The sequence below is a fragment of the Schistocerca cancellata genome, chromosome 12, assembly GCF_023864275.1.
Source record: "Schistocerca cancellata isolate TAMUIC-IGC-003103 chromosome 12, iqSchCanc2.1, whole genome shotgun sequence".
Taxonomy (NCBI): domain Eukaryota; kingdom Metazoa; phylum Arthropoda; class Insecta; order Orthoptera; family Acrididae; genus Schistocerca; species Schistocerca cancellata.
This window is the reverse complement of record NC_064637.1, coordinates 49,804,910-49,949,088: the sequence shown is the minus strand read 5'-3', so window position 1 is coordinate 49,949,088 and position 144,179 is coordinate 49,804,910. Positions and strand designations below refer to the sequence as shown.

The following is a 144,179-nucleotide window of genomic DNA, read 5'->3' as shown; positions in this document are numbered from 1 at the left end:
TGCTAGCGACTACACTGACGAAGCCTTTCTCTCATTTGCCGAGAGACAGTTAGAATAGCCTTCAGCTAAGTCCATGGCTACGACCTAGCAAGGCGCCATTAGCCTTACATAGCAATTGATAATTATCGTCAAAGCATGTCTCAACAAGAACGATGTATACCAAAAGGATGGATTAAAGTTAAGTAAACAGACATTACGTTCTTTTCTTATTAGCATTCATTGAGCGTCCTGTTTCAGACTTCACGATATTCTGGGTGAGCTTATAGCGTGCATATCGGCCCCCTCAAAATAACACTGTGTCGGCACTTCTGTCGACACATCAAAACTTTGTTTACATGAATCCACTGTGAGACCCAGCTCTATTCAGATGGTATCAATTAACATTACCACGAACCGTGGATGACATGAGGACGGCGAATTGTGAACGTAATTAACAGCTCTACGCTGGTGCAGCCAGTGTGCGATTTGTGCTTTTACCAGTGGGGGGGGGGGGGGGGGGATGTCTTAGGGGGTTAGTATAATTATATATGTTACTAGCTTGGACCGTGGCGTTACCCATGGTTAAACAGTTATTTATAAATAGATGTTAATGCCGAAACTCACCATTAACGCGTATGCACTATCAGAAAAGCCATCCCTTGTTATATCTTTAAAAGTACATTATAGGTAAAGCTTATTTACGAAATCATCTACATACAGGTATACGACGGGAATTCAAGAAGTAAAGGCACATTTGTGAAAAGCTGTACTTATTCTGATGATAGAAAACTGAAACATGCGATATTTTTCTACGTAACCTCCCTGGACTTCAATGCAGTTTTCCCGACGTTTTACGAGTTTTTTTTTATTTCATCAGAAAACACGTTTTTCAGTTGCATCTGTAACCAATTTTGCACCGCAGCAATGACGTCTTCATCACCTTTAAATCTTCTTCCCTGTAGTGCTCCCGTTAAGGGTCCAAACATGTGAAAATCACTTGGAGCCAGGTCTGGACTGTATGGTGGATGTTCCAGCACCTCGAATGTCAACTCCTTTATTGCGTCGGCTGTCCGTTTGGCAGAATGTGGGCGAGCGTTATCTTGCTGCAGGATGACACCTCTTCACAGTTTCCCACGACGTTTGGATCTGATTGCAGGTTTTAGTTTCGTACGCAACACATCACATCCACCATACAATACAGAACTGGCTCTAAAGCCTCGTTTACGCTGGGGCGACGTCTTACCACATTGTGGCATGCTACAGAAATGGGGCGTGCGTCGTCTTGTAGCATGCTACAACAGGCAACATCTTGTGGCGTACGTTGCATGCGGCAGGTTAATTTATACCAAAGCAACAGAATTTGTGCCACACGTGTGTCGATCTTGCAGTATAAATGGCGATAAAGTATCGCAGCGGCGGCCTACTTGGTACTTGCACATGCAGCTAACAACGGAAATGAAAACCAAAAGAAAAGTAAACGATGGTGGAAGATTATTTAAAGAAGGTCCAAGAAATATTATCCTAGGAACTAGAAGCAGACGATGGTGCGTTATTTAGTAATGTGTGCTTTCGTCCCAGGCGCGTTAGTCCGCGCCATACCGTTGCCAAAAGGTGGCCTAACGGTGAATGTTCGCACAGATACCGGGCCGGTCACCACCCTGTGTCAGGCCCCGGGGTGAGAACTTCAGCCCCCAGCTCACCCAACTCTGCGGTACGACTGCTGCGGTATGACTGCCACACTACTTCCCTCGCAAGCTCGCAAATAAACAGATGACGCACCTTAGACGAAAGCAACAATGACAACATGAGAATGATGATTTAGCTCTAAATGTTTTGAAATGCTTAACTACTACATAACACTTTTGCAAAATTAATAAGCAAACATATTGATAGTATTAATAGTAAGACTGTATTAAAAACTTTCAGTGTTCGGCTCCACAAATTTAAATTATATGTAAAGTTTTACTCCAGTGCGTGGGAAATTAACATCCCAGGTTGGGATGCATAAACTACAGCCAGAGGAGGGGATGGTCTGATGCAGAGGGGGGAAATCTCCCCCCATCCCCCCCCCCCCCCTGCAAATCGCACACTGGGTGCAGCAGTACTACTTTACACTTTCACTTTTATTCAGGCGGCAGCGGAAAACGGCGAGCTGTGGGTAAGGAGCAGTCGCTGCAGTAGCTGTAATGTCCTAGCGTGTCCAAGAAAATATGCAAACTACGCTGTCTGGCTTTCTGATTATCGGATTGAGGGAAACTTCACTACCAGAACCGTGAAATCTCGGCAGGTTTCGTTGTGAGGTGCACCTGTTCGCTGGTCTCGCCAAACCAATTTCACTCACAGGCAGGGCGGTGCGTGCGGGCATTGTCAAAAGTCAGACGGTCGCCTCAGGACGAATAAGTTCACCCGCATGACACACGATATGTCCGCCATAGTATGCAGTTGCACTGCTGGTATGGCTGGAAACTGCCACAGACCGAAAGTCTCACCCAGTAGGGAAACAGCTAAAGTTCTCAACCAGGGGAGCACTAGAAGACGAAATCCATCAAAAAATCTCAACCTTCCGCACAGGCTCAGTACGGGAGCCGAATTAGCAACACGAAAATGGCCCCACATTGCAGAAACCAGTCAGAGTATCTTCTACTCATCAATCTCCACTCTGGACTGTTCTGTTTGCCTGGTAACCAGTCCAGATACAGCACCAGTGTTACAGAACTGGGGGCGGAGGGGAGGGGGGGCGTAGTGGGGGGGGGGGAGGGCAAGCCTTTCCTTTGTGTATACTTCATTTACATACGACTAGAATTTCTTCAGATTTTCTACCAAATTTCGAGACAATGTTTCGTTGTGGAACCAATTAAAGGCGTCCTACCCCCCTTAAAATTAATGCCCTACTTGTGACGGAACGCCATTCCAAAGTGTCCCTGTCAAAATCAAGCCCAGGTTACGAAAGAACTAGTGTGAAATGTGCGTGGGCGGTGTGTTCTGCGGGCCACAGCACATACGCCAGTGACATTTGTCGAGCCACGTGGAAACCGCAGCGGTGTCCGGTCGCCGACTAATTGCGCCGGTTTGTTATTGCTGCAAACTTGTCCGCGTACGCCGCGCTGCTGTTACCATCTGTGGAGAGAAGCCGGTGAATCCCCACAGTGACGGCCAGCCAAAAATGGGTTAGTGAGGGGGGGGGGGGGGGAAAGGGGAGGACAAGCCTTTCTTTTGAGTATGCTGAGAGAAGCCAATCAGTGCCTCTCAATATTTCTTGTATGAAAAAAGAAGACTTCAGACCAGGGAAGCGTCGTTCTCGCAGTAAACATATGACCACCATTACAGAGTGGTCTAATCTGTTTCTGAAAGAAGGCTGTTAAGCTTCCCAGACAATCGTGCCCATGAAACAGTTGTCTTTGCCGCTCACTGACATAGACTGACGACTTCCTGGAGTCAGAGGGGGGGGGGGCAGGGGGAGGGAGGGTTACAGTTCTGCCTCCATTAGACAGGTATACTAGCCTCTCTGTCTGCTTCGTGCCAGGTTCTAATATGAGAATGCGCAGAATTTTATGACCTTAGCATGGTTTGCACAAAAACTTAGTTTACAGCAGTCTCTCTTAAATTGCTTTCTCCACCCACTGGCCGTCTTCTGTGACCGACTGGCGCCTGGCTCAGGTAGAATGTTTAGCGAGCCGTTGCCCTTCTATCCGATCCTACGTAGAAGGACTGAACACTGTTTCCCATCATCATTTGCGCGGCTAGATCACTGCGCTCGGCATTTATGGCCCCTGATATTCCAAAAATGGCCCTAATCACTATGGGACTTAACGTCTGAGGTCATCAGTCCCCTAGATTCAGAACTACTTAAACGTAACTAACCTAAGGATATCACACACATCCATGCCCGAGGCAGGATTCGAATCTGCGACCGTAGCGGCAGCGCGGTTACGGACTAAAGCGCCTAGAACCACTCGGCCACAGCGGCCGGCTCCCACTTAGCCATCTGGGTCCATGTCCTTGGCCACCTCCACTACGAGCCCCCGGGTACAAGCTCTCTACAGTCTACACATGCAATTACAAGAACATTCTGCCCACAATTTCCTCTTGTAGAAAAAGTCATTAAGCACACATAGCGAATTTAGTACAAGGGAACACTGAGGTCACGCCCTAAAATATGAATGTTAAAGTGACTCACAATGTTGTTAAAGTGAGAGACTGGCATGCCATCTCTCAACAGTACCTTCACCACAATGCAAAGGAAGTATTCTTGTCTCTTTTTTAATGTGATTGAGCCTTGCTGCGGCTCCCGTTGGTGCTGTTTGTAGATTTCCGTCCTCTGTTGGAGGCCAGACGGTATCGTATGGTTGGCATGGTTGCGGTTGTCTGTCTTCTTCTTCTCGTGTTGACTGGCGCCACTCGGTTTGGCAAGCTTTGCCTGCCCGCTAGTGGCAGCAGCGGCAGTTATCGATATATAGTACAGGGTGTATACGACCCGGGACATCCGGGAAAAACCCGGGAATTTTTTCATCGGGGACACATCCTGGAAAAACCCGGGAATTTTTTAGAATTCAGGGATTTTTCATTGTTTTAGATTTCAGTTAGTTTTGTAGGTTTGACGTGATACGCTGACAAAGAACTTTAGTCCACTACTGCTGAACAATACTGCAGCAGTGAAACATAAATCAGAGAATAACACCAAAATAAAAGTTTAGTTGGATAGAAAATGGGTAATTTACACAATGCACAGACCAGTTTGCCGACACCGAAAAGTGTCGAAGGCTTTAGATCGAAGATTATGCAGTACGTTTGTAACAACGAACGTGCATTCGATGTGCGTGACGTCACAATTGTTTACATTTCTACCAGATCACCAGAAAATATTACGAATAGTGGCTTGAGATGCGTTACTTTCAAAGTAAATTTCCATGCAAGATGATTTATGTTACGTGTGAGAATGTGCAGTGAATTTCTTAAATCACAGGGCGTTATAGCTCTCATTCAAAACGTAACACTTTGAGGATCAGCCATTTGAAAACTATCGGGCCCAGAAGATAAGTCATTTATGCCACTATTTAAAATTTTACCGGCACATTTGTATTTTATATGACTTAACATGTAACACACGCTAAAAAAAGACCGAGCTTCAGGTTAGTTTTCATATTTAATGTTGTTCTTCCATAGATAAAAAATTATGCAATCGATGCCAAAAAGTGTAATTGACCTTCAAAAAAATGTGCTTAATGTGTTACTGAGCAGTGTCACAAGTCTCTTCATGCCAGAACACTTCGACTTTTCTACGCAACTGATAATCATTTTGGCACGATTTTAATTGCCAAATTAGAGCCTGTTAGTAGGCCTACGGACTTCCTATCATTGTAGGACTAATAACAGTGGATGCCAATAGAGGATGCAATTCTCGTTCGTACATACACATCTGCTTACGAGTTAACCGGTGTAGAAACGCACTTTGCTGAATTGAGCGAGCTCGGCGTAACTTCGTAACGTAGGCGCCGCGGCCTGTCTTTCTCGTAGGCCTCGTGCTCTGAATAACTGCCGTCATTCGCTAGCGAGGTCACGTGACATGAGCTATGACTGGCTGACAAAAGTGCATCGCTCAACGCAATCTCTATTTTAGAGTTTCGGAAGCTACCGTGCTGTAATTTGTGGAATTTGTGTACATACTTTCGCAATACGAAAATAATTGTCTCGCATCAAACAACTTTCCAAACGCATTGTTTTTCCAGGATTTCGTTTCCTAAAGTGGTTGGACGTCCTCCGCCGGTATAAGACCTTTACGATTCAAAGGACTGATAGGTTTTACAGCTCCGAGGGAAAGTATACTGTTACTTAACCCGGTTGTATTTTCACCCGCTTTATACGCAATTTCATCCGGGAGAAATTGTGTTTTTAACCGGGACATCCGGGAAAACTCCGAGAATTTTTTTTCCTTGTCCACGTAGACACCCTGTAGTAACTGTTGCCCTATCTTTGGGGGTGACGTCGTTGTTTTTCCGGGTCGTGTGAGTGGGCTAGTTCCGTAGTGGGGACAGGAGGAGCCAGGCTCGCACAGTTCAAATGGCTCTGAGCACTATGGGACTTAACATCTGAGGTCATCAGTCCCCTAGAACTTAGAACTACTTAAACCTAACTAACCTAAGGACATCACAGACATCCATGCCCGAGGCAGGATTCGAACCTGCGACCGTAGCTGTCACGCGGTTCCAGACTGTAGCACCTAGAACGCCTCGACCACCCCGGCCGGCAATACGCACAGTGCGTGAACACGCCGGGACCGCTGGCGTCATGCATGGTCTACTGGGTGGAAGGGCTGTGGTCGCGAGGGAGCAGGACCTCGTCGTAAACCGGATCCAGCAGGCTTTAAGATGAGTTCATTTCAGTCCAAGTAGAGAAACCTCCACCACTGTGATATCTCGCGATTCTCCAGTGACTTGGGTTCGTGTCGCTGCTCGTAGTGTAGCCGAGGCGAAGAGCAGCGAGTGGAGTGCTTGGGGAAGGCGGATCTGATTAGCTTTGCTGGACTTCGTATTATTGTTTACTGCATTCAACTTGTTACAATTTCTTAAGTTCAACTGAAACGTCCCCTTAGAACAATTTATACACGACTGTGCTTAACCTGACACACAATATTATTTAGCGCAACGCAATCTGACTTTCAAAAATCCCTACAAAAGAATGGCCCTGACTAACACTAAACTATACCTTTCACAAATAACTTATCTCACAAAAATCTTCATTACTCGAACTACTGCAATACAGCGAGCGCCACTATTGCCAGCTAAATAAAAGATTCAAACTACAGAAGGCACTAACTACTGATAGGGATAGTTAGCAAATGAAAGATATTAATAGAGAACAAACAATGTATTTACCTTAATAGTCATAATATATATATAGCAGTTCATGACAAATTACAAAACTCCGCCATCTCTCTCCCCACATCCACCACTGCTGGCGGCTCACCTCCAACTGCGCAACGCTACGCGCTGTTCACATCCAGCTGCCGCTGCCCAACACTACAATGGCAGACAACAATGCAAACTAGCCACAGACTGCACACAGCACAGCCAGTGATTTTCGTACAGAGCGCTACGTAACGTTGCCAATAAGAACATATAAACAGCCTACTTACATAAAGAAAACATAAACAGCCTACATTAATCAGGTGTATAGACATAAAAATATTTCTCGTCATTTCGTTAGGCATTTCAGTAAATATCATAAATTAAGAGCTCCACAGTGTAATCATATGTTTTCAAGTTCGACCATGTCGTTTTTGCGATGCTTTCTACAAAGGAACGTCAATAGCGAGGATAATGGCCTCTTTTTTTCTCCAACTAATGCCTTTCTTTTGTCAGACGACTATGTCTCAGCTGGGCGTCCAAGACGCATTACGTCAAGGTCACTTACCTTGATTACCGAAATATTTACGACAGCAGTTTCTGCGACAGTGGCAGTCTCATATAAAAAAATTTCACAGGTTGAGAATTTGTGTTACAAATGTGTAGAAACAAAATCCTATAAATATAACAGTGTCCAAAACATTTTCACCTGCATTGTGATACATTCACGCATTTACATACACATTTCATAACTCTTAAAGTACGATTCTTGGTTTCCAACATCCTTTTTCACAAGTCAGAGTCCCAGGGGACGTTTCACAACCAGCGGTAAGTTTTCTTGCCTGGTGGCCGCTAACGTCCCAGTTACCTGTCGTGGGGGTCAGTGTATGTAACGGCGGTGTACGTTTCCTCGTCTTGCCGCTGCTGTCCGGTAAGGCGTGTAGTTTTGACAGATTTCTCGATTGTAGGCTGGTTGGTGATTCTTCAACTCTGGTGGTAGTCATTCCTTTCTCGTCCAGGGCGCTCTAAACACAGTATTCTGGGGATGTAATGAAGACCACCGCTTCCGACTTTGGCGTATTGTACCATCATTGCATTTGGTTTATCGGATGTCAGGTATCATCAGCAAGATTATCATCAGTCATTCGTCAGACTGCCACTAGTCTGAGTTACCATCTTATGAAGTGACTGCAACTCTTGGCTGCCTATCACATTGCTCACAAATGTGTTTGTTGCCGGGCCTTCTCAGAGGACGATTCCTGCAGCACCCTCTGTGGCCCGTTGGTTCTTATAAGACGTGTGTTCTAAAAAGAGGTCTGATGACCAGTAGTTCAGTGTAACGCTCCTTCAGCCCACGCCTTCTGCGGGTATAATCTGCCTCAGAACCCTTTAAGGAACTTATGTACTAGTCCTTGTGTTTTATTATTGTATTATTTATTACAATGCCTTGTAATGCCTACTTCTACATCTACATCTACATCCATACTCCGCAAGCCACCTGACGGTGTGTGGCGGAGGGTACCTTGAGTACCTCTATCGGTTTTCCCTTCTATTCCAGTCTCGTATTGATCGTGGAAAGAAGGATTGTCGGTATGTTTCTGTGTGGGCTCTACTCTCTCTGATTTTATCCTCATGGTCTCTTCGCGAGATGTACGTAGGAGGGAACAATATACTGCTTGACTCTTCGGTGAAGGTATGTTCTCGAAACTTCAACAAAAGCCCGTACCGAGCTGCTGAGCGTCTCTCCTGCAGAGTCCTCCACTGGAGTTTATCTATCATCTCCGTAACGCTTTCGCGATTACTAAATGAGCCTGTAACGAAGCGCGCTGCTCTCCGTTGGATCTTCTCTATATCTTCTATCAACCCTATCTGGTACGGATCCCACACTGCTGAGCGGTATTCAAGCAGTGGGCGAACAAGCGTACTGTAGCCTACTTCCTTTGTTTTCTGATTGCATTTCCTTAGGATTCTTCCAATGAATCTCAGTCTGGCATCTGCTTTACCGACGATCAACATTCCATTTTAAATCACTCCTAATGCGTACTCCCAGATAATTTGCGGTATTAACCGCTTCCAGTTGCTGACCTGCTATTTTGTAGCTAAATGATAAAGGATCTATCTTTCTGTGTATTTGCAGCACATTACACTTGTCTATATTGAGATTCAATTGCCATTCCCTGCACCATGCGTCAATTCACTGCAGATCCTGCTGCATTTCAGTACAATTTTCCATTGTTACAACCTCTCGATACACCACAGCATCATCTGCAAAAAGCCTCAGTGAACTTCTGATGTCATCCACCAGGTCATTTATGTATATTGTGAATAGCAACGGTCCTATGACACTCCCCTGCGGCACAACTGAAATCACTCTTACTTCGGAAGACTTCTCTCCATTGAGAATGACATGCTGCGTCCTGTTATCTAGGAACTCCTCAATCCAGTCAGACAATGGACCTAGTTATATCCTTAAAAAAAAATCTCACGAGATACATAAGGATGCTTGTATGTACGTCTAGTTAATAGTTCTGGTCGCCTTCTGGAAAAAATCTAGCAGTGTAAGCGTTGTGTTACAAGGTTACCATCATCTTTTTCACCCGTTTGGTGATCAGTTGCTTGTTTTTCTAATTAACCTTTGCTATTACATTTGCTGTTTTACAGTAGGTTTCTAAATTTTTTGTATTATTGCCGTTCCTAGCGTGTAAGGCCTCCAGCTGTGATTGTGATCATTTGTCTTAAAATTCTAATTTGATATTTGTATTTTAGCAGTAAGACTTAAAACCTTATCTATTACCATTCCTGGCGGCTGATGCCCTCTGCTGCGTTTGTGGTGACTCACCTTTAATATTTCAATACCTGTAATTTGTAAGTTGCAACGAGTTTCAGAATAATCTTAATTTATTGCCATTCCTAGCGTGTAAGGCATTCTGCCCAGATCACAGTGGCTTGCTTTTAAAACATTATCTGCTGTATCCGTTTTTAATGGTGATTTGCTAAACTATAACTCAATGAAAACGCTATTATTTACACAGTTGTTTATTCCTTCATTAATAATGTGAGGTACTTTTATTTATTGTTGAGTCTGGAATTACTGGTTTGAAATAAATTGTGTGTCACTGTAAAAGGCAACCAATAGTAACTTACGAGGTGCATTCAAGTTCTAAGGCCTCCGATTTTTTTTCTAATTAACTACTCACCCGAAATCGATGAAACTGGCGTTACTTCTCGACGTAATCGCCCTGCAGACGTACACATTTTTCACAATGCTGACGCCATGATTCCATGGCAGCGGCGAAGGCTTCTTTAGGAGTCTGTTTTGACCACTGGAAAATCGCTGAGGCAATAGCAGCACGGCTGGTGAATGTGCGGCCACGGAGAGTGACTTTCATTGTTGGAAAAAGCCAAAAGTCACTAGGAGCCAGGACAGGTGAGTAGGGAGCAAGAGGAATCACTTCAAAGTTGCTATCACGAAGAAACTGTTGCGTAACGTTAGCTCGATGTGCGGGTGCGTTGTCTTGGTGAAACAGCACACGCGGAGCCCTTCCCGGACGTTTTTGTTGCAGTGCAGGAAGGAATTTGTTCTTCAAAACATTTTCGTAGGATGCACCTGTTACCGTAGTGCCCTTTGGAACGCAATGGGTAAGTATTACGCCCTCGCTGTCCCAGAACATGGACACCATCATTTTTTCAGCCCTGGCGGTTACCCGAAATTTTTTTGGTGTCGGTGAATCTGTGTGCTTCCATTGAGCTGACTGGCGCTTTGTTTCTGGATTGAAAAATGGCCTCCACGTCTCATTCATTCTCACAACCGACGAAAAGAAAGTCCCATTTGTGCTGTCGTTGCGCGTCAACATTGCTCGGCAACATGCCACACGGGCAGCCGTGTGGTTGTCTGTCAGCATTCGTGGCACCCACCTGGATGACACTTTTCGCATTTTCAGGTCGTCATGCAGGACTGTGTGCACAGAACCCACATAAATGCCAACTCTGGAGGCGATCTGTTCAACAGTCATTTGGCGATCCCCCAAAACAATTCTGCCCACTTTCTCGATCGTGTCGTCAGACCGGCTTGTGTCAGCCCGAGGTTGTTTCAGTTTCTTGTCACACGATGTTCTGCCTTCATTAAACTGTCGCACCCAGGAACGCACTTTCGACACATCCATAACTCCATCACCACATGTCTCCTTCAACTGTCGATGAATTTGAATTGGTTTCACACCACGCAAATTCAGAAAACGAATGATTGCACGCTGTTCAAGTATGGAAAACGTCGCCATTTTAAGTATTTAAAACAGTTCTCATTCTCGCCGCTGGCGGTAAAATTCCATCTGCCGTACGGTGCTGCCATCGCTGGGCCGTATTGACAATGAAAGCGGCCTCATTTTAAAACAATGCCCATGTTTCTATCTCTTTCCAGTCCGGAGAAAAAAAATCGGAGGCCTTAGAACTTGAATGCACCTCGTATTACGGCCACGTCCACAATCGTTACCGAATCCTGCCTTCCCTTGACTACCAGGTTTCAGTGATTTGGTTGACTGGGGACTTTCCCGACTTGGAGGTTGACGACCTGTGAGTCCAGTAGTTAGGAAAGACACTAGAATGAACTGTCCATCACCTCTGATTTTAGTCCTAGAATCGAGGGACATCCTTAGTCACACCCTGTGTGGGTTTTGGAGGTATCGTTCAACCCTTGACAATCTCACTCTGCTAGAAGCAGAATCCCAACAATCCTTCCTATGATACTACCTGGTGGCATCACATCTTGGAACAGCTTCACCAAGGGCACTTCAGAGGACGATTACCAATTATCATACAGTCCTCCTTTTCCAGACGATTTTCTCTATATTGATCGGTGATGTTCTTCCCGAACGAGTCGAGCAAGGAAATGGGGTCCCTCGAGGACCTCTTTTAAGTGTAATTCTATTCGTTACTGCCATCAGTGGCATTACATCCAAAGTTAAGTCTGCTGTTCGAAGTTCATTGCTTGTGGACGACTTTGGCATCTTCTGCTCCTCTTGGAACGTACGTTCGTCACTTGCAACTTACGATTAGAGGAATGGGCAGATGGCAAAGGTTTTAAATTTTCTTCAGAGAAATGTGTTTTTGTTAATTTTAATCGCTCATGTCACCCTTCTTACCCGCCTCTCCTTACGATAAGGAGCACTGTTCTTAATCCTAAAAGATCAGTGATGTTTTTGGGCCACACTTTCGATGGACGTCTCACGTGGTTACCACATCTACAGTCTGTTGAGGCCAAAGGTTCAAAGGCATTGAATATTTTAAAATGCCTCATTCGCAGGTCATGGCGACCAGACCAAATATGTCTGCTCGAGTTTTACAGGGCATTTGTGCAATCCCGCCTTGAGGATGTTTGCACAGTTCCTGGCTCAGCATGACCATCTTAAGATAAGGCATACTGTTCATGATGAGAGGGTTCATTTGGCAACAGGAGCGTATAAGATGAGTCCAATTCCCAGTCCCTGTGTTGAGTCTGATGTACCACCACTTTTCATCTGGCGGTGGGTCCTCATGATGCATCATACCGGCCACTATGGCCGAGTGGTTCTGGGCGCTTCAGTCCGGAACCGTGCTGATGCTACAGTCGCAGGTTCAAATTCTGCCCCTGAGCATGGGTGTGTGTGATGTACTTAGGTTAGTTAGGTTTAAGTAGTTCTGAGTCTAGGGGACTGATGACCTCAGACCCTTTTAATGCGCCTCTCCTTACGATGAGGAGCACTGCTCTTAATCCTAAAAGATCAGTGATGTTTTTGGGCCACACTTTCGATGGACGTCTCACGTGGTTACCACATCTACAGGTTGTTGAGTCCAAAGGTTCAAAGGCATTGAATATTTTAAAATGCCTCATTCACAGGTCATGGCGACAAGACCAAATACGTCTGCTCGAGTTTTACACGGCATTTGTGCAATCCCGCCTTGAGGATGTTTGCACAGTTCCTGGCTCAGCATGACCATCTTAAGATAAGGCATACTGTTCTTGATGAGAGGGTTCAGTTGGCAACAGGAGCGTATAAGATGAGTCCAATTCCCAGACCCTGTGTTGAGTCTGATGTACCACCACTTTTCATCTGGCGGTGGGTCCTCATGATGCATCATACATATGGCCGAGTGGCTCTAGGCGCTTCAGTCCGGAACCGCGCTGATGCTACAGTCGCAGGTTCAAATTCTGCCCCCAGGCATGGGTGTGTGTGATGTACTTAGGTTAGTTAGGTTTAAGTAGTTCTGGGTCTAGGGGACTGACGACCTCAGATGTTCAGTCCCATAGTGCTTAGAGCCATTTGATGCATCATGCGTGCATCCTACCCTTCACACTACAATCATCGGCATTCCATTGTTGCTCGCCCTCCACTGGAAAGACGACTATTTACAAACAGACCACGAGCAACCAAGCTTTTCAGCATTTGCATGAGCCAGGACTTGGTGGCTCTTGGTGCAGACGCTGTTATTATGCTTCATCGCCATTGGAGTCGTTCGTTGCCCTGATTAATACGGAGACCGAAGATTATTTTAGATCTATCATTGCGCCAGAAGATTTTCACTAGAGCCTCTGTTTTTGAGTCGATGTTTTACAGAATTATAGCCGAGCACTTTGACTGTGTGGCCGTTTACACTCATGTGTGTAAACAGGATAATTCCGTCGGCTGTGCTGTGTTATTTCCAAACTGTGTCGTCAATATTTGATTGCCTGGTACATTCGCAGTGTATAATGCTGAATTATATTTGATCTTGAGGCTTCTGGAGAAGAGCCTTCCTGCTGCCAAATTAGTGACCCGTGGTGACTCCCTAAGTGATTTACAGACTGTTGATCACGTTTGCAGCCGAAAAATATCTTCAGATGATTCATGAAATCCTTTTCCACTTACAGACGAATGGAAAGGATGTGTCATGCTGCCGGGTATGAGGGCACATTTGACACAGTTGTCTGACACATGGATTCTTTGTTCGGCAGGAAGACGCATTGGTATGCAGTGCTTGCGGTGTACTGGCTTCTGTATGCCACATTTTAACTGAACGCGTTTCACACCAAGCCATGTCAGCCGAAAACCACTTTTCAGTTGACCCGCTATTTTACGTGGTGATGAATCCTATGTGGTTCATGTTTCAAGATTCTGTATATCTGGTCTTCTCAATAATGTTTTAGGTAAAAGATTTTGCCGGCCGCGGTGGTCTAGCGGTTCTGGCGCTGCAGTCCGGAAACGCGGGACTGCTACGGTCGCAGGTTCGAATCCTGCCTCGGGCATGGGTGTGTGTGATGTCCTTAGGATAGTTAGGTTTCAGTAGTTCTACGTTCTAGGGGACTTATGACCTAAGATGTTGAGTCGCATAGTGCTCAGAGCCATTTGAACCATTTTTGTAAAAGATTTTAGTGTTCTTCTACGGTAGTTGCTTCATCGTTTAGTTTTCAATTGATCATGTAAGCACAGTTCCTTGTTGCACTAATTTAGGTGTTGTATGGTTGTAGTCGAAATAGTTTACTCTCATACTGCCCTGAGGCATCCGTCTTTTGCTGTTTTGTGTGACAGTATGAGTTAGAGAGTCGCAGGATGGATGCAGATTCCACTTTTTGATTCACATTTTGTTGCATGCTTCTCAAACTGATAACCACACGTTTACTCTTTTAGTTGAGTATGGGCGCTGATAACTTCACAGTTGAGGCACACCTGTGCGTGTGTTTACAGGGAAAACATTTCAAAGCCGCTAACAGTCCTGTGCTATGGGCCTATACACTCCACTGAAAGGATGGCATGAGCGGGGAAAGAGCCAAGGGGGGTGTTTCTATGTTTGTCAGTAATAAACACCACTCCACGGGTCCCTCCTTGATGACTGACTTTCAAGCAGCAGATTTTGCGCTACATGTGGGTCTAAAGATCACTGTCTGCTCCCTTTATTTACCTCCACAGGATACAATAGATTCTGTGGCTCTCAGAGGCCTTGTTGAACAACTCCCCCAGCCATTTCTTCTACTGGGTGATTTCAGTGTGCATAACGTATTTATGGGGCTCGGTCTGTTCTTGCCCCAGTGGTCGAGCCTTGAAGAACCTCATGATGTCTCAGGAGCTGTGCATCCTCAACATAGGCAGCCCCACTCATTTCTTGGCTGCTACTGGGTCATCCTTTCTTTCCACTCTCCAGTCATTCTAAAGTCAGCGCAGTGGCAACCCAGTGATGACCATTTCAGTGACCACTTCCTACTGTGGATCCACCAAATAGATGGAGGACTGCTTCAACAGAAGCCTCCGAAATGGATGGTCAGCAGAGCTAACTGGACCCTATTCAGTCTGCCTTTGGTTGAACACTGCTACAGAGTCCAGGAATTGGTGGACCACATTACATGAATGATCCATCATGTGCAGAGTTATCCATCTCAATGTCTTCAGGCCATCTTGAGAAGCAACCTGTATCTTGGTGGACTGGTGAGCGCCACAGAGCAATCAAGGAAAAGCGTATGGCTCTTCGACTGTTCAAATGACTCCCAGCAGAAGATAACTTTAGAGCTTTTCGAATCGTGGGAGGCAAGACCCGGCGCGGAGTCAAGGAGAGCAAGAAAATGTCATGGCAAGCGTTCCTGGACTCCATCAACCAGTACGATTGTTCTACAAACGTATGGAAAGCCACCAAGAGCATTTTGCAGTGATTACTGCCAATGCCTACCAGGATCTGGCTTTATGCCGGTACATGCAATTGCAGAGAGGGGCAAGCTGGACTTGAGATCCCACAATTCTGAGTCATACAACTATCCTTTCTCCATATGTGAAGTGGAATTGGCGCTGTCTCAGACTCATGGCACTGCACGTCGTCACGACAAAATCCAGTACTGTACTCTTCGACATTTGCCAGCAGTATCAAAGGAAATCCTCCTCGAATGTTTTAATTTGATGATTCAGACATGTTCATTTCCCAGATCGTGGAGAGAGGCAATATTGGTACCTCTCCTCAAACCAGGAGTGGACCACACAAGTCCCAGTAGTGTCACCTTAACGAGCTGTGTGTGAAGGACCCTACAGCGAATGGTTAACCGTCGTCTAGTTTGGTTGTTAGAGACCAGAGAACTCCTTAGCCGCTCTCATTGTGGATTCAGGAGATTTTACGTCCACTGTCGACAACCTGACCCTGCTAGAGCCAGCTATTCAGCAGGCTTCGCTAGGTAAACATCAATGTCTTGGTATCTTATTTGACATGGGTAAGGCATTCGACACTACTTAGTCATCTCTCCATTTCAATACACTCTTTCCCGTCTAAGCGGTTATTTAGGTCCTCATTGGAGACATGCCATTGGATCGTTTTGAGCAGGAGAATGATGTCCCTCAGGGCAGTCTTTTAAATGTTACTGTACCCTCTTTGCCAGGGCAATAAACAGTATCACATCCACGACAAGGAGTCCTGGACAAAGCTCCTTATTTATGGACGATTTTGCTGTGTTCTGTTCCTCCTCTAGAGTTTCAGCAGTGACTGTTTTGTTTCAGCTTACAACGCAGATGTTGGAAGAGTGCGCTGCCGAGACACGTTTTCGGTTTTCTGCAGATAAATGTGTGTGTGTGTTAACTTTAATCATGCTCCCTGCATTTTTAATTTATCTGATTTGGGTCAAATGGTTCAAATGGCTCTGAGCACTATGGGACTTAACTTCTGAGGTCATCAGACCCCTAGAACTTAGAACTACTTAAACCTAACTAACCTAAGGACATCACACACATCCATGCCTGAGGCAGGATTCGAACCTGCGACTGTAGCAGTCGCGCGGTTCCGGATTGGAGCGTCTAGAACCGTTCGGCCACCAAGGCTGGCTATCTTACTTGCATATGAAGAATACTGTTTAGTGTTTTAAAGATTCAGTGCATTTCTGGGCCTCATTTTTTTATCTAAATAGTCGTGGATACCACACTTGAGAGACATGATAGCCAGAATGCAGAAGCCACTGAGTATCATGAAGAGCCTTAGCCACAGGTCTTGGGGACCCGACAGAGCACATATTGTGCAGTTTTATAGGGCTTTCGTGTGTTTGCACGTAGATTGTATGTGCACAGTGCGTAGGTTACAGAGGCCTTCTTACCTGAAGAAAAATGGTTCAAATGGCTCTGAGCACTATGGGACTCAACTGCTGAGGTCATTAGTCCCCTAGAACTTAGAACTAGTTAAACCTAACTAACCTAAGGACATCACAAACATCCATGCCCGAGGCAGGATTCGAACCTGCGACCGTAGCGGCCTTGCGGGTCCAGGCTGCAGCGCCTTACCTGAAGATCATCGACCACCATGTGGGGATTAGGCTAGCCATACATACTGACAGGACCAGCCACGTACCCAGTCTCATTGTTGAGACTGGGAAACTGCTGGTCACTCTCCAGCGGCAGCTCCTCATGGTGCGTCAGGCATGTGAGTTCCTCACCCCTTGGAATCACCTGGATACCATACTGTTGCTCGTCCATCTCTGGAATGATTTTCTCCTATCATGCTATAGTAACAATGCTGTTTGGGATCCTTGTGCAGTGTGTGCTGCAGTCACTTTGTGTGGAACATGTACGACCCCAACTCTGGGGTTTTTACTGCTTACCAGGATGGCCACAGCAGAGGCCCAGGGCCAGCGCAGTGCAGTAGAGATTGCTCATCTGCATTTGTTTTTAATACAGTGTTATCTGCCATTGTGAGCACCACAAGGCTATAGCTGTCTTTACAGATGGGTCGAAACAGGGAGACTCCATTGGCTTCTCTCTTGTTTTCTCTGATCGTGTCCTCGAGGTCTGACTGCCTCGTGACCTTGTTGTCTTCAAATGGTTCTGAGCACTATGCGACTTAACTTCTGACGTCATCAGTCGCCTAGAACTTAGAACTAATTAAACCTAACTAACCGAAAGACATCACACACATCCATGCCCGAGGCAGGATTCGAACCTGCGACCGTAGCGGTCGCTCGGCTCCAGACTGCAGCGCCTAGAACCGCACGGCCACTCCGGCCGGCCTTGTTGTCTTCGACTGTATGCTATCTGACAGGCATTGGAGCAGATGAGGCGTGATTCGAGTACTAAATTTCTTGTCTATTCCAATTCTCTGAGTGCCCATCACTCTCTACAATGCTTTTGTCCAGCAAGTAGTCCAAAATATGCAGGACACTCTCCTTCAGCTACAATGGCTGGGAAGGAAGAGTCTCTGTACTGACTACCAGGGCATATGGATATTGCTGGGAATGAAACGGCAGATGTAGCAGCCAATGAGGCGTGTAGTGATCCTCAGTTATTTTAGTGTGCAATCCTCCTGCGTGCTCTCACCTCAGTGTTGACTTACGGAGTCATGCTTCAACGGGAAGACAAGTGGTTCGAAGGGACTGACAATAAGTTGTCTCTAGTAAAGCTCACTACATTGCAGTGGCGGACTTCGTTTCAGCCTCGAAGACGTGATGGTATTCTCATTACTCGTCTTCCCATAGGCCACAGTCCTCTGATGCATGGCTTTCTGCTCTGACCAGAGGACCCTCCAACGTGTGGTGATGGTGGCGTGCAGATCACTGAGCGCCACATTTTACTAGACTGCGTTTTAACCTCTGGACAAGAGGTCAAAGGCAGATTTTATGGAAGACCTGCCGTTTGTTTTAAGCGACGTTCAAATGAATGCAATGAGAGTTTTACGGTTTGTGATCTGTCCAGTTTGTTTCAAATATTTTAGGGTGATGTTCTTAATGTGTTAACAGATTGGCTGTCTCGCCCACGCTTTTTTGTAAGTGTTCAGCGGGATACACCATCCCTATGCGATTGCTTTAGCTCCTCTGCCGTTTTACATCCGTTTTCACGCAAGGGGTAGCAACTTTCGCTATTTCTCCTTGTTTTCCATCGTGTGAGATGGAGTGATTGTGTGAGTCCACACGAGTGATGGTGTGAAAGAGTGAGTGACTGACAGTGTCAACGTTTTTAGCCCTTTTACCCACAATGGTGTCTTTTAATATTTCTAAGGACGCTGTGCGACCACACACCCGCCAAAAACAAAAACAAAAACACAACAACCATACAAGCTAGTACACAGTTCTATGGGACAAGGTACTGTTGACAGATGAAAGTAAATCTAACAGATTTGTAAATGATGGCAGAATTTTGGTGTGCGGACGATGATATACTGAGCTGCATGCGAACGCCGGCCGCTTGGGCCGAGTGGTTCTAGGCGCTTCAGTCCGGAACCGCGCTGCTGCTACGGTCACAGGTTCGAATCCTGCCTTGGGCATGGATGTGTCTGATGTCCTTAGGTTAGTTAGGTTTAAGTAGTTCTAAGTCTAGGGGGCTGCTAAGTCCCATAGTGCTTAGACCCATTTGAACCATTTTGCATCCGAACCACATTCACTCAACAGTAAAGCATGATGGTGGAGGAATTACGGTATTGGGATGAATGGCTTGTGTTTAGGCGCTGATTACTACTTTCAACAAGAGAGTTACCCTTAGCATGCAGCGGGAGCTGTTCGTCCGTGGTTGTTGTACCATACTGCCCATGTTCTTAAGTGTCCAGCAGAGAGTGCGTCTTTGGGGTATGCTTGAAAGAACAGTCATAAATCATTAAATACATACACCCATAATGTTACTAAATAACATCTCTGGTTGTCATGTTTATCTGTGATAAACAAAGCTATTCTACATGAAGGATGGTGTACGAATAGTTTTTTCCATGATTGTAGTTGGTACCAGTGCAAAGTGGCTGAGATTGTGAGATTGTACACCAGCAGAAGCACGGAAAGTTTCAGACTGCCCAGGGAATTATCGTCACATGAGTAGCTTGCCGATAACACCAAAACACAGATGGCTGCATCTTGAGGGATGATGATGACGTCCCATAATCCAAAGAGCGTAGGGGACGATGCGCGAGACCCGCACCGCCGACTAGGCAAGGTCCTAGCGGAGGTGGTTTGCCATTGCCTTCCTCCGACCATAATGGGGATGAATGATGATGTTGAAGACGACACAACAACACCCAGTCATCTCGAGACAGGGCAAAATCCCTGACCCCACTGGGAATCGAACCTGGGAACCCCTTGCGCAGGAATCGAGAACGCTACCGCAACACTATGAGCAGCGGACTCTTGAGTGATATGGTGCTCAGAAGCGATGGAGTGCTGATGGATGGGAACCTACTGTGCTTAGTCACCAATCACGCTTCTGCACTGCTCTAAATGCCCACCGTCAGCGAATGTGGCGCCGATCCCACACTTCAAATGTTCTGGACACATGCAGTCGTGTTGTTCCAGGCACCATAGTGTGGGGAATCTGTAGAGTCTTGTACCACAAGGAAGCAAGGAAGAGAAGGTTGTTATTAGTGGCTGGTACCCTCTTACTACAACACAAATGCACACTTGGGTTGATACATTTATTTATTTACATGAACTGTAAACATTTTCTTGACTTCAATAGAGTCCATGTTTTGTGGTGCAAGCTCCTCAGTAATAGTCCTCTTGCAGACTGACTTAATGTCCCACTGTAGTCACTAGTCTAGTCTCTGTGTACTGTGATAGCCTGTGATGAACGACACCTGCCGTGTGAGTAAACTGAAAGGTGCCAAACTGGATGATTGAGTGAGCGAGACCCTCTGGTCAGCGGCGGCGGCCTCAATACACGCTGTCGAGAGGGCGTTGGCGGCAAGTTGCTTGTGGGTGTGTCTTTGGCCTCTCTCGTGATGCATGCGCTTGATCCACCACCTACTAATCGATCTTCGCGCTTCATTTTTGCCGACCGGTATGTTGTCGACAGCTTACACCAGCACAGAATCACTGGACGTGTGTTCAGGTCATGGCTAGCAGTGATTGAGGGAAATATGACAACATAGCAGTATGTAAGGAACGTACTGCATCTTCATGCCTTACCTGTCATGAGACAGTATCGTGGTTCCATTTTTCAATAGGACAACGCTCGTATACAGACGACATGTGTGTCATGCTCTGTCTGCATAACGTTGAGTTACCCCTGTGGACAGCAAGATATCCAGATCTGTCGCTGGTGGAACATGTGGGATATTGGCTCATATGTAAACTCTGTACCAGTGCCAGTATCAAAGATATTGAAGGACCACTGCAGTAGTTTATTGTCATCTGACATTTCACGAAATCCAAAGAAATTCTGGTGGAATGTCAAACCTGTTAGCGGCACCAAAGTTAGTGCACAGTCCCTAGCGAATAAGACATGAACTGAAATTGATGGTAGCAAAGCAAAAGCTGAAATGCATAGCCCCGTTTTCAGATGTTCCTTTACGAAGTAAAACTCAGGAGAATGGCCCCAATTTAATCCGCGTGCAACTGAAAAGATGAACGGAATAGGTATTCGTGTCTGTGGTGCTGAGAAATAGCTGAAATTGTTAAGACTGAAGAAAGCTCCGGGACTTGATGGAATTTCTGCCACATTTTATACTGAATCTGTCATTCAATTAGCCAGCTCTTTAACTGTAAGCTACCGTAGAACGAAAAATCATTCACGGTTCTTGGGAAAAAGCACAGGTTACACCTGCCTACAAGAAGAGGAGGAGAAGTGACTGGCCGGCCGCTGTGGCCGAGCGGTTCTAGGCGACTCAGTCTGGCACCGCGCAACGGCTACGATCGCTGGTTCGAATCCTACCTCGGGCTTGGATGTGTGTGATGTCCTTAGGTTAGTTAGGTTTAAGTATTTCTAAGTTCAAGGGGACTGATGACCTCAGACGTTGAGTCCCATAGTGCTCAGAGCCATTTGAACCAATTGAGAAGTGATTCACAAAACTACCATCCAGTATCCTTGACATCAGTTTGTTATTGAATCTTAGAAGACATTCTGAGCTCAAACATAATGAGGCCTCTTTATCAGAATGACCTCCTCTGTGCCGACCAGCATGGATTACAAAAACATAGATCATGTGAAGCACAACTCTCACTTTTCTAACATGACGTACTGAAAGCTTTGGAGCAAGGCGCCCAGGTAGATGCAGTGCTTCTTGATCTACGAAAAGCATTTTAGTCAGTATCGCACCTTAGCTTGTTGCCAAAAGTACGATGATATGGGGTATCGAGTGGAATTTGTATTGAGGACATTTTGGTAGGGAGGACACAGCATGTTATTTTGGATGGAGCGTCGTCGTCTGATGTAGGACTAACTTCAGTTCTTCTCCAGGAAAGTGTGTTGGGACCCTTGGTGTTCATGATTTATACACTCCTGGAAATGGAAAAAAGAACACATTGACACCGGTGTGTCAGACCCACCATACTTGCTCCGGACACTGCGAGAGGGCTGTACAAGCAATGATCACACGCACGGCACAGCGGACACACCAGGAACCGCGGTGTTGGCCGTCGAATGGCGCTAGCTGCGCAGCATTTGTGCACCGCCGCCGTCAGTGTCAGCCAGTTTGCCGTGGCATACGGAGCTCCATCGCAGTCTTTAGCACTGGTAGCATGCCGCGACAGCGTGGACGTGAACCGTATGTGCAGTTGACGGACTTTGAGCGAGGGCGTATAGTGGGCACGCGGGAGGCCGGGTGGACGTACCGCCGAATTGCTCAACACGTGGGGCGTGAGGTCTCCACAGTACATCGATGTTGTCGCCAGTGGTCGGCGGAAGGTGCACGTGCCCGTCGACCTGGGACCGGACCGCAGCGACGCACGGATGCACGCCAAGACCGTAGGGTACTACGCAGTGCCGTAGGGGACCGCACCGCCACTTCCCAGCAAATTAGGGACACTGTTGCTCCTGGGGTATCGGCGAGGACCATTCGCAGCCGTCTCCATGAAGCTGGGCTACGATCCCGCACACCGTTAGGCCGTCTTCCGCTCACGCCCCAACATCGTGCAGCCCGCCTCCAGTGGTGTCGCGACAGGCGTGAATGGAGGGACGAATGGAGACGTGTCGTCTTCAGCGATGAGAGTCGCTTCTGCCTTGGTGCCAATGATGGTCGTATGCGTGTTTGGCGCCGTGCAGGTGAGCGCCACAATCAGGACTGCATACGACCGAGGCACACAGGGCCAACACCCGGCATCATGGTGTGGGGAGCGATCTCCTACACTGGCCGTACACCACTGGTGATCGTCGAGGGGACACTGAATAGTGCACGGTACATCTAAACCGTCATCGAACCCATCGTTCTACCATTCCTAGACCGGCAAGGGAACTTGCTGTTCCAAGTGGACAATGCACGTCCGCATGTATCCCGTGCCACCCAACGTGCTCTAGAAGGTGTAAGTCAACTACCCTGGCCAGCAAGATCTCCGGATCTGTCCCCTATTGAGCATGTTTGGGACTGGATGAAGCGTCGTCTCACGCGGTCTGCACGTCCAGCACGAACGCTGGTCCAACTGAGGCGCCAGCTGGAAATGGCATGGCAAGCCGTTCCACAGGACTACATCCATCATCTCTACGATCGTCTCCATGGGAGAATAGCAGCCTGCATTGCTGCGAAAGGTGGATATACACTGTACTAGTGCCGACATTGTGCATGCTCTGTTGCCTGTGTCTATGTGCCTGTGGTTCTGCCAGTGTGATCATGTGATGTATCTGACCCCATGAATGTGTCAATAAAGTTTCCCCTTCCTGGGACAATGAATTCACGGTGTTCTTATTTCAATTTCCAGGAGTGTATAAATGACCTTGCAGATAATATTAACAGTAAAATGAGGCTATTTAGCAGATGATGCAGTTATCTCTAATGAATTACTATCAGAGAGAAGCTGCATAAATATACAGTCAGATCTAGTGAAGATTTCAAAGTGGTGCAGATATTTGCAACTCGCTCTACATGTTCAGGAATTTAAAATTCCGCTCTTGACAAAACAAACAGAAAAAAAGGTAATATCCTATTAGTATAGTTTCAATGAGTCACTGTTGGAATCGACCAACTCATAGAAATATCTGGCTGTAACACTTCGTACGTATATGAAATGAAATGATCACATAGGTTGTCACTGCACATGTAACGACTGTATTGACGGTTCTGTGGCTCAATTCTTCGACTGTTGGAAGATGTGTTTTCGACCTATTTGCCACATATTTTTGCGAGTTTGTATTTATCTACACCTTTGTACACCCAGTTTAATAGCCGGCCGAGGTGACCGAGCGGTTCTAGGCGCTTCAGTCTGGTACCGCGCGACCGCTACGGTCGCAGGTTCGAATCCTGCCTCGGGCACGGGATGTGTGATGTCCTTAGGTTAGTTAGGTTTAAGTAGTTCTAAGTTCTAGGGGACTGATGACCTCAGCTGTTAAGTCCCATAGTGCTCAGAGCCATTTGAACCCAGTTTAATAGATCTTCACTATGACTTCACTTAACAGTATCTAATTATACACATGTAAGTGACGTTATTTCGATACTCATTAATATGACATTGGAATGACATAATGATGTTAAATTTTGGTCCTTCTCAGTTTGCATGCGTTCGTACAAATATTTTGTACTTGATAATGTCTGAAGAAATTTGTACAAATGGCGAAAATATCATTCAGACGTTGTAGACATCTGTTTAAGAACTTGGGCATTCTGATTATTACTTCACAGTATATTTATTACTTCATGAAGCCTGTTGTAAATAATCCATCGCAGTTGAAAAAGAACAATGACGTACATAATTACAATAACAGAAGAAAAAATAATATCCTGATCATTACCCCACATTATTGTTGTCTTTAGCACAAAAAGGGGTACACAACGCTGGACCAAAATGTTTGATTACTTACCTATTGATGTAAAATGTCTGACAGACAGCAATGTAAAATTTTAAAACAAACGGAAGAAGTTTCTCCTTGACATCTCCTTCTGTTCTGTAGAAGAATTTGCATTATTGCAGCGAGTTACAGACTGTGAGTAGAAATTACTATCCCACGTATCTATATTCAAAGAAAAACTTATAAATATTCAGGGTGTAAACATATTTAGAAATTAATTTGCGATGTGTTCGTAAAACGACTCGTACCACATCATTACAATTTATCGTGCAAAATGGTCCATGGAACATGAAACTAACTGACAGAACGAAGATGCTTGTAAATAATGTTGGTTAATTAACTCAGAAACGCCACAAAGCGATAGAATGAAGGATCTAGCTTTATACGTAACTAAATTTTGAAGTCAGTATTCCATTGGCTACTATTTTCGCATTAGAGGTTTACAGACGAAACAATCCCCCTGAAAAAAAACAACAAAGATGTTGTTTAATCATTGGTATTGTAATAATGTATTACTCTTCGTTTATGCGATCCAATAAGAATAATGTAAATGACTTACGAGACAAAAGATGACTGAAAATGCCTCTGTGATATAAAACGGAAACTAGTTCGTGAAAAAATACAGCTTATGGAATGGAATCCTTCTACAACAAGTTAGAAACTTTGATAAAATGTGTCATTTTCTTATATTTTTGGAAATAATGTGTCTGAAGGCACCACATTAATTCATTGGACTTGCCGAACTTTGATTTTCCTATTGTTACAAGATTTAGTAGACGCATGCTTGTCCAACGGAAGTGCCTCAGACGAACCGTGGATGACTGGTTTCCAAAATCAAATTACACTAAATACAGCTGCTGAGTCAAAAGATCTCGTGTTTATTAAACATACATACCTGTGAGAATTTGTGTTCTGTGGCCGCAGAAACGCGCAGTCGATTTGACCCCAGTGTTTTTGGTACTGCGACGGGAGTAGCTGCCATGTTTGTTGATGGCATTACCTCCTGGTAGCTCCCGTTGCTTCGTCTTCTTACTTCATTTCCCGGTTTTGTCAACATACTGCACGTTGGGGATGGACACATTCACGTTGCTCGCTATTCGAGTTGTCACGAACTGTTGCTAAGCAATTGCGTCGTCCGTTGCGGAGACCACTGCATTTTTGAGAACTGCGTCACTTCGCGACATGCTGTCGTCATCTGAGACGGTAGCAACAGTATGAACCACGCAATTAAGGAAGCTTTTGAGAGATAATATCAGGGACGTAACTGGGGTGGGCCAACTGGGACCGAGGATAACATGCATTTGAAATGTTAAAAAAAGGAATAAATAAGTAAAAATAAAAAGGAGAAGAAAAAGTTGAGTCATTAGTAAAATCGATCAATCAGGAGAAGTTTTTCGCTGTGTAAAAGATATGAAAGAATTCTTTGGAAATCAGTCTGCAGTAGAATGTGAACATCAGTATGTTAAACGTATGGAAAGGGACTAGGTGTGAGTACGTGTTTCAGCCAAAGAGACAACATATTTAACGCGTTGCGCCAGCAAATTCGTCTTCATCTCCAAACTTAGGGAAGATTCTCTGGCGTTAAGAATCTGGCCAGCGTAATTCCTATGACTAAGGAGTGTAATAACCGAAGTATAGCAAAACCTCTTACAAACGTAATTCAATACTGTAGGTTTGTTACCACGTTGAGATTCAGTGTAAATTACGAGAGGGAATCGGTATGGCAGCTATGGCCTTTCCATCAGAGTTGGGCGTTGTAAATAGGTATGACCTCTTCGGAGTGGGGTTGTCGGAAATTAAGAAATGGGTGGGGCTGGCGGTTAAGGAAGAAAATATTTGACCTTTGTTAATCATTTCTTAGTCGAGAATCATTCATATGATGTAGAATATGTAGTTTTACAATCTATCGAGAAAAGCAGAAAGATGACGCTACTGGAAATAGAGGAAATCAAGAAACACATGACACATAATGTCTGTCTAGTATTAAATGATTAGACACAGTTTCTATTTGCGCCCTTGTTAAACTAAGTTTCCTCTACAAACACTACGTACAAAATGTAAATGCATTTTGTTTCTCATTATATGTTAAACGTATCTCCTCATAAAAACTTTTTAACACGTTTTTAGTTAATGTAATTATTGTAATGTCTTCCTACGTAAACACTCCAAGATTTTTGTATCTTTTGTACAAGTAATATCTCTGTAAGTGACACGTCATGTTTATCAGTGTTTGTGACATTCATTTGTCACCTGAAGATGACCTGAGAAGCCGAAAGCCTGTTCGTCACCAAATAAATATAATTTAGCAGAACATTAGGAAGAGTTCCCCGTTTTAATATTAAATGAGGAAAGTTTATGTCATCAGAGATGTCATTGGAGACAAACTCGGACGGAAAAAGCATGGGGAAAGAAATCGGACTTGTCTTTTCAAGGCAACCATCCGTCCATTTTCCTTGTGTCATCTGAACAAGCGGTTGGGAACCCTTCGCCCGATAAAGATTTGTACCCCAAGACTGGAAAGTTGCACAGATCACACCAATATCTAAGAAAAGCAGTAGAAGCACATAATTCACTAAATTACACTAACGTCGACATGCAGCATGAATCTGGAACACATACTGCGTTCGAACATTATAAATCACCTCGGAGAAAACGGTCTATTGACACATAGCGACCACAGATTTAGAGAACATTGTCCTTGTGAAATACAACTAGCTCTTTACTCGCACGAAGTGTTGAGTGCTATTGACGAGGGACTTCATATTGATTCCGTATTCTAGCTTCCCAGAAGGCATTTCACACTGTACCACACAAGCGGATTGTAGTGAAATTGCGTGCTTTCGTCTCATTTATGTGACTGGATTCGTTATTTTCTATCAGAAAGGTCACTGGTTTTTAGTAAATGATGGAAAGTCATCGAGTAAAACTGAAGTGATTTGTGGCGTTGCCGAAGGTTATAGGCCTTCTGCCGTACCTTATCTACATAAACGATCTGGGAGACAATGCGAGCAGCCGTCTTAGGTCGTTTGCATATGACGCAGTCGTTTATCGACTAGTAAAGCTATCAGCAAATGAAAACAAACTGCAAAACTATTTAGAAAAGATATCTGTACGGTGCGAAAATTGGCAGTTGACCCTAAACAGAGCCGGCCGCTGTGGCCGAGCGGTTCTAGGCGCTTCAGTCTGAAACCGAGCGACCGCTACGATAGGTTCGAATCCTGCCTCGGGCATGGACGTGTGTGATGTCCTTAGATCAGTTAGGTTTTAGTAGTTTTAAGTTCTAGGGGTCTGATGAACTCAGATGTTAAGTTCCATAATGCTGAGAGCTATTCTAAATCTACATCTACATTTATACTCCGCAAGCCACTTTACGTGCCACTGTCATTACCTCCCTTTCCTGTTCCAGTCGCGTATGGTTCGCGGGAAGAACGAATGCCGGAAAGACTCCGTGCGCGCTCGAATCTCTCTAATTTTACATTCGTGATCTCCTCGGGAGGTATAAGTAGGGGGAAGCAATATATTCGATACATCATCCAGAAACGCACCCTCTCGAAACCTGGACAGCAAGCTACACCGCGATGCAGAGCGCCTCTCTTGCAGAGTCTGCCACTCGAGTTTGCTAAACATCTCCGAAACGCTATCACGGTTACCAAATAACCCTGTGACGAAACGCGCCGGTCTTCTTTGGATCTTCTCTATCTCCTCCGTCAACCCGATCTGGTACGGATCCCACACTGATGAGAAATACTCAAGTATAGGTCGAACGAGTGTTTTGTAAGCCACCTCCTTTGTTGATGGACTACATTTTCTAAGGACTCTCCCAATGAATCTCAACCTGGTACCAGCCATACCAACAATTAATTTTATGTGATCATTCCACTTCAAATCGTTCCGCACGCATACTCCCAGATATTTTACAGAAGTAACTGCTACCAATGTTTGTTCCGCTATCATATAATCATACAATAAAGGATCCTTCTTTCTATGTATTCGCAATACATTACATTTATCTATGTTAAGGGTCAGTTGCCACTCCCTGCACCAAGTGCCTACCCGCTCCAGATCTTCCTGCATTTCGCTACAATTTTCTAATGCTGCAACTTCTCTGTATACTACAGCATCATCCGCGAAAAGCCGCATGGAACTTCCGACACTATCTACTAGGTCATTTATATATATTGTGAAAAGCAATGGCCCCATAACACTCCCCTGTGGCACACCAGAGGTTACCTTAACGTCTGTAGACGTCTCTCCTTTGATAACAACATGCTGTGTTCTGTTTGCTAAAAACTCTTCAATCCAGCCACACAGCTGGTCTGATATTCCGTAGGCTCTTACTTTGTTTATCAGGCGACAGTGCGGAACTGTATCGAACGCCTTCCGGAAGTCAAGGAAAATAGCATCTACAAGGGAGCCTGTATCTAATATTTTCTGGGTCTCATGAACAAATAAAGCGAGTTTGGTCTCACACGATCGCTGTTTCCGGAATCCATGTTGATTCCTACAGAGTAGATTCTGGGTTTCCAAAAACGACATTTGACCCTGAATAACGAAAAGTGTGAAGCCATCCACATGACTGCTAAAACGTATCCGTTAAACTTCGGTTACACGATAAAACACTCAAGTCTTAAGGGCGTAAACTGAACTAAATACCTAGGAGTTATAATTGCGAACAATTTGTAAGGAACAGGTAGCAAATGTAGCGGGGAAGGGTAACCAAAGACTGCGTTTTATTAGCAGGACACTTAGAAAATGTAACAGATCTATTAAAGAGAATGCCTACACAACACTTGTCCGTCCTCTTTTAGAATACTGCTGCGCGGTATGGTTTTTCGTTGTGGTGCAATCTTCTCACGAAATTTAAATCACAAATTTTCTCCTCCAAATGCTAAAATATTTCGTTGACGCCGACCAACATAGGGAGAAACGACCATCGTAATAAAATAAGGGAACTCAGAGCTCGCACGGAAAGGTTCAGGTGTTCGCTTTTTCCGCGCGTTGTATCGGATTGGAATGATAGGGAATTACTGTGAAGGTGTTTCGATGAACCTTCTGCCAGGCACTTAAATGTGATTTTCAGAGTATCCATGTAAATGTAGATGTAGAATCTGAAATCTGTCGCTCTGTATGCGAGTCCGGTGTGAAATATCGCTCGGTTGGCATCGAAAGCGCATCCGGCAAATTACCTATTTACCCTTCGTTACTTATGCGATAATTCCCGACACGGTCACTTCCGCGGGATAACAATATGAACGGGCATTTGGACACTTTGAACGGTGTATATGAATCATTTTGGAAGTGTTTTATTTAAATCTAAATATAATACACTTAACACAAAAATACAGTTATGTGTGTGCTAGGTGGTAAATATTTTGGCAGTTGAAACTTCCTGGCAGATTAAAACTGTGTGCCCGACCGAGACTCGAACTCGGGACCTTTACCTTTCGCGGGCAAGTGCTCTGCCATCTGAGCTACCGAAGCACGACTCACGCCCGGTACTCACAGCTTTACTTCTACCAGTACCTCGTCTCCTACCTTCCAAACTTTACAGAAGCTCTCCTGCGAACCTTGCAGAACTAGCACTCCTGAAAGAAAGGATATTGCGGAGACATGGCTTAGCCACAGCCTGGGGGATGTTTCCAGAATGAGATTTTCACTCTGCAGTGGAGTGTGCGTTGATATGAAACTTCCTGGCAAGGTTCGCAGGAGAGCTTCTGTAAAGTTTGGAAGGTAGGAGACGAGGTACTGGCAGAAGTACAGCTGCGAGTACCGGGCGTGAGTCGTGCTTCGGTAGCTGAGGTGGTAGAGCACTTGCCCGCGAAAAGCAAAGGTCCCGAGTTCGAGTCTCGGTCGGGCACACAGTTTTAATCTGCCAGGAAGTTTCATATCAGCGCACACTCCGCTGCAGAGTGAAATTCTCATTCTGGATTTTGACAGTTGTTCATAAATACGAGTAGCTCCAGTACTTTTATGACAAGAGCCAACTTGTCAGTCATTCTGCAAACACCTCAGAAATCACAGGTGTACCTGAATCTTTTTTCACTCAAGTGTAAGTAGAAACATTCATCTGTTGCCCTTTGAGGTTTACCACAACTTTGATAAACTCGTTTTTAGGACTTCTCAGAGATCCACACAGATACACTCCTGGAAATGGAAAAAAGAACACATTGACACCGGTGTGTCAGACCCACCATACTTGCTCCGGACACTGCGAGAGGGCTGTACAAGCAATGATCACACGCACGGCACAGCGGACACACCAGGAACCGCGGTGTTGGCCGTCGAATGGCGCTAGCTGCGCAGCATTTGTGCACCGCCGCCGTCAGTGTCAGCCAGTTTGCCGTGGCATACGGAGCTCCATCGCAGTCTTTAACACTGGTAGCATGCCGCGACAGCGTGGACGTGAACCGTATGTGCAGTTGACGGACTTTGAGCGACGGCGTATAGTGGGCATGCGGGAGGCCGGGTGGACGTACCGCCGAATTGCTCAACACGTGGGGCGTGAGGTCTCCACAGTACATCGATGTTGTCGCCAGTGGTCGGCGGAAGGTGCACGTGCCCGTCGACCTGGGGCCGGACCGCAGCGACGCACGGATGCACGCCAAGACCGTAGGATCCTACGCAGTGCCGTAGAGGACCGCACTGCCACTTCCCAGCAAATTAGGGACACTGTTGCTCCTGGGGTATCGGCGAGGACCATTCGCAACCGTCTCCATGAAGCTGGGCTACGGTCCCGCACACCGTTAGGCCGTCTTCCGCTCACGCCCCAACATCGTGCAGCCCGCCTCCAGTGGTGTCACGACAGGCGTGAATGGAGGGACGAATGGAGACGTGTCGTCTTCAGCGATGAGAGTCGCTTCTGCCTTGGTGCCAATGATTGTCGTATGCGTGTTTGGCGCCGTGCAGGTTAGCGCCACAGTCAGGACTGCATACGACCGAGGCACACAGGGCCAACACCCGGCGATCTCCTACACTGGCCGTACACCACTGGTGATCGTCGAGGGGACACTGAATAGTGCACGGTACATCCAAACCGTCATCGAACCCATCGTTCTACCATTCCTAGACCGGCAAGGGAACTTGCTGTTCCAACAGGACAATGCACGTCCGCATGTATCCCGTGCCACCCAACGTGCTCTAGAAGGTGTAAGTCAACTAACCTGGCCAGCAAGATCTCCGGATCTGTCCCCAATTGAGCATGTTTGGGACTGGATGAAGCGTCGTCTCACGCGGTCTGCACGTCCAGCACGAACGCTGGTCCAACTGAGGCGCCAGGTGGAAATGGCATGGCAAGCCGTTCCACAGGACTACATCCAGCATCTCTACGATCGTCTCCATGGGAGAATAGCAGCCTGCATTGCTGCGAAAGGTGGATATACACTGTACTAGGGCCGACATTGTGCATGCTCTGTTGCCTGTGTCTATGTGCCTGTGGTTCTGTCAGTGTGATCATGTGATGTATCTGACCCCAGGAATGTGTCAATAAAGTTTCCCCTTCCTGGGACAATGAATTCACAGTGTTCTTATTTCAATTTCCAGGAGTGTATTTCAAATCAATGAAAGCTCTGATCTCTATAACGTCTGTTTCTTTAGCACCCCTTTCCCCAGAAAAGTTACCACTAAATTCGTTGATGTACGAGTAAATATTGGGACATGTTGCATAACGGACATTATACAGGGTGATTCAAAAAGAATACCACAACTTTAGGAATTTAAAACTCTGCAACGACAAAAGGCAGAGCTAAGCACTGTCTGTCGGCGAATTAAGGGAGCTTGAGGCGCTGTTGACTAGGCGTCAGCGTCAGTTGGTGCTAAGATGGCGATCACGCAACAGAAAGCTTTTTGTGTTATTGAGTACGGCAGAAGTGAATCGAACGAAGTATGGTGTTAAACCTCCTGATAGGTGGTGTATTAAACGTTGGTATAAACAGTTCACAGAGAATGGGTGTTTGTGCAAAGGGAAACGTTCTGGACGGCCGAGAACGAGTGATAAAAATGTGGCACGCATCCAGCAAGCATTTGTTCGCAGCCCAGGAAAATCGACTCGCAGAGCTAGCAGAGAGCTGCAAATTCCACAATCAACTGTATGGAGAGTCCTACGATAAAGGTTAGTTATGAAACCTTATCGTCTGAAATTGGTTCAAGCAGTGGATGGATCGGCCGCCAGGCAGCCCGTGACAGAGCACTTCATCACTGGCCTCCAAGAAGCCCTGATCTTACCTCCTGCGATTTTTTCTTATGGGGGTATGTTAAGGATATGGTGTTTCGGCCAGCTCTCCCAGCCACCATTGATGATTTGAAACGAGAAATAACAGCAGCTATCCAAACTGTTACGCCTGATATGCTACAGAGAGTGTTGAACGAGTTGGAGTATCGGGTTGATATTGCTCGAGTCTCTGGAGGGGGCCATATTGAACGTCTCTGAACTTGTTTTTGAGTGAAAAAAAACCTTTTTAAATACTCTTTGTAATGATGTATAACAGAAGGTTTTATTATGTTTCTTTCATTAAATACACATTTTTAAAGTTGTGGTATTCTTTTTGAATCACCCCGTATTTTCAACCAAGAATCACTTCGTAATATTTATTTCTGTCTTTGTTATACGAGCTTCACTTTTGGATCCAGGTAAAAGCGTAATGTTACAAGATGTTTTCTAGCATTAATAGGATATTTACTTTCTCTCCTTTTAGATAGTCCGTCGATTCCTAAAATAAATACGTCCTCTTGAATTACTTCTTCCTGTGATTCAAATTCATTATTTTCTCACACTTCTTGTTCTGTTCTTGGATCATGACTGCTTACATGTAGACAGTCCTCGTAGTCTGAGACTTACGTACCTCTGTTAGGATCTTCATCACTCAGCTCATGGAACCACTCCAGCCATGCATCAAGATCTCTGTTAGAATCTGTGTTTTCTTACCTTTGACATTTATTCTACGAACTAAAAGTGTAGAGAGTATCTGGTTTTCGCACGTAAATATTCAAGGTAAAACGCAAATTAACTGTAATTATTCTAGATACGCCTAAATTTACGCAAATGAAAGTTGTATTGAATCTAGGGAAGAAATAAAGTAACATAGACCTATGTATGAATGCATGGGTTCGCGGCGACATGAATTAATAAAACTTTCTCGGGCTTCCAGCCGCGTCAGGTGGTTAAAATCGCACGAGCTTTCTACCGAGCTCTCCTCAGTCATTGTCAAGTGATAGGACTGACTGCTGTGTCGCTGTGGCCCCGTCGTTATATCGCCGCACTGCTGGCTGTGACGTCACTGGTGCTCTGTTCCTCGCCATATATGGTAATGTTTCCATCCCGCGTCCGTCGCGGCCGTTTTAGCCTCGCTACTGAGCCACCTCCGAAAAGTCTTCCGGGCAAAACAGGTACAGCCACGGACAGGTGTCACAGGCTGTATCTGGTGTGACACGCAAGAAACACACCAGCAGAGAAAAGAACACCACCGAAGAAGAAAGCAACAAAATTGCGTTTTGGCCTTTCTGTGGTACAGTGTCGGGAAAGATTAGCCGGCTCCTGAAGATATACAGGGTGATTCAATAAGAATACCACAACTTTAGGAATTTAAAACTCTGCAACGACAAAAGGCAGAGCTAAGCACTATCTGTCGGCGAATTAAGGGAGCTATAAAGTTTCATTTAGTTGTACATTTGTTCGCTTGAGGCGCTGTTGACTAGGCGTCAGCGTCAGTTGATGCTAAGATGGCGACCGCTCAACAGAAAGCTTTTTGTGTTATTGAGTACGGCAGAAGTGAATCGACGACAGTTGTTCAGCGTGCATTTCGAACAAAGTATGGTGTTAAACCTCCTGATAGGTGGTGTATTAAACGTTGGTATAAACAGTTTACAGAGAATGGGTGTTTGTGCAAAGGGAAAAGTTCTGGACGGCCGAGAACGAGTGATGAAAATGTAGCACGCATCCAGCAAGCATCCCTTTTTCTTCGAAGGTGCTACTGTAACTGGACTACAGTATCTGGAGATGTTAGAGAATTGGCTGTTCCCTCAGCTCGAACAAGAAGCACAACAATTCAGCAGGATGGAGCGCCACCACATTGGCACTTATCTGAACGTCAACTACCCGAGGCGATGGATCGGCCGCCAGGCAGCCCGTGACAGAGCACTTCATCACTGGCCTCCAAGAAGCCCTGATCTTACCGCCTGCGATTTTTTCTTATGGGGGTATGTTAAGGATATGGTGTTTCGGCCACCTCTCCCAGCCACCATTGATGATTTGGAACGAGAAATAACAGCAGCTATCCAAACTGTTACGCCTGATATGCTACAGAGAGTGTGGAACGAGTTGGAGTATCGGGTTGATATTGATCGAGTCTCTGGAGGGGGCCATATTGAACATCTTTGAACTTGTTTTTGAGTGAAAAAAAAACCTTTTTAAACACTCTTTGTAATGATGTATAACAGAAGGTGATATTACGTTTCTTTCATTAAATACACATTTTTAAAGTTGTGGTATTCTTTTTGAATCATCCTGTATAACATTTCATGGGTGTTCAGGCCCGCAGCAAAAATCCGACAGCTCATGAGGCCTGCGAAGGACGCTCTAGGGCTTAGAGCGCCTGGAGTGTACAAGATACCATGTCAGTGTGGCTGTTACTACTTCGGCCAAACAGTACGCACTGTGGAGCAACGCCGGACGGAACACGAGACGTGCTTACGCCTACGCTATCCAAAAAAATCAGCCGTGGCAGAACACGCCGTAGAAAATGGGACACCGAATTCATTTCGATGAAACATCTGTCGTTATGAGGACGAATGGATTTTGGGACAGCGTCATAAAAGTCGCTTTTTTTTTTTGGTCATCAGTCTACTGACTGGTTTGATGCGGCCCACCACGAATTGCTTTCCTGTGCTAACCTCTTCATCTCAGAGTAGCACTTGCAACCTACGTCCTCAATTATTTGCTTGACGTATTCCAATCTCTGTCTTCCTCTACAGTTTTTGCCCTCTACAGCTCCCTCTAGTACCATGGAAGTCATTCCCTCATGTCTTTAAGCAGATGTCCTATCATCCTGTCCCTTCTCCTTATCAGTGTTTTCCACATATTCATTTCCTCTCCGATTCTGCGTAGAACCTCCTCATTCCTTACCTTATCAGTCCACCTAATTTTCAACATTCGTCTATAGCACCACATCTCAAATGCTTCGATTCTCTTCTGTTCCGGTTTTCCCACAGTCCATTTTTCACTACCATACAATGCTGTACTCCAGACGTACATCCTTAGAAATTTCTTCCTCAAATTAAGGCCGGTATTTGATATTAGTAGACTTCTCTTGGCCAGAAATGCCTTTTTTGCCATAGCGAGTCTGCTTTTGATGTCCTCCTTGCTCCGTCCGTCATTGGTTATTTTACTGCCTAGGTAGCAGAATTCCTTAGCTTCATTGACTTCGTGACCATCAATCCTGATGTTAAGTTTCTCGCTGTTCTCATTCCTACTACTTCTCATTACCTTCGTCTTTCTCCGATTTACTCTCAAACCATACTGTGTACTCATTAGACTGTTCATTCCGTTCAGCAGATCATTTAATTCTTCTTCACTTTCACTCAGGATAGCAATGTCATCAGCGAATCGTATCATTGATATCCTTTCACCTTGTATTTTAATTCCACTCCTGAACCTTTCTTTTATTTCCACCATTGCTTCCTCAATGTACAGATTGAAGAGTAGGGGCGAAAGGCTACAGCCTTGTCTTACACCCTTCTTAATACGAGCACTTCGTTCTTGATCGTCCACTCTTATTATTCCCTCTTGGGTGTTGTACATATTGTATATGACCCGTCTCTCCCTATAGCTACTGAAATAAAAACCTGTGAGAACACCATCAGCAAGGACGGCGGTTTGCAGCTCAGCACAGCCTGGGACCCGGCCATCGCGGGGTTAAAACGGACGCAGGATGAAAACATTACCATATATGGCGAGGCGAGGAAGAGAGCACCAGTGACGTCACAGCCAGCAGTGCGGCGATATAAGGACGGGGCCACGACGACACAGCAGTCTTACCACTTGACAATGGCTGAGGAGAGCTCGGTCGAAAGCTCGTGGGATTTTAACCACCTGACGCGGCTGGAAACCCGAGAAAGTTTTATTAATGTTACTTAAAATCCGTCTTGATTGCAAATTTTTTTTATTATTCATATGACCGGTTTCGGTTCATTCAGAACCATCTTCAGATCTGATATTTCAGTTACAGGAGTAACCCGTCCAAATCCAGCACCTTTCACATGCTACGTAGCATGTGACGTAGCATGTGAAAGGTGCTGGATTTGGACGGGTTACTCCTGTAACTGAAATATCAGATCTGAAGATGGTTCTGAATGAACCGAAACCGGTCATATGAATAATAAAAAAAATTTGCAATCAAGACGGATTTTAAGTAACATTATAAAATCACTGATTGCGGTTATCCCGTAAGACATTATGTCTGTTTTTGCAAAGTTTTATTAACATACGCCTTCTTTGCATCTACGTCTACATACAGGGTGTTTCAAAAATGACCAGTATATTTGAAACGGCAATAAAAACTAAACGAGCAGCGATAGAAATACACCGTTTGTTGCAATATGCTTGGGACAACAGTACATTTTCAGGCGGACAAACTTTCGAAATTACAGTAGTTACAATTTTCAACAACAGATGGCGCTGCAAGTGATGTGAAAGATATAGAAGACAACGCAGTCTGTGGGTGCGCCATTCTGTACGTCGTCTTTCTGCTGTAAGCGTGTGCTGTTCACAACGTGCAAGTGTGCTGTAGACAACATGGTTTATTCCTTAGAACAGAGGATTTTTCTGGTGTTGGAATTCCACCGCCTAGGACACAGTGTTGTTGCAACAAGACGAAGTTTTCAACGGAGGTTTAATGTAACCAAAGGACGGAAAAGCGATACAATAAAGGATCTGTTTGAAAAATTTCAACGGACTGGGAACGTGACAGATGAATGTGCTGGAAAGGTAGGGCGACCGCGTACGGCAACCGCAGAGGGCAACGCACAGCTAGTGCAGCAGGTGATCCCACAGCGGCCTCGGGTTTCCGTTCACCGTGTTGCAGCTGAGGTCCAAATGACGCCAACGTCCACGTATCGTCTCATGCGCCACAGTTTACACCTCTATCCATACAAAATTCAAACGCAGCAAGCCCACAGCGCCGCTACCATTGCTGCACGAGAGACATTCGCTAACGATATAGTGCACAGGATTGATGACGGCGATATGCATATGGGCAGCATTTGGTTTACTGACGAAGCTTATTTTTACCTGGACGGCTTCGTCAATAAACATAACTGGCGCATATGGGGAATCGAAAAGCCCCATGTCGCAGTCCCATCGTCCCTGCATCCTCAAAAAGTACTGGTCTGGGCCGCCATTTCTTCCAAAGGAAGCATTGGCCCATTTTTCAGATCCGAAACGATTACTGCATCACGCTATCTGGACATTCTACGTGAACCTGTGGCGGTAAAAACTGCCTTAGACGACACTGCGAACACCTCGTGGTTTATGTAAGATGGTGCCCAGCCACATCGCACGGCCGACGTCTTTAATTTCCTGAATGAATATTTCGATGATCGTGTGATTGCTTTGGGCTATCCGAAACATACAGGAGGCGGCGTGGATTGGCCTCCCTATTCGCCAGACATGAACCCCTGTGACTTCTTTCTGTGGGGACACTTGAAAGACCAGGTGTACCGCCAGAATCCAGAAACAATTGAACAGCTGAAGCAGTACATCTCATCTGCATGTGAAGCCATTCCGCCAGACACGTTGTCAAAGGTTTCGGGTAATTTCATTCAGAGACTACGCCATATTATTGCTACGCATGGTGGATATGTGGAAAATATCGTACTATAGAGTTTCCCAGACCGCAGCGCCATCTGTTGTTGAAAATTGTAACTACTGTAATTTCGAAAGTTTGTCTGCCTGAAAATGTACTGTTGTCCCAAGCATATTGCGACAAACGGTGTATTTCTATCGCTGCTCGTTTAGTTTTTATTGCCGTTTGAAATATACCGGTCATTTTTGAAACACCCTGTAGATACTCCGCAACCCACCGTTGGCTGCGTGGCGGATGTCCCCTGTACCACTACTTGTCGTTTGTTCTCGAGTTTCACTCGCAACCAGAGCGAGGGGAAACGACAGTCTGTGTGCCTCCGTATTAGCCCTAATTTCTCGTATCTTCTCTTCGTGGTCCTTACGCGCGATGTATTTTGGCGGCAGCAGAATCGTTCTGCAGTCACCTTCAAATGCCGGTTCTCTAAATTTACGCTGTAATGTCTCCCGAAAGGAAACCCAGCTTCGCTTCAGGGAGTCCTCTTTGAGTTTCAGAAGTATCTCCGTAACATTTATGTTTTCTTCGTACGTACCGGTAACAAATCTAGCAGCCCTCTTCTGAACTGCTTCGATTTCTTCCTTCAATCTGATCTGGTAGGGTGCCTCTTACGTGAGGAAGACATTTTTACCAGTTTTAATAAATTATTGTCTCTTGTTGATGTAATCACGATGGTTAGGCAGTGCTGTAGTCCGTAGCCGGCCATGAGTCGCAGAGCATTTCCCACGCTGGCTAGCTAGGTGACGAAGCGACCATATGTCGCGTGAAGTGGGGTGGGGCTCGCCACTCGACCATAGAAACAGGCGTCATCCCGGGAAATATACATGACGGGAAGTACCGCCATCTTGGCGCCAAAGTCACCGATTTTGTTTATTTATATTTAATAATTGAAGTCATTTATGCCAACATGAATACTAGGAGGAGCTTCTGGATGTTTAAAATTATTTATCAAAATTTTGCCTCGTTAAAATTCACACCCGTTCATTAACAAATGCATATCTTAGTAAGTACGAACTTGGTCGGAAATCCGCGATCTGTGACGAAACTACTAAGAGATACGGACTGCGCGCCAAAGTCGGCAGTCGGCGTTAAGAGCTCTTCCTGTCTTGTTCGATGGTAGCCGTGCTCTCCGTTACGAGTAGTTTGTGACACGAGTGTTTCATTATTGATCTAATAGGAATAAAAGTGATATTACGGCATTCTGAATGTTAATTCCGAGTAAATAGATACCTCCAAAGTTGATCGACAACAATTTCAGATAATTAGCTTCCACCGACAGAGACATCCAATGCACCAATGAAGAATCTGCACGGGACGACATTTACGAGAGCTGCACCGCGCACAGGTAGGAGGAAATCCGACGACACGACCCACCAAGGCGGATCAAGGAAGGTCCGACTACCACTCGCAAATTCCGGGTGGAAGTGCTGACCAGTTATACTGTACGTCACATATACCACCCTCTACGGCCTCGCGGCTAAGCTGAGTAATAACGGTATCAGTTTAGAAGCGTAGGGATCTAGCAACGGATCCCAAACACCTGAGCAGTACTCAAGAAAAGATGGCACCAGCGTCTTATATGCGGTCTCCTTTACACTGAACCACTCTTTCCTAAAATTCTCCCAATAAAGCGAAGTTGACCATTTGCCTTCCCTATCACACTTTTCACATGTTCGTTCCACCTCATATCGCTTTGCAAAGTTACGCCCACATACACTCCTGGAAATTGAAATAAGAACACCGTGAATTCATTGTCCCAGGAAGGGGAAACTTTATTGACACATTCCTGGGGTCAGATACATCACATGATCACACTGACAGAACCACAGGCACATAGACACAGGCAACAGAGCATGCACAATGTCGGCACTAGTACAGTGTATATCCACCTTTCGCAGCAATGCAGGCTGCTATTCTCTCATGGAGACGATCGTAGAGATGCTGGATGTAGTCCTGTGGAACGGCTTGCCATGCCATTTCCACCTGGCGCCTCAGTTGGACCAGCGTTCGTGCTGGACGTGCAGACCACGTGAGACGACGCTTCATCCAGTCCCAAACATGCTCAATGGGGGACAGATCCGGAGATCTTGCTGGCCAGGGTAGTTGACTTACACCTTCTAGAGCACGTTGGGTGGCACGGGATACATGCGGACGTGCATTGTCGTGTTGGAACAGCAAGTTCCCTTGCCGGTCTAGGAATGGTAGAACGATGGGTTCGATGACGGTTTGGATGTACCGTGCACTATTCAGTGTCCCCTCGACGATCACCAGTGGTGTACGGCCAGTGTAGGAGATCGCTCCCCACACCATGATGCCGGGTGTTGGCCCTGTGTGCCTCGGTCGTATGCAGTCCTGATTGTGGCGCTCACCTGCACGGCGCCAAACACGCATACGACCATCACTGGCACCAAGGCAGAAGCGACTCTCATCGCTGAAGACGACACGTCTCCATTCGTCCCTCCATTCACGCCCGTCGCGACACCACTGGAGGCGGGCTGCACGATGTTGGGGCGTGAGCGGAAGACGGCCTAACGGTGTGCGGGACCGTAGCCCAGCTTCATGGAGACGGTTGCGAATGGTCCTCGCCGATACCCCAGGAGCAACAGTGTCCCTAATTTGCTGGGAAGTGGCGGTGCGGTCCCCTACGGCACTGCGTAGGATCCTACGGTCTTGGCGTGCATCCGTGCGTCGCTGCGGTCCGGTCCCAGGTCGACGGGCACGTGCACCTTCCGCCGACCACTGGCGACAACATCGATGTACTGTGGAGACCTCACGCCCCACGTGTTGAGCAATTCGGCTGTACGTCCACCCGGCCTCCCGCATGCCCACTATACGCCCTCGCTCAAAGTCCGTCAACTGCACATACGGTTCACGTCCACGCTGTCGCCGCGTGCTACCAGTGTTAAAGACTGCGATGGAGCTCCGTACGCCACGGCAAACTGGCTGACACTGACGGCGGCGGTGCACAAATGCTGCGCAGCTAGCGCCATTCGACGGCCAACACCGCGGTTCCTGGTGTGCCCGCTGTGCCGTGCGTGTGATCATTGCTTGTACAGCCCCCTCGCAGTGTCCGGAGCAAGTATGGTGGGTCTGACACACCGGTGTCAGTGTGTTCTTTTTTCCATTTCCAGGGGTGTATTTCGGTGACTTGACTATGACAAGCTGGCCACTAGTAATTCTGTATCCGAATACTACAGGTCCGTTCTTCCTACTCATCTGGATTAACTCACGTTTTTCCACATTTAGGGCTAGCTGCGATTCGTCACACGAACTAGAAATCTCGATCTTCCTACAGACACTGGACTTCGGCACCTCACCGCACACCACGGCATCATCAGAAAACAAGCACAGACTGCTGGCCACCCTGTCGGCCAAATCATTTGTGCATACAGAGAACAACAGCGGTCCTACCACACTTCCCTGGGGCACTCCAGACGAAACCCTTGTCTCTGACGAACACTCGCCGTCGAGGACAACATACTGACTTCTATTATTTAAGAAGTCCGACGCGCTCATACGAGGGCAGTTCAATAAGTAATGCAACACATTTTTTTCTGAAACAGGGGTTGTTTTATTCAGCATTGAAATACACCAGGTTATTCCCCAATCTTTTAGCTATACAATACTATTTTTCTACGTAATCTCCATTCAATGCTACGGCCTTACGCCACCTTGAAATGAGGGCCTGTATGCCTGCACGGTACCATTCCACTGGTCGATGTCGGAGCCAACGTCGTACTGCGTCAATAACTTCTTCATCATCCGCGTAGTGCCTCCCACGGATTGCGTCCTTCATTGGGCCAAACATATGCAAATCCGACGGTGCGAGATCGGGGCTGTAGGGTGCATGAGGAAGAACAGTCCACTGAAGTTTTGTGAGCTCCTCTCGGGTGCGAAGATTTGTGTGAGGTCTTGCGTTGTCATGAAGAAGGAGAAGTTCGTTCAGATTTTTGTGCCTACGAACACGCTGAAGTCGTTTCTTCAATTTCTGAAGAGTAGCACAATACACTTCAGAGTTGATCGTTTGACCGTGGGGAAGGACATCGAACAGAATAACCCCTTCAGCGTCCCAGAAGACTGTAACCATGACTTTACCGGCTGAGGGTATGGCTTTAAACTTTTTCTTGGTAGGGGAGTGGGTGTGGCGCCACTCCATTGATTGCCGTTTTGTTTCAGGTTCGAAGTGATGAACTCATGTTTCATCGCCTGTAACAATCTTTGACAAGAAATTGTCACCCTCAGCCACATGACGAGCAAGCAATTCCGCACAGATGGTTCTCCTTTGCTCTTTACAGTGTTCGGTTAGACAACGAGGGACCCAGCGGGAACAAACCTTTGAATATCCCAACTGGTGAACAATTGTGACAGCACTACCAACAGAGATGTCAAGTTGAGCACTGAGTTGTTTGACGGTGATCCGTCGATCATCTCGAACGAGTGTGTTCACACGCTCCGCCATTGCAGGAGTCACAGCTGTGCACGGCCAGCCCGCACGCGGGAGATCAGACAGTCTTGCTTGACCTTGCGGCGATGATGACACACGCTTTGCCCAACGACTCACCGTGCTTTTGTCCACTGCCAGATCACCGTAGACATTCTGTAAGCGCCTATGAATATCTGAGATGCCCTGGTTTTCCGCCAAAAGAAACTAGATCACTGGCCGTTGTTTGCAACGCACATCCGTTACAGACGCCATTTTAACAGCTCCGTACAGCGCTGCCACCTGTCGGAAGTCAATGAAACTATACGAGACGAAGCGGTAATGTTTGAAAATATTCCACAAGAAATTTACGGTTTATTCAACCAAAATTGGCCGAGAAAAAAAAAATGTGTTGCATTACTTATTCAACTGCCCTCGTATATCTATGAACTTATTCCACACGCTCGTACCTTAGCTAACAGTCTGAAATTGTTCACCACTTCAAATGCTTACCGGAAATCTAGAGATATGGCACCTGTTTGTTGCCTTTCATCCATAGTTCTCATTCTGCTACGTGAGAAAACAGCAAGCAGAGTTTCGCACGAGTGATGCTTTCGAACACCATGCTGGTTCGTGGACATAAGCTTCTCAACCTCAAAAAAGTTTATTATATTTGAACTGAGAATATATTCAAGGATTCTGCAGCAAACAGAGATAAAATGACCTAGTAGTTAGTGTGGGAAGTTCCAAGCTTCTTTTTGCGGATGATGCTGTAGTATACAGAGAAGTTGCAGCATTAGCAGGAAGATCTGCAGCTGATAGGCACTTGGTGCAGGGAGTGGCAACTGACTCTTAACATACACAAATGTAATGTATTGCGAATACATAGAAAGAAGGATCCTTTATTGTATGATTATATGACAGCGGAACAAAAACTGGTAGCAGTTACTTCTGTAAGATATCTGGGAGTATGCGTACGTAACGATTTGAAGTGGAATGATCATATAAAATTAACTGTTTGTAAGGCGGGTGCCAGGTTGAGATTCATTGGGAGAGTCCTTAGAAAATTCAGTCCATTAACAAAGGAGGTGGCTTACAAAACACTCGTTCGGCCTATACCTGAGTATTGCTCATCAGTGTGGGATCTGTACCAGGTCAGGTTGACAGAAGAGATAGAGAAGATCCAAAGAAGAGCGGATCGTTTCGTCAAAGGGTTATTTGGTAAGCGTGTTAGCGTTATGGAGATGTTTAGCAAACTCAGGTGGAAGACTCTGGAAGAAAGGCGCTCTGCATCGCGGTGTAGCTTGCTGTCCAGGTTTCGAGAGGGTGCGTTTCTGGATGAGGTATCGAATATATTGCTTCCCCCTACTTATACCTCCCGAGGAGATCACGAATGTAAAATTAGAGAGATTCGACCGCGCCTGGAGTCTTTCCGGCATTCGTTCTTTCCGCGAACCATACGCGACTGTAACAGGAAAGGGAGGTAAAGACAGTGGCACGTAAAGTGCTCTCCGCCACACACCGTTGGGTGGCTTGCGGCGTATAAATGTAGATGTAGATGTAGATGTAGAAGGACATTGATCTGTAATTTTGGGGGTCCATTCTTTTACCTTATTTTGTATTCTGTATTCAAACTAGGGACCTAGAAACGACGGAGAAGCTTCGCCCCGCCGTAGCCCTCAATGGATCACAACCCCACAACAGGCCACAGCAGTCCACCCACCCCACCACTGCCCCAAGCCGAACCCACGGTTATTGTGCGGTTCGGCCACCTGCGAACACTACCCCCCAGTACCCTGCCTCGGGAATGTCTCATACCAGAAGAGTGTAACCCCAAATGTTTGCCTGGTAGAGTAACTATGGTGCACGCGTATGTGGAAACAGTGTTCACACAGCAATCGCCGACTGAGGCGGAATAAGGGGAACCAGCCTGCATTCGCCAAAGCAGATTGGCAACCACCTTAAAAACCATCCACAAGCTGGCCTGCACACCGGATATTGACACTAATCTGCCGGACAGATTCGTGCTGGGGACCGGCACGCCTTCCCGCTCGGAAAGCAGCGCGTTAGACCACGCGGCTGTCCGAACAGGCTTCTTTTACCATCTTTGCATACTGGAGTTATCTGTTTTTTTTTTTTTTTTTTTTTTTTTTTTTTTTTTTTTTACCAGTCACTTGGGAATTTGTGCTGGGTGAGAGATTCACGATAAATGCGAGCTAGGTAAGGGGTCAGTGCTGCAGATTAGTTGTAAAATCGAACTGGGGTTCCATCCGGACCTGGTGAATTATTTGCTTTCATATCTTTCAGTTGTTTCTCCATGCCAGGTATGCTTATTACTAAGTTGTCCATACGGGAGTTTGTCCGATGGTCAAATGACGACATGTTTGTACGGTTGTCCTGTACGAGCGATTCTTTGAACGTGAAATTTAAAAGTTCGGCTTTCGTTTTGCTACCTTCAACAGCGACACGAGACTGGTCAATAAGGAGCTGAATGGAATCCTTAGACACCCTTAGCGATTTTACTTAACACTAGAATTTTCTCGGATTGGTTCAAATGGCTCTGAGCACTATAGGACTTAACACCTGTGGTCATCAGTCCCCTAGAACTTAGAACTACTTAAACCTAACTAACCTAAGGGCATCACACACATCCATGCCCGCGGCAGGATTCGAACCTGCGACCGTAGCAGTCGCGTGGTTCCGGACTGAGCGCCTAGAACTGCTAGACCACCGCGGCCGGCTTTTCTCGGATTCTCTGGTAGATATTTTGCTAAGGAGTGACGATGGTAGTAGTAGTATGCTTCGTCCACAGATTTTTCGCAGGCGTACCAGTGTCTACTAACCTTCGGCTGTCGTGATTTGTGCGTTCCTCTTTTGAACCTCGACTGCCCCAGCCTAGCTCTGCTTTCTTTCAGATTCTAGCAGTAGTGGTCGCGTGGATGACCAGTGTCCTTCAGGATGTAATAATGTTCCATAAACAATGCCGCTTGCGTAACTGAAAGCTACTAATGGCCAAAGCTGACGGATGAAGAGTTGACGCAAAGGTGTTGTAAACGGCGCGAGCTCAGTCACCCAGATGTCAGGTAAAACAGAGTGGGATAATCACGTTCGTCACACGTGTTCCCCGCGCGAACATCGTAGGGTTACTTCCAACATTTGCGAAAGATGGTGCCTCGTGTATAAACTACGTAACAATCGAACTAAAGCTGCAAAAGAGCACTTCGACGAAATCTGCGAGGAGGACAGCCTCATAGAACCAGCAGATCCACTTACATATTTATTCACCAAGTGACCGACACACATCGTTTATTCTCAGCTACAGTGAAGCGCCAAAGAAACTGGTATAGACATGCGTATTCAAATATAGAGATAGGCAGAACACGGCGCGCCTTCCGTATATGCCTCCCATCCCCAACGCGGATCCTCTACGATCTGATTCCTTGATTCCTTTCCCCCATCTGCTACTATTCCTTGAACATATCCACATACTCTACATCTCCCGCCGCCTTGAACCCTCGCACCCCCTGTTGCTCCTCTCCTCTCCAAACCCCGCTCTCTGCCCCATCTTTACCGCTTTGTCCCCCCTACCCTCCACCTCTACAGTCTTCATCTCCTTTCCCAAGGTGGCTTCCGTCGACTCCCCCTCCCCGATGATGCCCTCTCTCCCTCCATTTATCCCTCCTGTCAACTCTGATACTCACCTCCCCTCCTTTTCTCTGTCCTTTTCTCAGGCTGTCTCTCCCCCTTCCCCTTCCATCCTGTTTTTTTCCCGCCTACCCACTCTCTGCCACCCTTCTCTCCCCTTCGTCCTTTTGTGTTTCCTTCCTCCGCCTTTCCCCATTCTCTCTCGCGTCTGCCCTGCCCCCCTTATCTCTTCCTCCATCGATCCCCCCCCCCCTTGTTTTTCCTTCCTCCTCCCCTTTTTTCCCCTCATCACTCCAGGTACCCCCCTTCTGCCCATGGCTGTGGTGTGTCATCTTCCTGCCGACATTTTAGTACAGTGTTTCCAGTGAATGTTCAGTGTTTTGCATCTTTTCCGAAGTGTTCCGAATGGAAATCATACGATCGCTGGGTGTGAATTTTACATCTCTTGCGAACAGAAACCAGACTGTCACCGTGTTTTTTGATTGTCTGTCTACTATCTTACCTGTCTGCTTCCTATGTATTTTATTATCAGCGCCAACCCTTTGTTTTAAGTTTTAACTTTCCACAATTTTCCGCCGCTCTATCGCCTACTTTTATTGTTTCTTATCTTCTTCTAACGTTTTATAAATTCTGTAGTCTGAAGGGCAGCGTACTAAGCTGCTGCCAGCCCACCCCCTTGGGAGGGGGGGATCGAAATTCTATAAAGGAAGAAAAAAACACGACGCTGCCCTCGTCAATGATTCTATAAGACAACAAGTGTCTGGCACAGTTGTTAGATCGGTTACTGGTGCTACAATGGCAGGTTATCAAGATTTAAGTGAGTTTGCACGCGGTGTTATAGTCGACGCAAGAATGGCGCGACACAGCATCTCAGAGGTAGCAATGATGGCGTGATTTTCCCGTGCGACCATTTAACGTGTGTATCGTGAATATCAGGAATTCGGTAAAACAACAAATCTCCGACATCGCTGCGGCAAGAAAAAGATCCTGCACGAACGGTACCAACGACGGCTGAATAGAATCGTTCAGCGTGACAGAAATGCTACCCTTCGGCGAATTGCTGTAGATTTCAATGTTGGACCATCAACAAATGTCAGCGTGCGAACTGTTCAACGAAACATTACCGATATGGGTTTTCGCAGCCGAACGCCCCCTCGTGTACACTTGATGACGGCATGATACAAAGCTTTACGCCCCGCCTGGGCCCAACAACGGCAGCATTGGATTGTTGATGACTGGAAAAATGTTGTGTGGTTGGTCGAGTCTCGTTTCAAATGCTATCGAACAGATGGACGTGTACGGCTATGGAGACAGCCTCATGAATCCATGGACGCTGCATGTTCTCAGTGGACTGTTCAAGCTGATATATCTACATACGTCTCTGACAGGTGACACGTACGTAAGCCTCCTGTCTGATCACCTGCATCTATTCATGTCCATTGCGTATTCCGACGGATTTGGGCAATTCCAGCAGGACAATGCGGGAGCCCACACGTCCAGAGATGCTACAGAGTGGCTGCAGGAACACTCTTCGGAGTTTAAACACTTCCGCTGACCACCAGATTCCCCAGAAATGAACATAATTGAGCATATCTGGGATGCCTTGCAACGTGCTGTTCAGAAGAGATCGCCACCCCCTTGTACTGCTGTGGATTTACGGTCGGCCCTGCAGCATCCATGGTGTCACTTCCCTTCAGCACAGCTTCAGACAATAGTCGAGTCCATGCCATGTCGTGCTGCGGCACTTCTGCCTGCTCGAGGGGGCCCTACACGACATTAGGCAGGTGTACCAGTTTCATTGGCTCTTCAGTGTATAATGAGGTGGTGCTATCTAAGACACTGTACGGGAGCTCGGTCTGAGGTCTTGCCAGTCGAACACAAATTGGCCGTCTACGAGTTTTACCAAAATATGGTACTCATATTGATGCTTCGTGCCAGCTGCTATAACCGCATTGTTGACGCTGTCCTCCATATGGATCCAGTACTGGAAGCAGTTCGCAACCGGACGATGATCTCGTACACCAAAGTAGACGGTTTGCGTAGCTCGGTGTACCACATAAGAACTCTGGGTAGGACAATACCCCTCCAATGGTTATAAGTACCACATTCCTTGGTACTATGACATCCTTACCCATTCCGACAACTGGCGGTATCCAGAATGAGATTTTCACTCTGCAGCGGAGTGTGCGCTGATATGAAACTTCCTGGCAGATTAAAACTGTGTGCCCGACCGAGACTCGAACTCGGGACCTGTGCCTTCGCCCGCGAAGGCAAAAGTCCCGAGTTCGAGTCTCGGTCGGGCACACAGTTTTAATCTGCCAGGAAGTTTCAACTGGCGGTATCTTATGGTGTGATATACAGGCGCTAAGAAATTGACCCCAAACGTCTGTTCATAACAGAAGCCGAGTACCTAATTACGTTCCACCATGAAGTCTGGGCCGTAGTCGGCGTTGGCACTTCGATTTACCGTGTGTAAAAAAAAAAAAAAAAAAAAAAAAACTAAATGTAAAACATCAAATAAAGCAAAGTAGCCGTTGGGTACACGAATGTGTTGCCAGTGACCGCTTTTATAAATTGCTGTTTATTGGTTTTACAAATTTCAAACTCTTCCAATAAATGGAGGGCACCCCCTTTTTGCAGTCTGTGGAGAATACGCATACTTTCCTCAGTATTCCCTGTAGTATGACCGGCTTCTGCTAAGAGTAACCGAAACGTAGTCTTTTTACTTACCTGTAAATGCTCTTTAAACCGCGCATTACAAGAACGATCGGTTTGGCCGCTATAATACTTAAACACTATTATTACAACCGGCCCTGCATACACCGCAGCTGTCTAATTTGTCATGTGCACTTCTGGACTTAAGCGAAGTTGTACGGTGTAGTTAACTTGAAAATCACGCATCGATTTACATTTACGGTAGACATTTCTCCATTTTTTGGGACATATTGCCGTGAAACTGCACTGAGGTCCTTTTCATTCTATCTTTAATACTACAGTTTCCTGGCTGAGTGTGCATTTGTTTTTTGTTGCTTTAGCCTGTTGTACGGACCCATAACATCATTTACAGAAAAAAGCTTTTAATAAACTAATATAAAGTACGTTTTTATCTACTATAAATTTTCACTATTGTTCTATTTGTTCTATGTTTTCTATCGCATGTTAAATTCAGCTCTTTTGTATAACAACTGTGGCATATGTGAACGTAATGTAATGTATGTAGAATGTCTGGTCAGGTGTAAGAGAGGGTATTATAAAAGTAATGTTGCCAGGACAAATTAATAAATAAATCTTATTGACATTTATATGGAAATATTGTAATTTACGTTCATAGATCCTTGAACTCGAATGTTAGCAATTTTATTTTTATTGCTACTGTCGAGTTCATTGCTTTTATTTGTCTGTATTTTTGCTAAATATAATTTTAAAAAATAGATTTCAGTGAAACTAGATGTACTAGCTAGATAGCATAAGAGTACAAATGGCTCATCTGTTGTGGGTGCAACAATACGTTCACCACAGTCTCTAGTCGCTGGTTCTTACTAAAACATGGCTGTCACTATACTGTTAGAACTTTGTAGTTACATATCGAAATGAAAATGGATTAGCCAAACCATTCCTGTCCCGAAAAGGTATTTGAAGTGAAACATGGGGGTAGGACATCAAACGGATCGACCTGGAGCGGGAGAGACACCACAGGACATTTTAATTTCCACTGTCTATATTTTTACAAATACATTCATAACATTTTGTCAGGATGACCAGGAAGGATTCAGGATTCACACTCATAGCAATGCAAGTTCAACAACATAACAAAATAAATTTTTTTACGTGTGAAATTTCATCATTTTTTTCACTTACTATTGGCTGCATTTGTTGCTATACGTACACTTTCCTTCATAAGTAAGAGAGGGTCTTCGATGAATTTTGCACAGCATACAAGCCATACTTACAGGTGCATGAAACTCTAGAATTGTCCAACTCTATTAAAAACTGTAGTAAAAATTGTGATAAAAAACTGTAAAATTTGAGTTTTTTCTAAACATGAAGTTTAAAATGTCACAGCTCATTCATTTTTTCATAAATTAAACAAATCCTGGAGTTTCGTACACCACTAAGTATGGTTTGTAAGCTGTGCAAAATTCATCAAAGAATCTCTCTTAGTTATGAAGAAAAATGTACATATAGCAACAAATGCAGAGAATAGTAAGTGAAAAAATGATGAAATTTCACATGTGAAAGAAATTATTTAGCTATGTTTTAGAGCTTCCACTGCCATGAGTGTGAATCCTGAATCCTTCCTGGTCATGCTGACAAAGTTTTATGGATTTATTTGTAAAAGTATAAACAGTGCAAATTAAAATGTCCTGTGGTGCCTCTCCTGCTCCAAATCGGCCCGTTTGATGCCCTTCGCCCCTTAAGCGAGAGGACCAGCATGTGGATATTTTTGCAGCACCTGCTCGTTCACACAGCAAGTCGTGTACACAGAGACGCCAGAACGAACGTAGCACCAACTACTATGATACTTGTGGTTGGGCTGCCAACACTGCAAGCTGAGCTGTTGCAGCCTGCCTCATGCAGGCCACCGCAAGAGGCGGGGCAGTCGTCCACAACGGCACGCCTCTGCCTCCTGACGACGTACGATGGGAAGGATGCCGAAACGTCAAATGTCACACGCCTAGAATGAGGCACAGTGCCCGAAACTTCTGCTGTCAGGTAATGTTCTCCACTGACCAGGGAGGCCCAGACGCTCCTGGGACTCCTCCTCAGGGTGTTTCTGCGTGTCCCGTTCCTCTTGCAGACGGTGGCCCCGCTTTCGGCGCCGGCAGCGTTGAACGCTGTGCCATACGGACAGAAGACGATCTTCTTGCCGTCCCTCTTCGTCCTGGAAACGGCATTCTTCGCGCTGTCGTCCACCTCACTACCCACTGCTGGTGCGGCTGTAGAGGACGCAGAACCCCCAACTCCAGCCTCGCTCCCGGCGGGGTCGCCACTTGCGCTGACGCTGGACTGAATGCCCGCCATGTTGGTGGCATTACCAGTTGTCACGCCAGTGTCCTCCATTTCCCCGGCGCTCGCGGAGCCCTTCTTCTTTCCCTTAGCCGCCCTCGGCTTGGTGATGATGCCCTCTATCCTGATCTGCGGCATCTTTGGAGGTGTGAACAGCCTGACGAATTTCGCGGAGCAGCTGCAGGGGCTGCCTTCCAGCTCGAGCGACTGCAGCGACCGCGGCCGCATGTTCGGCCAAGTAAGGGCCGAGATTTTGTTCCCTTCGAGGTGGAGAACCTGCAAAGGAGCAGCAGTGGTGTCAGAGCAAAATCGTTGCTGCACCTACAAATACATGGTGACTTTGGTAAATGTAGTCAAATTGCAGGGAAGTGTCTGTGAGAGAACATGCAACAAAAACGCTACAGGACTATGCGGCCAGAAATAGCGGGTGATCAAAACGTCAGTATACATTTGAAAACTTAATAAACCACGAAAAAATTTAGATATGGAGGTAAAAATTGACACATATGCTTGGAATGACATGGGGTTTTACTAGAACAAAAAAAAAACCAAGTTCACAAAATGTCTGACAGATGGCGCTGGACAGCAAAATGTCAATAACTGCTACCGTGATGGGTGAGAGGTACGCCGATATGTTACAGAATCGCATCATCCCCAGCCTGGCTGATAAACACCTGCTGGAACGTACTATGTTCATGCAGGATGGCGCTCCACCCCATATTGCTAGACGCGTGAAAGATCTCTTGCGCGCGTCGTTTGGTGATGATCGTGTGCGCAGCCGCCACTTTCGTCATGCTTGGCCTCCCAGGTCCCCAGACCACAGTCCGTGCGATTATTGGCTTTGGGGTTCCCTGAAGTCGCAAGTGTATCGTGATCCACTGACATCTCTAGGGATGCTGAAAGACAACATCTGACGCCAATGCCTCACCATAACTCCGGACATGCTTTACAGTGCTGTTCACAACATTATTCCTCGACTACAGCTATTGTTGAGGAACGATGGTGGACATATTGAGCAATTCCTGTAAAGAACATCATCTTTGCTTTGTCTTACTTTCTTATGCTAATTATTGCTATTGTGATCAGAAGCGCCATCTGTCGGACATTTTTGAACTTTTTGTATTTTTTTGGTTTTAATAAAACCCTATTTCATTCCAAGCATATGTGTCAATTTGTACCTCTCTATCTACATTATTCTGTGATTTATTTAGTTTTCAAATTTATACAGATTTCTTGATCACCCGGTATTTTCTAACAAAGGTGCATTCACTTGGAAGTGGAGACCTCAGATCTTTGACAGTAATCCCAGTATCACCAGGGTTGGTTGGTTGATTTGGAGGAAGGGGACCAAACAGTTAGGTCATCAGTCCCTTCAGATAAGGTAAGGATAGGGAAGGAAGTTGGCTGTACCCTTTCAAACGAACAGCCTGAAGAGAATTAGGGAAATCATGGAAAACCTAAATCACGATGGCAGGACATGGGTTTGAACCATCATCCTTCCGAATGTGAGTCCAGTGTGATAACCACTGTGCCACCTGAGCCGTGGTAAAATTTGCTGTTTTGAAGAGTATGCCGCAGCGCGTAGTGTGAAGCAGTCGCTCTCTGTTTCTGGCGGTGGCGCCGCTGTGGCAATCGCAGCTTTGGTGTCTCCCTCTGGTGGGAAAGGGGAAAAGTAGCCTGTACACGTGCATTTAAGGGGCGCTATGAGCTCGCTAGGGGGGTAGTCTGGTCAGTTGGTCAGCCGAGTCAGTGTGGGGCAGTCAGTGTCTGTCTGTCATTCGGAGTGCTAGTAGGTCTGTCGTTTGGTACAAACTTTAAAGCCGGCAAAATGAGAGTCTTGCCACTCCACCAGTAATAGAACTTAGCTAGTGGTCTCCCAGTCGGGCCAGAGTTCCTGCATCTGAGTCTGCGAGTTAGGCCGCCAGTCTGCTCGAGTTGCTCAGGCAACGGTCATTGGCGGTTGGATCGATCGGTTGGTCGGTCGCGCACTGAGACACAGGATGACTTGTCCGTCTTGGGCGTCGGCGCATGTGAGGTCGCCACGTGAGTCCAGTGGGCCGCGCCGTATAGCGAGGGGTAGTGGATTCGCGGCCGACACGAGAGCAACAGAGACAAACCACGACACCGGTCTGGCCGGTGCGGGCTGCGACGCCGTGAGACGGGAGATCGGCGCGCCTTCCTGCGTCCGTTGCAGCGGCTGGCAGCGGACGGTTCTGGAGAGCGTTGGGGGTGCTGCGCCGGGTCTTCGCCAGAAATCGCAGTTTATTAGAAGTTAAGTGGTTCGTGATATGTTGTTTCATTTACTTGTTAAATTCTACTCGTGTTCTTGGTCAGTCTGTCGTCCCCAGCTTGCTCGTCTGTCTTTCGTCCGCATTTGTTAGACAGTTAGTGTCTGTCTGTCTGTCGGTCTGCCGTATGTTAATAGTTGCCTCTGTCATGTTTGTAGGACTCGGTGTTAACGCATTTATTGCTAAAGGTGTAAAGGCCGAATTCCTGAAATTTGCTTTTATCTTGCCCATCATCTTGAGAGGCGGTATATCTGCAATGTAGAGCATGTTTGTACATTTTATGTAAGACTGCATTTCATGGGTTTTTATTTGAATGGTCATTTTAGTATATAAAGTTGCCACCCTTCCACCATAAGAGTTTTCTTTTAAAAACACGTTGCGATTTAGGTGGCAAGTAATTTTTTATTAATGTGAGTGTTTTGTACCACTTCCATCCCACCTACGGGGTCCATAGTTTATGTGTTTGTGTGAGGTGTAAAAAACTTTTAGTTTAAAGTAATCTGGCGTGTTGCGGATTTGCACCAGTGTAGTTTTTCAGAGGTTTTTGTGAGCGGTCGTGACTACGGCAGTGTTAAAAGGGTACGGCAAGGTTCTCAGGCCGAAAGCTCATACTGTAAAAAAAAAAATTGTTATTTCTTCCTCTGAATTAATTGTAACTTGATATTAGAGGGTGCTTTGTGTTAGAATTTTTAAATCTGTTTCTTTAAGGGGTTTTTAGGAATAAAATTTCCATTTGTTGAAATTTAATTTGTTTTCTTCAGTTACCCACTGGCAACTACTTCCACGCTCACATAGTGTGATTAAATGTGTTAATGTTCTTGATGAATCGCTAGTAAGTAAAGTAAATTCTTAAAGAAAAGGTTTTAAAAGTAAATTCACGGTCCACCACCCTGCTCGGTGCCAGGTACATGACACACCACGATGTGGTTTGCCAGATGACTGTACGAAACATTCTCCTAGAGGTTTCTACTACTAGTATCACTTACAATGCCTGCTGTCCTTATTACCTGTGGATTTGTTTCTAGAGCGACGATTCTGTTGCTGATTGGTCGCACAGGGCACCACACTGCTGAGCTTTGGCAGCTGTGGTACTGACAGATGAGGCTACCTTCATCAGACGTGGAGTCATTAATGTTCACAACACCCAGCTGTAGGCTACCGATAATCCCCACAGTATGGTGGGCACAAACGATCAACTCTGGTTCTGTTCTGGCATAAGGTCAGGTGCCGACTCACCAGTCGGGAATGTTAGAGCAGAGAGGGCTGTGAAGAAGACGTCAGCTAGTAGCTGCTGACTGACCCCTTTCTAGGACGACAACGCAACAGCAGCGGCCTCTAGCTGAAGAGAACATAAGCTCTCGATCCCAACTTGTCGCAGCCCAGTTCGACAGAAGCGCCAAGACCAGCGACCTGGACAGAAGCACCCACTGTACGAGGTGCATTCAAGTTCTAAGGCCTCCAATTTTTTTTCTCCAGACTGGAAAGAGATAGAAACATGCGCATTGTTTTAAAATGAGGCCGCGTTCATTGTCAATATGACCCAGAGATAGCACCACCGTACGACAGATGGAATTTTACTGCCAGCGACGAGAATGAGAACTGTTTTAAATACTTAAAATGGCGACGTTTTCCTTACTTGAACAGCGTGCAATCATTCGTTTTCTGAATTTGGGTGGTGTGAAACCAATTGAAATTCATCGACAGTTGAAGGAGACATGTGTTGATGGAGTTATGGATGCGTCGAAAGTGTGTTCGTGGGTGCGACAGTTTAATGAAGGCAGAACATCGTGTGACAACAAACCGAAACAACCTCGGGCTCGCACAACCCGGTCTGAAGACACGATCGAGAAAGTGGAGAGAATTGTTTTGGGGGATCGCCGAATGGCTGTTGAACAGATCGCCTCCAGAGTTGGCATTTCTCTGGGTTCTGTGCACACAATCCTGCATGACGACCTGAAAATGCGAAAAGTGTCATCCAGGTGGGTGGCACGAATGTTGACGTACGACCACACGGCTGCCCGTGTAGCATGTTGCCACGCAATGTTGACGCGCGACGACAGCATGAATGGGACTTTCTTTTCGTCGGTTGTGACAATGGATGACATATGGATGCCAGTTTTCAATCCAGAAACAAAGCACAAGTCAGCTCAATGGAAGCACACAGATTCACCGCCACCAAAAAAATTTCAGGTAACCGCCAGTGCTGAAAAAATGATGGTGTCCATGTTCTGGGACAGCGAGGGCGTAATCCTTACCCATTGCGTTTCCTACGGTAACAGGTGCATCCTACGAAAATGTTTTGAGGAACAAATTCCTTCCTGCACTGCAACAAAAAAGTCCGGGAATGGCTGTGCGTGTGCTGTTTCACCAAGACAACGCACCCGCACATCGAGCTAACGTTACGCAACTGTTTCTTCGTGATAACAACTTTGAAGTGATTCCTCATGCTCCCTACTCACCTGACCTGGCTCCTAGTGACTTTTGGCTTTTTCCAACAATCAAAGACACTCTCCGTGGCCGCACATTCACCAGCCGTGCTGCTATTGCCTCAGCGATTTTCCAGTGGTCAAAACAGACTCCTAAAGAAGCCTTTGCCGCTGCCATGGAATCATGGCGTCAGCGTTGTGAAAAATGTGTACGTCTGCAGGGCGGTTACGTCGAGAAGTAACGACAGTTTCATCGATTTCGGGTGAGTAGTTAATTAGAAAAAAAATCGGAGGCCTTAGAACGTGAATGCACCTCGTACTACTCCACTATTGGAATCGTTATACTGAAGGACACTGATTATATTGCATGTCACCCTTTGCCTGAAACGCATCTATGTATTTCTCAAATTTAAGTGTTGTCATTTATTTTCTGTAATAATGTTCCCACGAAATGACCATAGTGAGAAAATACGAGATCTTAAAGCCACATGCCAATCGCAAGTGAACAGGGTAGGGGGCAGCAGTTAGTCGTGCTAGAAGTACCCTCCGTCAGAAGTAGGTGTTTCACATGATAGTGCTGCGCCCTTGACTGTAGAGTGAAGACGTAGAAGCAGAACATTCCCACTTGCCTGGTGTTCTTACGTGCGTTTTCAGTGAGACCTACGTTGTCAAAGACCTTTGATCTCCACCATCAGATGGGTGCGTCACACTTGGGATACACTGAATCTTTTTGCTCCTTATTCTGCCAGGCATCATTTCCTGCAGTTTTTCCTCATTGACAAAACCACCTTGTATACCTTTACGTACATTTGGTCTCTTGAAATCACTACAGTGTCTACATCAGAGAGTATTTTTGACTGCATCATGCATGTAGGCACAACAAACATTAAAAATTAGTCGATCCTGGGAGACATCGCGCTAATGAGGTGCAGAATCTCCACTAGGCTGGGGGAAGGCCTTCGTTAACTGGACATGGGAGTCACTGACTCTTCCTCAAGTATTGCATAGACAGCTGTATGCCTCATTAATGACTAGCTTCTGCAGATCCGCCAGACTGTGGGTATGCTCAAAGCCGATAATCGCCTGTCGTATAATTTACCTTTATACGGCTTATGAGTCGCTGAGTGTTGTGCAAAGACACTGTGCACAAGTTACGCCTGATAGGGACGCTAGAGTCTTCGGCTGTGTACGGAAAGTCTGTTTATACGTTGTACTTTGGAGGCGCTTTTCTGCTGATCAGGCCCATGACAACACGGCAGAGTGTTGAGCTAGTGTTGCCATGTGTACAGAGGCAAAGATAGATTGGGCTAGATGTACCGCTTGGGCGCTGACTCCACTACAGGGTTCATTTTGATGGGCAATTCTACCACGGCTGATAAAAATCTGGGTATTTAAAAACTGTCAATCCCGTGGGTAAAATTGGGTTTTTATGGGTTTTATAGAGGATTTTGATTTTGGGATTCTTTTCGTATTGACTATGAAACAGTTCAATTTAAATACCTAGATTTTCGGGAACGTTTCATTTTTAATTCCGAAGTTGAATAAGAAATTGAAGAAGGAATGTTTTTGTTAAACATAAGTACAAATTAACAATGTTCTGATTTCTCCTTCAGTTGTACCGTCAAACTTCGCTTCCTGCTAAATTTTATTATTGTAGATCAACGGGAAATACCTTGTAAGTTTTGACGAGTAAGTTTGCAAGCATCAAAATATGTGAATAAATTGCGGTACCTTTTGATTGCATTTACTTAGAAACTTAAGTCTTTTACAGCACCCAGGCACCATGGACTTCCCTATGTGACGTAAATTGTGATACGTCTACCCATTCCCGAGAAAAGAGACGTCTTAACAGATGGATGCCCAGACAAATGGACAAGAAATGAGAAAAGAAATATCTTTTTCGCGTTGTATAATTACAGAGTAATCCTTTTCGGATATATTCCTTTACTTTCACTCTTAAATTTCGTTTCTTGCCGAATTTTTTCATTCTACATTAAATGGAACTACACTACAGACTGTAATGAGTGACTTTGTGAGTTTCTAAATATGTTATCGACGGATAGACAGACAGTCGTTTGACAAATCACCAAAAAAATTTTTGTGTGTTATACGAGGGTGAGTCAAATGAAACCTTAAACTTGTAATAACAAATCGAAATTTCGCGCCGTTATCCTGTAAGTTGGTAAGCGTGCTACAAACATCGTGCAGAATGGCCTGTAGGTGGCAGCATAGTGCAGATGCACACATACTGTCGCAGTATCAGTATAAAGATGGCCGCCCCACTTGTGACTTGCACCAGGGAAGAACAGCGTTCTGTTATTCCGTTTTGCTGATAGCTTCCTTGCAAGAATCGTTACTGGGGACGAAACCTGGGTTCGCTTCCACCAACCGGAAACGAAGAGAGCGAGCAAGGAATGGCGCCATTCCTCATCACCAAAACCAAAGAAGTTTCGAACAGAACCATCAGCAGGGAAGGTTATGCTGACTCTCTTTTGGGACGAAAAAGGCGTCATTTTGGAGCATTTCTTGCCTAGACGGAACACTGTCACCAGAGCATCGTACACAGATCTCCTAAAAAATCGTCTGCGGCCTGCAATCAAATCAAAGCGACGCGGATTGCTGTCAGCAGGTGTCCTTTTGCAACATGACAATGCAAGGCCCCACACTGCCCGTACAACAGTTGCAACAATCACAGACCTGCATTTTGAGTGTCTTCCTCGTCCGCAGCTCATGGTCGTGCGGTAGCGTTCTCGCTTCCCGCGCCCGGTTTTCCGGGTTCGATTCCCGGCGGGGTCAGGGATTTTCTCTGCCTCGTGATGACTGGGTGTTGTGTGATGTCCTTAGGTTAGTTAGGTTTAAGTAGTTCTAAGTTCTAGGGCACTGATGACCATAGATGTTAAGTCCCATAGTGCTCAGAACCATTTGTCTTCCTCATCCACCATACTCACCAGACCTTGCCCCAAGTGATTTCCATATGTTTGGATCACTCAAAGACGCAATGGGAGGAAAGAAGTTCCGTTCTGATGAAGAGGTACGCCAAGCGGTGCATGAGTGGTTGCGCGGACTACCAAAAGAATTTTTTTCTAAAGGAATTTATGCACTTTGTAAGCGCTGGAGGACTTGCATTATGTTGAAAAGTGATATAGCTTTGTACCACTTCTACACAATAAATAATATTTAAAAAATATTTAAGGTTTTCATTTGACTCACCCTCGTAATTACAAATTAACAATTTTCGGATTTGTTTCCTTTAGTTTTACTGTGACATCGTGTTTCTTCCTAAATTTCATGATTCTGGGTCACTGAAAAGTACCCTGTAAGTCTGATGGGTAGGTTCAGAGTATCTAAGTATGTGACATAAATGTCCGTATCTTTTGATTGCATTGACTTATAGCTTCAATTGTGTTACATCGCAAAGCTACTGTACACCTTAATATACAACACAAATTTCTACCTGATACATCTAAACACTCCTGAGAAAAAGGGTATTTAACAGTCTGACGGAGAGACAGACATATAGACAGCAATATGATCTTGCAAGGATTCTGTTTTTACCGGTGCAGGCACGGAACTCTAAACAGGGTTGGTGAATTTCACCTTCAAAATAGTTGCAGTTGGGACTAAGATCGGAGTTTTTAGCGGGCCAGTCCATGTTCCTTATGATGCCTGAAACGAGGGACGAGTATCTGCAGCTGAGTCACCTTGAAGAGCGGTAGTATTGATGGAAAATTCGTCAAGAAGATGTCAAAGGACGACCAGCACGTGATCAGCAAGAAAACCTGAAATGAACACCCCCGAAACATTTATGGCCAGTGGTTAGCACACTGGACTCGCATTCGGGAGGACGACGGTTCGATCCCGTCTCCCGCCATTCTGATTTAGGTTTTCCGTGATTTCCCTAAATCGCTTCAGGCAAATGCCGGGATGGTTCCTTTGAAAGGGCACGGCCGATTTCCTTCCCCATCCTTCCCTCACCCGAGCTTGCGCTCCGTCTCTAATGACCTCGTTGTCGACGGGACGTTAAACACTAATCTCTTCCTCCATTTATGGCCGTGGCGAAGAGAGATTGCTCGCGCCTCTCTGCCGTCTCTTTCTGCTAGGCTGCTGCGCCGAAAAAACAGAAAAATATGGCTTCTCGTAAACCGAATTGAGCAGTGAATTTAATTTCCAGCTTGACCGCTCGCGACATGCAGAATTAGATATGCATCTTGTAAGTAGTAATCCGAATTATGAACACAACATCTCAGTTACGCATCCGTTATGTTAATTAGTTGGTGTAAGAAGCATAGTGGACAATGCCGCTTATTACAATATGAAATGAAGAATAGGGATTGCATGGAAATTAATGATCTGGATACTGAAAATCTCTTCGACAATATTACTTAAAAACACTACTGGCCATTAAAATTGCTACACCAAGAAGAAATGCAGATGATAAACGGGTATTCATTGGACAAATATGTTATACTAGAACTGACATGTGATTACATTTTCACGCAATTTGGCTGCATAGATTTTGAGAAATCAGTACACAGAACACCCACCTCTGACCCTAATAGCGGCCTTGATACGCCTGGGCATTGAGTCAAACAGAGCTTGGATGGCGTGTACAGGTACAGCTGCCCGTGCAGCTTCAACACGATACCACAGTTCATCAAGAGTAGTGACTGGCGTATTGTGGCGAGCCAGTTGCTCGGCCATAATTGACCAGACGTTTTCAATTGGTGAGAGATCTGGAGAATGTGCTGGCCAAGGCAGCAGTCGAACATTTTCTGTATCCAGAAAGGCCCGTAGAGTACCTGCAACATGTGGTCGTGCATTATCCTGCTGAAATGTAGGGTTTCGCAGGGATCGAATGAAGGGTACAGCCACGGATCGTAACACATCTGAAATGTAACGTCCACTGTTCAAAGTGCCATCAATGCGAACAAGAGGTGACCGACACGTGTAACCACGATGACGAATACACGCTTCCAATGTGCGTTCACCGCGATGTCGCGAAACAAAAATGTGACCATCATGATGCTGTAAACTGAACTTGGATTCATCCAAAAAAATGACGTTTTGCCATTCGTGCACCCAGGTTCGTCGTTGAGTACACCATCGCAGGCGCTCCTGTCTGTCATGGAGCGTCAAGGGTAGTCGCAGCCACGGTGTCACTAGGCAACGCCGGTCAACTGCTGTTTGTGTATGAGAAATCGGTTGGAAACATTCGTCATGTCAGCACGTTGTAGGTGTCGCCACCGGTGCCAAACTTGTGTGAATGCTCTGAAAAGGTAATCTTTGCATATCACAGCATCTTCGTCCTGTCGGTTAAATTCCGCGTATGTAGCGCGTCATCTTCGCGGTGTAGCAATTTTAATGGGCAGTAGTGTATAAAGTTTTCTTCTTCTCTTTCTGTATCTTTCCTTTAGAAATGAAGCCTTTGGAATTACTTGCAGTTACGTTCCCTCTGCCCTTTACTCTACACCTATATCTACATCTACATCTACATCTATATCCATACTCCGCAATCCACCATACGGTGCTTGGCGGAGGGTACCTCGTACCACAACTAGCATCTTCTCTCCCTGTTCCACTCCCAAACAAAACGAGGGCAAAATGACTGCCTATATGCCTCTGTACGAGCCCTAATCTCTCTGATCTTATCTTTGTGGTCTTTCCGCAAAATATAAGTTGGCAGCAGTAACATTGTACTGCAGTCAGCCTCAAATGCCGGTTCTCTAAATTTCCTCTGTAGCGATTCACGAAAAGAACGCCTTCTTTCCTCTAGAGACTCGCACCCGAGTTCCTGAAGCATTTCAGTAACTCTTAGGTGATGATCAAACCTACCAGTAACAATTCTAGCAGCCCGCCTCTGAATTGCTTCTATGTCCTCCCTCAATCCGACCTGATAGGGATCCCCAACGCTCGAGCAGTACTCAAGAATAGGTCGTATTAATCCTGTCCAAGTCATCTTGTATCGCCCTACAGTCACTCAACGACGACACCTTCCCGTACTCCATAGCATCATCAGTAAACTGCCGCACATTGCTATCCACCCTATCCAAAAGATCATTTATGTAGATAGAAAACAACAGCGGACCAACCACACTTCCCTGGGGCACTCCAGATGATACCCTCACCTACGATGAACACTCACCATCGAGGTCAACGTACTGGGTTCTATTACTTAAGAAGTCTTCGAGCCACTCATATATTTGGGATCCAATCCCATATGCTCGTACCTTAGTTAGGAGTCTACAGTGGGGCACAGAGTCAAACGCTTTCCGGAAGTCAAGGATTAAAGCATCCGTCTGATACCCTTCATCGTTGGTTCACAAGATATCATGCAAAAAAACGCGAGTTGCGTTTCGCAGGAGCGATGCTTTCTAAAGCCGTGCTGATGCATGTAAAGCAACTTCTCTGTCTCAAGGAAATTAATTATATTCGAACTGATAAAATGTTCGAGAATCCTGCAACAAACCTATGTCAAGGATATTGGTCTGTAATTTTGAGGATCGGTCCTTCTACCATTCTTATATACAGGCGTCACCTGCGCTTTTTTCCAGTCGCTCGGAACTTTATTGAGCGACTGAAATAGCTAGCGGTTTCTACTACTTTCTCATGCACAGTGATTAATGCGATTTTTGCTTCCTGTGGTGTCACCGCCAGACACCACACTTGCTAGGTGGTAGCCTTTAAATCGGCCGCGGTCCGTTGGTATACGTCGGACCCGCGTGTCGCCACTATCAGTGATTGCAGACCGAGCGCCGCCACACGGCAGGTCTAGAGAGACTTCCTAGCACTCGCCCCAGTTGTACAGCCGACTTTGCTAGCGATGGTTCACTGACAAATTACGCTCTCATTTGCCGAGACGATAGTTAGCATAGCCTTCAGCTACGTCATTTGCTACGACGTAGCAAGGCGCCACTACCAGTTACTATTGATGCTGTAAGACATGTACCGTCAAGAGCGATGTTCACCAATTATGGATTAAAGTTAAGTATTCCAGAAGATACGTACGTTTTTTGCTAGTCTCAATTCCTTGTCCTGTTCCAGGCCTCACGCCAGCCTGCGTGAGTTTAAACGCGTGCCTTTCGGCTTCCTCATAGTGGGTTGGCTGTCTTGACAATCCACAACACTTCCTCTTCTGCCATAAGTTTATACGCGACTATGAAGGACTTTCGCGCCACCTTCAGTGCTGTTCGCGCCAAAGCAAAGAGAGATCATCATCAGTCCCCCAGAACTTGGAACTACTTAAAGCTAACTAACCTAAAGACATCACAAACATCCATGCCCAAGGCAGGAGTCGAACCTGCGACAGTAGCCGTCACGCGGTTCCAGGCTGAAGCGCCTAGAACCGCTTGGCCACAACGGTCGGCGACCTTGTGTTCAGTAATCCCTGTATCCGTCATGACGCTCTCTATTAGATCAGGATTATTTGTGGCTACGAGGTCCTGTGTATTTTCGTAACCATTTACAATTCGTGTGGGTTCATGAACTAATTGTTCAAAGTAATTCTCAGAGAAAGCATTTACTACAATTTCGGAAGATGTTTCCTATCTACCACCGGATTTGAACATTTATTTTCGCCAACAAATCGAGGGTAGATTGAAGTCTCCACCAATTATAACTGTATGAGTGGGGTACTTTTTTGTATTGGGATTCAAGTTTTATTTGAACCGTTCAGCTATAATATCATCTGAGACGGGGGGTCTGTAGACCTGCGTGACCTGGCTGCGATGATTACAGACGCCTCGCCAAACGACTTACCGCGCTATTGTTAACTGCTGGGTCTCCATAGACTTTCTGCAAGCACCTATGAATATCCGCGATATTCTAGTTTTCCACGAAAAGAAAGCCAACGTCAGATCTCTGCATGGAACACAGATACATTACAGACGGCATTTTAAAGGCTTTTTATAGCGCCGCCATCTGTCGGAACTTCATGGAACTACAGGGGCTGCAGAGGTATAATTCCACGATGTATCATAACAAATACCGTCTTTTTTCAACCAAAACTGGCCGAGATATGAAATATGATGCATTACTTATTGAATGCTCATCGTAGGAAACGATTACGTGTTATCCACTGCATTACAGCGTAAAACAAATAGAACTCTCGCACAACAGATTTATTAATAATAACTTCCATTGTTTTCGGAACACACCCAATCTATTTATGATCAGTCGTTCCTAACACAACAGACAGTTCCTGTGGCCGCGTTTAATGCGTTCATAACACACGTTTAAATAATGTTCTTTGCACTTCATTGGTTTTTCCTAATTAAACCAAACACATACCGGAGCTGTGCAGTTATCCGTTTTCATGTTGTGGGATCTACAGTAAAATTACCTGCTCGTTCGCGCCAAAGCAAAGAGAGATCAGTGAGAACTCCGGAAGTGCGCAGGTTAGCCAGCAGGCGACTGCCAGCTAAGGCGGCCTCCCCTTTGGAACAGAGGGGTGGACTCGCCCAGTAGTGACGGCGAGGGGACGTTCCTGCGCACTCCTCATACGAGCCACTGCACATCTGAAGGTCTTGTCCAGCCAGAAACGCACTCTAGTAAGTATATTTCGCTAAAAGGTCAAGGAATGTACCTGTAAAGAGTTCCACGCAGGTTCCAACAGGCGCCGGCAGAGGCGCGTCAGCTGGTTGTGGGACAGGTCCAGCGATCGCAGCGCCGTGTTGTGGCCGAGAGTGGAGTCAGCAGGAGGCTCTTCCATCAGGTTGTGTGACAGGTCGAGGAGCCTGCGAAGTGGAAGGAGATCGGCAGTTATTCACTGTACGGTCACACATGTGAAAGAGCAAAATTCAAAACTGCTCTGCCAGGTACACGTATGGCATTGCTATCGAAGCATTACTCTTTTTATGCGCAGTAAATACACTCGTACTCTGAAACTGTATCATTCACTGTTTTGCACAGTTTGGTGCCAATGTAAATTCGTCCAAAACTGAGAAAACTTTCCTGTTCCTTCACGTGTAAGAGTTCAGAAATGGCTGGCCAAACTATAACATATCTACATCTACATCCATACTCTGCAAGCCACCTCACGGTGTGTGGCGGAAGGTACCTTGAGTACCTCTATCGGTTCTCCCTTCTATTCCAGTCTCGTATTGTTCGTGGAAAGAAAGATTGTCGCTATGCCTCTGTGTGCACTCTAATCTCTCTGATTTTATCCTCATGGTCTCTTCGCGACATATACGTAGGAGGGAGCAATATACTGCTTGACTCCTCGGTGAAGGTATGTTCTCGAAACTTCAACAAAAGCCTGTACCGAGCTAATGAGCATCTGTCTCGCAGAGTCTTCCACTGGAGTTTATCTATCATCTCCGTAACGCTTTTGCGATTACTAAATGATGCTGTACGAAGCGCGCTGCTCTCCGTTGGATCTTCTCTATCTCTAATATCAACACACTATTGACCACTGGGCGAACAAGTGTACTGTAACCCTCGTCCTTTGTTTTCGGATGCATTTCCTTAGGATTCTCCCAATGAATCTCAGTCTGGCATCTGCTTTACCGACGATTAATTTTATATAGTAATTCCATTTTAAATCACTCCTAACGCCTACTACCAGATAATGTATGGAATCAACTGCTTCCAGTTGCTGACCTGCTATATTGTACCTAAATGATAAAACATCTTTCCTTCTATGTATTCGCAGCACATTACACTTGTCTACATTGAGATTCAATTGCCATTCCCTGCACCATGAGTCAATTCGTGGCAGATATTCCTGCATTTCAGTACAATTTTCCATTGTCACAACCTCTCGATATACTACAGCATCATCCGCAAAAAGCCTCAGTGAAATTCCGATGTTATCGACAAGGTCATTTATATATAGTCTGAATAGCAACGGTCCTACGACACTCCCCTGCGGCACACCTGAAATCACTCTTACTTTGGAAGACTCCTCTCCATTGAGAATGACATGCTGCGATCATTTATCAAGGAACTCTTCAATTCATCACACAATTGGTCTGACAGTCCGTATGCTCTTACTTCGTTCATTAAACGACTGTGGGGAACTGTATCGAATGCCTTGCGGAAGTCAAGAAGCACGGCATCTACCTGGGAACCCGTGTCTATGGCCCTCTGAATCTCATGGACAAATAGCGCGAGCTGGGTTTCACGCGATCGTCTTTTTCGATACCCATGCTGATTCCTACAGAGTAGATTTCTAGTCTCCAGAAAATTCATTATACTCGAACATAATACGTGTTCCAAAATTCTACAACTGATCGACGTTAGAGATATAGGTCTATAGTTCTGCACATCTGTTCCACGTCCCTTCTTGAAAACGGGGATGACCTGTGCCCTTTTCGAAACCTTTGGAACGCTACGCTCTTGTAGAGACGTACGGTACACCGCTGAAAGAAGGGGGGAAGTTTCTTCACGTACTAATCTTAGAGCTGATGAACCTGAAATACTTTGTACAAAATCACTCTGATATCACGACAGCATGAATATTTTTAACATAGTTGGGAATATTTTTAATGGTTTCCTTTACCATTTCTTTCACATTGAAGGGCCAAAGAAACTGGTACACCTGGTTAATACCGCGCAGGGTCCCCGTGAGCTCCCAGAAGTGCCGCAACACGACGTAGCGTGGAATTGACTAATTTCTGAAGTAGTGCTGGAGGGAACCATGAATCCTGCAGGGCTGTCCATAAATACGTAAGAGTACGGGGGAGTGGAGATCTCTTCTGAACAACACGTTACAAGGCATCCCTGATACACTCAATAATTTGTAAATAATAGATTTCAGCTATCACTCGTCCTCTTTAATTTTTATTGGCAGATCTAGATTTCAGCTAGAAACCAGAAATTCTCAATGCACTATCATTTTTGAACAACGAACTGTGGATGAAGCCCGACCAACAGGTATTACACGCATTGATCAGAAATGATAGTGCATTGAGAATGGCTGGTTTCTAGCTGAAATTTAGATCTGCCTATAAAATTTAAAAAGGACAACTGATAGCTGAAATCTATTACTTACAGATCAATACAAGGTGCATTCAAGTTCTAAGGCCTCCGATTGTTTTTCTAATTAACTATTCTCCCGTAACTGGCGTTACTTCTCGGCGTAATCGCCCTGCAGACGTACACATTTTTCACAACGCTGACGCCATGATTCCATGGCAGCGGTGAAGGCTTCTTTAGGAGTCTGTTTTGACCACTGGAAAATCGCTGAGGCAATAGCAGCACGGCTGGTGAATGTGCGCCCACGGAGAGTGTCTTTGATTGTTGTAAAAAGCCAAAAGTCACTAGGAGCCAGGTCAGGTGAGTAGGGAGCATGAGGAATCACTTCAAAGTTCTTATCACGAAGAAACTGTTGCGTAACGTTAGCTCGATGTGCGGGTGCGTTGTCTTGGTGAAACAGCACACGCGCAGCCCTTCCCGGACTTTTTTGTTGCAGTGCAGGAAGGAATTTGTTCTTCAAAACATTTTCGTAGGATGCACCTGTTACCGTAGTATCCTTTGGAACGCAATGGGTAAGGATTACGCCCTCGCTATCCCAGAACATGGACACCATCATTTTTTCATCACTGGCGGTTATACGAAATTTTTTTGGTGGCGGTGAATCTGTGTGCTTCCATTGAGCTGACTGGCGCTTTGTTTCTGGATTGAAAAATGGCATCCACATCTCATCCATTGTCACAACTGACGAAAAGAAAGTCTCATTCGTGCTGTCGTTGCGCGTCAACATTGCTCGGCAACGTGCCACACGGGCAGCCGTGTGGTCGTCCGTCAGCATTCGTGGCACCCACCTGGATGACACTTTTCGCATTTTCAGGTCGTCATGCAGGATTGTGTGCACAGAACCCACAGAAATGCCAACTCTGGAGGCGACCTGTTCAACAGTCATTTGACGATCCCCAAAACAATTCTCTCCACTTTCTCGATCATGTCGTCAGACCGGGTTGTGCGAGCCCGAGGTTGTTTCGGTTTGTTGTCACACGATGTTCTGCCTTCATTAAACTGTCACACCCACGAACGCAATTTCGACATACCCATAACTCCATCACCACACGTCTCCTTCAACTGTCGATGAATTTCAATTGGTTTCACACCACTCAAATTCAGTAAACGAATGACTGCACGCTGTTCACGTAAGGAAAACGTCGCCATTTTAAGTATTTAAAACAATTCTCATTCTCGCCACTGGCGGTAAAATTCCATCTGCCGTACGGTGCTGCCATCTCTGGGACGAATTGACAATGAACGCGGCCTTATTTTAAAACAATGTGCATGTTTCTATCTCTTTCCAGTCCGGAGAAAAAAAAAATCGGAGGCCTTAGAACTTGAATGCACCGCGTATAACAGCCGATGAGTGCAACAACCTTCTGAATGGAATGTAACCTGACGCTCAATGATGTTCGTGTCTGGGGAGTCTGGTGGCCAGCAGAAGTGTTTAAACTCAGAAGAGTGTTCCTGGAGCCACTCTGTATCAATTCCGGACGTCTCAGGTGTCGCATTGGCCCGCTGGAATTGCCCAAGTCTGTCGTAATGCACAATGGGTGTGAGAATGTTCACATGAACACTGATACCAGCATCGTTGCACAACTGGCCCAACTCGTCCAACTTGTGTTTCAATTTTCCCTGAAGGACCATCCCGCTGCATCGAAGGACACAATCTGATGCCTATCAAACCCGCTCAGGTGGCTGTAGAGAGCACCACGCTGAGCCATCTGGCTGTGAGCATTCCCTATTAAAAGATAGACACAGATGGCGTTCTGGTACCTATGCCACTACGCCATCAGTTGGCGGAAGACGTTGAAACCCTTACAGTACGTCTACTATTCCCCATGTTGTGTATGCCGTCATCGGATCAATATCATCATCGTCTTTCGTAAACGATACCTCCACGCTTTATTTTTTCTCGGGCGCCTACATAGCTGAACCTTCTCTGGTCTGTGGTATCATGCACAGTTCACTTGTTCATCCTTCTGCCGAGAAGCACGAGGTGTCAGCATGATTGCAATCTTTGGAGTCTGTAACTGCACAGCATGTATCAGTCCATCTTTTTTCTAGTTACAGGTGTTTTCACATGCAATAATAACTTATTTAAGGAGCACAGCCATTTCTCAGTTAATAGTTAACTATTAATTAACGTTATACCGGATTTATAAAATTTAAAATTGCGAGGACCAGATATGATACCTCAGGCCTCAAAGCCAACTTTCTTCACTTATAATTTTGTTTAACTTGATTACCGGGCTTGACGTCCATGTACAGAAGAGCAGGTCAAAGTGCCAGGTAGAAGCCTGTAGAGGCCTTACCTGTGTACAGATGAACAGCTTCACCACTTACAGAAATTGCTTTATACAGTCTACAAAAAATAAGACAAAAATAAACTGGGACAAGTAGTGGTAACTTAATACCATCCATGTAGTAATTCAACGAAAAGCGGAAATATTTTGAAAAAAATTATCTGTGGTAATTTTTAGAGTATTTCGAGCCGTTTACTTACAATTACTTACAGTTTTAATACCAAGCATTTATTGTGACCTACTTTGAAATCCACGGGAAATATGAGGAATCTGTGTAATGTGTATAAAAAAAGCTGCCAAATTGGGTGTATAATTCTTCTGCTCAGGTCCTAACGTATCACGAATGATACCATCTATAAAAAATTCACTATGCTTTCAATTTTTGAGGGTTATTTATTGTTGACTAGCATTAACTCCCAGTAACCCACTAACATTTTAATATGTGCTCGGGACTGAAGACGATAGAGAGAAATAACCTATAATCCCTTGTGACTGACAATTCGCAATTTTTCACAAACACAACTTTTATTGATTTAAGTTCACAAGGGTGATGACTGATCAGACAAATGGAAGGTAACGAGAACGAAAAAAGTCTCCTAATTGAGGCAAACAAAAGTTCACTCCTAATTTTCTACAAAGATTGGTTGTAACACACTCATACATTAGTAACAGTCCAATTCCGAGACGAAGACGTAATCTTCAACGGTCGCAGTACACGAACTCGACATCTGGCATGAACTTAACTTCAGGCCTGGTTCTAGCCCCTAAATAGTTGTCTCCAGCCAATCAGGTTTTGCCGTAGTGATACTTCCTGCAGGCCGTGGCTCGAGCTCCCTCTGCAGCAAGTAGTGCTCGGCATGTCTGTTTCCATTATCTTGTATGTGAATAGCTGGTGTTTACCATAGTGCTTTCGGGTACGCCTTGGGCATAGACAACCTCGTCCTCTGTGGTGTTATATGGGTTGCCGGCCCTCAGGGGCTACCTTGGCTCCGGTATAACATCCTTAATGATTATTCCGTTTCGACATTTGTTCCGAATGTTTCCTACAGCTTTGTACAATTGATGGTGACTAAACCTGTGCGAAGATTAAGCCATTCAATGGATGTAGCTCCTGCCAACCACGTCAAGTTTAAATACAATAGTAGTTACATGCCTATAAATAGAAACTGGAAGCATTTACTATTTATTCACTCTAACGTATTTTATTTGATTTTTGTTTTATCAGTACTATTTTTATCAAGGACACTGTAGTAAATACGCGTTACCAAATTCAATTAGTACTACATTTTAAGAAGAGTGCCTGAATACACTTCCTCGCATCCAACGAGCTTCCACGTCACATCCGCCATTTTCCCTTCAGCTGCTGATGTGTCTCAACGATTCTTAATATCCCAGCTGTTCTGTCTACAATAGACAGTCCATTTCTAAACATTGCTGACGGCACTGCTTTCCTGGTCGTCAATTTCAGCCTCGGAGCGTAACAGTCAACCTTTCAGCTACAACAAGATTGCGGTTGGTACGGGAAACGGAATGGCTAGCTGTGATACAAGGTACACTCGGCTATGCACTGTATTTTGGTTGCGGAGTACACTATGTGATCAAAAGTATCCGGATACCCCAAAATATATACGTTTTCATATTAGGTGCATTGTGCTGCCACCTACTGCCAGCTACTCCATATCAGCGACCTCAGTAGTCATTAGACATCGTAGACGGACTTCGAACATGGCCAGGTGATTGGGTGTCACTTGTATCATAGGTCTGTACGCGAGATTTCCACACTCCTAAACATCCCTACGTCCGCTGTTTCTGATGCGATAGTGATGTGGAAATATAAAGGGACACGTACAGCACAAAAGCGTACAGGCCGACCTCGTCTGTTGACTGACAGAGACTGCCGATAGTTGAAGAGGGTCGTAATGTGTAATAGGAAGACATCTATCCAGACCATCAGACAGGAATTCCATACTATATCAGAATCCACTGCAAATACTATGAAAGTTAGGTGGGAAATGAGAAAACATGGATTTAATAGTCGAGCGGCTGCTTATAAGCCATACATCGCGCCAGTAAACGCCAAACGACGCCTCCCTTGGTGTAAGGAGCCTAAACATTGGACGATTGAACAGTGGAAAAACGTTGTGTGAAGTGACGAATCACGGTATACAATGTGTCGATCCGACAGCAGGGTATGGGTATGGCGAATGCACCGTGAACGTCATCTGCCAGCGTATGTAAGGCCAACAGTAAAATTCGGAGCCGGTGATGTTATGGTGTGGTCATATTGTTCACCGAGGGGGCTTTCACCCCTTGTTGTTTTGCATGGCACTCTCGTAGCACAGACCTTCATCTTCTTGCTTCCAACTGTTGAAGAGCATTTGGGGATGGCGACTAGATCTTTCAATATGATCGAGCCCCTGTTCATAATGCCGGCCTGTGGTGGAGCGGTTACACGACAATAACACCCCTGTAATGGACTGGCCTGTATAGAGTGCTGACCTGAATCCTATAGAACACCTTTGGGATGTTTTGGAACGCCGACTTCGTGCCAGGCCTCACCGACAGACACCGATACCTCTCCTCTGTGAAGAATGGGCTGCCCTTCCAGGAGAAACCTTCCAGCAGCTGACTGAACGCATGCTTGCGAGAGTGGAAGCAGTCATCAAGGCTAATGGTGGGCCAACACCATACTGAATTAGCCGGCCGCGGTGGCCAAGAAGTCATAGGCGCTTCAGTCAGGAACCGCGCTGCTGGTACAGTTGCAGGTTCGAATCCTGCCTCGGGCATGGATGTATGTGATGTCCTTAGGTTAGTTAGGTTTAAGTAGTTCTAGGGGACCCATGACCTCAGATGTTACGTCCCATAGAGCTCAGAGCCATTTGAACCATTTTGAACCATATTGAATTCCAGCATTACTGATGGAGAGCGCAACGAACTTGTAAGTCACTTTCAGCCAGGTGTCGGGGTATTTTGCTCACATAGTGTATGTGTGGTGATGACGCTGCATTGTATGGAAGAGAGACGTCTCTAAAGTGAGTGTAGGAGGATGTGGATAATGTGGATAGAAGTTCTGCATTGCCTGACAAGAGTGCTGTAGCACCCAGAAGGTATGAACGTGTGTGAACGTAATCTCTTAGGCACATACCATTGGCGAGTATTTAAATGATTGGGATCACAGTTCTCTGCCGTAGGTAGAACAGTTATCAGAATGCGTTAGTGTTGTTAGTGTTTAGTATCGATAACAGGCCTGGTGGGGGATATAAGGATGTGAACAGCGTCAGATGTTGAGTGATCAGTGTGAAGTAGGTGGAGATGCCCTGTACCCATTTTCAGACAGTGTAACCAGCACCTGACAATGGTTTGAATGGGATGTCATAGCTGGTCTCCATTTGGCTAGTTGGGCGAATTGTGCAGTATCCAGTTTTGTGGGACATTCGGATGTGACACTGGCAAAGTGTTGGATCTGATGGGAATATGGTGCAGGCTGAGCACATCTGACCACCACAAGGAAGTATCACTGTGTTGTGCACCAAGTAGATCGTAGTCCCCTTTCATCTGCGAACAAGCTATGGACACCCTGCAACGCTCTGACATCCAGCGCCTTCGCTCAGAGGCTAGCAGCTGGCGGACTAGGGAAATACCGTCCCATGCGGAGGCTGCTGTTAACACCACAACTCAAGCGGCGGCGTTTGGTATAGTACCGTGACCAGAAAGCTTGGACTGGTGGTAAATGGCGCTATATTGTGTTCAGCTACGAACCGCGCTTGCCCCACTGTTTCACTCGCAGATAGAGAGAGCGAAAAACGTCTGTCTGTATACTTCCATAGGAACCCTAATTTCTCTGTCTTATCTTCGTGGTCCTTACGCGCTATGTACGTTGGTGTCAGTTGAATCGTTCGACATCATCATCATCATCATTTGAGACTGCTTATGCCTTTCAGCGTTCAGTCTGGAGCATAGTCCCCCTTATAAAATTCCTCCATATTCCCCTACTCAGTGCTAACATTGGTCCCTCTTCTGATGTTAAGCCTATTACTTCAAAATCATTCTTAGCCAAATCCAGGTACCTTCTCCTTGGTCTGCCCCGACTCCTCCTACCCTCTACTGCTGAATGCATGAGTCTCTTGGGTAACCTTGCTTCTCCCATGCGTGTAACATGACCCCACCATCTAAGCCTGTTCGCCCTGACTGCTACATCTATAGAGTTTATTCCCAGTTTTTCGTTGATTTCCACATTGTGGACACTCTCCTGCCATTGTTCCCATCTACTAGTACCTGCAACCATCCTAGCTACTTTCATAGCAGTAACCTCAACCTAACTGATAAGGTAACCTGAATCCACCCAGCTTTCCCTCCTATACAACAAAGTTGGTCGAAATATTGAACGGTGCACAGATAACTTAGTCTTGGTACTGACTTCCTTCTTGCTCAGCTGAGCGCTCACTGCATTAGCTTTGCCACACCTCGCTTCCAGCTCTTTCACTATGTTGCCATCCTGTGAGAATATACATCCTAAGTATTTGAAACCATCCACCTGTTCTAACTTTGTTCCTCCTATTTGGCACTCAATCCGTTTATATCTCTTTCCCACTGACATTACTTTCGCATAGGAGATGCTGATCTTCATACCATAGTCCTTACATTTCTTATATATCTCTGAAATATTACTTTGCAAACTTTCAATCGAATCTGCCATCACAACTAAGTCATCCGCATATGCGAGACTGCTTATTTTGTGTTCACATATCTTAATCTCACCCAGCCAGTCTATTGTTTTCAACATATGAAAATGGTTCAAATGGCTCTGACCACTATGGGACTTAACTGCTGAGGTCATCAGTCCCCTAGAACTTAGCCGGCCGCGGTGGCCAAGTGGTTCTAGGCGCTTCAGTCCGGAACCGTGCGACTGCTACGGTCGCAGGTTCGAATCCTGCCTCGGGCATGGATGTGTGTGATGTCCTTAGGTTAGTTAGGTTTAAGTAGTTCTAAGTTCTAGGGGACTGATGACCTTAGATGTTAATACCCTTAGTGCTCAGAGCCGTTGGAAACCCTAGAACTTAGAACTACTTAAACCTAACCAACCTAAGGACATCACACACATCCATGCCCGAGGCAGGATTCGAACCTGCGACCGTCGCGGTCGCGCGGTTCCAGACTGGAGCGCCGAGAACCGGCCGGTTTCAACACATGGTCCATAAATAATATGAACAGTGGAGACAGGTGGCAGCCTTGTCTTACCCCTGAAACTACTTTGAACCATGAACTCAATTTACCGTCAGCTCTAACTGCTGCCTGACTATCTATGTAAAGACCTTTAATTGCTTGCAAAAAGGACTGATGACCTTAGATGTTAATACCCTTAGTGCTCAGAGCCATTTGAACCCCTAGAACTTAGAACTACTTAAACCTAACCAACCTAAGGACATCACACACATCCATGCCCGAGGCAGGATTCGAACCTGCGACCGTCCCGGTCGCGCGGTTCCAGACTGGAGCTCCGAGAACCGGTCGGTTTCAACACATGATCCATAAATAATATGAACAGTGGAGACAGGTGGCAGCCTTGTCTTACCCCTGAAACTACTCTGAACCATGAACTCAATTTACCGTCAGCTCTAACTGCTGCCTGACTATCTATGTAAAGACCATTAATTGCTTGCAAAAGTTTGCCACCTATTCCATAATCTCGTAGAACAGACAATAACTTCCCCCTAGGAGCCCGGTCATATGCCTTTTCTAGATCTATAAAGTCAGCCTTAAACGCCATTTCTCTAAATATTCCCGTAAACAACGTCGCGTCCCCTCCAGGGATTCCCATTTGAGTTCCAGAGGCATCTCCATAACACTTACGTGTTGTTCGAAACTACCGATAACAAATGTATCAGCCGCCCTCTGAATTGCTTCAATGTTCTGCCTTCAATCCGACTGGTACGGATACCAAACACTTGAGGAGTACTCAAGTATAGGTCGCCCCAGCGTTCTACAGTCCTGGAAATTGAAATAAGAACACCGTGAATTCATTGTCCCAGGAAGGGGAAACTGTATTGACACATTCCTGGGGTCAGATACATCACATGATCACACTGACAGGACCACAGGCACATAGACACAGGCAACAGAGCATGCACAATGTCGGCACTAGTACAGTGTATATCCACCTTTCGCAGCAATACAGGCTGCTATTCTCCCATGGAGACGATCGTAGAGATGCTGGATGTAGTCCTGTGGAACGGCTTGCCATGCCATTTCCACCTGGCGCCTCAGTTGGACCAGCGTTCGTGCTGGACGTGCAGACCGCGTGAGACGACGCTTCATCCAGTCCCAAACATGCTCAATGGGGGACAGATCCGGAGATCTTGCTGGCCAGGGTAGTTGACTTACACCTTCTAGAGCACGTTGGGTGGCACGGGATACATGCGGACGTGTATTGTCCTGTTGGAACAGCAAGTTCCCTTGCCGGTCTAGGAATGGTAGAACGATGGGTTCGATGACGGTTTGGATGTACCGTGCACTATTCAGTGTCCCCTCGACGATCACCAGTGGTGTACGGCCACTGTAGGAGATCGCTCCCCACACCATGATGCCGGGTGTTGGCCCTGTGTGCCTCGGTCGTATGCAGTCCTGATTGTGGCGCTCACCTGCACGGCGCCAAACACGCATACGACCATCATTGGCACCAAGGCAGAAGCGACTCTCATCGCTGAAGACGACACGTCTCCATTCGTCCCTCCATTCACGCGTGTCGCGACACCACTGGAGGCGGGCTGCACGATGTTGGGGCGTGAGCGGAAGACGGCCTAACGGTGTGCGGGACCGTAGCCCAGCTTCATGGAGACGGTTGCGAATGGTCCTCGCCGATACCCCAGGAGCAACAGTGTCCCTAATTTGCTGGGGCGGTGCGGTCCCCTACGGCACTGCGTAGGATCCTACGGTCTTGGCGTGCATCCGTGCGTCGCTGCGGTCCGGTCCCAGATCGACGGGCACGTGCACCTTCCGCCGACCACTGGCGACAACATCGATGTACTGTGGAGACCTCACGCCCCACGTGTTGAGCAATTCGGCGGTACGTCCACCCGGCCTCCCGCATGCCCACTATACGCCCTCGCTCAAAGTCCGTCAACTGCACATACGGTTCACGTCCACGCTGTCGCGGCATGCTACCAGTGTTAAAGACTGCGATGGAGCTCCGTATGCCACGGCAAACTGGCTGACACTGACGGCGGCGGTGCGCAGCTAGCGCCATTCGACGGCCAACACCGCGGTTCCTGGTGTGTCCGCTGTGCCGTGCGTGTGATCATTGTTTGTAGAGCCCTCTCGCAGTGTCCGGAGCAAGTATTGTGGGTCTGTCACACCGGTGTCAATGTGTTCTTCTTTCCATTTCCAGGAGTGTATATGCCGCCTCCTTTGCATGTAAACTACTCTTCCCTAATGTTCTTGCAATGAACCAAAGTCGACAATTCGCCTTTCCTACCACTCGTTCCACCTCATAACACTTAGCATCGCTACTCCCAGATATTTAAACGATTGGACTGTGTCAAGCTGGACGCTAGTGATACTGCATCCGAACATTACAGGTCTGCTCTTCCTATTCATCCGGATTAAGTTAGATTTTTACACATTTAGGATTAGCTGCCCTTCATCACACCAACTGTAAATTTTGTCTAAGTCGTCTTGTATCTTTCTACTCAAGCTCAACACCTTACAATACACCACGGCATCATCAACAAACAACCGCAGACTGCTGCCTACCCTGGCCGCCATGTCATTTGTGTCTACAGAGAATCACTGGACTCGCATTCGGGAGGACGACGGTTCAATCCCGTCTCCGGCCATCCTGATTTAGGTTTTCCGTGATTTCCCTAAATCGTTTCAGGCAAATGCCGGGATGGTTCCTTTGAAAGGGCACGGCCGATTTCCTTCCCAATCCTTCCCTAACCTGTGCTTGCGCTCCGTCTCTAATGACCTCGTTGTCGACGGGACGTTAAACACTAATCTCCTCCTCCTCACATAGAATAATAGTGGTCCTATTACACTTCCCTGGGGTACTTCTGACGTCGAAGTCTTTCACCCACTCACGTATCTGTGAGTTTATTCCATATGGTCATACTTTAGTTAACAGCCTGCAGTGGGACACCGTGTAAAATGCTTCTACATCTAGATCTACATTTACACTCCGCAAGCCACCCAACGTTGTGTGGCGGAGGGCACTTTACGTGCTACTGTCATTACCTCCCTTTCCTGTTCCAGTCGCGTATGGTTCGCGGGAAGAACGACTGCCGGAAAGCCTCCGTGCGCGCTCGAATCTCTCTAATTTTACATTCGTCATCTCGTCGGGAGGTATAAGTAGGGGGAAGCAATATATTCGATACCTCATCCAGAAACACACCCTCTCGAAACCAGGACAGCAAGCTACACCGCGATGCAGAGAGTTTGCTAAACATCTCAGTAACGCTATCACGGTTACCAAATAACCCTGTGACGAAACGCGCCGCTCTTCTTTGTATCTTCTCTACCTCCTCTGTCAACCCGACCTGGTACGGATCCCACACTGATGAGCAATACTCAAGTATATGTCGAACGAGTGATTTGTAAGCCACCTCCTTTGTTGACGGACTACATTTTCTAAGGACTCTCCCAATGAATCTCAACTTGGCACCCGCCTTATCAACAATTAATTTTATATAATCATTCCACTTCTAATCGTTTCTGGAAATCTAAAAATATGGAATCTCCCTGTTACCGCTCATCCACAGTTGTCACTGTATCATGTGAAAAAAGTCACGCTGAGTTTCCCAGGAGCGACGTTTTCTACAGCGATGCTGATTCGTCGACATAAGCTTCTGTCTCAAGAAAGTTTGAGGTATGTGAACTGAAAATATGGTCAAGGATTCTGCAGCAAACAAAAGGTAGGGGTATTGGTCTGTAATTTAGCGGATCCTCTCTCTTACCTTTCTCATATGCTGGAGTCACCTGATCTTTTTTTCAACCGCTTGGATCTTTGTGCTGGGCGAGAGATCCGCAAGAGATGCCAGATAGGTAAGTCACGGATCCCATAGAGTACTCTTTGTAAAGTCGAAGTGGTATTCCATCCAGACCTGGTGATTTATTTCCTTTCAGATCTTTCAGTTATTTCTCCACGCCAGATATTCTTCTTACTATGTCGTCCATACATCTACATTTATGTAGATGTAGATTGAAGTTTAGGGTCAATATTTCACTCGGATTACGAAATCACAGGGAACCCAACCGGCCACGCTCTTTCAATGAGGCATGCTGGCAAGTGCCTTCAGCAACTTACCGAAATCGTGGTAAAATTGAATCTGGGTGGCTGGTTTGGGATTTGAAACACCGTCCCCTCGTTTATGACTCTGGCGTCTTACCACTGCTGAACCTCACAGATGATGTGGATGTGGGTGTATATGTAGGTATACATGTGGATGGAGATGTATATGCCTAACGCTGGCGGGATATACAGCGTGTAAATTTTAAGTTGACAAACCAGAATAACTCGAAAAATAAGCTTCACAAGAAAAAAAGTGTGGAATCCAAAGTTTATTACTTTCGAGGTGGACATCTGCTGACACTAATATCTGCCCGCCACCCCAGCACCCTGGGGATGGGGCGGGAGGCAACTTTAAAATTTCAAACGGGAATCCCCATTTTTATTGCAGAACCAGAAAAAAACTACGTAGTTGGTGCTGTAGTTCAAGAAAATCCATGTTCTCATTTTTGCGTGGAAAATGGCTACGAATTAAAAATACTTATATACTTCGGAAATTTTGTTTTGGATTCTCTTGAATTACAGCGGCAACTACCAAGAATCAAAACAAATGTTTAAGACAAAATGTATGCATTTTTTAATGTAGAATCTGGTTCTGCAAAAAAATGGGGGTTCCCATTTGAAATTTTAAAGTTGCCTCCTGCCCCACCCCCAAGGGGCTGATGTGGAGGGCTAATTTTAGTAGCAGCAGATGTCCACCTCGAAAATAGTCAACTTTGAATTCCACACATTTTTTTCGTGTGAAGCTTATTTTTCGAGTTATTCTGGTTTGTCAACTTAAAATTTACACCCTGCAGAACAGCACTCATAAAAGAATACGAGAAAATGCGGCGCCTGATTGGCTTCATGGATTCTGTTGTTGATCGAGTCGTTACCAGCGTAGCAGGTGACACTACCAGAACTGATATTTATTTCTCGGATTCGGATAAGGAAGGAGCTAAGAGGTTACGAGACGACTGACTGTAATTAGTAGGCCGGCCGCTGGTCGCCGAGTGGTTCTAGGCGCTTCAGTCCTGAATCACGCGACTGCTACGGTCGCAGGTTCGAATCCTGCCTCGGGTATGGATGTGTGTGAAGTCCTTAGGTTAGTTAGGTTTAAGTAGTTCTAAGTTCTAGGGGACTGATGACCTCAGATGTTAAGCCCCATAGTGCTCAGAGCCATTTGAACCATTTTTTATATGTAGGTAAACATGTGGATGTAGATGCGGTATGGCCTGGGCTGGCGTGGTCGTTTTGTACTGTACCTGAGCCTGGGATTCCCAGAAAGTGTCTCCGGGTGCACACTGGAAATACGGTTTCCAGCGAGGCGGAGCTCTTCCAGCGCTGGAGCCCACCACAGCAACTCCCTGGGCAGGGTACGCAGCTGGTTCCAGGACAAATCCACCACCTGCAGCTCTGGAGTCCTCCGGAGGGTTCCAGGCGGCAAGAAGTGCACATCTGAGGGCAGAGTGACATCGTCGAAAGTTGTACGGCTTCTACCTGCAACAGCTACTCTATCCACGTTCACATGGAACACATCTAAAATGGTCACAGCTATAAAAGGTACAGCAAATATCCAAACCGTTAGGGCAACCACCCTGGAGGGGTGTCTGTGAAGAGATGAGAGGCTGAAATGCGTTTCCTGAACAAAGGCACCATAATTTTAGTCCGGCCAACGAAGACGAGATAAGATGGATTAGGGGAAAGAATCGTGTGATCGTAAATTTTTACACAGTACTAGGTAGGGAACATTATGAACGTCGCACTAAAAATCCTGACCCGTGGGGTGTGATCGTTAGGGAGGAGATGCGTTTAAAGGTCACTGTTTCATGATTGATTATCCCTAACAACTCAAAAAACTGCTGCTTCTAGAAATTACATTTCGTACAAAACAGGTCTTATTCACTTTTCCAGTAGGATTAATAATTGAAAAAACCGAATATAATTAAAAATATTGTTTTAACCCTATAAAAGTAGTTTTTTCTTTAAACGAAGTTGGTTAAAAACAAATACAAAATGGAAACGGCAAAAAATTCGTTAAGCAACACTAAAAATTTTGAAATACTAGTAAGATATTGGCATCAGCTTCTGAACTGTCCTGAACTTAATCATAAATTGGAATTCTTAGATATTAAAGAAATTTTGTAAGAAGATTTACCACCACTATAGAAGAAACTGAAGGAGTAATTCCTCAAAAACAAAATAGCTAGTAGAGAAGATTCTGTTAGAGTTGAACTTTTGAAGTGGTCCTGGCTAAATATAGCAAATGAGCTAAATTTACTCTCTTTAAGAAATCTGGAAAACAGAAAAAATCCCAGAGGAATGGAAATTTGCCTTGATACAGCCACTTTACAAAAAAGGTAATCAACAGGATGTAAACAACTACAACGGAATCTCTTTGCTGCCAGTAGCGTGTAAAGTATTTTCCAAGATTTTATTTATCAGAATGCAAACAATAATAGCGAGTCAGTTACATGAATATCAAGATGGTTTTAGCAAGAGAAGGTCATGTTCAAAACAAATATTTAATCTCAAGACAGCAATTCACCACAGCTTGCTTAATTCATACAACTTTGTAGTGACTGTGGATTTCCAAAAGCATTTTCATTCTGTTGACAGAGAAACTATAGATAAAATAATTCGAGAATTGGCGTAAGCAGTTACAGATACAACCTGTAAAATAAAATTTATGAGAGAAATTTCAAAATAAAAACGGGTGCACGACAAGGTGACGGCCTATCCCCAGTTCTTTTTAATAGGGTTTTGTAGAAAATAGTAGAAATCAGGTACGAAAAACTTACTGAACTCTTCATTTCGCTTATAAGGTTAGGAAGAGGAAGCAGAAAGGTCGAAATCAACTGTCTTTGCATTTTAGGACGATTTTGCTATACTTTCCGAAAATGTGGCATCTGCTATACACAAATATATGTCCTGGAAGAAATAGCCAGCAAAACTGGTTTAAGAATATCTGCTTAACAAACGTTAAGCACACTCCAAAATTCCTGAAAATAGATACTACCCAAATAGAGAGTATATAGAAATTCAAATATTCAGGGGAGATAATTATAGAAAATGCTTTGGAAAAATGTGGACTAGAGGACAAGTTGCATAAAATAGGGGGAGCATCTGGTATCACGGAAAGCTCTATAATCGTTTTTGATGTTTCTGAGTAGCAGTCATACAATAATTTTTATCTGAACACACCGCCATTTCATTGTATTGTTGTTTATTTAATTACAACCCATGTTTCAATATATGTTAATCACATGAAATCAATCTCTTGAAAATGGCATAAAAGGCCGAAACCTGGGTCGTAATTAAATATGCAAAAATACAGTGAAATGTCGGTGCGTTGATTTAAAAATTAAAAGTCTCTATTGTAAAAAGCACCTATCCAAAAATGCAACAATAAGGCAAAACATCACAGCAGTGAAGCGAGAACCCCTATATGCCAGCGAATGCCTGACGTTAAACTGTAATTTAGATAAATTAGAAGCACTACTAAGGCGAATTACAAGGAAAATATTAGGGCCAGCAAACGGCTGGAAATTACGAAGTAATGCTGAAATATACCAAAATAAATAAAATATTTCAAACTTAATGAGAAAAAGAAGATATGTTTTTTAGCCATATAGGTCTAAGGCAAGACAGTAGGTTAACTAATAAGATATTCAAATATTTATGGGATAAGAAATCCACAAGAAGCTGGGTGAACGAGGTAAAAAAGGATTTAGAAAGAAATATAAAAACAGAAGATGTAAAGAACAGAGAAGCCTTTCGGGAAGAAGCATTGAATGGAATGATTCGAAGACAGGGTAGCTAAAAAGACTGGTTCAAAACGGTCTGAAGACAGAAAGAAGAAACACAGTGAATAGATGAAAGCGTACTGGAAGAAAAGAAAGGAACAAAGAATGAAGAACTGAAATTGGAATACGGTCCTCAGATGGCCTATTTGCAGCAAAAAAAAAAAAAAAAGTGTAAACCACCTCTAAACGCCGTAGAGCGTTATTACGTGATAAATTGTGTTCTGGGGTTTTAAGTGTCACTCCGGCCAGAGTGGCCGAGCGGTTCAAGGCGCTACAGTCTGGAACCGCGCGACCGCTACTGTCGCATGTTCGAATCCTGCCTCGGGCATGGATGTGTGTGATGTCCTTAGGTTAGTTAGGTTTAAGTAGTCCTAAGTTCTAGGGGACTGATGACCTCAGCAGTTAAGTCCCATAGTGCTCAGAGAATTTTGAACCATTTTTTTAAGTGTCACAATGGGTATGTAGCCTCGATCATACTTAAGTGATAGAAAGCAGAGGGCATCGCTTAATCATTGAAATTGCACAATAGCGTCATCTGGTTGGGGAACAGTAAGTACAGGAGTGCCGTAAGGTTCTGTGCTGGGCCCCTCGCTCTTTCTTATTTTTATTAATGACCTTCCACTCTGTACAAAAGCTACTACCAAATTTACTCTCTTTACAGATATTTTTGTTGAAAAAACACCTGGCAGTGACACTGCAATATATGCTAACTTTCTGTTCAATGATCTGTATAAATTGTTCACCTACATAGTCCGCATTTAAATTAAAAAAAAACAATAGTTCATTTTCATGGGTCTAATAAAGTGCAGGAGGACATAAGTCTAAGCTGAAATGATCAAGATATACATAAGGTATATTCCTCTAAATTTTTAGGCCTCCACATCGACAATAAATTAAACTGCTTGTGAGATATAGTCGACTTGATAAAAAGACATAGTTCAGCAACTTATACTTTAGGTACTGCAGCGACTGCAAATACTGACACTGTTAAGGCTGCTTATTTTGACTATTTTCATTTTTTCTTGTCATATAGCATAATGTTTTGGGGAAATCAACCCACGGCACATGAGTTATTTGTCACACACAAGAGAGCAATCCGAATTCTAAATGGAGTGGATAGGAATCATTCATACCCAAAACTTTTTAAAATACAAAAAATATTGACAGTGACCTCACAATGTGGCCTAACCCGTATGTCCTTTTTAGTTAAGAGCCTACGCATGCACAACAGTGACTATCATGACTATGACACAAGATCAAAACACGACTTGCATGTGGATGGAAACAACTTGAGCGTAATACTACGCAAGCAAAAAGGTGTTTAATGCACTTGCTATGGACGTAAGAGATCTTATTAGTGTAATAACACGATTTAAAAGTAAATTAAAAGAACATCTTTTGGAACATTCCTTTAACTCTCCTGATGAGTTGTTATACATAAACACTTCTATATTGTAAGTGAGATATGTAGTACTGATTGTAATATTTGCTGCTACTACACTCCTGGAAATTGAAATAAGAACACCGTGAATTCATTGTCCCAGGAAGGGGAAACTTTATTGACACATTCCTGGGGTCAGATACATCACATGATCACACTGACAGAACCACAGGCACATAGACACAGGCAACAGAGCATGCACAATGTCGGCACTAGTACAGTGTATATCCACCTTTCGCAGCAATGCAGGCTGCTATTCTCCCATGGAGACGATCGTAGAGATGTTGGATGTAGTCCTGTGGAACGGCTTGCCATGCCATTTCCACCTGGCGCCTCAGTTGGACCAGCGTTCGTGCTGGACGTGCAGACCGCGTGAGACGACGCTTCATCCAGTCCCAAACATGCTCAATGGGGGACAGATCCGGAGATCTTGCTGGCCAGGGTAGTTGACTTACACCTTCTAGAGCACGTTGGGTGGCACGGGATACATGCGGACGTGCATTGTCCTGTTGGAACAGCAAGTTCCCATGCCGGTCTAGGAATGGTAGAACGATGGGTTCGATGACGGTTTGGATGTACCGTGCACTATTCAATGTCCCCTCGACGATCACCAGTGGTGTACGGCCAGTGTAGGAGATCGCTCCCCACACCATGATGCCGGGTGTTGGCCCTGTGTGCCTCGGTCGTATGCAGTCCTGATTGTGGCGCTCACCTGCACGGCGCCAAACACGCATACGACCATCATTGGCACCAAGGCAGAAGCGACTCTCATCGCTGAAGACGACACGTCTCCATTCGTCCCTCCATTCACGCCTGTCGCGACACCACTGGAGGTGGGCTGCACGATGTTGGGGCGTGAGCGAAAGACGGCCTAACGGTGTGCGGGACCGTAGCCCAGCTTCATGGAGACGGTTGCGAATGGTCCTCGCCGATACCCCAGGAGCGACAGTGTCCCTAATTTGCTGGGAAGTGGCGGTGCGGTCCCCTACGGCACTGCGTAGGATCCTACGGTCTTGGCGTGCATCCGTGCGTCGCTGCGGTCCGGTCCCAGGTCGACGGGCACGTGCACCTTCCGCCGACCACTGGCGACAACATCGATGTACTGTGGAGACCTCACGCCCCACGTGTTGAGCAATTCGGCGGTACGTCCACCCGGCCTCCCGCATGCCCACTATACGCCCTCGCTCAAAGTCCGTCAACTGCACATACGGTTCACGTCCACGCTGTCGCGGCATGCTACCAGTGTTAAAGACTGCGATGGAGCTCCGTATGCCACGGCAAACTGGCTGACACTGACGGCGGCGGTGCACAAATGCTGCGCAGCTAGCGCCATTCGACGGCCAACACCGCGGTTCCTGGTGTGTCCGCTGTGCCGTGCGTGTGATCATTGCTTGTACAGCCCTCTCGCAGTGTCCGGAGCAAGTATGGTGGGTTTGACACACCGGTGTCAATGTGTTCTTTTTTCCATTTCCAGGAGTGTATTTGTAACCCATGAACATGATGACCTAAGTCAGAATAACAATGTACTTCACTTCTAGAGAAGTTATATCTTAATATGGAATAATTGTAATTTACTATTGTATTGTTTTGTACCCCTGTTTTACTTTAGGAAGTGCCTAAGCTTGTAAATGTTAACATATTTTGTTCCTTGACTCGTACTGCAATCTATTACGATCTATAAGTATGCTACTGTTCTCATGTATAATAATGGCTCGTTCCACATCCATACAATTCTCTTGTATACTGGGTCTGCGGAACAGGAATAAATACACTACTGGCCATTAAAATTGCTACACGACGAAGATGACGTGCTACAGACGCGATGCAGATGTTGTGATATGTAAATGATTAGCTTCTCAGAGCATTCACGCAAGGTTGGCGCCGGTGGCGACACCTGCAACGTGCTGCCATGACGAAAGTCTCCAACCGATTTCTCATACACAAACAGCAGTTGACCGGCGTTGCCTGGTGAAACGTTGATGTGATGCCTCGTGTAAGGAGAAGAAATGCGTACCATCACGTTCCCGACTTTGATAAAGGTCGGATTGTAGCCTATCGCGATTGCGGTTTATCGTATCACGACATTGCTGCTCGCGTTGGTCGAGATCCAATGACTGTTAGCAGAATATGGAATCGGTGGGTTTAGGATGGTAATACGGAACGCCGTGCTGGTTCCCAACGGCCTCGTATCACTAGCAGTCGAGATGACAGGCATCTTATCCGCATGGCTGTAACGGATCGTGCAGCCACATCTCAAATCCTGAGTCAACAGATCCGGAACACTTCGACGACGTTTGCAGTAGCAAGGACTATCAGCTCGGAGACAATGGATGCGGTTACTCTTGACGCTGCGTCACAGACAGGAGTGCCTGCGATGGTGTACTCAACGACGAACCTGGGTGCACGAATGGCAAAACGTCATTTTTTCGGATGAATTCAGGTTCTGTTTACAGCATCATGATGGTCGCATCCGTGTTTGGCGACACCGCAGTGAACGCACATTGGGAGCGTGTATTCTTCATCATACTGGCGTATCACCTGGCGTGATGGTATGGAGTGCCATTGGTTACGCGTCTCGGTCACCTCTTGTTCGCATTGACGGCACTTTGAACAGTGGACGTTACATTTCAGATGTGTTACGACCCGTAGCTCTACCCTTCATTCCATCCCTGCGAAACCCTTCATTTCAGCAGGATAATGCACGACCGCATGTTGCAGGTCCTGTACGGGCCTTTCTGGATACAGAAAATGTTCGGCTGCTGCCCTGGCCAGCGCTTTCTCCAGATCTCTCACCAATTGAAAACGTTGGGTCAATGGTGGCCGAGCAACTAGCTCGTCACAATACGCTAGTCACTACTCTTGATGAAGTTTGGTATCGTGTTGAAGCTGCATGGGCAGCTGTACCTGTACAAGTCATCGAAGCTCTGTTTGATTCAATGCCCAGGCGTATCAAGGAAGTTATTACGGCCATAGATGGTTGTTCCGGGTACTGATTTCTCAGTATCTATGCACCTAAAGTGCGTGAAAATGTAATCACATGTCAGTTGTAGTATAATATATTAGACCAATGAATACCCGTTTACCATCTGCAATTTTAATTGCCAGTAGTGTAAATTGATCATACACAAAACACCTAAGTTTGACTGTTGCAACCAAGTGCTGACAAAACTGAAATCTAAAAGACATTTCTACTTAAGCTGGCATAACAATCTCTGTTAAGATATTCATCTACAGCGTAGAAGGAGTTGCCAATCAAAAAGGTTATTGACCTAATTGATCCAGTGCCTATATCTGCCACCGAGCGATGTGGCGCAGTGGTTAGCACATTGGAGTCGCATTTGGGAAGACGATGGTTCAAACAAGTGTCCAACCATCCTGAATTAGGTTTCCGCTATTTCCCTAAATCTGCTAAGGATAACGCCGCGAAAGATCCTCTGAAATAGCACGGACAACTTCCGTCAATGTTCTTCCCTATTCCGAGCTTCTGCTCTGTCTAGAGACCTCCTACTCGGCTTGTAGCTGCCTATACGGGATGGTCCATTGATAGTGACCGGGCCAAATATCTCATGAAATAAGCGTCAAACGAAAAAATACAAAGAACGAAACTTGCCTAGCTTGAAGGGGGAAACCAGGTGGCGCTATTGTTCGCCCTCTAGATGGCGCTGCCATAGGTCAAACGGATATCAACTGCGTTATTTTAAAATAGGAACCCCCATTTTTATTACATATTCGTGTAATGCGTAAAGAAATATGAATGTTTTACTTGGACCACTTTTTTCGCTTAGTGATAGATGGCGCTGTAATAGTCACAAACATATGGCTCTCAATTTTAGACGAACAGTTGGTAACAGGTAGGTTTTTTAAATTAAAATACAGAAAGTAGGTACGATTAAACATTTTATTTCGGTTGCTGCAATGTAATACATGTAGCTTTGTGAACTTATAATTTCTGAGAACGCATGCTGTTACAGGGTGTAAATATCACATTAATGCAATGAATGCTCACCATAATGACCATTAACCTCAATGCATTTGGCAATACGTTTAACGACATTCCTCTCAACAGCGAGTAGTTCGCCTTCCGTAATGTTCGCACATGCATTGACAATGCGCTGACGCATGTTGTCAGGCGTTGTCGGTGGATCACGATAGCAAATATCCTTCAACTTTCCCCACAGAAAGAAATCTGGTGACGTCAGATCCGGTGAACGTGCGGGCCATGGTATGGTGCTTCGACGACCAATCCTCCTGTCAGAAAATATCCTATTCAATACCGCTTCAACCACACGCGAGCTATGTGCCGGACATCCATGATGTTGGAAGTATATCGCCATTCTGTCATGCAGTGAAACATCTTGTAGTAACATCGGTAGAACATTACGTAGGAAATGGGCATACATTCCACCATTTAGATTCCCATCTATAAAATGGGAGTCAATTATCCTTCCTCCCATAATGCCGCACCATACATTAACCCACCAAGGTCGCTGATGTTCCACTTGTCGCAGCCATCGTGGATTTTCCGTTGCCCAATGGTGCATATTATGCCGGTTTACGTTACCGTTGTTGCGAATGACGCTTCGTCGCTAAATAGAATGCGTGCAAAAAAATCATCGTCCCGTAATTTCTCTTGTGCCCAGAGACAGAACTGTACACGACGTTCAAAGTCGTCGCAATGCAATTCCTGGTGCATAGAAATACGGTACGGGTGCAATCGATGTTGATGTAGCATTCTCAACACCGACGTTTTTGATATTCCCGATCCTCGCACAATTTGTTTGCTGCTGATGTGCGGATTAGCCGCGACAGCAGCTAAAACACCTAGTTGGGCATCATCATTTGTTGCAGGTCGTGGTTGACGTTTCACATGTGGCTGCCCAATTGCTGTTTCCTTAAATAACGTGACTGTCCAGCGTACGATCCGGACACTTGGATGATGTCGTCCAGGATACCGAGCAGCATACATAGCACACGCCCGTTGGGCATTCTGATCACAATAGCCATACATCAACACGATATCGAACTTTCCCGCAGCTGGTAAACGGTCCATTTTAACACGGGTAATGTATCACGAAGCAAAAACCGCCCGCACTGGCGGAATGTTAGGTGGTACCACGTACTTATACGTTTGTGACTATTACAGCGCCATCTATCACAAAGCGAAAAAAGTGGTCCAACTAACACATTCACGTTTCTTTACGTACTACACGAATATGTAATATAAAAATGGGGGTTCCTATTTAAAAAAAACGCAGTTGATATCCGTTTGACCTATGGCAGCGCCATCTAGCGGGCCAACCATAGCGCCACCTGGTTTCCCCCTTAAAGCTAGACGAGTTTCGTTGTTTGTAGTTTTTACGTTTCATGCATATTTCGTGAGATATTTGGCCCAGTCACTATCAATGGACCGCCCTGTATTTTGGTCGGCGCACGACTCCATTCAGCACACTGTAACTTCTAAAACGCTTTCACAATGAAAAAATTCTTTTGCGGCCATAATCTGTATACTTCAGGAGTAAAAATTATGCAAAAAAAATCGATTTTCCATCGGTCACAACCAGAACGTCCCCTCAAGCTCACGACACGTTTGGAAGCCCCAGAAAATTTATTCAGTATATACCACTCTCAAACCACGCATTCACACCGAATTCGTACTTGTTTCGATATTGCATACTCGCTTACCTTCATTGATCCTGTTGTAAAAATTGCTATGTCTCTTCATTCAAATGGTTCAAAACGCTCTAAGCACTATGGCACTGCTGTGGTCATCAGTCCCCTAGAACTTAGAACTACTTAAACCTAACTAACTTAAGGACATCACACACATCCATGCCCGAGGCAGGATTCGAACCTGCGACCGTAGCAGTAGCGCGGTTCCGGAATGAAGCGCCTAGAACCGCTCGGCCACAGCGGCCGGCGTCTCTTCATTCTTCCTCCATTTGATGACTAATGAATACTTCAGAAAACCCCTAAACATTATTTGTTACGCTAATTTGTTTATCATTTATAATCAAACGGCTGTTTTTTTTAAATTCTCCTGTTTTTTACTTTGCTTCTATAATAATTAGCTCCTTTAATTCCCCTGGATTGGGAACACGCACCTAGCTTTCCATGGGGACAGCCCCGACGCACGGCCTGCACGAGAAGATTGAGCGAGTCTCGACGACTTGCGCATAATCCTCCGCGCAGTAACGGCGAGGGCAGGGGAAAAGTCGCGGAAATTAAGGAAATGGCAGGCGTCGGGAAGCGTCCTCGCGGGCCCAGAGTCCATTTTCCGCAGCGAGAGAGTAATTTCCGGTGCAATTAAGGGCCGTTTCGTCTTAATGCCCGGCAGTATTTTACAGGGTGAACTTTCTCCCGTGAGGGTGGGAGCCCCAGTCCGCTGGGTTACCAAGAGTCACCCCGCTCCCTGGTTCTGCACAGACCGATCTGCGGATGAAAACAAAACCCTCAGTGTCCGGCGAGTTTTCCTGCCATACACACGGTACAATCTCGAGATGTTATAATAGTGTAGAAAAAACACAGCTATAGATAAGATGAACATATCACTAACGCCGGCCGTAGTGGCCGAGCGGTTCTAGGCGCTACTGTCTGCAACCGCGCGACCGCTACGGTCGCTGGTTCGAATCCTGCCTCGGGCATGGAAGTGTGTGATGTGCTTAGGTTAGTTAGGGTTAAGTAGATCTACGTTCTAAGGGACTGATGACCTCAGATGTTGTCCCATAGTGCTCAGAGCCATTTGAGGGGCTCCGGAAAGGCTCAAAATCATGAAAAGTTCAATTTTTACTTTTTTGCGTTTTCTGAATCTGCAGACTATTACCTTTTAATAGATATATAATTTATTCAATTCCGAAGACTACAACTATTTTTAAATTTTTTTTGAAATGTGTTCTACATGGGCGTGACCCACTGTGGCGCTGTTAAACTGCTGTCAAATGGTGCTATTATTAACGTCCGTGTTCATCAGGTACATTTTAGTGATTTGAGATAAAGTATGTGTTGTGGCTAACCTGTGATGGTTCAATATATATCACTGGTGTGATTGTCGATTGTTTCATGTTTATTTACTCTGTAGTTATCTCGAAAATATTCGTAATTAATTCTGTTTCTTGAGTCTCTGTCTTGTTGAAGTATAATAATGAGTAAAAGTAAAGTTATTAGAAATCCTCTGAAGGCTTTTAAGAAAAGGAGAAATTTTGGAAAGCCAAAGGTATGTGTTATTACTGTAAATAATAACATTCTAACATGGTACGAGCGATGCTTGCTTTAGACAAGGAACGCCTTCGGGCTGCAGACAGGGCTGTAAAGACTCTAGAAATACAAGCAAGAGTAAACAGGAGGAGGAACAAGAGGAAGCTGGAGGAGGAGTTTGCAGAGGATGAAGATAATCCATCCTATGGACCTGGAATGCACTAAAAAGTTAATCCAATCTTTGTCGCTCGATTCCCAAAACTTTTATTTTCTCATACTAATTACATGTTTTCTAACGATCTTCCAAACACATTTGTTTCAAACTTTCAGTAAATGTTACACAGTACCTTCTGCATAATTTAAAACAGCCTTTTTCCAAAAAACTGTATATTTTTGAATATATAAATAAAAAATTGCAAAAAAATGTTGTGAATTTTCATTACAATTGAAAAAAATCGTCTTTAATAACTGAACTAAAATTTTGTAAAATCCCTGTGTTAAGTTGTAGCCCATATTCCAATAAATAATCTGTAAAACGTTCAACTTCCTACCTCAAATACTTTGTGAGGAAAGATGTAATTTATAAGCGTTATTTTAACATTGCAAGTATAGGGCGTTCCGGAGCCCCTTGAACCATTGGAATCATATCACTACATTTCCGTGTAGCCTTTAGGGAGGATGTTAAATGCAATGATTGCCGCTGGTGTAGGAGTAGCGAAACGGTTAGCCCCTTACTGCTCCATCTCAACTGCAAAAAAAGTTACACTGAAGAGTCAAAGAGAATGGTAAACCTGCCTAATATAGCGTAGGCCCCACAGATTATGCAGCAGTGCCGCAACACGACGTGGCATGGACCCGATTAATGTCTGAAGTAGTGCTGGAGGGAACTATGAATACTGCAGGGCTGCCCATAAATCTCTAGATTGTCGCAGAGATAACAAAATGGTAGATATCGAAATAGATGACAGAGGGACAGAAAAACAATTAAAATTACTCAAAAGAGGAAAGGCCGCTGGACCTGATGGGACACCAGTTCGACCGGCCGGAGTGGCCGAGCGGTTCTAGGCGCTTCAGTCCGGAACAGCGCGACCGCTACGGTCGCAGGTTCGAATCCTGCCTCGGGCATAGATATGTGTGCTGGCCTTAGGTTAGTCAGGTTCAAGTAGTTCTAAGTTCTAGGGCACTGATGACCTCAGCTGTTAAGTCCCATAGTGCTCAGAGCCATTTGAACCATTTTTTTCTTATACCAGTTCGATTTAATACAGAGTACGCGAAGAGACTTGCCCTCTTCCTTGCAGCATTGTACCGTATGTCTCTAAAAGAGCGTAGCGTTCCAAAATATTGGAAAAGAGCACAGGTAATCCCCGTTTTCAAGAAGGGACGTCGAACAGATGTGCAGAACTATAGACCTATATCTCTAACGTCGATCAGTTGTAGAATTTTGGAACACGTATTATGTTCGAGTATAATGACTCTTCTGGAGACTAGGAATCTACTCTGTAGGAATCAGTATGGGTTTCGAAAACGACGACCGTGTGATACACAGCTCGCGCTATTCGTCCACGAGACTCAGAGGGGCATGGACACGGGTTCCCAGGTAAGATGCCATGTTCCTTGACTTCCGCAAGGCGTTTGATACAGTTCCCCGCAGTCCCTTAATGAACAAAGTAAGAGCATACGGACTGTCAGAGCAATTGTGTGATTGTATTGAAGAGTTCCTAGATAACAGAACGCTGCATGTCATTCTCAATGGAGAGAAGTCTTCCGAAGTAAGAGTGATTTCAGGTGTGCCGCAGGGGAGTGTCGTAGGACCGTTGCCATTCACAATATACATAAATGACCTTGTGGATAACATCGGAAGTTCACTTCACAAATTTGCAAACCCTGTCCTCTAAGACTTCCTGCGCAAATATTGCTTAAATCAAAATATACCACATGAATCAACATTGCGTAAGAATGAAATACCGACGATTTATGCAAACGATCTGGAAGAAATACGCAATCAACTCAAGGATAACATTATTTGAATTTCAGTTGACGAAATTACAGGCACTTGTGGCTGTTACATTGCTAACTTAATTGTTGGTGCTTTAAACGAAGAGCCCTCTTCTCCCCATTTAGCGGCCTGCAAAGAACTTGAAAAAGTAAATCGTTCTACGATCGCCAGACTTGAGAATGAGGGAATTAGAAAATATTTCGAGAATCTTCTGCAGATGAAATGGTGTTCGTGTCTATTTCAGACGCTGCTCCCTATATGATCAAAGCAGGAAAGTGCCTCCGAGTATTTTATCCCAATTTGATTCATGTGACTTGCTTTGCTGATGGAGTACATCGCCTTACTGAAGAAGTACGTTCCATATACGTAAATGTATATAAACTGATTTCATCGACAAAGAAAGTGTTTCTAGGGCTCCTTCTTGGATCATGACCAACAAAAAAAAAAAAAAAAAAGAAAAAAACCTACCTAATGTGTCTTTGCCTCTCGAACTAGTGGTAACCCGTTGGGTGATGATGATGATTGGTGTTTTTGGGGCGCACAACACCGAGGTTATCAGCGCCAAACCCGTTGGGGTACGTGGGTCGAAGCTGTGTTGCTTCACAATGAACATTTAGAGGCCATTAGAGGGGTAGTAAACGACTTCGATACTGCAGAGGCTTTGGCAGTTTGCCAGTGCAAGTTTTTAATGATTCCGGTATTTTAAAAAGACATTGCTATGATTGGCACTCGTTTTTCCCATATACCTGCACGTATTAAAAAGCTTCAAATTCAGGGTTTGGCGTTGAATGAATCTATTCAGTTTATGAATAAAATTATTCTAGTTAACCCATCATTGCCGGAAGCTTTCCCGATAACACAAAGAAAAGTTTGAAAACATTAATTCGCATGAAGTGCTGAGTGCTATTTACAACGGATTTCATATCGATTCCGTATTCGTGGATTTACGGAAGGTTTTTGACACTGTACCACACAAGCGGCTTCTAGTGAAATTGCGTGCTTATGGAATAATGTCTCAGTTATGTGACTGAATTTTCGATTTCCTGTCAGAGAGGTCACAGTTCGTAGTAATTGACGGAAAGTCATCGAGTAAAACAGAAGTGATTTCAGGCGTTTCCCAAGGTAGTGTTATAGGCCCTTTGCTGTTCCTTATCTATATAAACGTTATGGGAGACAATCTGACCAGCCGTCTTCGGTTGTTTGCAGATGGCGCAGTCGTTTATCGACTAATATAGTCATCGGAAGATCAAAACAAACTGCAAAACGATTTATAAAAAAATATCTGAATGGTGCGAAAAGTGGCAGTTGACCCCAAATAACGAAAAGTGCGAGGTCATGCACATGAGTGCTGAAAGGAATTCGTTAAACTTCGGTTACACGATAAATCAATCTAATCTAAAAGCCGTAAATTGAACTAAATACCTAGGTATGAAATGGAAATGAAGTCCGATGCTTCTTTACAGAGCGTAGGGGAACGATGCGGGAGACCCGCACCACCTTACTAGGCAAGGTCCTAATGGAGTTGGTTTGCCGTTGCCTTCCTCCGACCGTAATGGGGATGAATGATGATGATGAAGACGACACAACAACACCCAGTCATCTCGAGGCAGGAAAAATCTCTGACCCCGCCGGGAATCGAACCCGGAACCCCGTGCTCGGGAAGCGAGAACGCTACCGCGAGATCACGAGGGCGGACAGGTATTTTAATTACGAACAACTTAAATTGAAAGGAACACATAGAAAATGTTGTGGGGAAGGCTAACCAAAGGCTGCGTTTTATTGGCAGGATGCTTAGAAAATGTAACAGGCCTACTAAGGAGACTGCCTACACTACGCTTGTCTGCACCCTTTTAGAATACTGCTGCGCGGTGTGGGATCCTTACCAGGTAGGACTGACGGAGTACTTCGAAAAAGTTCAAAGAAAGGCAGCACGTTTTGTATTATCGCGAAATAGGGGAGAGAGTTTCACAGAAATGATAAGGGATTTGGGATGGACATCATTAAAACAAAGGCATTTTCGTTGCGGTGGAGTCTTCTCACGAAATTCGAATCACCAACTTTCTCCCCCGAATTCGAAAGTATGTTGTTGACACCGACCTACGTAGGGAGGAATGGTCACCATGATAAAATAAGGGAAATCAGAGCTCGTACGTAAAGATACAGGCGTTCATTCTTTCCGCGCGCTATACGAAATTGGAATAATAGAGAATTGTGAAGGTGGCTCGATGATCGCTCTGCCAGGCACTTAAATGTGATTTGCAGAGTATCCATGCAGATGTAGATGTAGTTTTATTAGTGGAACTGGTTAGCTTCACCAGAAACAATAAGTGCCAACATAGCAACGAAATTTAGATACTGCCCAGTTACCTCAGTTGATGCAGAACGGTCTTTTTCTGCTTATAAAAATGTTTTGAGTGATCGAAGACACAATCTCACTACGGAACATTTGGAACAGTACTTCGTCGTTTATGTTTACTATAGTAAAAAAATGTAAAATGAAATGTAAATGATGCTGGCCGGCCGGAGTGGCCGAGCGGTTCTAGGCGCTAGTCTGGAACCGCGCCACCACTACGGTCGCAGGTTCGAATCCTGTCTCGGGCGTGGATGTGTGTGATGTCCATAGGTTAGTTAGGTTTAGGTAGTTCTAAGTTCTAGGGGACTGATGACCTCAGACGTTCAGTCCCATAGTGCTCAGCGCCATTTGAACCACTTTTGTAAATGATGCTGTGGTCCAATAGTATTAATTAAAATTAAGGCTGTTCAAAAAAATTCATGATTGTATGTTGTCTTTTAAATAAGATATTACGGAGATTCTTAGCGTACCCCTCCGCGTGCGATATATCTCGAAGTTGGTCCTGTGCGTATCGATTGTTTCCCTGCGACTCACTCGCATCGCATCCGCTAGTTACCGACAACAATAGCAAAGGAGGAACAATTCTCCAAACACGGTAATGCGTCAGCATTTTACAAATTTTTATAAAATAATCCCTGAAAGGCCCCCTTCCTAACCTCTACCAGGAAGTGTTCAGAAAATGATATTAGCACTCTGAATGTACCGATTTTTCGCGTGACCGGTGCTCTTCCTCGTAACTGATATGCACAACTTCGGCTCTGAGATATAATGCACGCAGTAACTACCATGATTTTTTATTATTTGGTCTTGCATATTTAGACACTTTTCATGCATATTTAAGCATTTTTCATGCACATTTGATTGCATATTTTAAGGTTTTTATGATGCATGTAATCCGGTCTCTAGTAATCAGAAACAAGAAGACGTGCATTTTTTGTAGAAAGCGATAATGAATTTTACAATTACGGGATATAGGTATTACAAATGGAAAGAAAAGAAAATGACCAACGTGAGACTTGATCCATAAACTGAATCACATTATGAACCTACTAGGCTATCAATTCCGCTATATATCCAAAATGCATTTGTATCCCAACTACACTCATGCTCATAAGTAGGGATAATGCTGATACATGGAGAAACAGCGCTCTGGTGGGCGGTTTGCGGGTTTAAATCATCTCGGGGTATGACCATGCGGTGCATTTGACCTGCGGTCGTCGCACGTTGCCGCTGGCAGCAGTCCACATACGCAGAGGCGTGTCGGTGCATGGCAGAGTACGGTGCAACGAGCAAGTGCGCACACGTTATCAGACGTGCTAATGGTGACTGCGTGTTGAAAATGGCTCAAAGAACACATACTGATGACGTTATGAGGGGTAGAATACTAGGGCGGCTGAAGACTGGTCAAACACAGCAGGTCGTAGCACGGGCCCTCCGTGTGCCACAAAGTGTGATCTCAAGATTATGGCAACGATTCCAGCAGACAGGAAAGTGTCCAGCCGCTACAGTATGGGACGTCCACAGTGTACAACACCACAAGAAGACCGATACCTCACCATCAGTGCCCGCAGACGGCCACGGAGTACTGCAGGTAGCCTTGCTTGGGACCTTACCGCAGCCACTGGAACAGTTGTCTCCAGGCACACAGTCTACAGACGACTGAACAGACATGGCTTATTCTCCCGGAGACCTGCAAGGTGCATTCCACTGACCCCGGCTCACAGGAGAGCCCGTAAAGCCTGGTGCCAAGAACACAGTACATGGTCATTGGAACAATGGTCCCAGGTTGTGTTCACGAACGAGTCCAGGTATAGTCTAAACAGCGATTCTCGCCGGGTTTTCATCTGGCGTGAACCAGAAACCAGATACCAACCCCTTAATGTCCTTGAAAGGTACCTGTATGGAGGTCGTGGTTTGATGGTGTGGGGTAGGATTACGATTGGTGCACGTAGTCCCCTGCATGTCTTTGACAGAGGAACTGTAACAGGTCTGGTGTATTGAGACGTCATTTTACACCAATATGTCCGGCTTTTCAGGGGTGAAGTAGGTCCCACCTTCCTCCTGGTTGATGATAACGCACGGTCCCACCGAGCTCCCATAGTGGAGGAGTACCTTGAAACAGAAGATATCAGGCGAATGGAGTGGGCTGCCAGTTCTGCAGACATAAACCCCATCGAGCACGTCTGAGATGCTCTCGGTAGAAGTTTCGCTGCGCGTCTGCAAACGCCTACGAGACTTCAGGAGCTCCGACAGGCACTGGTGCAAGTCTGGGAGGCTATACCCCAGCAGCTACTCGACCACCTGATCCAGAGTATGCCAACCCGTTGTGCGGCCTGTGTACGTGTGCATGGTGATCATATCCCATATTGATGTCGGGGTACATGCGCAGGAAACAGTGGCGTTTTGTAGCACATGTGTATCGGGACGGTTTTCTCAACTTATGGCAATACTGTGGACTTACAGATCTGTGTCGTGTGTGTTCCCTATGTGCCTATGCTATTAGCGCAAGTTTTGTGTTGTGCCACGTTGTGTGGCACCACATTATGCAATTATCCTTAATTTATGGGCATCAGTGTATATTAAATAAGGTCTCTCGAAAAATTTGAGAGCCCAATTTTTCTGTAAGTTTCTGAAAAATATTACGTAGCTAAAGCGTGATTAAGAAAAACGTTGACAGCTGTCAGTACATTAGATTGTCTTCAAGTTTCATGTAACGTAACTTGGTAATAGGATATCTAATACGTAAGTAGGACCTACTTCCAAGAGCGTAACAACACCAGCGTATGTATGCTACGGCTTCTGACCAATCATCACGTTTGTGTTTGCTTACATCAGGTTTATTCTTATGATGAAGAAAATAGTCGCCAGCCGGAGTGACCGAGCGGTTCTAGACGCTACAGTCTGAAACCGAGCGACCGCTACGGTCGCAGGTTCGAATCCTGCCTCGGGCATGGATGTGAATGATGTCCTTGGGCTAGGTAGGTTTAAGTAGTTCTAAGTTCTAGGGGACTGATGACCTCCAAAGTTAAGTCCCATAGTGCTCAGAGCCATTTGAAAATTTTGAACAAAATAGTCAGGAGAACGCCCGTTGCCTCGATAGCGAGGTACGTAGAGAAAGCAACAGTTATTCTGGCGAGAATCAAGTAACCTTGCTTTTTACACAAACCTGTAACGAAACGGGCTGTTCTTTGTATCTTCCGCGCCTCCTCTATTATTTCTACCAGGTAGTCGTCGCAGACAGGGAATCATTACCCAAGTATCGGTCACAGATGTGTTTTGCACGCTACCTCTCTCATGGCCTAACTGCATTTACTAAGGATTCCTCCAATAAATGTCAGTCTGTCATCTGCCTCATCTGCGATTATTTCTGTGTGGCCATTTCGTATTACATACTTGGCTCTGAGCACTATGGGACTTAACATCTGAGGTCATCAGTCCCCTAGAACTTAGAACTACTTAAACCTAACTAACCTAAGGACATCAAACACACACACACACATGCCCGAGGCAGGATTCGAACCTGCGACCGTAGCGGTCGCGCGGTTCCGGTCTGAAGCGCCTAGAACCGCATGGCCACACCGGCCGGCCACACGCGTACTACCAGACATTAAACGGATGCGACTCCATTTATTGTCGGCGGTCGAATAATCGAAGGAAACAGACTGTGCTTCCCCTAAATACGTGGAATGCGTTACGTTTATTTTTGACAAAGGCCACTGTGCGAACCGTGGAGCCAGTGCAGCGAAACGCGAGCGACCCACCGTTGTGGCTGAGGTTGAGAAGCCGCAGACCGCCCGTGGCGCTGAAGAGCTTCTCCGGGATGGAGCGGAGCTGGTTGCTGGACAGGTCCAGCCTGGAGAGGCGGCCGTGGTTGGGCAGCAGCGCCGCAGGCAGCGCCTGGAGGCTGTTGCTGGAGAGGTCCAGCGACTCCAGGGCAGCGTTCCTGGAGAACGCAGTGCGGTGCAGTGCCGAGACGTGCGTCCTCGAGAAGTTCAGCGAGCGCAGGTGCGGGCAGTGCTGGAGGAGACCCGCTGGAAGCTCCAGCAGTGGATTGTCCGAAAGATCCAGCTGGAACAGCGGCGGCACCGGTGTCAGTCCCAGTTACTCGTACCTGTAGTTACGGCAGTCCACAGATCAACATCTGTTCACACACAGTGTAACATCAAGGCTCCACATATAAATACAGTGCGGGGTGCACTCAGCCCATGTGACGCAAACTGAGGAGCTACTTGACTGAGAAGTAGCGGCTCCGGTCTCGTCACCTGACATAGGGCTGGGAGAGCCCCTCCATATCCGCATCCAGTGACGCCAGTGGGCTGTGGATGACACGGCGGCCGGTCGGTACTACATCTCCATCTACGTCCATACTCCGCAAGTCACCTGACGATGTGTGGCTGAGGGTACCTTGAGTACCTCTATCGGTTCTCCCTTCTATTCCAGTCTCGTATTGTTCGTGGAAAGAAGGATTGTCGGTATGCCTCTGTGTGGGCTCTAATCTCTCTGATTTTATCCTCACGGTCTCTTCGCGAGATATACGTAGGAGGGAGCAAAATACTGCTTGACTCCTCGGTGAAGGTATGTTCTCAAAACATCAACAAAAGACCGTGCGGAGCTACTGAGAGTCTCTCCTGAAGAGTCTTCCACTGGAGATTATCTATCATCTCCGTAACGCTTTCGCGATTACTAAATGATCCTGTAACGAAGCGCGCTGCTCTTCGTTGGATCTTCTCTATCTCTTATATCAACCCTATCTGGTACGGATCCCACACTAGTGAGCAGTATTCAAGCAGTGGGCGAACAAGTGTACTGTAACCCACTTCCTTTGTTTTCGGATTGCATTTCCTTAGGATTCTCCCAATGAATCTCAGTCTGGCATCTGCTTTACCGACGATTAATTTTGTAAGGTCATTCAATTTTAAATCACTCCTAATGCTTACTCCCAGATAATGTATGGAATCAACTGCTTCCAGTTGCTGACCTGCTATATTGTAGCTAAATGACAAGGGATCTATCTTTCTGTGTATTCGCAGGACATTACACTTGTCTACACAGAGATTCAATTGCCATGCCCTGCACCATACGTCAATCCGTTGCAGATCCTCCTGCATTTCAGTACAATTGTCCATTGATACAACCTCTCGATATACCACAGCATCACCCTCAAAAAGCCTCAGTGAACTTCCGATGTTATCCACAAGGTCATTATATACATTGTGAATAGCAACGGTCCTACGACACTCCCCTGCGGCACACCTGAAATCATTTTTACTTCGGAAACTTCTCTCCACTGAGAATGACATGCTGCGTTCTGTTATCAAGGAACTCTTCAATCCAATCACACAATTGGTCTGATAGTCCATATGCATGAAGGGGAAGCAGTGGTTGGGAAAGCAGTGAGAGAGGGTTGTAGCCTCTTCCCGATGCTATTCAATCTGTATATTGAGCAAGCAGTAAAGGAAACATAGAAAAGTTCGGAGTAGGCATTAAAATCCACGGAAAAGGAATAAAAACTTTGATGTTCGCCGATGACATTGCAATTCTGTCAGAGACAGCAAAGGTCTTGCAAGAGCAGTTGGACGGAATGGACGGTTCTTGAAAGGAGGGTATAAGATGAACATCAACAAAAGCAAAACGAGGGTAATGGAATGCAGTCGAATTAAGTCGGGTGATGCTGAGGGAATTAGATTAGGAAATCAGACACTTAAAGTAGTAAAGGAGTTTTGCTATTTGGGGAGAAAATAACTGATGATGGTCGAAGTAGAGAGGATATAAAATGTAGACTGGTAATGGCAAGGAAAGCGTTTCTGAAGAAGATGAATTTGTTGACATCGAGTATAGATTTAAATGTCAGGAAGTCGTTTCTGAAAGTATTTGTATGGAGTGCAGCCATGTATGGAAGTGAAACATGGGCGGTAACTAGTTTGCACAAGAAGAGAATAGCAGCTTTCTAAACGTGGTGCTACAGAAGAATCCTGAAGATTAGATGGGTAGATCACATAACTAATGAGGAGGTATTGAATAGAATTGGGGAGGAGAGGAGTTTGTGGCACAACTTGACTAGAAGAAGGGATCGGTTGGTAGGACATGTTCTGAGGCATCAAGGGATCACCAATTTAGTACTGGAGGGCAGTGTGGAGGGTAAAAATCGAGGAGGGAGACCAAGAGATGAATACACTAAGCAGATTCAGAAGGATGTAGGCTGCAGTAGGTACTGGGAGATGAAGCAGCTTGCACGTGATAGAGTACCATGGAGAGCTGCATCAAACCAGTCTCAGTACTGAAGACCACAACAACAACAACAACAACAACATCTATCCCTCTACTAGCCCAGCCCGACAGTGCATAACTTCAGTGATCTGAGGAGAACGGGTGTTAACCACTGTTGGGTATCGTTCATGTCTTCGTGCACGTGTCAGGTCGTGTGCGTGGTTGGTGTTATTCCAGTTGACGACTATTTTAGATGTCGTCGGCATACTGGGTAGTCGGTCAGTTGCTGAGGTGCAGGGAAGTTATCTCCGCGCGGCGGAGTTGCCTGGGTCCGCTGGCTGTCCCTGCGCAGTGTCGGAGCGCGTGTGGAGCTGTCCTGTCGCTACGAGCTTCGTGATTCACCGAGCCATGACGTCAAAGTTGAGTAGAGCTTACAATTACCCAAGCCACGTCCATTTAAGTTCGTTTCGGTGGTTCGCTGTTGGGGAGCTTTTCTTGTGAGCAACACCGAGTGTTTCTATTGTTTTAATGTAGCCGCCATGCGGCCCAATTAACTATATTGGTTGACTACAATTCAAGTGCACCAGCGGAATTTCCTGCCTTGTGGCCGTTAGTGTTCTGGTTACCTGCCGTGGCCACTAACGTAAATTCAGGCAGTGCTCGTTTCAGGTGAAGTTAACCATATTACCGTATTTCAGATTCAAGTTTACCAGCGGAGTTTTCTGCCTTGCGGCCGTTAGTGTTCCGGTTGCTTGCCCTGCCCATTAACGTAATTTCAGGCAGCGTCCTTTCCTCACCTGTTGCCGCTGGCCAACATGGTGTGTAATTTTGACAGCTAATACATACATCATTCTGGATAATAACGTTCCTAACTTTTTGTGTTTGAGTTATCAGGTACCGATTGGTGGCAAGCAAGTCGTTTTGTTGGTCGGTCCGTGGCTGTCCCCTGGTTGGGTTCCGACGGATCGAGTGTAGTTGGGCTCACCACCTGTCTCACCTAAGTGAAAAAAGGCAGACCGACCTCCCTGGAGGCTTCTGCGTGCCGTTTTCTTTATTTTCTTTCTCACCAGTTGCCTGTTTATAATCTGTCATAGACAATGATTTAAAATATTCTTACTTTTACTAGATTTTATGTATTTTTGAATTGTGGAAAATCAATTGTGGGCATTCAGCCACTTAAATCCTTATAGTAAAAAAAAAAAAAAAGGAAAAAAATACATTGCCGCCTTCTGCCTTTAAAAGGTTATGGTAATTTATTTTAAAATCTTGGATGTATTATTGTGGGCCTTGAGCCGTTTGTATTGCATCTTGTAATGTTTGTCTATTCACCCTTGCCTTGAGGCTCTCAGCCTTATATATATATTATTATTATTATTATTGGTGTTTTGCCCTTAAAGAGCGCATTTGGACTAAACTACATGGCCAGTTCCTTTTGCTGCCTTCCTTGCTGCCCAAACTTCCCTCATTCGCTCGCTGTGTTTCTGTTTCCGGTCCTCTGTCTGTGGTGTCACTGCCAGACACCACACTTACTAGGTGGTAGCCTTTAAATCGGCCGCGGTCCGTTAGTATACGTCGGACCCGCGTGTCGCCACTGTCAGTGATTGCAGACCGAGCGCCGCCACACGGCAGGTCTAGTGAGACGTCCTAGCACTCGGCCCAGTTGTACAGCCGACTTTGCTAGCGATGCTACACTGACAAATACGCTCTCATTTGCCGAGGCGATAGTTAGCATAGCCTCCAGCTACGTCATTTGCTACGACCTAGCAAGACGCCATTTATCCTTTGCTATGTATCTAATGAAGCATGAACCATCAGACCGATGTTCTCCAATTATGGATTAAAGTTAAGTATTACATCAACTTCGTATTTTATTTATTAGACTCAACTCCTTTAATCTGTTCCAGACCTCACGCCAGTCTGCGTGAGCTTAAACGCGTGCCTTTCGGCTTCCTGTCATAGTGGATTGGCTGTCGGGTCAGTCCACTACACTGTCCATGCTTCTTGTCGGCTTTGTGTCTTCGGCTTCATCTTGATTGCCTTTTTGGTTGCCCATATTTCTTTCATCTTCTGGCTGTGATCTTGCTTGCGTTCTTCGGTCCATTTTATGCCTGTACGTTTGTCACATTGTATCTCATGTAGTTTACTTTTCTTAATGATGTTTCTGAATTTTATTCTGTCGTTTATTGTGTCTACTGTTAGGTTGAGTTGGTTCAGGTCGTTTTCTACCTCTGCCACCCATTTGTTGTTTCTAGTGGTTACCCAGTCAAAGATCTGTTTGGTCAGCCTGTGTGATGGCATTCTGTATAGGTGTCCATAGAATTGTATTCCGCGTTTTCTAACCTTTTCTGTGATTGTCTCCGTATGTTTGTATAGTTCCTGTGTAGCTTTCCTGATCCATATTCGATTGTTGTTAGTTGCGCCAAATATTTTCCTAAGTATTTTCCGTTCTACTTCTTCTAATTGTCTGATCCGTACGTGTATGCCCTAGGATTAGTGTGGTCTCTGCTGCATACAGTGCCTCGGGGAGCACCACCGTGTCGTAATGGCGTAATTTGGCGTTTTGTGAGATAGACTTCTTGTTGTAATGATTCCACACTACTTTGTATGCCTTGTCCAGTTTAGTCTTTCTTTCTTCTGTTTGAGTCTCTGTTATGTCCACTCATTTGTAGTGTTTCACCGAGGTATTTGAAGTTTGACGTTTTGTAAATCGTACCATACTTTGTGTTCAGAGATGAGAGTCGCTTTGTGCTCATGAACTGTGTCTTTTCGTAACAGATCTGTAGTCCAGTTTTGGACTCTATATATATATATATATATATATATATATATATATATATATATATATATATATACAGGGCTATTACAAATGATTGAAGCGATTTCATAAATTCACTGTAGCTCCATTCATTGACATATTGTCACGACACACTACAGATACGTAGAAAAACTCATAAAGTTTTGTTCGGCTGAAGCCGCACTTCAGGTTTCTGCCGTCAGAGCGCTCGAGAGCGCAGTGAGGCAAAATGGCGACAGGAGCCGAGAAAGCGTATGTCGTGCTTGAAATGCACTCACATCAGTCAGTCATAACAGTGCAACGACACTTCAGGGCGAAGTTCAACAAAGATCCACCAACTGCTAACTCCATTCGGCGATGGTATGCGCAGTTTAAAGCTTCTGGATGCCTCTGTAAGGGGAAATCAACGGGTCGGCCTGCAGTGAGCGAAGAAACGGTTGAACGCGTGCGGGGAAGTTTCACGCGTAGCCCGCGGAAAATTGGCTCATGCCACAACTGGAGACCGACAGCGCCGACTTCATCTTTCAACAGGATGGTGCCCCACCGCACTTCCATCATGATGTTCGGCATTTCTTAAACAGGAGATTGGAAAACCGATGGATCGGTCGTGGTGGAGATCATGATCAGCAATTCATGTCATGGTCTCCACGCTCTCCCGACTTAACCCCATTCGATTTCTTTCTGTGGGGTTATGTGAAAGATTCAGTGTTTAAACCTCCTCTACCAAGAAACGTGCCAGAACTGCGAGCTCGCATCAACGATGCTTTCGAACTCATTGATGGGGACATGCTGCGCCGAGTGTGGGAGGAACTTGATTATCGGCTTGATGTCTGCCGAATCACTAAAGGGGCACATCTCGAACATTTGTGAATGCCTAAAAAAACTTTTTGAGTTTTTGTATGTGTGTGCAAAGCATTGTGAAAATATCTCAAATAATAAAGTTATTGTAGAGCTGTGAAATCGCTTCAATCATTTGTAATAACCATGTATATATATATATATATATATATATATATATATATATATATATATATATATGATAATTATTTTATTTGCTATTTTAACTGCATGTTTTTGCCACTTGAGATTTATCCTGTTGCTTTAAGATTTCTTGTTTGGAGGCCTTCAGACGTGAAATAATTCCCTTTTTTAAATTCGTACTTCTAAAGGTTCGGCTATGTGCCGTTTTGGTTTAGAGATGTTATTAAATTACAATAAATTACAATTTTGAGTGAATCTGACCGACATCTTATTTGGCCCTTTGCACAATCCTAATCACCTGTTCTGCCTAGGGGGTTTAGCGGGCATCTCAATTCTGTCATGCCAGTAATGCGTTCTCTTTCAATCTCACTGATTTGACACTGGGTTTATGGCGACAACGAATGCCGCAGGCACGTTTTATCCGTAGCGGGTGTTGTACCGCAATACTGATGTTAACAGCGGACCCGCGGGCCGACATGGGTTCAAATGCAAATCATTCCTTCAGAACGTACTAATGTACACGTCTTGTGAATAGAGAGAAAGTCAGATACGTCGCCGGCCGGAGTGGACGTGCGGCTCCAGGCGCTACATTCCGGAACCGAGCGACAGCTACGGTCGCATGTTCGAATCCTGCGTCGGGCATGGATGTGTGTAATGTCCTTAGGTTAGTTAGGTTTAAGTAGTTGTAAGTTCTAGGAGACTGATGACCTCAGATGTTAAGTCTCATAGTGCTCAGCGCCATCAGATACCTCGGGAGCAATATACTGCTTGACTCCTAGGTGAATATGGAATATGGAATCGGTGGGTTCAGGAGGGTAATACGGAACGCCGTGTTGGATCGCATCGGCGTCGTATCACTAGCAGTCGAGATGACAGGCACCTTATCCGCATAGTTGTAACAGATCGTGCAGCCACGTCTCGATCCCAGAGTCAAGAGATGGGAACGTTTGCAAGACAACAAGTATCTGGGCGAACAGTTCGACGACGTTTGCAAAAAATGGTTCAAAATACTCTGACCACTATGGGATTTAACACCTGAGGACATCAGTCCCTTAGAACTTAAAACTATTTAAAGCTAAGTAACCTAAGGAGGATACATCCATGCCCGAGGCAGGATTCGAACCTGCGACCGTAGCGGTCGCATGGTTCCAGACTGAAGCGCCTAGAAGCGCTCGGCCACAACGGCCGGCGACGTTTGCAGCAGCATGGACTACCAGCTCGGAGACCATGGCTGCGGTTACCCTTGATGCTGAATCACAAACAGGAGCGCCTCCGATTGTGTACTGAACGACTAACCTGGATGCACGAATGGCGAGATGTCAATGTTTCGGATGAATCCAGATTCTATTTACAGCATCATGATGGTCGCATCCGTGTTTGGCGACATCGCGGTGAACGCACATTTGAGGCGTGTATACGTCATCGCCATACTGGCGTATCACCCGGAGTGATGGTATGGGCTGCCATTGGTTACACTTCTCGGCACTTTGAACAGTTGACGTTACATGTCTGATGTGTCACGACCCGTGGCTCTACCCTTCATTCGATCCCTGCGAAACCCTACATTTCAGCAGAGTAATGCACAACCGGATGTTGCAGGTCCTGTACGGGCCTTTCTGGATACAGAAAATGTTCGACTGCTGGCCTGGCCAGCACATTCTCCAGATCTCTCACCAAATGAAAACGTCTGGTCAACGGTGGTCGTGCAACTGGCTCGTCACAATACGCCAGTCACTACTCTTGATGAACTGTGGTATCGTGTTGAAGCTTCATGGTCATCTGTACCTGTACACGCCATCGAAGCTTTGTTTGATCAATGCACAGGCGTATCAAGGACGTTATTACGGCCAGAGGTATTTGAACTGGGTACTGATTTCTCAGGATCTATGCACCCAAATTGCTTGAAAATGTAATCACATGTCAGTTCCAGTATAATATATTTATCCAATGGATACCCCTTTATCATCTGCATTTGTTCATGGTGTAGCAATTTTAATGTCCAGTAATGTACTTTGTTAAAGTCAAGTTGCATGTCTGAAACCATTTGTCTATTTAAGAGAAGCTATTGCTGAATACATGAAGGAAAAAGGAAGTGCAGGAGCGAAAATTAGGACCTCTGGAATGGACTGCAAACCTCGTAAATTATGTAGACTTGACTGCACTCTGCCCGCAGTAAGACACAGCAAGGCGAGAAACAACTAATTTCTGATTAAGATTTGCATACATTTCAAAACAAAATCGCGTTGTAGAAGGGACGAATTCTGAGAAACACAGTCCAGTTTCTTAAGCATCCTCGAGTTGAAGGACACACGAGGTCAGAAGAATTTATTCTGGCCTGAAAAGAATTTCAAGGATACATATGGACAACCATCAGCTATATAATGCAACCAGGACAACGAAAATTTGTGTCCCACCGGGACTCAAACCCATATTTCCCGCTTATCGGGAGCGTTCACCTCACCGTTTGACTATCCGTGCGCGACCTACTGCCAAATCCAAACCCCCATTTCTCGTGAACCACGACTCTACAACCTGCACTCGTGCATCCATTATATACAGGGTGTTCCATTGATCGTGACCGGGCCCAGTATCTCACGAAATAAGCGTCGGACTAAAAAACTACAAAGAACGAAACGCGTCTAGCTTGAAGCGGGAAACCTGATGGCGCCATGGTTGGCCCGCTAGATGGCGCTGCCATAGGTCAAACGGATATCAACTGCGTTTTTTAAAAATAGCAACCCCCATTTTTTATTACATATTCGTGTAGTACGTAAAGAAATATGAATGTTTTAGTTGGACCACTTTTTCCGCTTTGTGATAGATGGCGCTGTAATAGTCACAAACATATGGCTCACAATTTCAGACGAACAGTTTGTAACAGGTAGGTTTTTAAAATTAAAATACAGAGCGTAGATACGTTTGAACATTTTATTTCGGTTGTTCCAGTATGATACATGTACCTTTGTGAACTTATCATTTCTGAGAACGCACGCTGTTACAGCGTGATTACCTATAAATACCACATTAATGCAATAAATGCTAAAAATGATGTCCGTCAACCTCAATACATTTGGCAATACGTGTAACGACATTCCTCTCAACAGCGAGTAGTTCGCCTTCCGTAATGTTCGCACATGCATTGACAATGCGCTGACGCATGTTGTCAGGCGTTGTCGGTGGATCACGATAGCAAATATCCTTCAACTTCCCCTACACAAAGAAATCCGCGGTCCTCAGATCCGGTGAACGTGCTTCGACGACCAATCCACCTGTCATGACATATGCTATTCAATACCGCTTCAACCGCACGCGAGCTATGTGCCGGACATCCATCATGTTGGAAGTACATCGCCATTGTGTCATGAAGTGAAACATCTTGTAGTAACATCGGTAGAACATCACGTAGTAAATCAGCATACATTGTACCATTTATATTGCCACCGTTAAAATGTGGGGCAATTATCCTTCCTCCAATAATGCCGACCGTACATTAACCCGTCAAGGTCGCTGATGTTCCACTTGTCGCAGCCATCGTGGATTTTCCTTCGCCCAATAGTGCATATTATGCCGGTTTACGTTACCGCTGCTGGTGAATGACGCTTCGTCGCTAAATAGAACGCGTGCAAAAAATCTATCATCGTCTCGTAATTTCTCTTGTGCCCAGTGGCAGAACTGTACACGATGTTCAAAGTCGTCGCCATACGACTCCTGATATCTAGAAATATGGTACGGGTGCAATCGATGGTGATGTAGCATTCTCAACACCGACGTTTTTGAGAATTCCGATTCTCGCGCAGATTGTCTGCTACTGATGTGCGGATTAGCCGCGACAGCAGCTAAAACACCTACTTGGGCATCCTCATTTGTTGCAGGTCGTGGTTCACGTTTCATATGTGGCTGAACACTTCCCGTCTCCTTAAATAACGTAACTATCCGGCGAACGGTCCGGACACATGGATGATGTCGTCAATGGACCACCCTGTATATCCCCTTAGAGGGGAGACATTTTACTTAAAATTCGCTTGCCTGATGTCGGCGGATAAATGCGATATTGCAGTGCCTTTGTTATGTTATTCTAATCTGCGACACAAAGTTCCTTTGGACATCCACGCATATCCGAAGGAACTTTGTGTCGTAATTCAGAATAACAGACTGATGCTGCTATAGCTCGACGCGTGTGAACACCCCATAGTGGCTTGCCATCTATGAATTGTGTTTTAAAAATTTTGTGACTAAAGGTTTATGACTTGATATTTAGTTTCATATGTGACATGCTAGTTTGAGTGTTTTATTTCTGATGAAGGCACTCATAGCAATGCCGAAACGTGGATCAAAAGACTCCCTTTTTTGCTACCGTGGGCTCCTATATCTTTAATTTTACTTTATAAACGGTTCAAAACTTTCGATTATGTCCGTTGATTTCCTTAACTGCAACCAGTACCATCGTGGGAGTGATTCCCCATTTGTCGCTGCTCTCCTTAAATCTTTTCTTTACTATTTCACATACCCATAAACCCAGCAGGTGACATTTAAACTCCCAGTGGTCTGTGGTTATAGTGTTTCGCGACATCAGTGAATTTCGTAGATACAGATGTGATATTAAGTGAAGAGCTCTTTGGAAACCTAGAACCATAGATACACTATGCGAACGAAAGTATCCGAACACCTGGCTGAAAATTACTTACGAGTTCGTGGCGCCCTCGATCGGTAATGCTGGAATTCAGTGTGGTGTTGGCCCACCCTTAGCCTTGATGACAGCTTCCACTCACGCAAGGATACGTCCAATCAGGTGCTGTAATGTTTCCTGGGGAATGGCAGCACATTCTTCACGGAGTGCTGTATTGAGGAGAGGTATCGATGTCGGTCGGTGAGGCCTGACACAAAGACGGCATTCCGAATATCGCAAATGTGTTCTACATGATTCAGTTCAGCACTCCGTGCAGGGCAGTCCCTTACCAGGATATGCCCTGCATTATGACCGAATGCTCGATCGTGTGTAAAGATGCAATCGCCATCACCAAATTGATCCTCAACAGTGGAAAGCAAGAAGGTGCTTAAAACATCAGTGTAGGCCTGTGATGTGATAGTGCCACGCAAAACAACATGGGGTGCAAGCCCCCTGCATGAAAAGGACCACACCACAACACCACCGCCTCCGAATTTTACTGTTGGCACCACACACGCTGGCAGATGGCGTTCACGGGCATTCGCCACACCCACACCCTGCCATCGGATCGCTACATTGTGTACCGTGGTTCGTCACTGCACACAACGTTTTTCCACCGTGCAATCGTCCAATTTTTACGCTCCTTACACCAAGCGAGGCGTCGTTTGGCATGTGGCTTATGAGCAGCCGCTCGACCACGAAATCCAAGTTTCTCACCTCCTGCCTAACTGTTATAGTACTTCCAGTGGATCCTGATGCAGTTTGGAATTCCTGAGTGATGGTCTGGATAGATGTCTGCCTATTACACATTACGACCCTCTTCAACTGTCAGCGGTCTCTGTCAGACAACAGACGAGGTCGGCCTGTACGCTTTTGTGCTGTACGTGTCCCTTCACGTTTCCACTTCATTATCATATTGGAAACAGTGGGCCCTGGGATGTTTAGGAGTATGGAAATCTCGCGTACAGACATATGACACAAGTGACATCTGGTCCGAGCACGGGCCTCACAATCCGAACCACACGCCACTGTTAAGCACTAATGAAGGACTGGGCGCCTTACTTCGATTGCACATAATTCATTAAGGTCAGTCCAACACATTTATTTCAAATACATAAATGAAGTTACATCTGAATCTGTCATACATTAAACAGGAAATAATAAAAAACAATTTCAATATCAGCTGATTTAGTGGGTGGAGCGCGAGTTAAGCCAATAACCAGGCAAACTAAATTTGAATCTGTCTGACATTAAAGAGGAATAAAGAAAACAATTTCAATATCAGCTGATTTAGTGGGTGGAGCGCGAGTTAAGCCAATAACCAGGTAAACTAAATTTGAATCCGTGTGGCATTAAACAGGAATTAAAAAAAATATTTTTTTATAAATTTTTGAACTACAGCATTAACGAATTCCAAATCTTTCCCTTTTCTAGGCGGAGGCTGAGTCAGAACACAGAATGCCAGAAAAACACAGTTTTGCTGTGAAATGTTACAGGACACCCAGAAGCAGTAACAGACAAGGGGTCGGCCCCCATGAATAACACAGGCTAAGAGTCAGGCTGGGAGCAAATCCTACGAGAACTTGTTCACACTGTGCTCACCACAACCTGTAGACATTCCGGCCGAACATCCGCTTGCGGTGGCTGCCAGAAGGACGAAGCGACCGACAGGCCCACGCCGTGCTTCTCACACAGGCACCTCAATTTGTACAAACATCTCGGCCAACACCAACTCCGGACTCCCCTCTCACTGCGAGGCTTGGCACAGTTTATACGAAATGCCTTCCAGGCAACCGGTAACCGCCGCAGGAGTTTCACGATTTGCCAACAGCCCCAGCGTAACAGAGGTCACACGTGTGCTTACGCCCGAGCCACAACTACGCCAGCTTCACCGGCCGGCCCAAACCGACTGCCTCTCGCCGTCCCGCGCGCCCCAGCCGAAAACGCAAAGATGCTCATGCCCGGCGACGCGCCAAAGATAACAAGCCGATCGCTGATGATCGACCAGCGATCTGGCTCAACACCGAATCACCTGACCACGTTCGAAGTCCGTGAGTTCCGCAGATCGCCCCATTCTGCTCTCTCACGATGTCTAATGACTACTGAGGTGGCTGATATGGAGTACCTGGCAGTAGGTGGCGGCACAATGCACCTAATATGAAAAACGTATGTTTTTGGGAGTGTCCGGATACTTTTGACCACATAGTGTAAATACTGCTTTCTTTACATGGTTGAAGAGGTCGTAACTCCTGATGGAGTTGGTACCCTACCTCCTGCAGCAGCCTGTTGACCTTGAAGGTGTCCACGTGCAGCGCCTCGATGTGGTTCCCGGATAGCTTCAGCTGGGTGAGCAGCGCGTTGTGTCTGAACAGTTCAGCGGGCAGTCCGTCCAGCTGGTTGTCACTCAGGTCCACCGCAGACAGGTTGCGATTCGCTGCAAACGTGTCTGGCAGCAGCTGTGACACCTGCAAGTAAATCCAAAAGCCCTTGACTTCCAAAAAATGCTGTGTGGTGCGAAACATCCTATGGAGGAATGTGGTGAGCCACTGTCACTGCCTCAACGAAAGCAGAGATGTTGATGGGCAACTTACCACACCGTACAAAAATATCTGACACCACCAGCAGACATCAAGCTAGACACGTGTAGCACTGCCTCATGCCATGACTGGACTTCAGTTCGGCGTGGAAGCGATTCCACAAGTTTTTCATGGGATGCCGTTTCCAGCTGAGACCATTCACTAGTGATAGGTCTCAAAGATACCAAATTCTGGTATGTTTATTGCTACTGTTGCACAGAGTCACAAACAATTTCTATGGGATTAAGTCTGGATGATTTTATTATATTCCATATAACCCCAGACATTTTATGTGAGATTAAGACCGATTGGCCGGCTTGGATGGCCGAGCTGTTCTAGGCGCTACAGTCTGGAATCGCGTGACCTCTACGGTCGCAGGTTCGAATCCTCCCTCTGGGATGGATGCCTGTGATGTCCTTAGGTTAGTTACGTTTAAGTAGTTCTAACTCTAGCGGACTGATGACCTTAGAAGTCAAGTCCCATAGTGCTGAGAGCCATTTGAACCATTTTAAGACCGAGTGATTTAGCGGGCTAGTATAAATGCAATGGGGTGCCTGAGTGTTCATCAGACCAGGATCGTATGCATGCTGCCGTAAGTTAGTTAGTTAGTTCCATGTAGCATGGATCGTTTTCCATGATAAATGGTAATGATGTAGAATGACTCATTTTACCTTCATAGCTCATATTAATTTGTAAATATGATTACATGCTGAACCTATACAAGCTTTTTTTAATGTATTACAGTAACTGAAATTCTTCTATGGAGTGAAACTAGTTTTCAAGTTTATTTTCAAATTTTACTTTGCTCTCGGTCAGACATTTTGTATAACTGAGTAAGTGATGAAATATTTTAGTTGCTGTATTGTGACTCCTTTTTGTGCTAATGACAACCTTACTGTGGAGTAATTAATGTTATTTTTCCTTGTGGTATTGAAATTATGTACATCATTGTCCATTTGAACTGTAGTGGGTTGTTTTCAACAAACATCATGAGGGAATAAATATAGTGTGAAGCTGTAGTTGGATTTCCCAACTCTTTAATCAGACTTCTATAAGATGGTCGTAGACGAGCAGTGTGTATTATTCTTACAGCACGTTTTTGAGTAATGTACAGTTTCTTTCTTAAAGATAAGTTACCTGAGAACAATATTTCATATGACATTGTTGAATGAAAATTTATAAAGCATGTAGATACATTTGCTGATTTGCCTCTCCCCAAGATTTTCATTGGTTCTAAGTGTAAAAGTGGCTGACCTAAGTAGTTTTAGGAGTTCTAAAGCGTGTTTTTTCCAATTTAAAAAAATGGTTCAAATGGCTCTGAGCACTATGGGACTTAACATCTGAGGTCATCAGTCCCCTACAACTTAGAACTTCTTAAACCTAACTAATCTAAGGACGTCACACACATCCATGCCCGAGGCAGGACTCGAACCTGCGACCGTAGCGGTCGCGCGGGTCCAGACTGAAGCACCTAGAACCACTCGACCACAGCGGCCGGCTTTTTCCTATTTATATTCTGATTAATATTGACACCTAAGAATTTTGAAGTTTCCACCCTCTTTATAATTTCCTCCCCATGAGTTACACTTCTCATTGCTGTAGTACCCATAGATGTGCAGAACAGAATTTGTTGGGTCTTTTTAAAATTCAGAGTGAGACCATTCGCAGAAAACCATTCAATAATACTTTTTAGAACATTGTTTAATATTTCTTCTGTTTCTGTACATATGCTTGGATGGATTGCGACACAGCTGTCATCTGCCAAAAGAACTAATCCCCGTTGTTGTATATTAGATGGAAGATCGTTTGGTTATGTGAGGAACAATAGTAGACCTAAGAATTAGCCTTGGATAGCCCATATGTGACTAGCCCCGAGTCAGGTTAAAGTTTCTAGACTGTATTAGTTGATTTACTAACTACAACTTTCTGCAATCATTTGGCTAGATATGACAGTGTCCATTCCATTGCTATACTATCAGTCCCACAAAACATTAAATCGTCTAGGAGAATACTGTGATTCAGGCACACAACAGGTCGTACAAAACAGCAACTGGCGCTATTTTATTGTTTAATTGTCGTATGATTTGGCGAGTGAACATGAAAACGGTGTTCACAGTACAACAACTCTCCTTAAATCCAAAGTGTGACATGCTGACGATATTATTGTTGCTCAGGGTAGATACTGTTCTACAGTACATCACCTTCTTAAAAATTTTGGATAATGATGACAGCAGTAAAAGTGAATGGCAGTTATTCAAATCTATCTTATCACCTTTGTTAAATAGGATTTTGAGAGCGCTATATTTCAGTCCCTCTGAAAAAAAGCGTTGAGTTAATGATGCATTATATATTTCAGATATCAGGCTTATTATATGAGTAACAAATCTTTAGTATTGTATTGTAATTACCATCAGAACCAAATGAGCTTTTATTTTTGAGACAATGTAGAACCTTCTGAATTACAGAAGTAGAAATTTGTAATAAATTCATACGATTAAATTTTGTGAGTTCTCTTGAACTGTTTGTACCTATATTTTCTAATGTATTTAAGAAAAGATTATTAAATGTATTTTGTAGCAGTGATCCATCATTTATAGCCCTTCTGTTCAGTTAGGTAGTGATGTTATCCTGGCTGTTCTGTCTCTCCTTTCGCTACATTCCATATAGGCTTAAGTCTGTTGTCGAAATTACTGATTTATGACTTTGTAACATGGCTGTTGTCATCTTGCAAGATGGAAGTATCCACGTGCTATTCGTCACAAAGATATAAAAGAAAGGGCAACATTTGATCGTTGAAACTTTTGAAACAATCATAATAGAACATGTTCACAATAACCTGAATGAATGGGGCGAAATTATGGCACGAAAAATACCCTCAACACACCGCAGATCCACCTCCAGTAGGACCTGCACCCTCATCACACTTTGGGCTGAGCGCCTCATTCCGGCATCGCATCATCTGAAGAGCAGCGAAATCAAGACTCATTGCAGGAATACATTTGAAGGTGAAACGGTAGTTGGGAAGTAACACGTGGCGATAAGTTAGCAGATAGCCATTAAAGCTGCAACGCTAGGAAGAATAGTACATAACGTAACTTGGGGATACAATAACGTATGATGTGAGCAATGACTAAATCTGTCAGCCATTTGGATCTAATTTGTCTTGACATCGGGACGAAGTGAGCTCGTATGATAGACACAATGACGTCTCTCCATGCTGGACCACTTCTGTTCCAGAAATCATCAACTGCAGTGCCTGGCGAGCCAGCCTCTCGGAGGACAGAGGATAGAGGTCTGGAAATTGTGTTGGCCGGGGCAGTGCTGTAGAAGCTCCTCTACCGAGGTAGGTCGTGACTGCGGTGTTGCATCATCTTGTTGAAAGATAACTCCTCAAAGACGTCAAAGATATGGCACAGCCATCAGCGTTGTTGTTGTTGTGGTCTTCAGTCCTGAGACTGGTTTCATGCAGCTCTCCATGCTACCCTATCCTGTGCAAGTTTCTTCATCTCCCAGTACTTACTGCAACCTACATCCTTCTGAATCTGCTTAGTGTATTCATCTCTTGGTCTCCCCCTACGATTTTTAATCTCCACGCTGCCCTCCAATACTAATTTGGTGATCCTTTGATGCCTCAGATCATGTCCTACCAACCGGTCCCTTCTTCTCGTCAAGTTCTGCCACAAACACCTCTTCTCCGCAATTCTGTTCAATACCTCCTCATTAGTTATGTGATCTACCCATCTAATCTTCAGCATTCTTCTGTAGCACCACATTTCGAAAACTTCTATTCTCTTCTTGTCCAAACTATTTATCGTTCATGTTTTACTTCCATACATGGCTACACTCCATACAAATACTTTCAGAAACGTCTTCCTGACACTTAAATCTATACTCGATGTTAACAAATTTCTCTTCTTCAGAAACGCTTTCCTTGCCATTGCCAGTCTACATTTTATATCCTCTCTACTTCGACCATCATCAGTTATTTTGCCCCCCAAATAGCAAAACTCCTTTACTACTTTAAGTGTCTCATTTCCTAATCTCATTCCCTCAGCATGACCCGACTTAATTCGACTACATTCCATTATCCTCTTTTTGCTTTTGTTGATGTTCATCTTATATCCTCCTTTCAAGACACTGTCCATTCCGTTCAACTGCTCCTCCAAGTCCTTTGCTGTCTCTGACAGAATTACAATGTCATCGGCGAATCTCAAAGTTTTTATTTCTTCTCCATGAATTTTAATACCTACTCCGAATTTTTCTTTTGTTTCCTTTACTGCTTGTTCAATATACAGATTGAATAACATTGGGCAGAGGCTACAACACTGTCTCACTCTCTTCCCAACCACTGCTTCCCTTTCATGCCCCTCGACTTTTATAACTGCCATCTGCTTTCTGTACAAATTTTAAATAGCCCTTCGCTCCCTGTATTTTACCCCTGCCACTTTTAGAATTTGAAAGAGAGTATTCCAGTCAACATTGTCAAAAGCTTTTTCTAAGTCTACAAACGCTAGAAACGTAGGTTTGCCTTTCCTTAATCTTTGTTCTAAGATAAGTCGTAAGGTCAGTATTGCCTCACGTGTTCCAGTATTTCTACGGAATCCAAACTGATCTTCCCCCAGGTCGGCTTCTACCAGTTTTTCGATTCGCCTGTAAAGAATTCGTGTAAGTATTTTGCAGCTGTGACTTATTAAACTGACAGTTCGGTAATTTTCACATCTGTCAACACCTGCTTTCTTTGGGATTGGAATTATTATATTCCTCTTGAAGTCTGAGGGTATTTCGCCTGTCTGCGTTAACAAATCAGAAATGTAATGGCTGAGTTCACATCTTAAGCGGCCGATGTGGGGGAGCGGTTCTAGGCGCTTCAGTCTGGAACCGTGTGACCGCTACGGTCACAGGTTCGAATCCTGCCTCCGGCATGGATGTGTGTGATGTCCTTAGGTTAGGTTAGGTTTACGTAGTTCTAGGAGACTGATGAATTCAGATGTTAAGTCCCATAGGGGTCAGAGCCATTTGAACCATTTGAAGTTCACTTATAGTCGGAGAAATAACTGATCCTGGTGAGCACAGGGTTGGACACTCTTGTGTATGACGTCGCATGCAACGGTAAGGACTGGTGGTCTGTACAGTGGTGTGGCAACTGTCATCGAAGGAAAGGTGAGCAGGATGTAATGGTCGCCTGGTCGTAGATATTGCTAATTGCTATCATCGCACTATTTCACTCCCATTTACGGAGCTTGTTAGCACTTGATGTTAGGTTGGCGCCATTAAAATGCATTATGTTGTAGTAATCGCTGCTACTTGCTGGATCGCTGCTGTCTCTCGATGCTGATGCTGGCTCTAAATCTGGTTGTCTAGGGTTAAAAACATGAGGTCCCGTGTTTTTTACGTGCTTTTGATGATAAAGAACGAGCGAAACCAACAAATATGTAAACTTCAAATATTTATTACTCTGGTGGTCATCTTAATTCCACTGTCCACCAAAGACCATGACACAACACAAAGTAGTATTTCCGTTACATGTTCTTTGCATTGTTTCTCCACCTCAAACAATAACACACAAACACACTTTACCGAAGTGACATTCCGACTGCTCTCTCGACCCTTCTTGCTGCTCGTGTTTATAACATTGTCAAAGAACTACTAAAAAGAGATATAGTTTATAAGTCACATGTACATCTGTAATCATAATTTGTGCAGAAAAGTTATTAATTTGCATCGAGTGACATAATTTAACATGTTATTAAAATGACAGACAGATTTGTTGACTTGACAGAATAATTCTTTGTTACAAAAAGGCCGTTTTTTAGAAGTTTGTCAATTGACTTCTCTCATTTGCATAAATAAGTAATTAACATGAATTATTAAGAATTACATTGGTTTTCGTCTAAAACAGGATTGATTTCGTTAATACTGAGTGAAACCGCTCCTAGTGAACAAATAGGTTTCACTGGGTGATTTTTATTTAAGGAGATCCAAAATACCTAAGTTGTCCACTATTTTTCGTACTCCATATTAATTATTTAAGATGAACTTAGTGTTTTTATATGATGACATTTGCTGTATCAGTGATCAAGTGATATAAACTTTTGTGTGGGTCAGTTATTCAGTATAATTTAATGGGTTGACGGTTTATGGAGGCATGTTATGCAATCATTGTTAACATACACAATAACTTTGCTATAATCATAAATACTCGTTAAACTGGTTGAATTTGGAAGGTATCGCATACTTCGGTAAAGTAAAGCCTTTAATATGTTCCGTTACAAGGAGCAGAAACGATTAGTGAGGAAGTAACACAGCGAACAGAAGACCCACTAATAAGCCAGAACATTATCACCACGCAGCTACTATCGATGTAAGCCGTCCAGGCGATTGCAGAGTCACCTGGCAAGGAATGACTGCTAGCCAGACACACCCACAGTGCATGGGGTATCAGTGAGCAAGCTGTCCGTGTGTAGAACGGGGAAGGAGTGTGATCAATCTGGTCTGACCGAGGGCAGATTGTGATGGACTGGACACTCAGCACGAACACTTGGGAAACCGAACGACTTGTCAGGTGTTCGAGGAGTGCTGTGGTGAGTGTCTTCAACTGTTGGGAGACCAGAGTAAAATTACGTGCAGTCGTCATGGCATTGGGTGGTCACACTCCGTTACAGATGTCAGATGTCGTAGCCTGAGCACACTGGTAAAACAGGACGGGTGGTGAACTGGGGTGAAAATAAAATCAGGCTTCAATGCTGGGCAGAGTACAAGTGTGTCTGAGCATACAGTGCGCCGAACACTCCGAACGATGGGCTTCCACAGCTGACGACCCGTGAATGTGCCCGTGTTAACACTACAACATCGGCAGTTACGACTGAAATGGCCATCTGACCATCGGCACTGGACGTTGGCCTAGTGGTAGGGCCTTGCATGGTCTGATGAATCTCGATACCTTCTTCATTACGCCAGTGGGAGGGGGCGCGAATCCCTCGTCTTCCAGACGAACACCTATTTGACACCTGACTAAGTAAATCTCGGGTGAACAGCCTGGTATGAGTGTGCATAGGACACAATATTTCGGCAATCAGCCACGTTGCCATCGTCAGGTGTGCTGATGTACTGACCGGCGGTGGGCCGTCGCCATGTACACTACTGGCCATTATAATTGCTACACCACGAAGATTACGTGGTACAGACGCGAAATTTCACCAACAGGAAGACGATCCTGCGATATGCAAACGATTAGCTTTTCAGAGCATTCACACAAGGTTGGCGCCGGTGGCGACACCTACAACGTGCTGACAAGAAAGTTTCCAACCGATTTCTCATACACAAACAGCAGTTGCCCATCGTTGCGTGGTGAATCGTTGTTGTGATGTCTCGTGTAAGGAGGAGAAATGCGTACCATCACGTTTCCGACTTTGATAAAGGTCGGATTGCAGCCTATCGCGATTGCGGTTTATCGTATAGCGACATTGCTGCCCGCATTGGTCGAGATCCAATGACTGTTAGCAGAATATGGAATCGGTGGGTTCAGGAGGGTAATACGGAACGCCATGCTCGATTACAACGGCCTCGTATCACTAGCAGTCGAGATGACAGGCATCTTATCCGCACGGCTGTAACGGATCGTGCAGTCCCGTCTCGATCCCTGAGTCAACAGATGGGGACGTTTGCAAGACAACAACCACCTGCACGAACAGTTCGACGACGTTTGCAGCAGCACGGACTATCAGCTCGGAGACCGTGGCTGCGGTTACCCTTGACGCTGCATCACACACAGGAGCACCTGCTATGGTGTACTCGACGACAAACGTGGGTGCACGAATGGCAAAACGTCGTTTTTTCGGATGAATCAAAATTCTGTTTACTGCATCATGATGGTCGCATCCGTGATTGGCGACATCGCGGTGAACGCACATTGGAAGCGTGTATTCGTCATCGCCATACTGGCGCATCACCCGGCGTGATGGTATGGGGTGCCATTGGTTACACGCCTCGGTCACCTCTTGTTCGCATTGACGGCACTTTGAACAGTGGACGTTACATTTCTGACGTGTTACGACCCGTGGATCTAGCCTTCATTCGATCCCTGCGAAACCCTACATTTCAGCAGGATAATGCACGACCGCATGTTGCAGGTCCTGTACGGGCCTTTCTGGATACAGAAAATGTTCGACTGCTGCCCTGGCCAGCACATTCTCCAGATCTCTCACCAATTGAAAACGTCTGGTCAAAGGTGGCCGAGCAACTGGCTCGTCACAATAAGCCTGTCACTACTCTTGATGAACTGTCGTATCGTGTTGAAGCTGCATCGGCAGCTGTACCTGTACACGCCATCCGAGCTCTGTTTGACTCAATGTCCAGGCGTATCAAGGCCGTTATTACGGCCAGAGGTGGCTGTTCTGGGTACTGATTTCTCAGGATCTATGCACCCAAATTGCGTGAAATTGTAATCACGTGACAGTTGTAGTATAATATATTTGTCCAATGAATACCCGTTTATCATCTGCCTTTCTTCTTGGTGTAGCAATTTGAATGGCAAGGAGTGTATATATAGGACAATGCTCCCTCCCGTTCCTCCCTCAGTCGCTTCCTATGAGTCGGTGCGGTCCAGGTGCAGCGTCCGTTCTCCCGCCGTCCGGGCGCTGCGGCCTAGGTCTTCTCGTTCAGGAGGGTCTGCCGGCACCGCTCTCGTTATTCTTCCCTCCTCCCCCGAAGTCGGTACTCTACATGTGACATGGAACTAAGAATTTACTTTTGATGCTTTGAAATTGCCGAAACGCTGTATTGCTCATTTAATTGATAATAAATAAATTAATTAATAACTTTTGTCACAGTTGTTAGTACGCTAAGTTCCGTGCAACTGAGAGCTGAGGGTACAAGTGGAATTTGCAAGAAAATAATCGGAATGCACATTCTGAAAAGTAAAGTGTTGATCTGTTCTGGAAAAACAAATGCAAGAGATTTCCTGCGTAGTGCTGTACACTATGATGATTAAGTTTAGGCCAATGCCTCGACTGATTTGCAATACAACTAGCAAAAGTGAAATGGTGGACAGAAAGACAGCCGGCCGGTGTGGCCGTGCGGTTCTAGGCGCTTCAGTCTGGAACCGCGTGACCGCTACGGTTGCAGGTTCGAATCCTGCCTCGGGCATGGATGTGTGTGATGTCCTTAGGTTAGTTAGGTTTAAGTAGTTTTAAATTCTAGGGGACTGATGACCACAGATGTTGAGACCCTTAGTGCTCAGAGCCATTTGAACAGAAAGAGAATTGGTTCTACTCGTATCTTTAATGAAAGTTCAGGTACCGTACCTATTCTTTTGAAAATACAGAAATAACCTACTGTGTATGCTTTTACGAGTACTTACAGTAATACTTCATGCATATTTAAATAGGCCATATTTCGAAATACCGGTTTTACATCTTGAGGAAAAACCAGCAGCATACTGGTACGACATATCATAATGTCCTTGAATGTAGCCATATAAATACACTGAAGCGCCAAAGAAACTGGAATGGGCACGTGTATTCAAATAGAGAGATTATCAAGATTGGAGTGAGTTTGAACGTGGTGTTATAGTCGGCGCACGAGCGATGGGACACAGCATCTCCGAGGTGGCAATGAAATGGGGATTTTCCCGTACAACCATCACGATTGTACTGTGAATATTAGGAATCCACTAAAACATCAAATCCCCGCCATCGCTGCGGCCGGAAAATATCCCGCAAGAAAGGGTCCAAAGACGACTGAAGAAAATAGTTCAACGACACAGAGGGCATCATCAATTGTCAGCGCGCGGACCATTCAAGATCATCGAAAAAAATGGCTCTGAGCACTATGGGACTTAACATCTATGCTCATCAGTCCCCTAGAACTTAGAACTACTTAAACCTAACTAACCTAAGGACAGCACACAACACCCAGCCATCACGAGGCAGAGAAAATCCCTGACCCCGCCGGGAATCGAACCCGGGAACCCGGGCGTGGGAAGCGAGAACGCTACCGCACGCCCACGAGCTGGGGGCTTCAAGATCATCGATATGGGCTTTCAGAGCCAAGGGCTCACTCGTGTACCCTTGATGCATACGTGGCACGTAGCTTTGCGCCTCGCCTGCGGCGTCACCACCAACATTGTACTGTTGATGACTGGAAATGTGTCAGGAGAGTCTCGTTCCAAATTGCATCGAGCGGATCGACGTGTACAGGTATGGTGACGATCTCATGAATGCATGTAACACGCATGCCAGCAGGGGACTGTTACAGCTGGTGGAGGCTCTGTAATGGTGTGGGACGTGTGCAGATGGAGTGATATGGAACCCCTGATACGTCTAGATACGACTCTGACAGGTGACAGGTAAATAACCATTCGTGACCACTGTGCTTTCCCACGGACTTGCGCAATCCCAGAAGGACAATGCGACACCCCACACGTCCAGAATTGCTACCGATTGGCTTGTAACACCACAGCTCTTATGCTGTATGAATTTATTTTAATTTGCTTTATTTAATGTTACATTGTTGATCGTCTGTAAATGTGTTTGAATCGATAACATAAAATTGTATACTCTTTTCTTTGTCAAACCTTTGATGTCGTGATTTGATTCTATGCAAAGTAGTGTATCTGTAATTTAAAGTTCTTTGTCCCATTTGGAGGGAACAGAACTTATTGTATGTAATTGTAATTTTGTGTGAATAATTTTTTGTAGAAGTGTAGATATGTGAGAATGTTCTGTTTTATTTTATGTATTTGTTTGCTGTTATGTAAACTGCTGATCCTCACTTAGGGCTTTTAGTTATTTTGTATGTAAATGGTGTAGTGGTTCCCCTCAGGAACGGAACTGTGTAGCGCGCGCAAATTGTGGTTGGCTTAGGTGGAAAAGGTGGAACTGAAAGTCAGTCGGAGACGAGCCACCAGTCGGAAACGAGCTACGAGTCCGTGCACTGCTAGTATAAAGGTGCATATTGTACTGATTCAGAGAGAGGCTTTTCCTGCTTCTTTCCAAGGCCTCGGATGGATGGACAAAAAGCTGGAACTATTCTGGAATTTGTATGAATCATCGCCACGAAGAAATGACAGAGTCCAGCAATTCTGTCTGCGAATCCACCTACCAACATGCAGTTGCCACCACGTTGCGCAATCACTGTAACGTAATACTATATTGATGTACAGTGAAGGATCAGCCTAGTGGATGTGTTAGTGTGCTGAAATATAAGGTAATTCATATCGGAATTTATGTTCCTACCTTGATTTTACTCCTCATCATAACACCTCTCAGGATCCTCTCCGTTTGAAGTAAAGTGATTACCGAGTGTCCTTACTGAAAGTACATTGAAGCCTAGAGCTCTGTTAAATAATGCCTCTTGAACTTATTAAAGAGAAAGTTAAAGTCAATGATAATTGCTGAAAACAATTTTCCTAGTAAAACTGCTTATCAAAGTACTGTTGCTAACGGTAAAATTAAAAGTCCTTAAGTAAAGTAAATGAACACATTGTTGCCTGTAGTAAATTCTAAAAGGAGAGTCAGTTTCTTGCAATTTTGTCAACATTGTGTTTCGTTGTAGTAAAAGTGAGAAAGCTGCAGTTGTGAAACTTTACATTCTCATGTTTGCCAAGTGTTTGTCTCTCTTGTGTATTAGAAGTGCACATTAATAATAATGTTATAAAGACCATTCACTTTGTGTAAACCCTGAAAGTAATAGTGTGTTTCGGTGTCTGTTATAATTTTGAAAATAGTTCCTACTGCTCTAACTCTTAGCTTCAATCTTAAAACATATGTGCGTCAGAGTTCATTGCACTCGCGTGTTACTAAGTCTAGGTTGTGTCTGTTGTGTTGTCCATTATAGTTACTTATACCTGCTTTCATAAACGAGAATGTTAATCTTTCTCTTGCCTAATTAGGCTGGCGACCGTTTCCCTTATTCTAGGAATAGTATAGCTAGGCAAAATTTTGTTTGTCACTATTCCAATATTTACATAATTCTTACTTTCATTTCCGATAAGCCACCTCCGTTAGGAACAACACGGTCAAATTAACAAAATTCCTCTCAGAGGGTAACACTGCTCTGTTGCTTTGTGCCATAGTTTCCTTTACAAAATTGTTTTATGTTACAATCTGCTTCTAGCGTTGAGGTTATGGTACAGTGGTAACAGACAGGGAGTGTTATAGGCTCCAAGATCATTCTTGTGAGTTCAGACACTTCCGCTGACCACAAAACTCCCCAGACATGAACATTATTGACCATATCTGTAATGCCTTGCAACGTGGTGTTCAGAAGAGACCTCCATCCCCTCGTTCACTTACAAATTTGCCGGCCGCTATGGCCGAGCGGTTCCCGGCGCTTCAGTCTGCTGCTGTTACGGCCGCAGGTTCGAATCGTGCCTCCGACATGGGTGTGTCTGATGTCGTTAGGCTAGTTACACTACTGGCCATAAAAATTGCTACACCAAGAAGAAATGCAGATGATAAATGGGTATTCATTAGACAAATATATTATAGTACAACTGACATGTGATTACATTTTCACGCAGTTTGGATGCATAGATCCTAAGAAATCAGTACCCAGAACAACCACTTCTGGCCATAATAACTGCCTTGATACGCCTGGGCATTGAGTCAAACAGAGCTTGGAAGTCGTGTACAGGTAGAGCTGCCCATGCAGCTGCAACACGATACCACAGTTCATCAAGAGTAGTGACTGGCTTATTGTGACGAGCCAGTTGCTCGGCCACCATTGACCAGACGTTTTCAATTGGTGAGAGATCTGGAGAATGTGCTAGGCAGGGCAGCAGTCAAACATTTTCTGTACCCAGAAAGGCCCGTACAGGACCTGCAACATGCGGTCGTGCATTATCCTGCTGAAATGTAGGGTTTCGCAGGGATCGAATGAAGGGTAGAGCACCGGGTCGCGGCACATCTGAAATGTAACGTCCACTGTTCAAAGTGCCGTCAATGCGAACAATAGGTGACCGAGACGTGTAACCAATGGCACCCCATACCATCACGGGAGGTGATACGCCCATATGGTGAGGACGAATACAGGTTTCCGATGCGCGTTCACCGCCATGTCGCCAAACACGGATGCGGCCATCATGATGCTGTAAACAGAACCTGGATTCATCCGAAAAAATGACGTTTCGCTATTTGTGCACCCAGGCTCGTCGTTGAGTACACCATCGCAGGCACTCCTGTCTATGATGTGGGGTCAAGCATAACAACAGCCGTGGTCTCCGAGCTGATAGTCCATGCTGCTGCAAACGTTGTCGAACTGTTCGTGCAGATGATTGTTGTTTTGCAAACGTCCCCATCTGTTGACTCAGGGAACGAGACGTGGTTGCGCGATCCGTTACAGCCATGCAGATAAAATACCTGTCATCTCGACTGCTAGTGATACGTACGAGGCCGTTGGGATCCAGCACGGCGTTCTGTATTACCCTCCTGAACCCACCGATTTCATATTCTGCTAACACTCATTGGATCTCAAACAACGCGAGCAGCAATGTCGCGATAGGATAAACCGCAATCTTGATAGGCTCCAATCCGACCTTTATCAAAGTCGGAAACCTGATGGTACGCATTTCTCCTCCTTTCACGAGGTATCACAAAAACGTTTCACAAGGCAACGCCGGTCAAGTGCTGTTTGTGTATCAGGAATCGGATGGGAACTTTCCTCATGTCAGCACGTCGTAGGTGTCGCCACCGGCGCCAACCTTGTGTGAATGCTCTGAAAAGCTAATCATTTGCATATCACAGCATCTTCTTCCTGTCGGTTAAATTTCGCGTCTGCAGCACGTCATCTTCGTGGTGTAGCAATTTTAATGGTCAGTACTGTAGGTTTGAGTCATTCTAAGTTCTAGGGGACTGGTGACCTCAGATGTTAAGTCCCATAGTGCTGAAAGCCATTTGCACCACTTACAAATTTATGTAAAGCCCTTGCAGGATTCATGGTGTCATATCCCTCCAGCACGTTTTTCAGACATTGGTCGAGACCAGGCCATGTGGTGTTACGGCACTTTCTCGAGCTCGCGGGGTCGCTACACGATATTAGGAAGTTTCGTGGTTTCTTTCGCTCTTCAGTGTGTATCACCATGTAGTAGTCGATCAGACCACTGGGAACCTCTCGTTGTGAGATGAGGAGGTCACCATAATACTGAAAACGCAGCCTCAGGCTAGTGACAGGTTTTAACATTTTTTAAATGTTCGGGTAATTTACCGTCTCTGTATCTAAGAATAGATGATGAATGCAGCTAGCCGCTATCTCTGTGTAAAAAAAATGGCTCTGAGCACTATGCGACTTAACTTCTGAGGTCATCAGTCGCCTAGAACTTAGAACTAATTAAACCTAACTTACCTAAGGACATCACACACATCCATGCCCGAGGCAGGATTCGAACCTGCGACCGTAGCGGTCGCCCGGCTCCAGACTAGCGCCCAGAACCGCACGGCCACACCGGCCGGCCATCTCTGTGTAATGTCTTGTCTGTATAGACGTGTATCTGTTGCCTTTAAGATCACTTCACCTTCACACATAAATCTATGCAGTAAAGTAAGGCCCTCCCCGTTCTTGGCTGATCCGTGATAAGACAGGCGAAAAATTAGACTAATGGAGGATTATTAGTATTTTCTCTATTTTCATTCGCTCTCTCTCTTTCTCTCCTTTATCTGTGTACAGTTTTTAATATAATATTTCATTACGTGAAATCAGCCAAATAGGATCTTTGGTGGAGTCCTTCGTCTTGGTAATCAGCGGCTGGCTTGCTGTAAGAGATCTTTACATTTATTATTACTGTTGAACACTGTAGTCAGTCGGGAGAATCAATCGTTTGGACAATTTGTTCCTTTTACGAAAGATTGCGAATTCCAGATGTGTACGAAGCCTTTTTGGACGATTTAACACAGACTCAGTGATTGCAGACTCTCTTCGACACAGCTGAAACTTCCCCACTAATTACAGGGCCAACGTGATCATCAAATGATTCAGAAAAAACTCATTAATTCATTCACTCCAGAACAAAAAAGTCACAAACCTTATTTATGGAGGAAATTGTGTATTGAATCCATCTCCATTACATGTCCAGATCTCCGGTGATTCCACGCCTTAATTATTTTCCGTTTACAGTCTCTTTCTCTTCAAACAAACCGCTAGCGGCACAAATGTTAATTGGCTCGCTTTAGCGAGAAGAAAAGCAGAATATGTATCTCTCAGAAACACGTCAATCCCTCAACAGATACTCCAGAAGCTGTCCTAGTTACCACTCTTAACAACCATGGAGAATGCATACATGCATCTCTGTTATTTCAAGGAATAAACGCACTAGAAAATACTTTGGCGTCGTCGAGCTGTCGCCGCATATATTACGAGAAAATCAGACCAGATAACTTTTCCAAAGTGAATGAATGTGGATGGTTTGATTGAAAATGATTAATTGGTGCGTGATAGAGGGTATTTTCTGTGGGGACATTACAGGGGGAGAGAGTTGCGGAAAGGGACAGAAGTAAAAATAATGGGTGTGGTGGTGGAATGACAGCTGTGTAGTGCTGCAATGGGAACAGGGAAGGGGCTGGATGGGTGAGGACAGTCACTAATGAAGGTTGAGGCCAGGAGGGTTATGGTAATATAGGAAGTATTGCGCTCCAGCCCAATCACTAACATCACCTATTCCATCAAAGGTAGGGCTACCTGTGAAACCCATCATGTGATCTAAAAGCTAAACTGCAACCCGTGTACTGCACTCTGCGTAGGCATGACAATCAACAAGCTGCCTGTCCATATGAATGGCTATGGAAAAACAGTGGCCAAGAAACAAGTGGACTTCCCTGTTGTTGAACACGCCGCCCAACATGACATCCTTCATTTCAATGACTATTTCACAGCCTGTGCTCTATGGATCCTTCCCACCAACACCAGCTATTTTGAACTGTGCAGATGGGAACTTTCCTTGTAGTACATCCTACATTCCCATAACCTTCCTGGCCTCAACCTTCATTAGTCACTGCCCGCATCTCGTGGTCGTGCGGTAGCGTTCTCGCTTCCCACGCCCGGGTTCCCGGGTTGGATTCCCGGCGGGGTCAGGGATTTTCTCTGCCTCGTGATGGCTGGGTGTTGTGTGCTGTCCTCAAGTTAGTTAGGTTTAAGTAGTTCTAAGTTCTAGGGGACTGATGACCATAGATGTTAAGTCCCATAGTGCTCAGAGCCATTTGAACCATTTCATTAGTCGCTGTTCTCACCCATCCAGCCCATTCCCAATCCCCATTCTAGCACCACACAGCTGTCATTCCACCATCAGACCCAGCCTTTTTACTTCTCGTCTTTTTTACTTCTATCCCTTACCACTACTTCCCCTCCCCCTCCCCACCTCTCCCCTGCCCACTGTCTAACCTGCAGCTCTTCACTGACTGCCACCCCCACCATACTATCCATCCCCCTCCCTGCCCCAGCCTTCTCCTTACCCCCACCCAGTAGCCACTCCCATCATGCAATGATGCTACTGCTCACAGTGTGATTTCAGCTGCCTGAGATTGCAGTCGCGTGTGTGAGTTGCGTTCGCATCAGTGCATGTGTGTGTGTGTATGTGTGTTTGTGTGTGTGTGTGTGTGTGTGTGTTGTCTATTGTTGATGAAGGCCTTTATGGCTGAAAGCATTATTTATGACAGTCTTTTTGTTGTACCTATCTGTGACTCAGCATCTCCACTATATGGTGAGCAGCAACCTTCCTTTTCATAATATTGGTAAATATTTGGCTGCTTATCTCTGAATATGTGCCGATTTCCAAGTGTTTGGTTGGGCAGTAACCTACAATGACAGACTGACATTTTCAATTCCTCGCTTGTGACAAATATTTTCCTGTTCATTTCCGAATATGTAGCTATATACGAGTGTGTGGCTAGGCACGATGGCTCAAACTGCTGTAGGCGAAACAAGCAGTATTCACATGTATATTCTCTGTTGTCACAAATAGCGGTTGGGAAGTGGGGAGAGCTAGCTAGCTCTGTACATGCTCAGGGTGATGTGCTTTTTACATCACTTCTCAAATGGTTCGAAGCGCTCTGAGCACTATGGGACTTAACTGCTGAGGTCATCAGTCCGCTAGAACTTAGAACTGCCTAAATCTAACTAACCTAAGGACATCACACACACCCATGCCCGAGGCAGAATTCAAACCTGTGGCCGTAGCGGTCACGCGGTTCCAGACTGTAGCGCCAGAACAGCTCGGTCACCTCAGCCGGCACATCACTTCTGTTTGGACTAGAAGCGCGTTGTAGGTTTAACATCTTGTCAATTGCAAGTAGAGTCATTAAAATCTAGACAACCTCCTTACACAAGCAACTACTGTGTGGATACCCCTGCAAGTTTCTGTTGTGACTTGGCAAGACAACCAAGCCACTCTGAGGAAGCCGAATGGCACGCGTTTAAGCTCACGCAGGCCTGGAACAGGTAAAGTAATTATACTAGCAAAAAAAGGTACGGAGCTTCTAGAATACTTAACTTTAATCCATAATTGGTGAACATCGGTCTGACGGTACATGCATCACAAGATAAATGTGTTGTTGTTGTGGTCTTCAGTCCTGAGACTGGTTTGATGCAGCTCTCCATTCTACTCTATCCTGTGCAAGCTTCTTCATCTCCCAGTATCTACTGCAACCTACATCCTTCTGAATCTGCTTAGTGTATTCATCTCTTGGTCTCCCTCTACGATTTTTACCCTCCACACTGCCCTCCAATGCTAAATTTGTGATCCCTTGATGCCTCAAAACATGTCCTACCAACCGATCCCTTCTTCTAGTCAAGTTGTGCCACAAACTTCTCTTCTCCCCAATCCTATTTAATACCTCCTCATTAGTTACGTGATCTACCCACCTTATCTTCAGCATTCTTCTGTAGCACCACATTTCGAAAGCTTCTATTCTCTTCTTGTCCAAACTAGTTATCGTCCATGTTTCACTTCCATACATGGCTACACTCCATACAAATACTTTCAGAAATGACTTCCTGACACTTAAATCAGCAAACGATAATGGCGCCTTGCTAGGTCGTAGCAAATGCCGTAGCTGAAGGCTATGCTAACTATCGTCTCGGCAAATGAGAGCGTAATTTGTCAGTGAACCATCGCTAGAAAAGTCGGCTGTACAACTGGGGCGAGTGCTAAGACGTCTCTCTAGACCTGCCGTGTGGCAGCGCTCGTTCTGCAGTCACTGACAGTGGCGACACGCGGGTCCGACGTATACTAACGGCTGTGGCTCAGCATCTCCACTTGTCAGAAAATGGAAGAGCACAAGTGGGAGCTGTACGTACCTTGCTCCCTGTGAGCTGCAGGTACTCGAGGTGGGGCGTGGCGGAGAAGACGCTCTCGTCGACGGTGGCGAGGTCGGCGACCGCCCGCGCCTCGACGCGCCTCAGCAGCGGCGTCCTGGAGAGGGCGTCCGCGGGCAGCGCGACGAGGGGGGCGGGGCGCCACGACAGGCGCAGCGTCGCGACGCCGGGGGGCACGCAGGGGGGCACCGCCAGGGGGGCCGCGACGCGCGAGCAGTCCGCCAGGCAGCCGAACACGAAGCAGGGGCAGCCGCCCGCAGGCGTGGCGCCCGCGCCGTCGCACGCCGCCAGCGCCGCCGCGGCCGCCGCCAGCACCAGCGCCCCGGCCGCGGCTGACCACACCTGAGGATGAGCGCGCGGGTCGAAACGCCGCAGGAGCCAAACGTTCCATCGCTCTAAACACTCCGCACCGCGTGGCTGATTCGCTCTACCAGCTCTGTTCAAAGAATTCCGGAGCTTTATGCACAACATTTTTCTGCACTTACCTTTCCCTTATTCTCCTTAGAATTACTCTCTTCTTCCGCAACGCCGTTTCGACTTCCGGATGCAGTACTGGTACACCTCTTGCCGGATCGCGCAAAGTGACATCTGAGAATTTTTCTTTTATCTCGTCTATAGTTGCATATCTTCGTCCTCCCAAGGGGGTTTTCAAGTTTGGAAATAAAAAAAGGTCCTCAGGGGCCAGGTCTGGAGCATACAGACGACAAGGCAGCACAGTGATTTCGGTTTTTGTGCAATAGCCATGCACCGATTGGGTTCCTTTCAGATTACGCTCCCTACTTACGAGGGAACCTCCCCATCGCACCCCCATCAGATTTAGTTATAAGTTGGCACAGTGGATAGGCCTTGAAAAACTGAACACAGATCAATCGAGAAAACAGGAAGAAGTTGTCTGGAACTATGGAAAAAATTAGTAAAATGTACAAACTGAGTAGTCCATGCGTAACATGTGCAACATTAAGGACACTGGGAATCAAATGGCGCCGTGTTCCCGTGGTTAGCAAGAGCAGCTACGGAACGAGAGGTCCTAGGTTCGAGTCTTTCCTCCACTGAAAATTTAAATTTTTTATTTTCAGTTTATGTGAAAAACTCTTATGTTTTCATCACTTTTTTAGGACTGTTATCACATCCACAAGAAAACCTAAATCGGGCAAGGTAGAAAAATCTTTTTACCCATTCGCTAAGTGTACAAGTTAGGTGGGTCGACAACATATTCCTGTCATGTGACGCACATGCCGTCACCAGTGTCGTATGGAATATATGAGACCTGTTTTCCTGTGGAGGAATCGGCTAACTTATAAATTTGCGATCAAATGTTTTCGGTTCCCATTGGAGAGGCAAATCCTTTCGTCTACTAATCGCACGGTTTTGTGGTGCCGTCGCATAACACAGACACTAGACTTATTGCAGTGAACAGAGGCGTCAATGAACGAACGGACAGATCAAAACTTTGCGAAAATAAAGAAAGTAAAATTTTCAGTCGAGGGAAGACTTCAACCAAGGACTTCTTGTTCCGCAGCTACTCAAGCTAACCACAGGACCACGACGCTCCTAAGGTCACATTCTCCTTGATGTTCCCTATGTTGCGCATGCACTACTCAATTTGTATATTTTACTAATTTTTTTCATAGTTCCACACAACGTCTTCCTGTTTTCTCGATTGATCTGTGTTCAGTTTTTCAAGGCCTATCCACTGTGCCAACTTATAACTAAATCTGAGGGGGGTGCAATGGGGAGGTTCCCTTGTTAGCAATCATATACAACTGCTCGCTCACCGATAGATCTCTACCTACAGATTGGAAAATTGCGCAGGTCGCACCAGTGTTTAAGAAGGGTAGTAGGAGTAATCCATCGAACTACACACCTATATCATTGACGTCGGTTTGCAGTAGAGTTTTGGAGCATATACTGTATTCAAACATTATGAATCACCTCTAAGGGAACGATCTATCGATACGTATTCAGCATGGTTTCAGAAAACATCGTTCTTGTGCAAGGCAGCTAGCTCTTTATTCGCACGAAGTAATGGCCGCTATCGACAGGGGATCTCAAGTTGATTCCGTATTTCTAGATTTCCGGAAAGCTTTTGACACTGTTCCTCACAAGCGACTTCTAAGCAAGCTGCAGGCCTATGGGGTATCGTCTCAGTTGTGCGACTGGATTCGTGATTTCCTGTCAGGAAGGTCGCAGTTCGTAGTAATAGACGGCAAATCATAGAGTAAAACTGAAGTGATATCAGGTGTTCCCTAGGGAAGCGTCCTGGGACCTCTGCTGTTCCTGATCTATATAAATGACCTGGGTGACAATCTGAGCAGTTCTCTTAGGTTGTTCGCAGATGATGCTGTAATTTACCGTCTAGTAAGGTCATCCGAAGACCAGTGTCAATTGCAAAGCGATTTAGAAGATATTGCTGTATGGTGTGGCAGGTGGCAGTTGACGCTAAATAACGAAAAGTGTGAGGTGATCCACATGAATTCCAAAAGGAATCAGTTGGAATTCGATTACTCGATAAATAGTACAATTGTCAAGGCTGTCAATTCAACTAAGTACCTGGGTGTTGAAATTACGAACAACTTCAGTTGGAAAGACAACATAGATAATATTGTGGGGAAGGCGAGCCAAAGGTTGCGTTTCATTGGCAGGACACTTAGAAGGTGCATCAAGTCTACCAAAGAGACAGCTTACACTACACTCGTTCGTCCTCTGTTAGAATATTGCTGCACAGTGTGGGATCCTTACCAGGTGGGATGGACGGAGGATATCGAAAGGGTGCAAAAAAGGGCAACTCGTTTCGTATTATCACGTAATAGGGGAGAGAGTGTGGCAGATATGATACGCGAGTTGGGATGGAAGTCACTAAAGCAAAGACGGTTTTCGTCGCGGCGAGATCTATTTACGAAGTTTCAGTCACCAACTTTCTCTTCCGAATGCGAAAATATTTTGTTGAGCCCAACCTACATAGGTAGGAATGATCATCAAAATAAAATAAGAGAAATCAGAGCTCGAACAGAAAGGTTTAAGTGTTCGTTTTTCCCGCGCGCTGTTCGGGCGTGGAATGGTAGAGAGATAGTATGATTGTGGTTCGATGAACCCTCTGCCAAGCACTTAAATGTGAATTGCAGAGTAATCATGTAGATGTAGATGTAGATGTAGATGAATGTGTAGGCGCATTATCGTGATGCAAGAGCCATGAATTGTCTCGCCACATTTCTAGCCGTTTCCTTCTCATGTTTGCTAACAAGGGTCGCAACATGTCCCGATAGTACCATCGACTAACAGTTTGTACCTGTTGCACGAATTCAAATTGAACGTCTTTCAAACCCAAAGAAAACTATCAGGATGACTTTTACATTTGACCTGAGCACGGACCACACATCCAACAACACTTACAAAGTGCCAAAGAAAAACAATCACAGAAAGTGAAATAGCACAAAATAATGAAATTAGTATGCTAACACATGCCTAAGGTAAAATAAAAGCGCAGTTAGACAAACAGCACCATATAGCAGTATTATGACAAACATGCATATGCTCTTAGCGTAAAAGAGAAAACATGAAAAGCTGGCCATTGTGGCTGAGCGGTTCTAGGCGCTTCAGCCTGGAACCACGCCGCTGCTATGGTCGCAGGTTCGAATACTGCCTCGGGCATGCATGTGTGTGATGTCCTTAGGTTAGTTAGTTTTAAGTAGCTCTAAGTCTAGGGGCTGATGACCTCAGATATAGTCCCATAGTGCTTAGAGCCAAACAAACAAATTTTTGAAAACATGAAAGGGCAAAGACTGTACAACATACAAAAAACAGAACAGCAGCTGAAGAACAAAACAGCAAATAACATCGTATAACAACATGAAAAATGTAGCATATGGACAGATTTAAAGCAACAGAAAAACCCAAAATGACAAACACAATACAACCAACAGTATGAGCAACACCAGGAGAACAGTGACATAAAATGCACAAGAGAGCAGTAATGAAAATTTTATGTAGAAATGGAGATCTGTACGCAAATTAAAACGCAAAATTACACACCCAGTTATGAACTCGGATGGTGCAATATAAAAATGAAGACCCCAGAAGCTCATAAATTAAATTTAGATGCCAGTGGCTTTGAAATAATCTGTGAGTAAATTATATTTATCATGATGGTGAAGTAAAACAGGAACACTGGTGGGGTGGGGGTAACCTCTGGCAACCAGTTTCTTGTACAAGTCTGATTGTGGAGTCGAGTACTTGGAACATGCCAATGTGATGGGGTTAGATCCACTACTGCTGTTGTGTCTTTGTCTCAATGCCCGTACGTGACAATCTTCAACTGACACATGTGCTCGGGGTAACTCCTGTGTCCCAGGCTCATGCAAATGATGGAAGTGACATGATGACTACAAAGCTGCACCGAGGCGAACCATTGTGGAGAATAAATGTTCGGCTGTATTGCCACACTTAGTATGGTGAGAGACATACCATTCAAAGTTCTAAGAGTGATAAGCAGCCTACTGTATTGTCAGTGTGAGATCCTTATAAGGGATCGGCATTGAGTGTAACTGCCCTTCTGTAATGCTTCTCATGGCAAGGCAGTCAACAGTTTCATAATGAACAATGCCACAATGTCCTTTAATCCAGAGTAACTGAACGACAATGGCCAAGGACTACACGTCTCTGATGGCCACCAAGACGTCCAGAACATGTCTGTTTATCAAAAGTGGGGTTTTGCAGTTTCTGCATCGTACTTGCAGAGTCCATAAGTATCAGGACGAACTTTAATGCCCGGGTACCCTAGCTCTGCCGTGTAGGTAGAAGATTAAGGTGGAAGTGCTAACATTTGGCAGGCGCCACTAGAAGGGCTGTAGAGGGCATATCCAACGTCTCCTCAGATTTACATCTACATCTACATCTACATTTATACTCCGCAAGCCACCCAACGGTGTGTGGCGGAGGGCACTTTACGTGCCACTGTCATTACCTCCCTTTCCTGTTCCAGTCACGTATGGTTCGCGGGAAGAACGACTAAGCCTCTGTGCGCGCTTTAATCTCTCTAATTTTACATTCGTGATCTCCTCTGGAGGTATAAGTAGGGGGAGGCAATATATTCGATACCTCATCCAGAAACGCACCCTCTCGAAACCTGGCGAGCAAGCTACACCGCGATGCAGAGCGCCTCTCTTGCAGAGTGTGCCACTTGAGTTTGTTAAACATCTCCGTAACGCTATCACGGTTACCAAATATCCCTGTGACGAAACGCGCCGCTCTTCTTTGGATCTTCTCTATCTCCTCCGTCAACCCGATCTGGTACGGATCCCACACTGATGACCAATACTCAAGTATAGGTCGAACGAGTGTTTTGTAAGCCACCTCCTTTGTTGATGGACTACATTTTCTAAGGACTCTCCCAATGAATCTCAACCTGGTACCCGCCTTACCAACAATTAATTTTATATGATCATTCCACTTCAAATCGTTCCGCACGCATACTCCCAGATATTTTACAGAAGTAACTGCTACCAGTGTTTGTTCCGCTATCATATTTAACATACAATAAAGGATCCTACTTTCTATGTATTCGCAATACATTACATTTGTCTATGTTAAGGGTCAGTTGCCACTCCCTGCACCAAGTGCCTATCCGCTGCAGATCTTCCTGCATTTCGCTACAATTTTCTAATGCTGCAACTTCTCTGTATACTACAGCATCATCCGCGAAAAGCCGCATGGAACTTCCGACGCTATCTACTAGGTCATTTATATATATTGCAAAAAGCAATGGTCCCATAACACTCCCCAGTGGCACGGCAGAGGTTACTTTGACGTCTGTAGACGTCTCTCCGTTGATAATAACATGCTGTGTTCTGTTTGCTAAAAACTCTTCAATCCAGCCACACAGCTGGTCTGATATTCCGTAGGCTCTTACTTTGTTTATCAGTGCGGAACTGTATCGAACGCCTTCCGGAAGTCAAGAAAAATAGCATCTACCTGGGAGCCTGTATCTAATATTTTCTGGGCCTCATGAACAAATAAAGCGAGTTGGGTCTCACACGATCGCTGTTTGCGGAATCCATGTTGATTCCTACATAGTAGATTATGAGTTTCCAAAAACGACATGATACTCGAGCAAAAAACATGTTCTAAAATTCTACATTTAGAACCGCCTGTATAGATATGAGGACACTGCGGCCATTGTATGCTGAGCAAGTGCTCCAGGTCACGAGTGAGGGAGGTCTCCATTCGGAAATCGTACGGCAGGTATGCCACTGGGGCTTGCACGACGAATAAACGAAAAAGAGGAGTTTTGAGTCCTATAGAAGGAGCGGAAATAGATGGCGTAGCTGCGAACTAATGAAGGAGTTCTCTTCATTCGTCGTCCATGTGGTGCCTGAATCTACCCAGCAGACATGCAGGATGGCGGCTGCTCATGCACTGCGTGTGGCCTATGAATTTGGTAGAGCAGCTGGTACCAGCAGTGCCCTTGCAGTTCCGTAGGGGATGGGAAACGGCCAGGTGTTCCGAGGGTCGATCTCCACAGCCTCCCCTGTCACTCGGCAGCTGCAACTGACTCCAGGGCTGAGACTACACACTGGACAGTCAGCACTCAGCAGTGGGACATTTGCTAACAATGTTGAGATTTTTATGATGGCGCTTCCATTGCGCTCTATGGCGGTAGGAGTCGCTATGGCGTTACTGTGTCCTTGTTTTACTTCGCTGTCAGCTCTTCTAGTGACTTCACGTTTCAGGGCTCGGCACTTGAATACTTATTTTTGCGTTGTACCTAGCCTTTCTTACGAAACTCTGCTTTGTCACTGCTTCCGTGATGTCATTATGCTTCGCTTGCAAATTTGGGCTCTCGATCGTTTCCCGGTGAGTTATATAGCTTCCATGTTTGCCACAACTTGCTCACCACTTTCCTCATACCTGGCAGTGTATTGGCCATTGAAACATGTGGTTCGGCTTCCAGGAGCTGGCAAAATAGAACTTCGACGAGCTTTTAGTGTCCGCCAAAAATACTATCCTGGGCTCCGTGTGTTTTACTTTCGTATGTCTACATTTGTATATCCACCATGTCTGTTCTGCGATTGTCTCCTTTTGTATCATTAGTCATATCTGTGGCCGAAGAGCGGCGTAGTATGCCGCTACTGACCTACCTGTATCAGGTATGAAATTAACAGAAAAGAAAAAAAAGTGGTTACTCTAGTATGTTATCATAGTATATGTTCATTAGTTCGTGAAACATAGACATCCCTAATCGGATGATTCATTTGATAACCACTGTATATGGGGTGGTCCATTGATAGGGACTGGGCTAAATATCCCACGAAAGAAGCATCAAACGAGAAAACTACAAAGAACGAAAGTTGTCTACCTTGAAGGGGGAAACCAGATGGCGTTATGGTTTGCCCGCTAGATGGCGCTGCCATATGTCAAACGGATATCAAACGCGTTTTTTTTTAATAGGAACCACCATTTTTTATTACATATTCGTGTATTACGTAAGGAAATATGAATGTTTTAGTTGGACCACTTTTTTCGCTTTGAGATAGATGGCACTGTAATAGTCACAAAGTGTAAGTATATGGTATCATGTAACTTTCCGCCAGTGCAGACGGTATTTGCTTAGTGATACACTCCCCGTTTCAAAATGGACCATTTATCACTTGCGGAAAAGGTCCATATCGTGTTCATGTATGGCTATTGTAATCGAAATGCCCAACGGGCGTGTGCTATATATGCTACTCGGTATCCTGGACGACATCATCCAAGTGTCCGGACCGTTCGCCGGATAGTTATGTTATTTAAGGAAACAGGAAGTCTTCAGCCACATGTGAAGCGTCATCCAGGACCTGCAACAAATGATGATGCCCAAGTAGGTGTTTTAGCTGCTATCGCGGCTAATCCGCACATCACTAGCAGACAAACTGCACGAGAATCGGGAATCTCAAAAACGTCCGTGTTGAGAATGCTACGTCAACATCGATTGCACCCGTACCATGTTTCTATGCACCAGGAATTGCATGGCGACGACTTTGAACATCGTGTACAGTTCAGCCACTGAGCACAAGAGAAATTACGGGACGATGACAGACTTTTTGCACCTGCTCTATTTAGCGACGAAGCGTCATACACCAACAGCGGTAACGTAAACCGGCATAATATGCACTATTGGGCAACGGAAAATCCACGATGGCTGCGACAAGTGGAACATCAGCGACCTTGGTGGGTTAATGTATCGTGCGGCATTATGGGAGGAAGGATAATTGGCCCCCATTTTATCGATGGCAAATTAAATGGTGCAATGTGTGCTGAATTCCTACGTTATGTTCTGCTGATGTTACTACATGATGTTTCACTGCATGACAGAATGGCGATGTACTTCCAACATGATGGATGTTCGGCACATAGCTGGCGTGCGGCTGAAACGGTATTGAATAGCATATTTCATGACAGGTGGATTGGTCGTCGAAGCTCCATACAACGGCCCGCACGTTCAGCGGATCTGACATCTCTGGATTTCTTTCTGTGGGGAAAGTTGAAGGATATTTGCTATCGTGGTCCACCGAGACCGACTGACAACATGCGTCAGCACATTGTCAATGTATGTGCAAACATTACGGAAGGCGAACTATTCGCTGTTGAGAGGAATGTCGTTACACGTACTGCCAAATGCATTGAGGTTGACAGACATCTTTTTGAGCATTTATTGCATAAATGTGGTATTTACAGATAATCACGCTGTAACATCATGTGTTCGCAGAAATGGTAAGTTCACAAAAGTATATGTATCACATTGGAACAACCGAAATAAAATGTTCAAACGTACCTACGTTCTGTGTTTTAATTTAAAAAATCTACCTGTTACCAAGTGGTCGTCTAAAATTGTGAGCTATACGTTTGTGACTATTACAGCACCATCTATCACAAAGCGAAAAAAGTGGTCCAACTAAAACATTCATATTTCTTTGCGTACTACACGAATATGTAATAAAAATGGGGGTTCCTATTAAAACAAACGCAGTTGATATCCGTTTGACCTATGGCAGCACCATTTCGCGGGCCAACCAGAGCGCCATCTGGTTTCCCCCTTCAAGCTAGACAACTTTCGTTCTTTGTAGTTTTCTTGTTTGATGCTTATTTCTTGAGATATTTGGCGCAGTGTCCAAAATAAAAACGTTCAGAAATGTAGATACACGCAGAGATGACAGAGATGACACACGCAAACGTTGGAGCACAAACGATGAAACACTGGAATACGAACGTGACGGCACCATCAAACACAAGGTGATGATCTCTGGTGCGCGAAAGTTCACTATGCGTGTACGAGACTGGGGACCTGCCAAAAAGGGGAAATGGTGGGGGAGAGAGAGAGAGGGGGGAGGGTATAGATTCCGGTGGCAGAGGAGATGGGAGGGGGATGAAAGAAGGTAGGGGGTTAGGGGAGGCCCGTGGGAGAGGAGCAAGGGAGGAATGGAGGAGGGAGAGGAGAGAAAAAACACAGGGGGGTGGATGGGGAGGATCAAAGTTGGTAGGAGGGGTAGATGGAGGTGAGGAGGGAGGAGGGCACCACCAGAGAGGGGGAATTGGTGGAAGCCACCTTGGGCAAGGGTATGGAGAGTGGAGAGATGGAGAGCAGGTGGGATGTGGGAATGCAGGCGAGGCAGTGGATGGGGGTGGGAGAGGATGAGAGAGACAAGTGGGTGAGGGGGGATCAAGTTTGCGGGAGGTGTAGAGGGTCCGTATCCATTCGAGGAAAAGGACTAGGTGCAGCAGCAGGATGAGGTTATATAGGATCCGCATTGGGATGGGAGGCAGGTGCGATAGAAGAGGTGGAGCGCATGCCATTCTAGGATTTGTGAAAGGTAGGAGGGGTGGAGATCCAGGCTGGATGAGCGTAGCAGAGGATAGGGCGGATCAGGGATTTATAGGTGTGGACTATGGTGGAGGGGTCCAGACCCCATGTGCGGCCAGAAAGGAGCTTGAGGTGATGGAGTCAGGAGCGTGACTCAGCTTGGATTGTCCGGAGATGGGGGGTCCAGGAGAGGCGACGGTCAAGGGTGACGCCACGATTCTTGAGGGTGGGACTGAGGGTTATAGGACGGCCATAAATGGTGATAGAGAAGTGGAGAAGACGGAAGGAAGGTGTGGTTTTGCTTACAATGATCGCCTGGAGTAACCACTTTTTTTTTCCTTTATTGTTATTTTTAAACCTGTTTACAGGCAGGCCTGCAGCAGCATACTACGCCGCTCTTTGGCCTCAGAGAAACACAAAAGATACAAATGAAGACAATGTGAGAAAAAAGTAAGGTGGACTTATAAACGGAGACAAACACTTTGTAAAATACATGGAGCTGTTCACGGGCGTAGAGTCCAAGATAAAATTTGTTCAGACACTTGGAAACATACATAGACGAAAATTGTCACACGTGAACGTAGGTGCACAGAACGAATAACACTGAACCACTGAAGCACAAAACGACAGCACACACAAAATGAGGCGTTGATCTCTGGCGCGCGAATGTTCACTAACTGTGTATGAGTCCGGGGACCTGCCAAGAGAGGAGGAGGAGGGGTGGGAGAGGGAGAGGGGAGAGCAGATGCCATGGGCAGGGGAGATAGGGGGATGGAGGAAGGGGGAGGGCAATCCCAGGGGAAGAGGGGCGGAGGAAGGGGGATGGGGGAAAAGGAAAGAGAAGGGAGGGAGCGTCCCTAAAGGAAAGGACACAGGAAGTGGGGGGGGAGGATCAAAGTTGATAGGAGGGGTAGATGGAGGGGAGGAGGACATCATCAGGGAGGGGGAGCTGGCAGAAGCCATCTTGGGAGAGGGTAAGGAGGGTGGAGAGATGGAGACCGGGTGGGACGTGGGAATACAGGTGCGGCAGTGGACGGGGGTGGGAGAGGATGGGGGAGACAAGCGGGTGAGGAGGATCGAGTTTGCGGGAGGTGTACATGATCCGTATCCTTTCAAGGAAAAGGAGGAGGTGGGAGGATGAGATCGTACAGGATCCGGGTGGGAGAGGGGAGACGGATGCGATAGGTGAGGCGGAGAGCATAGCGTTCAAGGATTTGGAGTGATTTATGAAAGGTAGGGGGGCGGAGATCCAGGCAGGACGGGCGTAACAAAGGATAGGGCGGATGAGGGATTTATAGGTGTGGACTATGGTGGAGGGGTCCAGACCCCATGTGCGGCCAGAAAGGAGTTCGAGGAGACGGAGTTGGGAGCGTGCCTTGGCTTGGATTGTCCGGAGATGGGGGGTCCAGGAGAGGCGACGGTTGAGGGTGACGCCAAGGTACTTAAGGGTGGGAGTGAGGGCGATAGGACGGCCATAGATGGTTAGATAGAAATCAAGGAGGCGGAAGGAAGGGGTGGTTTTGCCTACAATGATCACCTGGAGTAACCACTTAATGCCTCGCTTATTTATATATATCCTTGTTGCTGATTAATGTCGAGAACAGTATGATTTTGCCTTACTTCCATACATTCGTCGCACTAATCATGTAACTGATTGTATCCTACTTATTCATGGATTGTATGGCAAAGACTATATTATCTTATTTATTGACTGTTAATATGTTGTATAAACCTTTCCTGTGGGAAACATATCACGATGCACGAAAAGCTCTCTAGCGGTTAAGTTCTTACGATCGCTGCATGTCTTCGTAACATTCTGGCAGCCAAGCCAACAGAGAGCGCTGATCATTGATTTTGTTCCATACAGTTATTTGGTCGTATAGACAATTTATCTTTCACAGGTAATTTATAGGTTGCTTTAGGCAGTGTATTATGTATATTTCATTTTTGACCGTAAATTCACCATAAAAGTGTATTTGCTTTAAATAATGTTCTGTGGTTAACTGTATTCCTCTTTGACAGTTGGTTTCGATAATAGTTATCGAAATTTGTAAGTTGGCTACATGTATTTTACGTACTCTATTTTCATCATCTTACTCTTCTTACATACATTAAGAATACAGCTAAACCCACATCCATGAAGCATATAGGAGAACGTATTTTTGGTAGCTACTGTGCTTCAGTATGTTTTGTGCAGTAACGTCAGTTGCAAAATTTCTGTGTGGACGACGTGGCCTATTTTACACCATATTTTAGTTCTACGAAAGTGTATCGTGATACTATATACTGTATTGTTTTGAAATACATAGTGGCCACTAGTTATATATTTTTTATATTATAGATCTGGAGATGGTCATTACTGAGTGAAACCGGTCATGGTTCAAGCACTTAGTATTGTGTGATCAAAGACGGGAATAAAAAACATTTGATATACAATGAACGGAAAACTGAGAAAGTTCTTTTCCATACCTTTTTATAGGCGTTCAATATGCCCCCCCTTGAGATGCACGGCATATGCCAATGCAATATTCAAATTGCTTCCACACTGCAAGTCATTTCCTTTCCTATTCCACTGGCAAGTGGAGAAACTACTGCCTATATGCCTCCGGCCCCAAGCCCTAATCTCGCTTATCTTGCATTCGCTGTCGTTAGACGAAGTGTAAATCGCCGGCAGTAGGTTCGATGTGCAGTCAGTTACAGACACCTGTGCTCTAAAATTTCTCAAGAGTGTTTCGCGAAAAGAACGTCGCGTTTCCTCCAGTGACCCCATTTGAGTTCATGAAGCAAGTCGCTAGCACTTGGGTGTTGAATGAACCTATCAGTGACGAATCCAGCAGCACGCTTCTGAATCGCTTTGGCGTCTTCCTGCCTGCTGTGGATCCCAAACACTTGAGTGGTACTCCTCTGTAGACTTCCCAAAAACTGTCCCAATAAACTCCACTTCCTAATAAAGTCCTTATTAGCTGGGGACCTATGACATATTGTGGGGCCTTTGTTAACAACCTGCAGTGGAAACCATGTGTAACGCTTTCCGAAATCTATGAACTGAGAATCTTTGTTGACAGATAAATGTGTGATAATAGACCACGAGAAATACTTCTTTTAGTCAGTCTGTTTGTGTCTACAGAAAATGAAGTGATGAATGCGAGTGGACACAGGTTTGAACCGTCGTCTTTCCGAATGTGAGTCCGGTGTGCTAACCACTGAAACACCTCGCTTGGTGGCAGATATGTGCGTACTGTTGTATGCAGATACCTGTCTTCATGCGAGCGCTATTTGGGAAGTAAGTTCCGATTGGTCGCGCAATGGAAACCACTCCGAAAATCCGATGAGGCTGCTCACAGACGTTTTGGGCAGTGTCTCTAGTATGTCTGTCGATCGCATCAAGACGCTCTTTTCAG

The 144,179-nt window shown here is 45.4% G+C and overlaps 1 protein-coding gene across 1 annotated transcript; it reads right to left on the bottom strand.

The window, feature by feature from the left end:
- Positions 1–49,694: 49,694 nt before the first annotated feature.
- LOC126109443 (insulin-like growth factor-binding protein complex acid labile subunit) lies at positions 49,695–131,117 on the bottom strand (the record flags this gene model as incomplete). The annotated part of the gene is made up of 6 exons (XM_049914474.1): positions 49,695–51,673; positions 64,693–64,843; positions 79,901–80,093; positions 99,184–99,490; positions 112,341–112,535; positions 130,929–131,117. Coding segments are annotated over 6 exons (1,857 nt in total), but the record flags the coding sequence as incomplete, so codon positions are not given.
- Between the last annotated feature and the right edge of the window lie 13,062 nt (positions 131,118–144,179).